Source organism: Lissotriton vulgaris, chromosome 2_1 (genome assembly GCF_964263255.1).
Source record: "Lissotriton vulgaris chromosome 2_1, aLisVul1.2, whole genome shotgun sequence".
Taxonomy (NCBI): domain Eukaryota; kingdom Metazoa; phylum Chordata; class Amphibia; order Caudata; family Salamandridae; genus Lissotriton; species Lissotriton vulgaris.
Genome location: NC_141687.1, coordinates 1,719,184,712 through 1,719,328,890, shown reverse-complemented (window position 1 = coordinate 1,719,328,890; position 144,179 = coordinate 1,719,184,712). Strand labels below are relative to the sequence as shown.

At 45.5% G+C, this 144,179-nt stretch overlaps 1 protein-coding gene across 3 annotated transcripts; it reads left to right on the top strand.

The window, feature by feature from the left end:
- The first annotated feature begins 30,295 nt into the window (after positions 1-30,295).
- Positions 30,296-125,468, top strand: LOC147733174 (uncharacterized). 3 transcript variants are annotated; one of them, XM_086957717.1, is made up of 5 exons: positions 30,296-30,473; positions 60,373-60,471; positions 76,357-76,446; positions 83,944-84,101; positions 121,689-125,468. In XM_086957717.1, exons 2-5 carry the CDS (start codon positions 60,384-60,386, stop codon positions 122,523-122,525), a joined length of 1,173 nt encoding a protein of 390 aa, XP_086813843.1. In that variant the 5' UTR covers positions 30,296-30,473; positions 60,373-60,383; the 3' UTR covers positions 122,526-125,468. The 3 variants fall into 3 exon arrangements, with proteins under 3 accessions (XP_086813843.1, XP_086813842.1, XP_086813844.1); XM_086957716.1 differs by lacking the exon at positions 30,296-30,473 and adding an exon at positions 30,627-30,994; XM_086957718.1 differs by lacking the exon at positions 30,296-30,473 and adding an exon at positions 30,627-30,999.
- The last annotated feature ends 18,711 nt before the right edge of the window (positions 125,469-144,179 follow it).

The window sequence follows — 144,179 nt, the reverse complement described above, 5'->3', positions numbered from 1 at the left end:
CTGGTAAAAGTCTGTCTTTGTCCTTAGCAGTTCTGCATGCGTTGCTGGAAAGCGGATGTATAAATGCATTCTCTGCAACATTGCATCAAGGAATTTTTGAAAGAAACGTGACAGACAGCTCTGGGACACCCCACCTACCGCAGCAGCCACACTCTGGTAACTTCCAGATGCGAGCAGGTGTAGGCTGCACAGCACCTGGACATGGGGGGGGGTGGCGTGGGCCCTTGTGGTTGGATGTTCCAATAGTAGGTGGAGGTCCCTGATTAGGTCCAGGATGGTTTGGGGATCCAGCCTGTACCTCTGCAGGATCTCTGGGTGAGTTAGCTGGAATAGAGTGATCCTCTGTCTGTAGACCTGCTCCTCCCTCCTCCAGACCCTCTCACCTTCTGCCTGTAGGCGTAGCCGCCTCGCAATGACATAGAATGCCGCCATTGTTGAGAAAATGTTGCATTTTGGGCCGTTTTTATACCTTGCACCTGTTTACCACCTGATTTGAATCCATGGTAATTACAGACTCTTAAATACCGATTTTCAGTCAAAATCGGTATTTCAGAGGTTCCCTACATCTCAAATACTCATTTTTACCATTTGTTATTTTCAGAATCGGTAATTGTACCGATTAGGTAACTTTACCGATTCGGTAAAATTAACAATTCAGTATATTTTCCGATTGGATAACTTAACAGATTCAGTAAATTTTCCGATTCGGTAAATTTAACGATTCGGTATATTTTCCCATTCGGTAACTTCACCGATTCGGTAAATTTACCGATTCGGATGTTTTTCTGTCCCCTACATCCCAAAAGGCCTATACCGGTCGGTAACGGCCGAAATTCGGTAAAATCGGCCTTTACCAACCGGTATTGGCCTACCTACATCTGGCCCATGGTGCCTGGTATCAGTCACGCGTGCTGACGATCCTTTTCAAGGCTGGCTAGCATTCAGAGCGAGCACAACCAATGAGGCACAGTGTGGACCACAGGATGCCAGCCTCACAATCTCTCTGCCTGCAGAGCAGGCACCGCAACAAGAAAAAGAATGTTGAATTTGATTTGGCAATAATCCCATACAGTTTAGCCAGACAGTATCATACATTTGAAGTATGGCAGCAGCTCATTAGGTCTCGACTGGCGTACACTGAGCAGCTGTGACGCGCAGCTCGAGAAATTTTGTTTCTCAGTACTGGGGTTGAACCTGCCTCTCTCTTCCATTGGCTAGCTCCATAAATGGAGGCTAGCCATTGGAAGAGAATGATGTCAATCAGTCTTGGAGCAGATTCGAGGGCGTTTCTGTCTTTTTTTTAAGCCCAGCCCCGTTTTGCCGTCATGTAGAGGTGGGCCATTGTGGGTGTTTCCTTTTTTTTTTCTTCCCAGGGCTTTTTTTCGTCAGTCTGTGCCAGCTCCGCCGCTCGCTTGCAGCCCCTTGTTGGTTACTGCCCCCCACCTACTGTTGGTGTCGCGGCGGGAGCATCTGTGAGCGTGAGTCGCCCTATCCACTCTCCCCTCTGCTTCGTGCCGTGTGGGGCAGTAGATTGTTACCGCCAGAGACATGCAGCTTTTGGACGTGCCTCAAAGTGGCATTGTGGCTCAAGGCACCCGACACGTCGTCTCGTGGGGGACGATTGCGGTCGGGTCCCTGCTTGGCCGTTTGGTCGGTTGAATTGAATGGGAGGTGAGCATTACTCCAAACCCCCACTCCCCCCCAGTCCCACCACATGGGCCAAGGCCCTGTGGAAACGCGTTTTTGGTTTAAATATTTTCCCAGACAACATGGGAGGTCCGCTTGGTGTGATAATGTTTTCTTTTTTCAATGTCTGTGCGGAGTTGGGACATAGGTTTGGGACGGGGGTAGGCGAAGGGGAAGGGTTCCATCCTCCTGTCGTGTGGAACTGTTTGGGCAGCGGTGGCGACAAGTGTTTTCAGCCTCTCTCGCCATTCCCTGCTTGGAAAAATCCTCCCTCGCTTCAGCGCCATGTGTGCTCGCGATCACAACCCTTGACTGGTAGATTCCGCTTGCAGTGTGCTGGTTCCCCCATCTGGCGATCGGGCCTGCTTCGCGACCTCGTCGGTTTTTGGCGGTGAGTCTACCCGACGCCCCCCCCACACCCTCGTGAACGTCGGTATTACCGCCTCGGGTAATGTCCCTGCACCGGGACTAGAAAGTGGGGATTTGAAAACCTTTATGGCCTCAGAACGCATGATAAATCACCGTTTAACCGGTCATGAGCCTCTGGGGAGTATTTATTCATTCGTGGGGGATGGTGCCCCGGTGGCCACAGGCCTGATTTCTTCAGTGTTTTGTGAGGCACGCAGGATAGGACAGGCCCGGGATAACATTATGTGTTAAAGACTACATGAACAACGTGATTTTGTGCTGCTACGGTGCAGATGGATTTCAGGTGTACTCCGTTACGGGATAGCGTGAGCTGTTTGCCGGTATGGTCACCAGATACTACAAGGAGTAGTTTGTACACGTTGTTCAGGACAACTGTTCGGCTGTGCCTGTCAAGAGTTTTCGCCGGCTCTCCCCTCATGACGGAGCTAATTATCATTAGTTTGGACACGCTATTCTGGAGAGGTGTATGGTTGCGCCCAGTTCAGAGTTGCCACAGGGGTGGTCGTTACGTGGTTCGGCGAAATATGAGTGCCGGTTCGGCTGCGGGGGACATGTGCTATTATTCCGGCCTGCTTTAACACCAAATACGACCAAAGGTCTGCCCAGGACAGGGACCTTTGGGTTGTCATGCGTGCTTTGCCCCAGTCTGGGATGCGTCCCATGGCATTTGGTGCCCCGGGGCCTGCTGGAACACTAGCTTGAAGTACGGATGGGTTTGTGTAAACGTATGCTAAAATGGGCAGAGGCCATCGCTTAATTGCAGCTGAATTATTGCTAGCTTACCACACTGTTGCACCTCAGTCCTCAGGTGGAGGATTGCGTCTCCTACGAGCCTGTTGCGCGTTAGGATAATGCAGTAGTGGTATGGGTGATGTTACCCCTGCAGGCTTCTAACAGCCCCCAGGAGCAGGGCGGTATAAGGGCATAGCTCCAGGATGGCTATTTATGAGTGTAAGCTTCAAGATGTTCACAGTAGCTGCAGCGTAGTAGGGCTACCGTACCATACAACCCACAGAAAATCACCACCGATCCCTGGGGCTCCCTACCACTGTTAGATTGGAGGTGTTGATGGTGGAGCATGATGTAAGGCACTTTAGAATACAAATAAGGACAGGTTATGCCAACTCCATGTGAAAGTAAATGAATCCACACACTTAAGGAGTGCCCACTGCCTGTTGCTTCCACCACTTCTTCCTCCATTACCCCCCAGGCCCACTGTCTTTTTTTCTCGCAAAAATGTATTTACTTTTTGTATGGGAGTGACCAGGCAGGCACTCTTTTACACTATTTGTACATGTGCAAATACAGTTGCATGTGTCTCACACCACACAGTGGAGGCGCACACAAGTATGTGTCCTTGTATATATACGGACACCCCCGCCCGATTGCCTCTGTCTACTTAAAGCCTAGTTGAGGCAAAGCCTTGGGCCCGCCGGTCATTGTGAGTAGTTAATGCCTCCAAGGATGTCCCAGCGCACTTTCCTGGACACCTTTCCTGCTCTACAAAAGAACTCTGAAACGAGCCAGTTCTGGTCGGGGATAAAAGCTGCATGTGTACAAAGCACCTTCGCCCTCCTCTAGTAATGTGTCGCTCCTTTCTTGTGCGAGTGTCTGCTTGAGGTTCTCATTGTCGCTGAAGATGGTAGCGGGGTATGGCGAATCTGCATTTTGCATAAAATGAGCAGTCCTTTGGCCCCGCCTGCCGCTCCCATTCCCCAGGGATCTGTTGTGAGACTGACTGCAGTTGTTAAGGAGGGGGGCGCATTCATAAATAGCTTGCTCATTTATACCTGTCAGGCTGCTCACACGTGTAGCCCATCGCAGGGCCATAGCTGTGTGTGTTGCTCTGTGTGTGTTTGGCTGTGCATGTGTGTGTGGCTCTGTGTGTGTGTGGCTCTGTGTGTGGCTCTGTGTGTGGCTTTGTTTGTGTGTCTGGCTCTGTGTGTCTCTTTGTGTCTGTGTGGTTCTGTGTGTGTGGCTCTGTGTGTATGTGGCTCTGTGTGTATGTGGCTCTGTGTGTGTGTGGCTCTGTGTGGCGCTCTGTGTGTGTGTGTGTGTGTGTGTGTGGCTCTGTGTGTGTGTGCTTCTGTGTGTGTGTGGCTCTGTGTTTGTGGCTCTGTGTGTGTGTGTGGCTCTGTGTGTGTGTGGCTATGTGTGTGTGGCTCTGTTTGTGTGACTCTGTGTGTGTGTGTGTGTGTCTCTGTGTGTGTGGCTCTGTGTGTATGTGCGCAAATGCAAAAGGTCTTGCATTTGCAAGAGTGTAAGCTATTGGCATTGTAAATGACTATGACATTTATTTATCTGTTTTCAAAACCAACACATACATTAAAATGTTGTAATTTACAATGCCAATAGCTCTAACTTTTGCTAAGGCGAGACTGTTGCATTGTAAATGCTTGTTTATTGTTATTGCTCCTATCCGTTCAGCAGCCTTTCAGCTCCTGAGACTGTGAATGGCGGTGTGGCAGGCCAGCGCTGGTACTTTTAAGCCAGTGCACTAGGCCTGCGTTGCGAGTACAAAGCCTCCAATTTCCTTGCATAAACAGAGGGCAGCAGGCTAAGTCCAAAAGTTGTTAGTTAATAAGTCAGTAATTTCATTAATCTTGGTCAGCAGTCCCAGCAGACAGGCAAGTGTGATGTCCGGGCATGCTCGGGACGCTGGTGCGAAGGGAGTGTCATGACTTTGTGCTCTGCCTGCTAGTGGTGCCGCAAAAACATCCTGCACCCGTAGTGCCTCCTGCAGAGGAGCACACACAGTCTGCTGTGCCTAAGCGCCACCTTGGGTGCGGGTACAGAGGAGGAGAATAATGCTACTACTAACACCATATCATTTCAATTCAAATAATCTTTATTTCGATCGTAAAAGATCATAAAAGATATACAAACGATTTTCATCATTAAAAACATTATAAAAAATATTTTAAGAAAAATACCCCCGACTCATGATTACAATCAAATTACTAGGAAATGCATTTTTATTAATAAAAAAAGGGGGAGATATTCATAGAGCTTTAGAGTTCCTGAGAATTATTGCACGTAAACGCCACATTGCCGTCAGGAATTTCGCCATTGCGAACACGGTTGGTGCCGATAAGTCTGTCTTTAGGACTCTGTAAGCCGGGGCATAGGTGCGAAAGCCCAAGCTCCTCAAATAAGGGACCAACCAGTATCTTCTGATTCTGCTATAAGCTCTGCAGAACAGGACCACGTGGAGATCGCTTTCCAGTTTATACTTGCATGCTGGGCACTCCCCTGTTTCCAGATTGCCAACCCAGGATTTAGTAATGGACCTCAGGGGGAGAGAACCGTATCTCCATTGCATGAAAATCTTCCGAACAGACACAGGCATCATAGTGTCTAGTACATATTCGGGACTATAGGAGTCTTTTGTTTTGATAAATTTGTCCGTTAGGGATCCATCCCGTGTAGAGTTGATGGTTTTCTGGAGCATAGCGCTATAAAACAGGTTTGAAAGTTCCTTTCTGGAAAGCCTTACAGCCGTTGCTTCCGGGTTGGACCATAACTCTGGGACTCCGAGGAACGTACACATGTCCCTAATGTACTTTATCCACGGGATTTTGGTGGCATAGGTTGATCTCAATAATTCCTGGAGTTCATTTCTGTAGTGTACTAGTTCTTGACTACTACACAGGCGCCTCCAGTAGGTCAGTGGTTTAAGACCCAATTCCTCTGTAATTGGTCGCAATGCCAGGTCCATTCTTAGGGGGAGTAATGGAGTGCTCGGGGGAAGTGCAGCCAATTGTCTTATGAAATTGTTTTCTGCGACCTGTACGGTATGCAATGGTATATGTCCCCATAGCTCGCCTCCGTAAATGATGCCCCCCCGGGCTTGGGCTTTATAGATGTGAATGGCGGGTGCCAGAGGACGGAGAGGTGATTTTTTGGCGATTCTTGTGATGGCAGTCACCATATGAAAACGCTGGATCCAAAGGAAGCTGGGCCCTCCTCTTGGTGTTGTCAGTTTCATGACAGATGCACATGTAGCAGAGAGTCTGGCCTGAGAACCTCACACTGCCGAAATAAACAAAATATCAGGCTCCTACAGTCCTGTCTCAACCACCTGGCTATCACAGCGCATGCTCTGGCCTCGGCCTGTCACTGTGGAGCCCTGGCTCTGGCCTCAACCCTCCCTGCCTGCCCTGACACTGACATTGTCTTGCTGAGAGTCTCAGACCGCGCTGCAGTGCAGTAACTTTACTACCTGCTTTTAGTTTACCCAGGCTTCACACAGCCAGTCAAGGTGCTAAAAATGTGTGACAATGCATTTTAATGTAGTGATGCGAACCACCACATTAAAATGGGTTAGTCTAACACCTGATGCGTGGTACTTGGCACGGTTGCTTTAGTACCAGGGATACTGCAGCTGTGGCTGGGATGTGGTAACAACCTGGAGGCATCCCAAATGGGTAAAGAACTTCTACATTACTGCTAGCAACCCTGCCTTATGCCCTGAGGTGATCACTACTGGTAATCTTGCATGTGGTGGGCTGTCATGTACTCTTTTCTGTTGTGGTCACTATACCAACACAAATAATATTCATTGCTGGCAATGATTTTCACCGAACATAAGCAGCTCTTCTTACACAAAAAGCTGGAAACCTCTGTGCTAAACTGAAATGGCCCTTTAAATAGAGCAAGTATATTGCTTCATTAGCTGTCTGTCTAGTGTAAACTAAGCATATCCCCCAATACCCAGGGCTTTAAGTGGGCCCGGTCTCACCAGTGCCGAGAACTGGCAGTTTTTTAAAGGGGGCCCCAAAATGGGTCTCTACCGGGCTCTGTTTAATGCCCTGGCACAGGCGGTCCATTTTTTTCCAGACTGCAGGGAGAGCAAAGCGTGCGCATCGATGTGCGCTGCTCACACTGCTCACTTCTAACTAGTGGAGAAGTTATGGCATGACTTCATGCCAAGCGAGTGTTGTGGGGAAGGGAAATCCTTTAAAGAGAGTCATTTTCTCTCTGGATTTCCCTTCTCTTTTTGAAACTGAGGAGCAGCAACATTGTTTTGGTGTCACCAGGGCTTTAAGTGGAAGCTTTTTCAATATTATATACAAGCCACAGTTGCTACTTATTTATCTTATGCAACTAACAACCATTGACAAAGCCAATAGACCTGACGTGTCTATTGTAAGCAGATTTTTGGGTTACCGGTTTTTAAACTTCGCCCTTAATTACATTCGCCACGCCCCTTTGAGAGACCCTCCCCAGGTTTTTCATCCCATTTAAAGCCCTGCAAAGACACGAGCCATTGCCAACAATCGCTTGAGCTGGCCTTGTGCTCTAGCACGGAATTGTTTCGTTCCATAGATTACCCCCCAACCCCCTCGCTTGCGCCACTGGGGACTGCGAGCCAAGCCAAATAAGCGAGGCGTGGGTGATGACCTTTGGAAGCAAGTAGCAACAGTGCTCAAGCCTTACCGACAATCAAGGTAAATGTCTCCAACACATCCGCTGCTCGGTACTCACAGCTGCGCAGAACCTGAACCAACGCTTGAGACTCTCAGAATGACATGTGTGTGGGGGGGGGGGGGGGGGGGGGGGGGGCGGAGAGGAGAGACCGCGCCCATGGCCCCCGTGGCCCCAGCCTTGGCCACCGCGCAGGCCATGTTCAGCGAAGCCGAGGCTCACAAGGCGCCTGCCAGTCGAGTGAGATAAGTGGGGCACCCACGCACGAGGCACGTGCCGCCGTGGAAACGCTGCCACCGCCGTCACTGGGCGCGGCGCCTGGCACGCTTGAAGCACGTCAGCTGCCAGGAGGAACTTGGCACGGGGTTGGCCAGCTCAGGTGAAGGCCTATGCGGACGTCAACTTGAGGCTCAAGGCTAGAGGATTCCACTTAACGAAGAATAAAGGGCTTCTGCAGTACTGAAAATGTGAAATAAAAAAAAAGCGTGAAGCACAGCGCCGGGGAGGTTCATGCACCTCAGTTCTTGCCTGCCTTACTAAACTCTCTGCAATCCAAACCAGGCAGATCCGCACACACTGCTTACGTCATTCATTCAGTTCTCTTTGGTTTGCGGCTACAGGTGAGCCCCAGTAATGTCATTGCAGCGGGCGCTGCAGGTACAGTTAAGGTGTGATACTCCGAACTGAGGGGCGTTTGCAGAGCTGTTAGTGACTCAATCTTGGAATAAATAGCACGGTGATAGGATGTACACTGCCAAACGAGAAGGGGGGGAGGCTGAGTGGGTCATGTTTGATAATTGTACGGCGTCTGGGTGCATGGGCTGGCCAGGATTCTGAATGCATGAGGACAATGAAGGAGCATGGATAAGATAGGCCACGAAGAAGAATGCAAGAATGGGCAAAACGCAAACTATTTTTGCGAAAAGCTAAACCAAGGTAACCCATTCTCCCAGCCAGTTGGGTGCTCCTGGATCAGAGCACCACAGGTTTGAAGCGCCCATCAATCCCGCTCTGCATGCACATCACACCATGATACTCTAGTACTGTGACATGGGCAAAAATCTGTGCACGCATCGCAATCCGTATTTCCTCCTATACCTATTTTGGTACCATCAGGCAACTGAGCCAGTGAACCAACACGCTGTATTAGCTCCTGACTTTTCTGCAACTTATATCTTAACCCTGCTCTGCCCCTGTACTCAGTTTTGATTTACATAGCTTATGATATTCAAGTACTGGGATAAGCATGTAGTGATCTACTCATCCCCTATGTAGAGCAGCCATCAAGCATTTATGCACCCTTACGGCTGGGCACACCTGAGAGAATATATAAAAAGGGACAGGGACCATTCAAGGCCCACTCCTATATAGTAACCAGAGCATAAATGCCAACATTTTAGAACAACAAAGTGTGAGATAAAAAAAGCAGGGGAATGTATTTTCCCCATTGACTTCTGTTGAAGAAGAGGCCATTTCAGGCGTGAGACAGCTAAAATAGTCATATTTGGCGTAAAAAATCAGGAATCTCCCACCTAAATCTGGTCTATTGGCATGTTTGACCAGTGTGTTAGCACTCATGCAACGTCTGCTGCACACACCGCTGATACTGCAGATTACAGTGGCGACGAGGATTGGCTGCTGTGGCTCCTGTGCAATCACCTCAAACCAGTATCTCACAACAGGGCGTTCAGGCCCACCTCTGCTGAGCTGCTCCAGGCTGCAGCTGCAGGCCGACACGGCCTGTGCGATCCAGTGGCGTAAAAGACACCAACAGTGCATGCAGTATCGCTGAACTTGAGCAGCAGGAGGAAGGAGCTGTCAGCGGCGGTTCCTCCATTGGAGCGGAGGAGTGTCGCCCCATTTATGTGCCACCCAAAGTCCCAGAGATAGAAATAAAACAGTAATTCATTCCTATTTAATTTTTTATTGTCCCGTCCTGAACTGAGCGTCGGTATGGGGCTTGCCCAGTGAGCATGGAGGAGTGGTGAGCAGAGAGGCTGCGTTTTGCACTTGTTTAAAGTGCACATGTGTCTTTGGCCAGCCGTCTAGAGCCGTCCAGCCGCACATGCACACTTTAAACCTCTCAACCCAGCTGTCTTAAGACAGCTAGGTTGAGAGCAAGTACAGGCATCCAGTACCCTCGGTAGCGGCAACTCAGGCCGCTCCCATGAATCAGGGCACTGCTCACATGCTGGTTGACAGCACATGAGCAGTCCAGGATTAGTCGAGGAGTTTGCTGGGGCCTGCACAGCAGTACCAGCAGCAGGCTACGTTGGAGTGAGGAGGACGTTGTCACCATCATGATTGGTAAGTGCATTTCTTTTATTTCCCTTTTATTTTCCCGCCCCCCTCCCTCAGTAGATGCCAGCCGCCACTGGGAGCTGTTCAGCTTGTTCGCTCTGTCAAATGAGTTCGAACTAAAAAAGACAAAACAGATTAAAACAACTGTAAGAATTCTGACCTCTGCACAGCGTAGTCATCATTCTTACTCAATGGGCCTGGGGCAGTGCCGAGCCCAATGAGGAAGACCCTGTCTGAACCACTGAGTGCCTTAATGAAATAAGACATATTTTAGTAGTGGGGGAAGCAAGCTGAGACAGCATTCCAGGACATCTAGTACTCATTACTACATCACATCACCATCGCTTATTTTGAACCCAACAGACGTCTGAGCTGGTCCTAGGTGACAGTCCTGTCAGTCTCAGAGTTGTCTTAATTAAAGAAAAAGAGAGAGGAAAAGGCTCCCATAGCATATGTAAGTAGGGAGCTGACTGAAACAGAGGCCAGGTATGCCGGCTGGATCGAGAGGCGCTGTAAATTAAATGGGCCGGTCAACATTTTCCCCTAAACATCTACAGGAGCTAGTTCCAAGTTGTGACTGACCAATAACTACCAGTCAATTTGTTTTCCGGCATATTACAACATCCCCTACCGAGAATTGCGAAGTGGGTTGTTCAACTTAACCGTACACCTTCACAGTGGTGTGCTGGCCAGGAGTGAAAAACCCTACTGATCACAAGCAAGACACCCACTGCCATCCAGGATAGGGGTATCTGCGATCAGTGAGGAGGCCAAAGAGTTTCTTAACTTAGTCATAAAAGGAGCCTGTCAAAAGCCACAATGGTCGATTAAATTGTATACAAATGACTCCAGAGAGAAGGAATGTATTCACACGGTTGTGAAAGTCATGCAACACCACAAGTGAAGATCTTTCCTATGGCAAGCTCATCTCTGGAACCCAAGGGACAGAATTATGCTTTTTTCAGCTATGGCTAGTGAAGAAAGACCTAAGTGCATCGAAGGAAGGGCTGCTGCTGCACAAATGCGACATAAAAATGCCACAAGCACTTCAGGAGCGAACCATCGAGTTTGCGCATGAAGGTAACCATGGTATTATCAAAACACAGGCAAAAAAGAGGGAGAAGCTGTGGTTCCCAGGGAAGGCCGAGGAATTGGAAAATCAAATACAAGCATGTCAAGTGTGTCAGATAGAGGGCAGGGCCACCAATCCGGTTCCATGTGATAACGGAAGTGCCATGTGAGGACCAGAGGACAAATGTCAGCATGGACTTCAACAGCTTTGCAGATGGACTGTCGACGCTGGTGTTGATTGATGGGCCCACAAAGTTTTGTATAGGAGAGTTGACTGAATTGACTAGCATTAGCAAAATTAAACCGCTCTTTGAAAAAGAAGTTTGACACATTCAGTTTTCCAACTGAAATCAAGATGAACAATGGGCCCTTATTTCAAGTGGTGGAGTTCAGTGACTACCTTGATCAGCTAGGGATGGAACATAAAAAGATAGCTCCACAATGTTCAAAATCAAACTAAAAGCTAGAGCACTTCAAGCGAACACTAAATCAGGTGCTACAGATTACACTATAGTAAGGGGGGAGCTGTAATAGACCCTTCACCAGTTCCTGAGGATGCATTGAATATTCCCTATAGCACCACCAAATGCACCCTGTTGAATATTACCATCTTTTGCATGATGTACTCCCAGACTGTTTTTGTTGGCCTAGAACTCTGCATACTTTACTCCTGCTAATCAGTAGTAAAGTGCTTGGGCTCCCTTTTCAACATGTTGAAATTGGTATACAGCTGGTTGGCATACTTAACTTACTTATAAGTCCCTTGTATGTGGTACAGAGTGTACTTCTTAGAGCCTTTGTGCCACCCACTGGAGTGACCCAGCAAACATGTTTCCCAGCCTACCATTGTAGCTTGCTGTTCAGTCTTAAACTGCAAATTTGATCTGTCAAAATCAACCCTTTTTAACAGATCAACCCTTCCTTTTTTAAAAAAAATAACAATTTTTATTGCGTCAATCATCAAATACCATGCAGAGCTATGTAACCCAGGGGCCAACTGCTACATTTTACAATATAAAAATTGTGTTGACTTTTAAGAAATATAACTTATAGAAGAACATAATAATATGTGAAAAAGCCCCCCCATGCACTGTCATTGCACCATATCTTATGCAACACCTCCACCCCCACCACATCAATGACAAAGCCCTCTGTGCCATTGAATTCTTACTCCGCATTCCGGCTCCCTTATCCCCGAATTGCCACGTCTCCCATAGAGACAAGCTCCAGGGGAAGGCCTCTATAATCTGCCCACACTTCCATATCTTTACATGCTTTTGCGGGTATCCCTGTGCCTTAAAGATAGGGAGTTCCAGTCCCATATTAAAGTCCAGCTCATTCTTCCATGCTAATAAAGAAGGCGGCGCAATGTCTCGTTTGGCTAATGTAAATCCCAATAACATCAGGTGGTGCTTGTAGATATTTCCGCCCACACCCTCCATTATATGCAACAGCCCTAATTTAGGTGAGTATGGGAGCTCCCAACCGAAGACCTCCGCCAGACGAGCCACTACCCCCGCCAGATCTTCACAATCACACTACACTGCCACACTGTATGAAAGAGGGTACCGTTCCCCTGACCACATCGCAGGCAGAGCGGGGATGCCACCAGGCCAGCCCTCCACAACCTGACTCAAGTATAATAAACCTGGTGTAAATAGTTAAAAATTAATTAACAGGAGGCGCATTGCGATTGCAGCCTCCCAGGGGGAGGCCAGTGCCTCCGTCCAGTCCTGTCCCTCCAACAGGTCAATATTTTCCTTCTATGCTTCCCTGAGTCTATCCAGCGGAGTGGGGCTATTCGTTACTAGAGACTGATAAATCTGGGAAATGTTATGGTCTTGTAAATCACCCATAAACAATTGGGCTTTGATAGGGCTAAAGTCTGGAAGGGACTCCAAACCGTAACACTGGGGAGAACGGTATGTCTAAACTGAAGATATTTATAAAATTGAGTCTTAGGCATCTGGAAATCTTGCTGGAGCTGTTGAAAGGACCTAAGGACCGTACCTCGCATCACATTCCCAAGGCTGGAGATCTCTATATTATCCCAATCACGGAAGCCCGCCAGACAAACCTTCCTTTTAAATATTAATAAATCATTGCCTTATTGTTCATAAGGTGCATGGTATTTAAAAGTAGGACATTACTGTTCTACATTTCCTTACAGTGAAAAAGGTCCAAAAGCTATTTCACTCTAGCATGGTTTGCGGGGGCTCTCAGGAAGAGCAAAAGTGCCTGCAAACGCCTGGAGAGGGCATGGCAGAAAAACGTTAATCCAGAAGATAAAGCAAATGACAAACATGCCCTTAAGGTCCACTACAATAAAATCTTTGAAGAAAAGAAAAAAAAACGAATCTAAAATCGAGACAGCAGGGAATAAAAGACTTCTCATCCCCGATTGCTGCAGACATTATGCTAATAACAAAACCATTCAAGACTCCTTTGAGGTTCTCACCCTGGCCAAGGGAGTGAACATAGGACCTCCACCTCCCATTACCCCGGAGACGGGTCCATTTCTTACACAGTTTCCTCTAATCCCCTTTGAAAAATCTTTGGAGATTATGAAAGCCCTCAAGTCAGGCTCTCCCTCCGACCCCTGCCCAGTTAAAGTGTTGGCTTCTCTAGCAGTGATCATCAATCCAGTCACCAATTTGATCCTCAATACCTCGCTGAAAAATAGTCAGGTGCCGGGCAGATGAAAAAATGTGAAAATTCTCCCACTTTTAAAAAGCCCTCTGCAGACCACTTGGTGGCTTCAAACTATAGGCCAATATCACTACTTCCTTTTTTAGGTCTCGCTCGCGTATGCACAGTTTTGCTGGCCAGATTTAATGATTTAGAGGGCTTTCAGTATCAGGCTTTAAGCCCCGCCACTCTTTCCCATTGGCTGGCATCACCGTTTATGCTAAACGGTGGCCAGCCATTGGGAAAGAGCTTTTCCTGATGTGGACTTTTCTCTCTATCAGACGAACCACTTGTTCTCCAATGCCCTGGAGAAATATGTGAATTTAGTCACCACAGAATACGTGGAAACTAACCATTTGCTTCATCACAGCCAGTCTGGTTTTAGAACTAATTTTAGCACAGAGACAGCCTTGCATGAAGTCTCTCAGGTTATTAAGGAGAAATTAGATAAAGGTGGCAAAGCTGTACTGATTTTTCTGGTCCTCTCCGCGGCTTTTGATACCTTGCCTCATGACCGGCTCCTGCAGAGGCTTCATGAGTGTGGCCTTGGCGGCACGGTACTCAAGTGGTTCTCCTCCTTTTTGAAGGATCTCCTCCTTTTGCACGTCCCCATTCCCCCAATGAAGGTGAGGGTTTCTCAGGGCTCGATTCTGAGCCAGACACTTTTTAATTTTAATTTATATATGCCCCCCCCCCCCCCCCCTTGCTCCCCTAGCTGAGTCATGTGGCGCAACAATAATTTCGTACGCAGACGATACACAACTCTTGTTTACATGTGACAAGGATAATGTTTTAGGGGTCAGGAGATTAACAAATGCTTGACAGGGGTGATCACCTGGCTAAGGCTGAACCAATTAAAGTGCAATCCTGAGAAATCCGAGATAATCTTCTTTGGTTCTCCATCCTGTGACGTATGGCGCCAATGGTGGCCTTCGGACATGTCACCCCCTGAAAACTCAGTAAATACAGTTAAGAACCTGGGTGTCAAGCTCGATGACAATCTATCCATGAAAGATCAGATTCAAACAGTAGCCGGTTCCTGCTTTGGCTTCTTAAGAATGCTAAAGTACTTTCTTCCCTTACTATCGATCCCTCACAGGAAGACTGTAGTCCAAGTTCTTATTGTTTCGAGGTTGGACTACGTCAACGTCTTGTATCTGGGCCTTCCAGAATACCTACTGAATCTGCTTCAGGTGATTCTCATGTTAGGATCCAGAGCGCGGGTTGCCATCCACAAGAAAGCTCTGCACTGGCTGCCGGTCCGAAAGAATTTGTTTCAAAGCTCTGGTCTTGGCTTTTAAAGCTCTACATGACACTTGCGCCTTTTATATTAAAAAGAGAGTTCAGCACTACACCCCGGGTAGAACTTTGAGGTCCTCCTCGCAGCAGCAGGCGATTATTCCCAAGTTCTCCCGTGCCCGCACAGGTGGCTGCTCCTTCCAAGTGCAGGCTGCCCGTCGGTGGAACATTTTGCCACTGTCATTCAGACCGGTGCATGATTTACTTATCTTTAGGAAGCAGCTAAAAACATGGCTATTTCAGAAATAGCCAATAGCCCCTCCCCCCTTTAGTAATAGTGACAGTTTTCTGCCCTGAGGTCTTTTAGCACCGGGACACTCTTCTGAGTAGCTGTGCACTCTATAAGTACCATTTTAACATAACATAACAATGCTGGCTGCTCCATAGGAAAACACTCAGTGACATAGTTGCATCTAATAATGCTAATTTCGGGTTGGAAGCGGCTACAAATATAATTCAAGGACTCTTTTGAATAATTATTCAAAATTCAATTTAATGGTAAAATTAGATTTTTATAACTATTAAGTAAAGAGGTGCTTTTAGATAGTTACATTTTCCCAACTGAAATCACTGAAAGGTAATCTGAATTTTGCTCTTCCACTTCTGCTAGCGAGTAATTAGCATTTGAAAAGGTGTGAACTTAATCCCAGGACAGGGACAAAAGCCTTGGGTGCATTGAGGTGTTTGTTTGCCCTTGACAGGATGGCCTATGGGCTGGGCTCAGGAAATTGATTAACTTTACAAAGGCCTACCCTGTCACAAGCCGATGTAGCTAACACCCAGCCCGCACCCTTGCTATGTCCCCTCAGCCAAAACTGACCTTATCACAATGGGCCGGTCTGGATGAGAAGGTGACATCACAGTGTCAAATCTTGATGGAGTGTCAAGATCTGTTTGACAGGACTGCTGGTGTTTTACATATCATATTTGGGGCACATTTCAAAGGGGGAGATCTGGATGCCAAAACAATTCTTGTGTTTCCACTGCCTGGTTGCTGATAAACTCTGCATTGTTCTAAAATACTTGTCTCTGGGGTTCTTGGGGGTATAAGGACTGCTTCAAACTTGATTTTGGTGTTAGATGTGGGAAGACACTAAGAATACCATAGTACACCTCTCTCATACACACCCGGCCTTCGTAGCCTAAGTTTACTGTGGGTAAAAGCGTCTGCCATCTTGAAAATGCCCAAAGTGGATAGGGTTAGTCCCAGCAACCTTTACTCATTGGTTAGGGCATGCCCAGGGATTAAAACCACCATCTTGCTTATGCCAGGTATTAGTGTGGCATCTCCAGGCACCTACTTCAGAACATGCATGGCCTCCGGACCTGGGGAAGATCAAAAGAGAATTGAGCTTCCTGTCTAAGACCTGAGAAGGGCCTAGAAGACTGGGCCTGCTCTCCCTCTTGTGCCTAAGACAAACAAGTGGACTCCAAGGGTCATTAAGGTTGATCTCCTATTAAAGATACAGGGACATAAGCTACGAGAGCCCTTTTGCTGAATTTGCCCAACTGACCAGTGGCAACTGATCCTGGATTGGACTCTCCTGTTGGCCTCTGCCTTTCATCCTTTGAGCCTCTAAGTGCCTCCCTTGAGTTTCTGTAGTGGATTGGGCCTTAAAGAAATAAAGTCAGGCGGTAAAATCTTTGACCAGTATGAACCTGGTTAGTGTATCTGATCTGCGCTCCATCGTGGTCAGCATCAAATTGCGCCTAGGTCCCGTTCTACCGCGACCATTGAATATCATTGGCAATTTGTGCTTCTTGGCTCTATTTCTACTTAAGACTTTAAAAATTCATATCTCTGGTTCCCCTTTTTGTTTTTTTGTCATTTTAGTATCATTTTGTTATTGAATGTTACTTTATTTTTCTAATTCATTATGGGCTTTTTATTTTGCATGTCAACTTCATTACTGTTTTTGCACTGCATAAATACTTTGCAAATGCAATAAATTAAGCCTGTCTGTTCTGTGCCATAGCTACAAGGGGTTTAAGATTAGGTTAATCTAAGGACTTTGAGGGTTCACCCTGACAAGGTTTGTGATTATTACTTGAGTTGGGTACTTAAACCCTCTCAACTTATATTCAAACGTTTTACAAACCCAGATGGCTTGGATGTTTGGCATATCCTTGTGAGAGAGAATTTTGGGAGGACCGACCTAAAGTCTGGCAACATGAGACTCTGCTCAATCCCAGCAATGGCGGATATGCACAAAGACAAAGCGATCTAAAGTTGGAGGCCCAATGACTCCCTTAAAATGCTTGGAGATCAATTAATTATCAGGGGCTGCCATACTGGGTGGACATTCCAGACACTGTTTGAGAAGGGCAGATGGACAGTGGAGAAGGTCAAGTGCACCATGGTACGAGCCCATTGTGATGGGGAGCAAGTGGCACATAATGTGTCATGGTTATAAGAAGTGAATGATCCAGAAGACACAATGATGGAATGGGAAGATGATATCCTCCTCTGCAATACCCAACCCAACGCCATTTCCGTGGTCGAATCAAGTGTGCCTTTAGGAGTGCTGTGCGGCCGAGGGGAGTGGGACCCTGGTGTTAGCAAAAGTCCCAAGATGGAAAGGCCTTCTATTAGACTTCTAGGCCAGAAGCATGAGCTAAGGCGAACCCGGCTGCAAGCCATAGGTTAGGAGACTATGTGTGCCACATTCACAAGAGCATATGCTGTTTGGATAATTGTAAAGGACATGACTAATATGGGAGGGAATGTTGTGAGCCACTCAGCACCTACGTTGAGGAGTCCTCACACGTTCATGCACAACTACGGCTGGGCGCAGCCGAGGGGATAATAAAAACGAGCGGGGCCTTTCGAGGCCCACACAAAACAGCAACCAGTTTGCCAACCAGGCCTGTTTCTGGAGAGAAAGATTCAGGAGATCTCTGGCCCCTTCAAATCCTTTCTCAAGTGAAAGGTCAACATTTGCTTGTTTTTTGTAGATACTTCACATGGGACTTTAGCACCCACTCTCGAGCTCAACTTGCAAGATAAGAAGGACATTTCTTTTTGGACGGGAGGAGGATGTAAGAGCCAATGGACAGTTGTGATATCAGCGGGGTGTATGGCAGTATCACATATGTCTAGAAAGCATCAGGGTTACCTGAGACACTCCCTTTATGAACAAGCATTGGCAAAGCCAATAGATTGTGCCTGTACAAGCTTTATTGGCTTTGTTTATGTTTTTAGCCATGTTGCACAGCCGCTATACAACATGGCCAAAAGTAAAGAAAATAGAAAACACTTATTTTATTTACTTTCAACATGGCTAAATACATTAACAATGCCAATTTATCTTGTTTAGGCAAGCTATATTTGGCTTTACCAATGCTTATTTAATCTCTCTGTGTCTCTCACTCTTGAAGGAGGGTTGTCTGCCAGACCCCGTCCTCACGTCCCTGAACAGAATGACCTTACTGTGAAACTGCGCAGGTAACTCAGGCAGCAACAGCACAAACTGCTGCCGTATAAACACAATATTTACTCACTTGAAAAACTGCCTCACTGAGAACAGGAGCAACATTGAAATGAACCTCCTCCTAAATAGAGAGTAACTGTCATCTGCTTGAGGAAAATCAGCCCAAACTACTACCGATGCCCAGGCTGCTGGCGCAAGGCGCCTCTTAGTTCCCATCTTGAATAGTTACCAATCAAAGAGACGGGCGCTGGAAACAGGGACACAAGAACAGAGTTTTATTACTCATGAGGAGAGCCTGTCATTTCAGACACGAAACACAGTGTCTTCGGGAGGTGCTCTAACAAGTTCTCTGAGACTGCGTCTTTTATACACAAGTTGATGATGCATAAACATTCCTTATTACAATAAAGACATTGTGAAGCAAGGAAAAGACATCCCCGGTACACCCCCCCCCCTGTTCCGGTTTATTCCAGCACGTGGCTACAGTAGAGGTCCGCACCCCCCCATACAATAGGAGGGGGCTACAATGCAGCAGAGTGTTCCGCTGATTCCTTTGGAATGTGTGCGCCTGATCGGATCTCAGGGGGTGGGGGGGTCATGATCAATAGTAGCTCCTTTGAAGAGGGGCGAGTGCATACAGTAGCGGGCAATAAACTGTATCCTCCGGCTAAGGGATGACCAGCGGTCCGTGCAGACAGTCGGGCTCAGTGGAAGGGGTCATCAAAGGAGGGGTATTCAAGAAAGGAAGGGAGGTGTTGGTCAGGCGCGGGGTGTGATTCCCAGGGGCAGAGTCGCACAGAAGGAGAAGTCTTATGACCCGTGCAGGAGAGAGCGGGGGCAGCCAGAGTGCGCGGAGGAGGGGTGCCGGGAGTTTAACAAATGGGCAGAGAGGCCATGGTGTCTAAAATGGTTGTTTGTGTGTGTGCGTGCATGGGTCTATGCTGGCGAGATGATGCGGTCAACGCTTCACGGTATTCATTCTGCTTACAGTGAGGGTATGATGGAAGCAAATGAACGCCGCTTATGTGCATTAACATTGTCATTTTCCACAGTCGCCGCTTTTTAACATAAGTTAGTTCATTTTCCTGTTCTTCCCAATTGATGGGCGTACATATAGTCGCGTGCGGTCAATGAGATAGCGTTTGTCAATACTAGCAGATTGTGTATAACCATGATCAGTCGATACGGGTGGCAGAATGCAGTACATATGAATTTACATTTGGTGGGTTATTCATCTAGGGATCAGCATACTACATACTACAGACGTTCTGACTTTCTCTTCGGCGGTATCAATGTACAGTAAAAGTGACCGATAAACATTTTGAAAACAATACAAAGTGGTTGAGGGAGGAATTCAGTTCAGTACAAGCAATCAGTCAAGGAAAAGGGGGATGATATCTTCGTCACAGTGTCTTTTTAGCAGCGAGCCATCACTGGTAGGCTCTAGTCCGTCTTCTTTCGTTGGCACTGTTGAGCACCGGCGGTGGAGCTATGAGTCCAGCTCGGATCCAACTTTACACGTTGCAGGGTGCGATCTGTCCTCTGCTGTTAGATCACAGTCCTGTTTTCTAACTAATCTTTTTAGGGGTGCCTCACGCTCGGCACCTGCATTTCCTTTTCCTTCCGTGGCAAAACCCTATTCTTCCTAAATGTCGTTCCTTTTTCTGAGTCAAAATCCAGGGGTTAGAATGGGGGTGTCGTTGGGTAATCGAGGGAAGAGAGGGCGGAGTGGAGTCAGATTCTCTGAAGCAGACCCAGGGAGCAAATGATAACAAGCAGGCAGGCCCATTGATCGGGCTCAGAGGGGCGGGGGACTTCTGGCACAGGTTGGTCAGCAAACAAGGGCTTCAAGGCAGCCCTTCATTCTTTCATTTTCCGTGTTTGAAAGTGGTGCCTCGTCCCGCGTCTCGTTGCTCTGCGGCTCCACCTTTGGTCCAGGTCATACGTGCTTCATGATCTGTGGCCAGGCTGAGTGTCACGTCCGGCCCCTCTCCTCCGGTGATTGTGTATCCTTGAATGGGTACAAAACAAGTTTTTAGAGAACCGGTCAACAGAGGATATTTATACATTTCAATCCCGTCCTCAATCCTAAGTGGCTAGGGACTTGTTCATCAGTCACAGTCAGAAGTCATCACTATGTAGTATGTATGCAGGCATTTCTACTGAGTTTTTACTAAGTCTTATTTGGCGTTCATTCATGGCATGTATGGAGAGAACTCAGGCTCCTATCGACTGTGTATTCTTATCAAACTCGGAATCGGATCCTTCGGGAAAGACCTGTTTACTAAACCAAGTCCTAGCAGTCTTACATTTCCCTCCCGAGTCGGCTAATTCTAGCGAACAGGTGGGTGTACTAACATCTAACATCATGAGAAAGGGACAGAGGCTAAACATTCTTTTCCCGGAGAGCAATGGTTAATCAGGGTCATCAGTTATAATTCGGGGGCAACAGTTATGGAGCTGGGGTCAATCGGGAGAGGCGAGGACGCTTTGGACATCCGCACTTGGGCGCAGAAGGGTGGGACAATCTGGGCATTGGGGGTTGTTTTTCTAAGGACTGAGAATAGAAGGCCATTGACGTATAGTCCCCCTATAAAAGGCCAGATTAGGGGACATCAGTCGTCTCACCTGTCCTTTCCTTTTTAGCAAATTCAAGTTCCTTCATTTCGCAGAAAGGAGAGGTAGTAACATGGCGAGTCACAATCGTTTGAGTTCCTGTCAATTTTGCCGAACACCTTTGTGTTAAAAAAATAAAAAAAACCCAATTAGGCTCGTGCCGGCGGGGCACAACGTTACTACATAAAGGAAGAGGGAGTAGGGGGACTCTCATAGAGAGTGAGAGTCGTCCGCATTCTAAATGAACCACTTGGTACACGCATGACAGAGAGAGAGAGAGAGAGAGAGAGAGAGAGAGAGAGAGAGAGAGAAAGAAACGTGTACAATAATAGGCCATTTAGCGCGCACACAACACAGAACAGCAGGGGTCAAGTAATATAGAAACACAGGCAGAAGGGCGACATAGATCCATACATTACGTGCACACGAATTCAGGTGGAGGTGACAATACATGCATTTACACACAAATGATCCAAGACAGAACATAGAACAGTTTTCTGGCCAAAAATATTTCTTCCTGCATGCTGCGCATTCTTAGTATCCTACTTAATTCACCTGGGGGTTGAGCTTTTTACCTTTTTTCTTCTCTACACCTCTGCCAATTGGTCGGGAATTAATCTAGTCGGGCTAATACTCACAGTGGGGCCTTTGAATTATTTCTCTTTTTCTTTTCTAACGAATGATTTTCCAGGCTGAAGCGACAGAGGGGCATCAACCGGGAGGACAACGGGGCAGCGTTTACTCATTGGTGCGCGTCCTTGCTTGGTTGTGTTACTTGGGGTATCAGGCGAAGTCATATTTTGCCATACTGTAATACCCCATCAAGTTTCTACTTCGGACCACTCCTCCAGTTGCTGGGTTCAGAGAGAGTCACTTGTAAGTAAGGGAATGCTATATCTTTGTTTGTCCGTCGTGTATAGGTACCATGTCCAGTTCCCTTTTCCCCCCCTCCATCGGTTGTTCGTTATTACTTAAGTCACGCACAAAATAATTCTCCCATCCATCCATATGTGTGCAACGTACATTTGGTCGAGCTATACACATCAGGGCATGCACACGTGTGTTCATATCACACAAAAATTGTCACACTCTCAGGGGCTGTCCCCTCAGACAATCACGATTCTTCACAGTGCTAGCCTGACTTCCGCGCGGGACCATGGCGTGTTGCTTAGCTCTTCTCCATACTTTAGTCGACGTCCTGACAAGACCTGCAGAAAGAAGGGAAAAAGAAAGGGGTGGGGGCAGCGTTTTAAAACACATCAGTGCGCATAAACCCGAAAATGTTTTTACACCACCACATACTCGGCCTATCTCCACAGGATGCGGTCTCTACCATCTCGGCGTTTAAGCCCAGAGGGGCCAGTTGCGTGGGAGAGATAATTATTGATGGACTGAGGAAAAGGGATAGTCTACAGTGGTCTAAGTTCGTTTTTTGTCTGTCAGGCACGGAAACTAAAGGGGCTAGGTGGCATTTCCTTCGGAGTGGTTTAGGACATTTTAAAACAACTTCCTTGATACATGCGGCACTTAAAGTAGGAGCTAAGTACCAGGGCCTTTATTGATCGCTTTATGCTGCACGAAGAAGGAGAGAGAAAAAAAAAATACATATATCAAAACCTGGAACATTCATCTTCGCTGCTTCTGCGCACTACGCTTTTAACCTTCAACCTTAATCGAGCTGCTTTCATCCACCTATATTTCACTTATATTGGGGACAGTAGCCATACATTCGAAGCTTATCAATGCAAACACTACAGTTATACTTGCTCCTTTAAAAAACCTTTAATTAAAAATGTTGGTGCACAAATACGGGCCTACAACCCCGTGGGTCGGCCACGGAGCAGACCGGAACTGTGCATGAGGGGAACGGAGTCGGCGGTCATTGATTTCATAATGGAAAGTGCGAAAAGTGCAATAAAATCATATCGAAACTTCATTTGTGAGCAAATATCATAAGTGTTGAAATTCAAACTTTCAGTAACCATGGTGCATCAAAACTTGACATCAATTCATTGTCCTAACACATAATCAGTACCCATCTTATATCAATTCATTGTCCTACTACATAATCAGTACCCATCTTAAATCAATTCATTGTCCAAAAACTACATTCATATCTCATAACATCAAGGCTGAGCAATCGGGGTACAACAAGGAGCTGAAAGTTTCAGTTGTACCGGCGCCATTTTGGGTGAGGTCAGGCATATCCGAGTATGGTCAAGATGTCTCCCTCAACTCGTGGTCGGACCAGAACCTCTTTCGGAAGTCCAAACAGTTTCGTGAAAGAGGTAACAGAAGGGGCTGGCGATATGAACCATCAGTCAAAGTGGGGGGGAGGCAACAATCTTTCCTACCGGGTCATACTGGTGTCCCACCGGAACTGATCACGTTGGCAGTCTTGCAGGATTTTGGGCATTTCAAGACTGAGGCTGGTGCCGGCATGAGTGCGCCGACGTCTCGTGGTTCCCATCGGGGGACGGGGGCGCCCGCGTGGAGGGGTCAGGGCCCCCCGGCTCTTATAGAATCCTCAAGGTCGATGAGAAGAGCACAGGACGTGCGCCGGTCCTGGGCAAAAGCGCCGCTTTTCGATAGGGACCCTTCAAATGGAGCGTTGGGGTGTCGCTGGAAGCCTCCACCTGGGGAGGTGGGGGAGGCTCGTTCGCGCCGCCTCCTCATCCCAGCGACCCCACGCCGTTTCTCGGCTCCAGCATTTCAGGATGGCCATACCAGGCAAGGAAGAGGGGGGGGGGGTCGGTGGCATATGCAAGACATCCCCCCCTCCATTGTCGAAGTCATCATTGGAAGTGCTGTCGCAGGCAACAATCCAGCGTTGTCAAAGCCATTATGGGAAAGTGCCGTTGTAGCCATAATTAAACAAAGGAGTGTTGTGGCAGCAATGATTGAAAAAAAGGTGCTGTCGGCCAGGGGACCCTGTCGGCCTCGGTTCCAGTTTTTTCATGGCCAGAGCAGGCGAGAAAGAGGGGGGGGTCGGAGGCAGAGGCAAGACATCCCCCCCGTGGCCTGCAGGGCGGCAGAAGAAGGGAATGGGGAGAACAGCACATTTTCGGGCCTTCCACCCCACGGCCTCTCCCTCCGATGGCGGCCAGCCGGGCCTTGCTCTGCACGTGTCGAGGCCTCGCCTTCCGGATGGGCGTGACCGTGGGCCTGTTGCACTTCGGGAGCTTCCGGAATGGGGGGTAGGTGTCTGCTGATTTGTATCTATTTCATTTTACAGTTATTGGGCGTGGCGGGCGGTGGGACAGACATGTTTGGAGCAGTGAGGGGCGGTGAAGCCTAACTACCTCGTGTCTGCCTTGGTGTCAAGCTTGGCTTCCCTCGCCATTTTTATGTTTCTTATTGCGGGTTATTTCTAACATTTCTTATTTTTAGCGAAGTCGAAAGCTCATCAGTGGCCTACTGATTTCGCTCGACTTCTTTTTCCTTCCTTTCCTAATGTGTTTCATGCTAAAGTTTCTGTTAACAGGATATGGTGTTTACTTCATATTTTACATATGTCCTTTTTACTAGGGTGGGTGTCCTCCGGTTAAGCCAGACGATCCACCTCTAATAAATGGTCCGGGTGGAACTAGTTAATCAATCAGTGGGGAGTAGATAGGCATGACAGGTTACAACGGGGGACAAAGGTCCGCATTACCTACCCTTCACTACTTGCAAAGACTAGACAGAATAGTTCTATTCTATGTTATTTGCAAACAGAGAATACCTCAAACGAACTATTCTTTGAACAGTAAATGTCCAGACAATCAATCAATCAGTGGAGAGAAAAACAGGCATGACGGATTACAACGGGGACAAAAGTCTGCATTACCTATCCTTCGCTATCTGCAAAGGGAGACAGAATATTCCTATTCCTCTCTATTTGTAGACAGGGAATATCTCAAAAGAACAATAATCGATAAAATCGATAACAAACAATCAGTGGGGAGAAAGATAGGCATGACGGATTACAACGGGGACAAAAGTCTGCATTACCTATCCTTCACTATTTGCAAAGAGAGAGGAACGTTCCTATTCGTCGCTGTTTGCAAACAGAGAATGTCTCAAAGAGAACCAATACTTCAAGTAGCAACCAAAGCTAAATGAACCAATCAATGAACAATATCAGTATTTAAATACCAATTCCAATACAAACAATCAATCAATCAATCAGATGGGTAAAGCCATCCTACCAATCAGACGTAAAGACGTCCTACTTAACCTTACCCGGACCGGACCGTGTGGACAGTTCTTCGCCTTCCTCCTTCCAGCGCCCGATCGTTCTCTTACTTCATTATTTACCGCAGCATTCCTGTGGGGTTCCAGTCAGGACAGTAGGTCACCTGAGAGAGGTCCGTTCAGAATCGGTGAAGTTCATTCAATCGGCAGCCGGGCGAGGGCCCTCTCAAGGCAGGTATACTCCAATCGTTTTGACGTTCACCCCATCGTCTGGACCTCTCTTACCGGACCTTATGTCGCTGATGCGCCCCGCGTTGGGACGCCAAATGAGGAAAATCAGCCCAAACTACTACCGATGCCCAAGCTGCTGGCGCAAGGCGCCTCTTAGTTCCCATCTTGAATAGTTACCAATCAAAGAGACGGGCGCTGGAAACAGGGACACAAGAACAGAGTTTTATTACTCATGAGGAGAGCCTGTCATTTCAGACACGAAACACGGTGTCTTCGGGAGGTGCCGGGAGTTTAACAAATGGGCAGAGAGGCCATGGTGTCTAAAATGGTTGTTTGTGTGTGTGCGTGCATGGGTCTATGCTGGCGAGATGATGCGGTCAACGCTTCACGGTATTCATTCTGCTTACAGTGAGGGTATGATGGAAGCAAATGAACGCCGCTTATGTGCATTAACATTGTCATTTTCCACATGCTCCCTGATAAAAGATGCACTCCTCACTGCATTTAATATATTCAGCTGTTCATAAAGTGCAAAACAACACATACTGGTGCAAGGGGCGCTTATTATGCAATATAAGTATGCTTTTAATGGAAATAATACTGGAAACACCAAGTGTGACAGGTAGAGTCAGGTTCATGTCTTGGTGTTGGCTCAATATCTGTGATTCTGGGCAAATCACTTAGGGCCAGATGTAGGTAACTGTATGTTTGCGATTCCTTAATAGCGATTTTTAGGGAATCGCTATTAAGGAATTGCAAAATGCCATGTAGGTAGAAATCACAATATTTTTTGCGATTCCTTGATATTCCTTAATTGTGAATCGCAAATTGCAGTTCTTTAAATGCAAGAGCAAAATGAGTAATCGCAATTTTGCGATTCCTTATTTTGCTAGTAGGTTTCAACTTACCTATGTTGCTCGCTGCGAAATAGCGATCGCAAACGCTGAAATTCTGTGAATTTCAGCGTTAGCTTTCGCTATTTGCCCACCTCCATATGGCCCTGTATCTCCCCTGCCTAAAACATAGAATGGGAACTTGTGTAATGTAACTTGTGTTCATTAAAAGTGCTCCAATACCTTTTGGGTTGGGTCAAGTTTGCGCTGTATAAAAATTCCAAAAAGAAGAACTTGTACCTCAGTCACAGAGAGAGCAGCAAATGGACTCTAATTAAGATAACTCAATCTGTACTTGGTCCAAGCTCCACACAAAGAAAAGGAAGTGACACTGAAGTGACGCCTTGCACACGCTGCTGAATTCGACGGCAGCAAGAAGAGTGATAATGATACCAATGGTAAATAATGGGTGGGCTAAAAGCCCCTTTTTAGAGTTTAAAAAAAAAAAGATTGTCGCCAAGCGACAGTACATGCACGCTGCCTGCAGGGAAGACCTAAAAAAGGAATAGCAATTTCCCATCATGAGGCAATTGAGTGATGTGACAGGAAGAACCTGAAAAGGATGACCAAGAAAAGGAAAAGAAAATGTGCATATATTTAGAATATATGTTTTGGTCGCATTTTTATTCCTAACTTCTGGCAGCATATGAACAATAAATAAAGAGTCCACAAACAAAATACTGCATCCTGATGTCAAGCTAACTAAATAGCATTCTTATTTTAAAGCCTGGAATGTGAGAGAAGAATTGTGACAAGGGCCTTAATCAACACTACCTCCTTGGCTCAGTGAAACATCCTTAGGATCGGGGTAATATGATCTTTTGGGCTTGCACTAGTCAGAAGCTGGTCAGTGAAGTTTTTCTGCCCATCATAGGATGATGGCATTTCCATAGTGCAGCTGTGGCCGGCGTGAGGCTGTAACTATAGTGGTGTGGTAATGTGGTGAAATATAGAGGAGGACTTTACACTGGAGTTGGCCTCCTTATATCTCTGTACTTCTAGGAAAGGCCCAAAATCTAAGTGAATACCCAGATTTGAAACAACTTTTGCTTCAGGAGGCGGGCGGGCGGGAGGGGGCGAGGGGTTACCAGCAGGACATCAAGTCAGGTCACATTTCTCATTGGCATTTTTTTGTGATCAGCAGTTTCATTTAAATTGATTCAATTTAAGATTAGAGACCATCTATTGACGTATGCTGATTACGACATAAATTAACCAATACTGCAGGCAACCAGACATTAAAAAATGGTTGCCTGAGCAGCTGTTAGTTGGGGTGTCATCTGCTTAGATGAAAAAATGTACTCCCTTAGTTTATAGCAAAAGGCTAAAAGTAAGAAATGAATATTAAATATAGAGGGGAAAGTACAGCTCCTAGGGTACTCCATATTTAACCCAACTTGAAGCTGGCTTGAAAACAGAAAATTGTCTGGGCATAATCTGTCAAAAATGAACTGACCCTTTTTGGTCAGGCTTATTGAGGCTAATATCTTCCAAACTGGTATGCAACAGTGATTGGTCAATGGTATCTAGGGCTATGGAAATGTTCAAGAGGACCACAGTCGCTTGCAAACTATGCTTCACAAGCCTCCAGAGATCATTCTGGGCCAAAGTAAGAACCAGGTCTGTGCTATGACCAGATCATTCTGAAGCCTGCTTGAATGTGTTTCAAAATATTATTGGTCTGTCTTGGTGGCAAGAAAGTGTGGCAGCTTATCACACAAAGCTTGCCAAGGCTCCAATCAATTATCATGTTTTAGGGAGGACACCAATTTTACAATAATACTAAAGCTCTCTTTCCATGTGTTGGTTGCTTGCATAAGATGGGAGGAATGGTAGTTTTATCTGGCCAAAATAATTGGTTGTTTGTATGAGGCGATTGCCATGATGTAAAGTTATGTTGCCTCATTGGTGTAATTTGGGCATTATTTCCTTTCTGCTGTCCGGGCTTTGAGTTAACAGGTGTTTAGTTCAAGTGTAAATCAAGGGGTGTTCTTGTAAGAAAGGTTTCTGAAGTGTCCACTGGACTTAATGGGTAATGTCTTGTTAAAGTAATATGTTAGATTTGTATTAACCCCTTCGATGCTTATGACGGAACCGTTCCGCCACAGCCACGCCCGTTTATTAGAACCTTCAGCACAGCGCGAAAATTCGCGCCGCGCTGACGGTGTTAAAAGCAGTTAAAGCACAATTTAGGTCACTTGGCTTGACTTCAGTGGAGTTGGTGGCAAGGATATATGTAATTAAATCACTTGCTCCATGGATAAAGAAGCATCTCCAACATTTGTCTGTTGTTCTGACCTTCCTTCCTTTGGTTTTCATTGGTTTAGATGTTTTGAGAGTGAAAAAGACTTTGTGATGGTCTAGCTGTGGTAACAATATACAAAGGTCTATGGTGCACCTAGGTCAAAAGAGGCAAAAATTGCATCTAAATGTACTGGAAGATAAGCGGTTAATTGTTCATGAGTGTTAGATTGCAAATCTTGAGCTTTTTTTTAAAAATACAATGTTCTACTGCAACTGGGCTTTCTAAATGATAGTTGAAGTTGCTCAGAACAATGGAAGGATCATTATCAAGGGTGGTACGTGATATACCTTCTTTATTGGAAGTGGAGATTTAGGCAGAAAATTGTATGTGGTGTGGGGGAGAGGCGATAAAATCAAAGCAAATTTATTGTTATGTGCCCAGTTTTGTATTTGAATACACAAACCTCTCCTTCAAATCTTATTTGAAAACGTTTTGGGTTAATATCTATGTTCTTCTTACAAAGAACAGCTACCCTGCCTTTGGGTTTATGGGTTTATAAGCTTGAGCACCTCTCAATATCTAATAGTTAGTTGGTGATAGTTGGTAAAAATGTAATCTGAATTTCCCTGTACCCAAGAGTCAGCTAAGCATCAGAGGTCAAGACTTGGAAATTCACAGAGATAAGCATTTGAAGGATATATGTTGCCACTGACCGCACATTGTTCAACATAACCTTCAGATTGTATGTGAAGAATGGCAACGAAGAAGATGTTGTAGAATTAGGAGGCGAATAGAATGACATTTTTTTTTTACAGTGGAACAGTGTGGTATGAATTCTCAGAATCGTGAGACCTTTTGCTAGCATGAGAAAGCATATGAGATGGGGAAAACAACATATGTAATTCATTGACGCTAGAGATAAGAGGGTGAGCTACATCACCATCAGGATTCCTGATCCCTGCTAAAAGTTGGTCGGTTGGGCAGTATGTCGGGAGGTGGGTAGGAGAGAGTGGTAAGATTCTGCATGGCTCAGAGAAACAAGGTAAAATTAGTTTGCAATGACTGAGCTTTTCAAAAAAGTAGATTGCAAGAGCCAATGGTAAAAATTAGAACCAATTGCTCATCACTATTAGGATGACAAGCAGGTAATGGACTAGCCATGTACATCTAATTTGTTCGATCCTCAACCAATTTGATTTCACACCAGCTAGGTGAATAAATAGACTGTTGCGCCACAGCCAGGGCTAAACAGTCACTTCTGACTCGACAAATCGAGGGCTAGAACATGACAGCGCGAGTGCTGAAGCATGATAGCCGAATACAGCGAGCACAAAAAACGTGCAGGTTCCGCACTGCTTGAGGACAGGGGAGTGGGGAGTTGACAGTTCCGGAATTTCAGAATTCCCGAGCGATCGGGGTGCTAGGGCGGTGCTTATCGTCTATTTTTTTTTTTTAGATTTATACAGCGCGAACTCGACCCTAAGGTATTGGAGCGTTTCACATGAGCAGCAGTTGTGTTACACCAGGGCATATTCGTGTTTTGGTAGGCACGGGGAGATTAAGTGATTTGCCCGGAATCAGAGGCAGATGAGCACCCACCGAGGCTCGAACCTGCTTCCCAAGCTCCAAAGTCGGCAGTTCTGGCCGCACGGCCACATCCTATCCCAATTCTGGGTTAACGGGGTCAGTACTGGGAGAGCAGGGCTATAACAGGTAAGGGATGAAGTGCATCCGCAGAGCGGTGGGTGTGTCTCTCGGTGCGGCAGTGCCAGGTGTTCCCGGGATGTCTCCTGCTTGCAGAGTGCCCGCCTGCTGACGTCCTTGCCCGTACGCCAGTATCCTAGAAACACTGAATCAGCAACGCCAGCCAATCACAGCGCCAGGACCACCTAAACCCGCCCGCGGACCCTCCATGAGGGCGAGACCAGACATCCCTTCCGAGAGCGCAGACCGGAGAGGCGGCCACCCCGGCGTGCACAGGTGAGACGCAGGCGAAGCAGGCAGGGCATCCCGGAGGGAAGAAGAGCAAAGAGGCAGACTCAGGAGGAAGAGAAGCGAGAGGGAGAGAGGATGGGACACGTTGGGGGGAGTTAAAGAGGGAAGCTTCCGGAAATGACAAAAGAAACCGGAAAACACACTAGGGAGGAAGGGAGCTGCAGCAAGAGACTGTCGGGACCGTAAGGGAAAAGTCAGGATCGTAAAAGGCATCCTAGAAACGGACGGGCAGGCAAGGGTCGCAGAAAGAGGCAGTTTGAGGAGGAATAGGGCTACAAAGAGAGCAGGAGAGGCGGGCAGGGATCGGAAGAGATACAATAGTATTAAAATCAAGAGACGGGGAGAGCCAGACTTGGAGTGCAATAGGAAGAAGAAAGATATGGGAAGACAATGGGCGAAGTTGTGCAGGAAGAGGAGTGATTGGAAAGAACACGCTGAAGACATAGAGTGAAGAGATGCGCTAAGAGTCAGAAAGAGACCATCCGGGGATGCAGGCCAAGAGACAGGTAAGGTAAGAGTGATTGGTAAAGAACCAACTCGAAAAACGAGATTGGCTGTGAAGAAAGTTAACAGAACTGAAGGGGGATAATGAGATCGCTGAAGCATACGTCAGCAAGAAAAGGAGGGTTTGTGAAGAGAACATAACTCCAGAAAGAGCAAGAAACGATAGGGTGCGACGTACATGGTATATTGGCCAACATTTAACATGTAGTGTATGAATAGCCTTTCCAGTGTGTTGCAGTCTCGAGTCTACTAATTTAACAAACTATTCGATCCTGGAAAAACATACTATGTGCCTATGTCCACTGATCCTGAAGACATATCAGCGCTTTGAAGCAGCCTTAATCAGGGCCACTGGAATTATGTGGCAGGGAAGCACCAAATTTTGCGACAGGGTTGACTAAATTATGCTGCAAAAAAAGCCAAATAATGAAGAAAATGTTTTTTTTTTTTTTTTTACAGTATTCATTATTTTGTCATTTTTACACATGGTAATATTGTCTGGGCATATATGTCACCTCATTAGTACTAGTTATGTATAAATACATAAATATGCGACTGAACGATGACCAGCTAACTTTTATGAAGGGTCTTTCAATGCACATGAACACCTATCGCCACGTTTTTTGGTAACATTTGATCTGTTTGAGCTAGAAACATTTTTTTTGTTAAACCTGCAGATTATGCTACTGATGATAGATTATATGGAATATGTGACAAACCCTTAATTATGCAAAAAAACTGCAGCAGCAGAATCGCATAATTCCATTGACACTGGGCCAATGGATGAAATAAACACCCAGGCATACCCCCAGGAGAGGCCCCAGCATGGTATTCACTAACCCATTCAAGGCTGTTTATCTGCAAGCGACTGTATTTGCACCTCAAGTCAAGTCAAGTTTAAATTTGTATAGCGCACTACTCACCCAGAGGGTCTCAAGGCGCTTGAGGAAGGGGGGGAACTTTACTTATCGAATATACAAGTTTTTAGTTGTTTTCGAAAGGAGAGGTGGTTTTGTGTAAGGCGGAGATGGGTGGGGAGAGAATTCCAGGTCTTGGCCGCTAAGTAGGAGAAGGATCTTCCCCCCCATGGTGGATCTTTGGATGCGTGGAATTGCGGCGCGGGCTTGATTGGACGATCGTAGTTGGCGGGTGGGGGTGTAAAAGGACAGGCGCGTGTTGAGGTATTCGGGTCCTAGGTCGTAGAGGGCTTTGTGTGCGTGGGTGAGGAGACGGAACGTTATTCTCTTGTTGACGGGGAGCCAGTGGAGGTCTTTCAGGTGACCGGAGATGTGAGCTTGGCGGGGGATGTCTAGGATGAGTCTGGCTGAGGCGTTTTGGATGCGTTGGAGTTTTTTCTGTAGTTTGGCCGTGGTTCCGGCGTAAAGGGTGTTTCCTTAGTCCAGTCGGCTTGTGACCAGAGCATGGGTGACCGTCTTTCTGTGCCTGTTCCCGAAGCTGTATTTTGGAGAATCCCCTCTTGTGCTGGACCTATGCCTTCCTAACCACAGACAGGTACTTCCACACTTCATAAAGGTCTGAACGAGTGAGAGTTACTTGTCCTTTGAAAGTGGTGTAGAATCAAAATGCAGGACAGTGGGCATCCCACATTGCCTCATGCAGGTAGCAGAGCAGGAGCCATGAACGTGGAACAAACCTGAAAAATATGGGATGTTTGGCTACAACAGAGAGCATGGATAGGAAGTATAAAGAAGTAGACCAAGTCAGAATGAAAAAAGATGGGAAGAGTTTGGAGAAGAGTGAGAGATACAGGTGCATAGTTTGGGAGAGAGAGGAGAAAGTAGGGAAATCTTGACAGACTAAGGGAGGAAAGACATAGAAAACGAGTGAGAGAATGAGAACAAAGCTCTGCTCCAAATTAAGTATACAATATGACTTAATTCATAGTGAAAGTAGGTGCTGATGTTGCCATTTGAGTGCTGTAATCAATTTACAAAACTGCAGGAGTGTCAAAATCTTCATATTAATTGTCAATATGTCGACAACCCTCTGGAAACCCGGTTGCACGGTTCACCTTTTTTTCTATCTATAGATAGCCTTGAATGGATATTCTGCGATAGATGGGGAAAACTACCTCTTTCTTACATTATAAGGATATAGCTTGTCACTGAGGAGTTTCTTTATAATGTCATGGAAAATTAAGGAGACTTGCAATATCATTGTAACATACATCCGGGGGTACCTTATTCCGTATAATACATGATACACCACAGTCTTCGCACAGTCTTCCTAAAATCCTAGGGTTTGATCCTTAATATGAAAAAAAAGAATATGGTGGATGACATGAAAAATTAAAGCAGACTCTTTGGTACAAAATTAAATACACCAAAAAGCAGTTAATTATTTGTTATACAAACTAATTAGAAACAGTTTAATGTAAACCAGATAAAAAGGCTGTAGCTCAGAATGGATACCAGCGTGCGCAGATACTAGTTCTTTTCTGTTAAATAATGTAAAAAAATTAAGCAGGCTGCAATGATGCTCTATGACTTGCCCATCACCCTTGGCTGTGGCAGCAGGCATTATGACATCACAACCCGACTTTAATAACAAAGTATTAGACAGGTTTATATACTCGATCTGCAGGCTTCCATGTCTTATGTGCACTTTCAGTGGAAGTGCACGTTACTAGACGCAAAATCAGTCCATTTCATATATAATAAAATAAGTAATTATTAACTTCAAAGATTAGAATAAATACTTCTTTCGAATTCCAAACTTGTGTTCTTTTAACAGTTTTCATTAATAGCAGAAGTCACCACGTTTTAACCCATGTTTTGTAATTTCTTCAGGCCTGAAACAAATCAATAACAAAGAAAAAAAATCCCATGTATAAGGAAACAAACATTAAATTACAAATATGTAGTTGAAAAACATCTTGAATCCATATAGATCTTCATTAGCTTGCAGCCAAGCTGTGGAACTCCCTCTGATTGCAGCTGAGGCAATCCTTGTCAGAATCGCTGTTTCGGAAAAATCTAAAAACTTGGCTTTTCAGATAGGTTGTTCCTTGCGTCCGCTAAATCTTAAGCTGCATCTGACCTCTTAGTGCTAAGGCACTCCTTTCAGGAGTAGCTATGCTCTTTATAAATCAAATTTCATTATAGGGACTATGCAAAACATTGATATGTAAACCATAATAATAAATATATCTGCAATGCAGTCAAGTGAATTGTGAAAAAGATATTTTTACGGTCACACATAAGCAATATCAAGTTAAACAAGCATTTACAATGCAATGGTTTCGCCTTTTGAAAATTTTGAGCTATTGGCATTGTAAATGACAACATTTGTATTTGTGTGTTGGTTTTTGAAAATAAATAAATAAATGGCATTGTCATTTACAATGCCAATAGCTTAATCTCTTGCAAATGGGGCAGGGCCATGACGAAGTTGTTGCTTTTGAGTAACTACACTGATTTTCAAGAAAATGATATAATGTTACACTTAATTACATAAAATAGGGACCCGCCATTTAACGCTTTATTTTTAGCCCAAAATGATTCCAGTGCAGTACACAATAGTCAAAATAGCTGCTGACGCTCTGGTGGGGCCGGCCTATCCGGAACTTGGGGGTAGCTGGAATTCCTGGTCCAGCGCTCCAGCTTCGGGGATGGGGTGGAGCACACACCTGTGCGAGAAGAGTCCACAAGTAACCAGCCTTGGCTTCTCTCAGGCCCGCTAAGCAGGGCGAAAGAACAAAAAATCCGTGGTAATAGTGAAATGCAACTGCTATGGACACTACTGCTGCCAATCGTGCAACTGTTAGTCGGGGACTGTCCGTGCCCACTGCAGTCCACAGCAAGCCACAGCCAAACCCACTTCTACGCACAGCTGCTCTGGGTCGAAAGGAGTTGATCACGGCAAAATACAGATGCTTCTTGGAAGAGGAATACAACACAACCTCCGACTACAGCTGCACACGGCAGAGCCACTTCCCTGATATACCAGTCTTCGGAGAATGGAATTGACACTAAATAATGCAGCTTCCCATTGTCGGAGGTGACTTCCAACTTGAGAATACCAGGGCCAACGCAAAGGAACCCAGCTGTCTACTGCTGCTGAATGAAGCACACACCTGCCCTCGAAATAACAGGCTCTGGGCGCAAATACAAAACTGTCAGCAGGAAAGCTAATCTACCCGTCGGATGATGGGACTGTCAACATGAGGATGAGTCTCTGGGCTGGAGAATGACGATGCTTACTGGGGAACAAGACCTGGGCTGCAGCACACGGCTGGCTCCTGGAAACAACATCCGCCACGTGAAGCACTCAGCCCACTGTAGGATAATGGATTAGTCTGTTGCCTGATACAGTCGCCCAATGGCGATCACAGCTCCCCACCGACGAGAGCTTCTGCCAACCGGAGAATAGGGCTCGCCGCTGTAGATCACAGCAGCCAGTTGAACACCATGACTGCTCACCGGAGACTAGATTTCCGCTGCCCAATCCAGGTGTCACTGGAAAGCACAGCTGCCCAAGAGCCCAGCTATCGGCCAATGAACCCAACTATTCACTTGGCGAAAAGCTCCGCGCAATGATCAAAGTTTCAGCGACATCAAAGAGTCGATTAAGTGAGTTTCTCTTTAAAAAATATATTCCCAGGCAGCAGTGGGGCCGACAGAAAAAGCTTTCTCAAACTATCTTCCGTTGGACTGCTCGTCCCCTCCTCCGTACGGCTTTTCGGGTGTGACTGAGGTTTCACAGAGCCTGATGTTTTTCAGATGTACGGAAAAGCTGCATTCTCAGCTTACCCTTCCTGGGGAAAAAATAATTTTTTCGGAGTTCAGCGTTTTTTTCACCTCCCGTACGACTTCTCCCTTTCTCAGTTGGACGAAGTAGCTCTCTGGCACTTCAAAGACACAGCCTGGCATGTACGGGGAGGTGGGAGGGGGGCGCAGAAAGAAATGAAATCTGCAGCCCCCCGGGAGACCGGCTAGCTTATTAAAGGGCTGTAATTACGAGGCAACGCGTTTGTACTGGGCCTGGCGGTTCGCAGGCCCCTTTACCCACTCCACCCGCCGACAGCACTACGACTAGACACTCTGATTAAGAAACTATCGGCCAGAATTTGATTGAGCCCAGCTAGCTTTTCTTGAGTGGTCTAATTACGCCTTCCTCACCTCTTTGCAATACCCCCAAATTCCACAAGATGCGTGGCAATGAGGTGATCTGGTGACTCAGGGCCATTTTCTTACCCCCATGTTCCCGACATCATTTGTATGTTTAAATTGGAGAGGCAGAGACATATTTTAGAAAAAAATGACCCATCCTCGATACATTTTTATTCTGTTTCTGCATCGTTTGCTCCAGGCCACAAGCAGAGAAACTGGAGAAATAAAACAAACACGGGTCTGTTTCTTGGGAAGGTAACCAAAGCCTGTTAAGTTTCAAAACAATAAAGGAAAACACGGAATTGAACTGAACCACAGGAAGCAAAAAGATCCTTCTTTTTAACAGAGGAGAAAAGTGCATTTTAAAAGACCGAAATAAAATGGACTTTGATAGATTGGTGGGTGTAGGGCCTGCTTGGGATATCTGCGAATACGTGTACTCAGCTTTCACCCATAGCAGATATTACGAGTACTGTTACGTTGGGTGACAAAAGCAAGAATCGTTAAGGCGCAAAGACGCAGTTCCGTTAGTGCTTAGCTATGTAAATATTTAAGGCTGTGCTTCGAGACAACATTATTATTTTTTGAATGACAAAAGGGTTTACCTTTTTAACTCCAGTAGATAAATCCTGCCTATATTACAATTCGTGTAACAATCACACTTGTGTTTATTTTATTTGTTATTACAGAGTCGTTATCCAACGCGATTGAGGGAAGGTTTAATTAAAAGTGCACCCTTTTTGCTCCAAATATTTTATTATAAACTGTGCACTTTGAAGAGTATTTTGGATCACAATCTAAAGCTGCTTAAAACGTCAAGTTGTGCTCGTTGGTGTGTTTTTTGCGCTGTCTTTAACGCCATTAAGGTGGAGAGTATGATGAACGGCGTCGAAGGGCCACCACAGGAGGAATGCAGAACCCATGATGGAAGCGAGCGCAGGTCTCGAGCTGAACCTCCAGCCCTGATCCGGGGAAGGGAAATGCTATCAAAGGGGCTCCGGATTGGATCCAGATGTGCTCCCCAGACTTGTTCCTTGCATCTAATTAAGGAGCTGGGCTGAAAGAGACCTTTCCGTCATTACCCCTCCCCCACGCCACCTCCCTGGTACCGGCGCCCATCTTGGTGTCAGTACTCTTAAGCAGCAGGCGCGTGTCTGACGGAACAATTCACCCATCCCGCCATCTCTCTGCATTCCCGAAAACACAGGCTATTCAATGCCCGGCATTTCTTCTCTTTGCCCGAGACACAAAATAAACAAGGGGATACATGGAATCATCAAACGATATCGGCGAAGCTCATTAACTTCTTGTTGTGAAGCAGTTTCTAAGTAAACGTCTTTGCATGACTTTGCCCAACAAGCCTTAAATCTCAGCTGCGACGAAGCAGGGGGATACGAATAAATCAACCCTCCTCCCCCCAACACACACACTCATAACACAGTCAGAACCCCACTCTATTTCTCAGAAAAAATATTCTTTTACGGTTCACCATGAGATTCGGGCTCGCACATCACAATGTCCTAGGGTTTCACATCGGCCAGCGGCCTCAGTGCGCAGCGTCTGCAACACAACCGGTGCTCATGTAAAGCACCCGGATAGCTTTGGGCGAGTTCGCGCTATATAAAACAAAAGAAAGAAACGAGATAAACCAGGTCAATTTCAGATTCGGGGGCGTGTTTTTTGCCCTCTCCCCTTCCCATTGGCTGGAAGGTAAAATTCCAGCCAATGGGAAGAGGAGAAGGCGTGACTTAAAAAAAGACACGGAAACGCCCCCGAATCGCGTCAAGGCGGGCCCTGAACTCAGTGACGCTCCTCTCCTCCAATGGCTGGCCAGCATTTACGAGGCCAGCCAATGGAGAAGAGGGCGGTGTTCAGGCCCCCATATTACTAACAAAAGATTTCGGCTCCGCGCACCCACTGCTTACGCAGTGGGACGGTAGCCGAAACCTAAAAATAGGTGGTGTATATGACAAAACAGAAAGGAGATAAGTTAATCACGCAAATGCCTATTTCTCGTAGCTATATAATAACGCATATATTATTCATTATCCATGATTCCAATCAATCATATCGGCAGTGAATGTATATTGAGACTATTATTCGTTTCTACAGCAAAAAATAGATACCTGTTTCATAAAAACAAACCACTCGCCTTTGTATTCATATTGTACATCATCCAAAATGTATCTAGATAGAACAACTTATTCTTTGCTGTAACATCTGTAACAATAGTATGCATATATTAGGAAGCTTCATGTTAAAAGTGACTCCATAATACTCTGATGAGAGCATGTTTCGTGAGGGTATAATAGCACCATTTCAACAGAGAAGCAGAGGAACACACACTGTTATGATAGTGAAATTCAATATTCGTCTGTACCACAAGAGCACTTGACATGTATTTAGTGATCATGGTTCAAAACCTTTTCCTTTACATGGAACACTGCACGTATTCATGCCGGAACACAGGAGAGAGGATATCTTGAAGAGGTTGGTGCATGTGAGAATGGTGCCAACAAATGTAGATCACTTGGGCCCACAGCTATTGAGCCACTATGCGAGTGTTTTCACTCTGGATTCAGCCTTCTAGTTGAGACCCACTGAACTCTGGTAAACTCTGTGCTTCATGCATCTGAGAACCAATGATGGGCCTGGTTCACTAATATTTGTGAGTAGCGTGAGTGACCAAATAAATCCGAGAGTACTTATTCCGAGATCCTTAATAAAAGAATCCGAATTTAGGAACATTTATTGTTTGTTTATATTGCTTAGATCGGCCAGAACCGCAGATTTTTGTGGAGTTTTAGGCTTAGGGCTCGTGTAGGGACCAGGGTTATATTGGAGGTGGCCTGATGAAATGTATAGAACACAAACAAATATATGTGTGTGGCTCTTTCAGTAACGTTTTGTATGACCTTTCCCACCCAGCAAATACACACAAATTACCGTTCTCAAAAGAGCGACATAGTGTCTCAATTATGTTTCATCAGTTGTTCTGGGATTCAGGTGATGGGCTTTGTTACCAGGGAGAATTTTTCGCCACTAGGAAAAATGTTTTTACATAAATGCCCAGTTTTATTGCACGCACTTACTCGTACTCTATGGTCAATCCTCAAAAGTAGTGTAGAGGAACTATTTGGTATTATGAAGTTTTTGGGCACAGTGGTATAAATGAAAACTTACAATTTGCAAAGTTTTTCACTTCCAGATCATTTGTATGAATCCCTAGAAATGTCAAAATCTATTCAAATTATTGGTGTGCCTGTACAGCAATTGTTTGAGTGGTGTGTGGAGGTTTCGCCTCCCAGCCAGCGTGGGCTTTCTGGGTTATGTAAGACATATTGGTGGTTTACCGAAAAGTTACAAAAAATTTCTGAGCTCATCCATTGCTTATCATTTACTGGCTTTATTGCCACTCTCAGTTTCTTGCTTCTTATTAAGTGACTTGTCTTCCCCTCCTTCTCTTTGGACCTCCCCTAGAACAAATCTTCGTCACCATTCTTTTGATCTCGGTGTCATGTATCTTTTCACTGCAAATTTATAGAACTACTTTTGATTTATCTTTCGCCACTCAAAGGTGCATGTGTTTTCTAGCTTTCTCCCTGGGGTACTGTTTCCGTCCCCCCCCCCAAAAAAAACCCACCTCCCCTGTGTTTCTCTGTCTCTGTTGTGTGTTGCTCTCTGTGTGTGCTCTGTCCCCACTCTCTATGGTACTTTCTCTATTGTGTGCTGCTCTCTCTATTGCTAGGCTAACCACCCCCCCAAGTCCCTGTGCTGCTGCATTCCTCCCTGGTGTGCTGCTTTGTCTTCCCCGCCAGGCTTTTTAATTCTGCCCCACTGCTCCCCTCCCCACAGCCCTCCTGGGTATTTCTGAATTTTTTGGTGCATTTTGTTTTTGTTTTTTATGGCCCCACATTTGCCATATTCTTTTGAATGTCAAAAGCACTTTATCACAAACTTTAAATTTGCCCGTCGAAGTGGTGCCTGCTAACTTTGATCAGTCAATTAAAGAAAAAACAGGAAAATGTTGCCTGCATGATGACACCGCATGCCTATAGATTGATGCACCCAGCAACTGCAGTCGCATTATCACACTTTTGGATTTCTTTTTGTTTTTTTTGCAAATGCTCTGCAGAATTGGCAAAAAGCACTTTGCTTTTTTTGCACGTTGCACAGCATACAGCGTACAGCATTGACAAAGCCAGTAGGTCCAAAAGATGAGACCTGTTGGCTTTGCCAATGGTGGGTTCTTGAGGTTTCTTAGTCTTTTCCCTTACTCATTGAAGATTGTTCTCTGTTCACACCTTCATCAGAGATCGCCTCCATTTTACACTACATATATTTGTCCCCAAAACATGTTCTTTCTCCAACATCCTCATGGCCAGAGTGATCATTAACGCATCTCTTGAAACTGGAGAATTCACCAATGATTTCAGACATACATCAAACCAATCCGGAAGAAGCAAAGACCACCCTGGGCCCGCGAATTGCAGACCTATATATATATTCATTCATTTCTGGGCAAACAAATTAAAATTAGTCACTCATACTTGGGATTTAATCTTCCTCTCGGACAGACAGGCAGGCAGGCTTCCAACCAGAAAAACAATAAATCAGATTTATTGCTGTCTTGGACAACCTCAAGAATACTGGTAATTTCAGGACCCTGATACACATTATAGTGCTTCTCGACTTCAACAGTTGTATAAAGAGCTATATAAATTATATAACCGGAGTAGACCCGTAGTCAAGATCACAAAAAGGGATTTTGGGCCCGTTTGTCATTGATAAGTTCCGCACGTTTTTTTCCATCTAAAAATAAAGTAAAGCACCCCATTCCGCTCACTTTCATCTGATCTTTGCAAGGTCTGTTTTTTTGGTCTATGGATAGTGCTATACTCTGCAGATCTCTCACAATCTCCAATTGTTAACAAAAACCTTAACAACATACTTATTATTACCATCTAATCAGGATGTTCGTCTGTACAAGGGCCTGGACAGAGCAATGGTCTGCGCCTTTGCTTATGCACATTTCCCTGGACATCTGATCCTTGGCGTAGTGGGCCAGTGCTTCGGTCTCCTAAAAATGCTCAGGAAGTTCCTGCCATTACTATCTCTTGCCCACAGAAGAACCACTGTTCAAGCGTTGATAGGCTCTCGCTTGGATTACGCCAATGTGCTCTATCTTGGCCTCCCGGAATTCCTTCTATCATGTTTGCAAACAGTGCAAAACTCAGCTGTGCGAGCTATTTTCGGTCTTCATCGGAGATCCAGTGCAAGAGACCTTTTAAAGGCCTTCCATTGGCTTCCAATTCGGAAACGTATCATCTTCATAACTTACTCTGGCCTTTAAGGCACTGCATGGCATAGGTGCCAAATACATTAGGAAAAGATTGGACTTTTATCTTCCATCTCGGTCGCTCAGGTCGTCTTCCCAGGCCTTGGCTTATGTCCCGGTAATCAGACGAGCTCGTATTGGAGGTCGCTCCTTCAAACGTTTGGCGTCACAACTGTGGAATGCCTTGCCTTTATCTTTGAGGAAGAATGGCAATCTCAACCTTTAGGAAGGACCTCAAGACATGGCTTTTTGTACAGTAAGCGTGCCATCCTTTCCTGCTCCGTGCCTCTTTGGGTTATTAGCGCCGGGACACTCTTTTGAGTAGCTCAGCCCTATATAAAACTTATATTAACACAACATAACATATGAGGCTACACCACGGCACAGAAAGCTGTATCTGGGCAGACAGAGCTGTAGCTGGGCACACACAGCTGTTATTCAGCTCATAAGGCCGTACTTTGCTCTATTGGGACTATTCCAGGATTTTATCAGCAGTTCACAATCTCAAGGTTGGACTCCTAGTTGTTCATCAGCAGTTAATCCTGGGGACCCTTTGTGCTTCTACATTATAGGATGGAAAAGCGATGAATAAACTGTGGTTACAGATTCTGGTCTGAACTTCTATAGTTAAATACTGCTCAACAATGTTTGTAGTGCTGATCATATCTGTAGTCAGGGCGTTACTTTCAGGTGTGGAACATGTACAGGGTAAGGTTAAAAAAAAATAGCTACAGCAGTGTTGTTGTTGTGTTTTTTTTTCTTCATAGCAACATAGCAAAATCATTGACGACTCCACCCAAACTTCACATAATTTGTGCAAAGCTGCATATGACACATGTGGCTCTCTCCATATAATGTAAGATTATGCTTTGATTAGAGCCCCTGACTATCAAGAAGGATAAACAGCCCTTCTCCATTAAAACCCTCTTAACAATTTGGCCACCCTACCTTGTGCTGCAAAAGGAAAAAGGAAAAAAAAGAATTCCGCCCAACCCCCCTTATTTTTCAAAAAGGCCTTTGGTGGCGTAGTTCATTGCAAGATTTCAATTTCTACAGTGGTATTCATTGTGATAGTTGTAAAGCTGTCCTTCAAAGAGCATTAGAGAAAGGGATAACGGATTTAGGGCCTCATGTAGAAAGTGATTTCCCAAATCTAAGGGTGCAGGACTGATAAAAACACTTTTTGAAATGTATTAAATACTATAAACAATTTGGAAAGCATTTACAGGCGTTAAATACGTTTAGGAAACAACAAGAAATAGGTATTTGGAAAGGGGATGTTTTGGGCGTCCCTTCTAAATACCAATTTCTTCTGTTATTTATTAATGCTTTGCAACCGAAATCCCGATTAACTTGAACTCTTTGTTTCTGTGCAATCTGTACTTTTGAAACTGATGGTTTTTCTACCTGTGACTGTTGAATTTCTTTCCTAGTTTTCCCTGCACCGTGCTTAGGCCAGCAGGGGCAAACCCCCCAGAACCCCCCTTTTTGTCCCTGTTTAGAAAAAAAAGCCAACTACACCCTCAAAGGCAAAGCATAGGGTGTTTAAAAGACTGCTTAATCTGCTTTATGGATTAAACGGTGTTTGGAAAGTGTATGTAGCACTTCTTTTTGGCTAGAAAAAGTGATTTGTATAAGTGCACGAAAAGCTGTATTCTCAGTGGTTTTAAATTTAGATTTGGGCCTTACCTGCTGACTAAAACAGGACCTGAAAAGTGTCAATTGAGGCTGTCTGTATCCGAGGAGATTCTGACTCCAGGAGCAGCTCTCCCTGGCCATCAGCCTGTGCTTACGTGATTGACCATCTAGCTCCCAAGCAACCCTGAGCCCTCCTCCCCCCACACCTGCGGCTCTTAAGGTCTGTGTAGGGAACCGCAAGACCGCCACCTCCATCTTGTAGCCCTGCCACCTCCATCTTGTAGCCCATCAGTCTGTGCCCTAAACAGCCCAGTGAGCAAGCAACAGCAAAGGTGGTAAGAACATAGACTAGTACTGTTTATTCTTGATACTTTACAGCTGCTGTGTTTTTTCTATCTGTTACTGCTTGAATTGAACTCCTTGTCCCATTCCGGATTACCAAATAGGTAAATTAGGTACCGCCTGGGGGCCTTACTCCTTTTAGGGGCCCTGCTACAACAGATCAAAATAATATTGATTTAGTCTCGAAAGAAAATGACACTCAAGCTTTCTTAAATGTTTTCCAATTCATTTTTGTTTAATAGCATTAATAATTGTTTTTTGTTCTTTTGTTAAATATAGTATATTTTTATTTTATTTTGCGACAATTGACATAACTGTAACAAGAACATTGCACTTAGACCACAATCAACCACCTGGTGCTTCCAACATCCAGTGGGCATCTGAGGGATACAAATCAGGATCTAAACAAAAATTACATATAGGACCTTAGTACACGTCACAGCAGGGTCGTCTCCCACAACCCGTCCCCACACACCCCTTCTGGGACCAGCAAGGTATTGTTCGTTCGACACCCCAATTGTGGTAGATTGGGTATCCTCTTCGTTAGGGCTCAGACCATAGTATCTTTCCAGCACCCACATATTTTCTTAAACTTTTTGGGGCAGCCTCTACTTTTGTATATGACCCTTTCAGCAGCCATGTATAAATCCATACCCCCTTTCCATTCTTGTAATGTAGGGGTCTCTTTCGTGCCGCAGCGTCAAGCGATATCCCGCTTGGCCACCACCATGCCCAGTGCACTAAAAAGAAGTTGGGGTCTAGGGACATCTAACTCACCTGGGACCCCTAACAGGATAAATCTAGGGTCCATTGTTAGGGAGATTCCCTGTATTGCATTCAATTTGGTGATTATCGTCTGCCAATAAATCCCTATATGTGGACACTCCCAAAGCGTGTGAAGGAAATTGCCAGTGTCAGTCCGGCCGTGCAGACACAGTGGAGATTCTGTGGGTCCGATTTTGTGTAGTTTGTCTCTTTCCTAATAGACCCGGTGAAGGATTGAATTGAATGATGCAAAACCTGGCTTTGATTGTGACCTCTCTTAGGTGCATCAGTGCCGCCTTCCGCCTCCCAATCAATGTCCTCCATTTCCCTAAGGTCTCCCTTCCACACCACACTTAGTTTAACAAGGGTGTCCGGCATATTGTTGTTTATAGTTTTGTAGGTGACTGAAACTGCCTTCATTTTTAATTCTTCATGGAGCAATCTGCACTCCAGTGGTGCAAACTCAGGGAGCCCAGAAGCATCTGTTCCCTCTGCACTTCAAGCATGGCACAGCTGGGCATATTTTAAAATTTGGGAGGCATGAAGTTGAAATTCCGCCTGGAGGGTTGGGAAGGGTTTAAGGTTGCCCTTGGCCATGATATCTCCCACTGTTGAGATCCTGAGCAGATCCCAAGCCTCAAATCCCCAAAGCTTATTCAGTTCTTCGAACCAATTTTCTTTCCACAGGTGGGTGGACCTAGATATTTTATGTGCCCAGCCTAACGTAGTATTAGTTCTGTTCCAAACCTCTATAGTGGCTCTGGTTGCAGGGAATAGTCTCTGGGTCCCTTTTCCACCATATAAATAGTGTGTGAATGTTTTTTGTGTAAATGTTTCCCTTTCCAACCTATAGGTGGGATGATCCCGGGGGTGTGTATCCAGTCATTTATGGGAATAAGGTGGGCATCCCAGTAGTAAGCCTCTATGTCTGGGATCGCGAGTTCCCAATTTTACGGGTTGCGCTGTAGAGTCTTTAATGCAATTCTAGGATGGCCCTTCAACCAAAGGAGTGCGCTGAGTTCGGAGTCGACTTCCCTGAATGTTGATCGAGGGAGGGGGTGGTATGTGTTTTGCAGCACATATAAAAATTGGTGTAGTGCAATTATTTTGTACATTGCTGCGCGGTCCATTATTGTAAGTGGCAGTTCATTCCATCTGTCTACATCCTGCTTAAAGCTAGAGAGGACCCAGTGTACATTGCTGTACAATATAATATGGGGTTTGGGTTGAGGAAAATCCCAAGATACTTAAAGCCCTCTGTAGCTATACGTAGGTCTCCGGGCATTGGAGGTCATTCCATATCTTGCATTGGGTCTATATATTATAGTCTTGTGGTAGTTCATTTTATAACCCGAAAACCGGCCATATTCCTCAAGGATTGAGGACATGGTGGGGATTGTGATAGTTATGTTCGTGATGAACAAAAGTATATCATCCACATTCAGCAATATTCTTTCTACCTTCCCGGTCGTCTGATGTGACCTGGAAGCCTGTGACTTGCGGGTGATGTCTGAACAAGCAAGCTAGGGTGAATAATAGTGGAGACAAGGGACATCCCTGTCTGGTCCCGCAGGAGATCGGGAACTCCGATGAAAGCCTACAGTTAACCCATACTTTTGCCCTCAGTTCTGTGTATAATAATGTCACCCATTTCCTAAACTTTGGGCCGAGGCCGAATTTGGAAAGGACAGCATTGAGGAAAGGCCAGACTACAGCATCGAGGGCTTTCTCGGTGTCCAGCACCAGAAAGGCATGCGGGGTAGTCATGTTCCTGACCTCCATCATCCAGTTATGGGCTCTTTGGAGGTTCCACCTGATCGCCCTGCCCTGCATAAAGCCCGATTGGTGGAAGTGGTTAGGGACGTAAACTACTTTCAGTAGCCACATGGCTAATATTGTTGTGAGGGTTTTGACCTCCATATTCAGGAGGGAGGTTGGGTGGTATGAGTCACATTTGTCCCTGCGTTTTTCCTTTTTATGGATGAACACAATAGTAGCAGTGCAAAGATTAATTGGGAGCATCCCCTCTACATATGCATTCCGATATAGAGCCAGAAGATGGGTGCCAATGAGGTCTTTACTTAAAAAACAAATTGGGCAGGGAGTCCAGGGGTTTTACGAGATCGTAACCTATTTACGGCGTCCTGACCTCTGTCAGTGTTTTATCTTCCTCTAGTAGCTGGACACCCTTATCTTCTAGCCCTGGGGTGGTGGTATCTACGAGGTAATTATTAATCTCTTCTGTTGTACTGAATGATTTCTTATTGTAGAAATCTGCGTAATGTTGGACAAATGCGAACAGTGTCTGTGTTGTGTATCGCCCCCCTATCATCTACATTTGAGTCGACCCATCTGGCCTCATTTTCTTTTTTGCTAAGCCAGGCCAGTAACTTCCCAGCCTTGTCACCAACCTCATACAGACGATGCAGCATCGCTAGTCTCAGTTTCCTAGCCTCTCCCTGAGACAGTTCACAATACCCGATCCTTATGGCTTCTAATTGTTGGGAAATCAGTGGGTCAGGCCTATCTAGGACTTTCTTTTCTAGGGTTAATAATTTTCCCTCTATTCGTTCTATGTGTTCCCAGTCTTTCTTTTTCTCTCAGGCTATCCAGTTTTGTGCCCTGGCCCGCAGCACTGTTTTATATTCCTCCCAAAGTGTTCCCCCAGAATCCACTGCGGTGCTCCGTCCATCATCACCCCCTTTCGTACCGCTTTGTTCGCCATAAGTTGGCAGGGTATGCTCAGACGTGAGTCCCTTGCTCACTTTGCCACTGGATTCAAGCAAGCCTGGCTCAAGACAGCTGCAATGCCAGAAACCGGTCCTAGGAAGCTTGAATCCGGTCCAGGGAAGGCATGGCTTGGCAGTTCGGGCTGGACTGTTCCCATGAGGCACAGGGTCAGACTGATTTGCATATGGCCATGTCTGAACTGGAGTGGCCGAGTGGCCTAAAGAACGGTAATGGATTAAACCCAGATCTGTTGACTGGGTGTGAGTGTTTGATTGGTTCAGATGCTCCGTCCATCACCACCCCCTTTTGTACCGCCTTGAATCCACTGTGCCTGGGTTTTCTTGGAAAAATAATTCGGTATCAGTCAGAAGCTCCTTTAGAATCATTTCCTTTTGACGGTCCCATGTATTAAGCCTCCATGTAGGCCCAGATGTTCAGATCTGTTGCCAAAGCGAAACCAGCAAAGGCAAATGGTCCGACAGACCCCTAGCCTGGTTTTCAGCCTTACCAACCACCCCATCTCCCTCTGGGGACGTAGTCCAGTCTGGAAAATACTCCATGTACGCTAGAAAAGTAAGAATATTGTCGGGCATTCGGCTGTTGGAGTTTCCATATGTCAGTAAGCCCCATAGTGTCTGTAAAACAATAGAGGGTTTCCCTCTGACCCAGTGGACCCATCCATCCCCGTATTGATGACATCATTGAAATCCCCCTGTGACATGGGGGTCTTGAGAAGGATGTCAGCGATTTTAAGGATTACGGGGGCTTGCAATGGAGGCAATGAGTATATGCATATGATAGTTATGTTGCGCCTGCCCCAGGTTCTCTTTACCCTAACTAATCTGCAATCTGGGTCAATCCATTTACATGTCGTTTCGAAGGAGGGAGATATTTTGATCAAAATAGCGACTTCCCTCGACCCGGATGTAAAGCCAGCATATGCCAAGACCCTATATGATGCCCTTCCGAGGAACTTGCATTGTGTACCCAGTAGATGTGTTTCTTGTAACAAGACTATGTCTGGTTGCAGGCGCTTTTATATACTGGGTGACCAACCCACGTTTGATTATACCTCTCAGTCCATTAACATTCTAGGTTAGCACCGAGACAGCTTGGTCCTCTATGTGTGAGAACATGAGTGTCGTGACAACAGAGGTGCAGCCCCAACCATGTACCTATTCCTCCTATTGTGGGTCCCCAGGGTATAGAAGTGTTGATGATGGGTCCAGTGGAAATAAAATAAACAAGTAAAAAAACAATCCCTTTAGTATATTTGTCCATTTTCCCCTGTCTGGGGGGCTTCCGGTCCTTCTGTTTGGTCATTATGGGGAAGGAAATCACCCCAGCACCGTTCCCCACCCCAAGTACTTTTCAATGGTGTTTGAGGATCTTGCCAAATCCAAAAGTGTGTTCCGTCCCTGCCCCTCAGACCGTGCATCCACAAAAGAGAAGGGGACGAGAGGAGAAGCAGCAGTCACACAGTGTCCCATGGTGCTGCTATCAAACTTGGATCCTCGCTGTGGGGTGGCCGCACCTCCGGACATTTTCTAAATCTAGCACACCCGTCACCAGTCTCACACGGGGCACCACTGTGGAGATCCACAGTGTGTCCAGGCTAGGCCGCTCAAGGCCAGGGCTCCTCCCTGTCTTATTCAGCGCCAACCAGGACAGTGGTCCAGAGGCACAGGGGAAGAGAGGGCAAGCAATAGTCCAAGGTCCTCTCCTCCTTCGTGGCGACAGGCGCCTCAAAATACAGGCCCTCGCAGGACCGAGAGGCACTCCACACCTTCCTGCTCCGCACCGCGCAGGCCCCCCCTTGGGGGGGGGGGGAGGTACTCCCCGCAATGTCTGTTGGGCCCTGCCCCTGACTGCCCGCGTACTCCAAGCCGGTAAAGGAGATCAAAAGGCACGGGTGCCGAGATGCGCAGGGCCCATATGGGCCGTGTTCAGTCCCCTTGCTCCAATCCAGCCCACACCGGACTCAAGGGGCCAGCCAAGGTGGGAGGGGCAGGATCCACACAAATGCTTCTGTCCCCATCTCGCATGGCACACTGAGGGTCCCACTTCCTCTAGGGACTTCACCTGAGCAATTGCACGCCCAGCAGGGGCAACAGGCAGAGGCGACACACAGGCCCGTGTCCCAGTGCCATCGAGGCACGGCAGGATCCCAGCACCAAGGGTTGGCCAGGCGACGAGCCACAAATCCTCGGGTCCGCGGCCACCGATCGCAGCTCACCGGGAGGTAGGCAGGGTCCTTCAATGGTGTCTCCCGTCCGCTCAGCACTTCAGGGCCTCATACGCACCTATCCGCCATTTTCGGCTCCGGCCGGTGAGTGCACGGCGCGTCCGAAACACCTCAATCGCACCGAGCTCCGGGGCTCAGGTCTTCCGCTCAGTGCCACGGGGGTGTCGCAGGATGGAAGTCAGTGATTTATAGCTGGCAGGATGTTTGAGGATTGGGGCTCCGGTCAGGAGCTCTGGGAATCACCGTTTCACTCGGCCATGTTTTTGGTTACACCCCCAACATTAATTATTGTTAATGTTTAGTTTTGTTTCATAATATTGGTTAAATAAAACTGTTGGTTGTTAAAATAAAAAATGTATGAGGAGATAATTTGCGAGGGAGCCACCAAAATTATGACTGCCTAAGGGCCTCCACAGGGTTTAATCTGACATTGTCTTTGTTTCTGTGCAATCTGTACTTTTAAACCTGCTGTTTTTTCTACTCATTACTGTTGATTTTCATACCTAGTTTTCCCTGCACTGTGCTTAACACAGCAGGGGCAACACCCCAGCCCAGCCCTCCCCCTTTTTGTGTCTTTAAAAGTAAAAAAAAAAGAGGCAAACTACACCCTTAGAGGCTAAGCAGAGTGTGTTTAAGAGACTGCTTTATGGTTTAACCCCTTCGACGCTCATGATGAGCTCAGCTCGTCATGAGTTACGCCTGTCGTACGCTCATGACGAGCTGAGCTCGTCATGAACCGCGGGTTTTTGTAAAAGTCAGCTCACAGCGGGAAAAATCGTAGCGCGCATGGTGTTAAACAGTGTAAAGTGTATGTAGCACTCATATGTTGCTAGTAAAAGTGATTTTGTTTAAGTGCGCAGAAAGCAGTATTTTCAGTACTTTTAGATTTCGATTTGGGATCTCCCAGCTGGCTAAAACAAGACCTGAAGAGAGTGGATTGAGCCTGTCGGTATCCAAGGTGATTCTGACTTTAGGAGCAGCTCTCCCTGCCACCTGGCTATCCAGGTGGCAGGGAGAGCTCCAGTGCTGGAGGTAGAGCCAGTGCTGGAGGTCACACGCTCCTTATATAAGTTTACTATTGGATGTTGCATCTGTGCTCTGATTGGCTGCTGTATCTGTTGTTTCTATTGGGCTTAGAGTTAGTGTTCTGATTGGCTGATAAGTCTAGGGTTCTGATTGGTTCTTGGGCCTAGAGTTTCTATTGGACCTAGGGTTAGGGTTTTTTCTGAGTGACTGCTAGGACTAGCGCTGTGATTGGCTGTAAGGGTCTGGTCTTCTATTGGTCCCAGGGCTGAGGGCTAGTGTTGTGAATTGGCTAGGGCTCCCATTGGCCGAAGGGGTCACCTGATCACTAGGGCTATTTAAGGTCAGGGTTCAGGACATCTCAGCCCAGGTGTGTAGGCTTGGGGCGGAAAGGACAATGGCAGCTGCCTGTTTGGGACTGGTCAGGCCTAGGGCCAGAGATGCTGCCTATTTACTATTCACCAGCACCCACCCTACCCCATCCACATCCACAACCAGATTAACGCATTCACCACAAATGTACTCTACTCAATTACTACAAACAAACCCTAAACACATATCAATGTCTCAGCACCCACTACTAAATTCCACTAACCCTTCTACCCCAACTACCACACATTTGCACCTTCACTCGCACACAAAAAACACTCTATCCTATACCGCTAACCATTCCACGCATCACAAACATAACCCAAACCCACACCATATGTAACTATATCCCATCCAGGCACACACTCCCTGCTCTAATTACTGTTCTGTCACTAACAAACCTATACTCGTCCTTCTATTTTTTCATCCACCATCACCCTCCTCTTCTTTTTACTAAAACAATACCATCACATAGCCCTTACACTCCATACGTATTACTTCATTTAGCAATCATATCTAACACAAACACTCTTAACTGTTGTTCATCCACTCTCACACACCACATACAATTTTCCAAAACACATCATCAACCACTTTACCTTGCAGCTTCCACTAACCAACAATACTTTACAAGCAAATACTTCTCAGAAAGCAAATACATCATCACCACCTCTTACTACTCCTCAAAAGCAAAATATAACACACCCACCAGCACAACAAAATCTCACACATACAACACCTCATAATACTTTCCATCACAAAGTAGAAACCTACACCTACCCCCACCTTCTGACTACACAAATAATACACACCCTAAACCAACTCCACTGCCAAGCTTTCTCTCTCCCCACACACCTAACACATAAACAGCAACACAGCAACTCTCTTTTAACCTCCTCTCATCCATTAGCCAATTTATAACCTTACAACATGACCCACACGCTGCACCACCATGCCTGACTCATACACATTCTACCCTAAACGGACGCAAACAAATTAAACAACATGCCACTCTTCACAACTTTGCATCTCCAGGTCTACTGCACAACAAGGCTACTCTACAAAAACAGCACAGCTCACCAACTCACTCTTGACCAACCATCTCACCCACCTACACACGCAGACCCACCAAAATGCCTTCTTAGCCTGCTGGACGAGGAACACGATACAGAACAGCTACACTATTGCTATCCTAATACTAGTGCTAATACCAGCACTAAGGATACACCTGCGACAATCCCACAAAAACACTGCTCACTCTTATACAAAACAAAGTCGCACTAGCACCAAAGCACATTCTCTAAACTGTCTACTAATAAATGCTCGACCACTCTAAAAAAAGAAGCATCACATCTACGACCTTCTCGCTGACACACAACCTGACTTACTCTTCATAACTGAATCATGGTTCGGAGATAACATGGCTCAAGTGTTGCATGAAGACATTCCTTTAGGCTTTCAAACTATCACACACAATCATACAGGCAAAAGAGGATTTGCCCTAGCTGTTTTATTCAAGCAAACATTAAATATCACTAAAGCTGGTGACGTCTCCATACAAGGTTGTGAGGCCCTCTTCACCAGATGCAACCTTAAACCATCTTCATCCTTTAACATCCTGCTCCTTTACACACCTCCATGCAACATCTAGACACAGTTTCAAACCTTATAACACTACACCCCAGCCTATGCATTCTTGGTGACCTAAACATTTGGTTTGACAAAACTAATATGCCTCACCCAAAAACAATATTCACTGGTCTAGTTGCACTGAACCTTCTTCAGATAGTCCACAAACCCACACACATCTCTGTCCGTATCCTGGATGTAATTTTTGAAAATACAGAACTAGTTACCTTTCAAACAATTACTCCAGTCACATAGTCAGACCATCATTCGCTTGCTTTCCAACATAAAACAACAAAAAAGCAACACCTTTAAAACCACATTACATGCATCCACCATAATGTGAAACAAACTCAATTTTGAACACTTAGAAACACAACTAACATACAGTACAGATCTGGGCACAAAAAATGTCATTCAAAAACTATATGAATGGCTACAGGAAGCTTTTGATATCCTGATACCACTAAGAACAAGGCAACAGAACAAAAGAATACCGGCACCTTGGAGAAATACAGAGCTAAAAGAGATAAAACCGCAAATTGTAAAGCTGCAACATACCTGGCTAAAAACAAACGCCAATCAGGACAACCTTCTCCTACAGAAACAGATTATACAACTCAGCAATGAAAACAGCTAAGAAAAAATACCATTCAGCCAGAATTCAAAATACTGAATGTGCAAATAAAGAATTCTATCAAATTCTCACCAAATTTCAAAAAACAAATAGCCTAGAAGAGCTCACCCCATTACTCAAGAATTCACAGACAAACTGGCAAATCATACATGCCAAAGCAGACACCTTGGACTCCTATTTAAAGCAAAGAAAAACCACCAGCACCAACCCTTTTCTAAAAAAAGCCCTCCAAGAGTAGGCTAGCCCAGCCTCTGCATTCTTTTCAACAAATATCACGCAATGAATTTATGGACCTGGTCAAAGCAAACAGCCCTTCTGACCCTTGTCCAAACATACCTTCAATAAAAGTCTTCTAACTACCTCTGCTGCCACACCAGTAAGAATAATCCTCAACAATTTCTTAATCATGAGAATATTTCCAGAAGATCTGAAAAAGTTATACATGCACCCATTACTACAGAAAGAAAGCCTGGACCTGTTTAACTCCAACTACAAACCAATTACAAATGGACCTCTCCTGGGCAAACTGATGGAGCAGCATTCATCCAGATGTCACAACTCATTTTATATATTTCCATACTTTCATACTTCCAAACAGGATTCCGCCCAGGAAGAGGCGCAGAATCTGCCCTCATTGCCATCAGGAAAGACCTTAAGAACACAGTTGACCGAAACGGGTTTGCTGCACTACTTCTCTTGGACTTCTTATCTGCTTTGACATGATTATCCATGACACTCTAATACAAAAACGATTCAGAAAAGGGGGTGGTGATGAACAGAGTGTCTGAATTAAGCAGACCACTCTTACCCAGTCCAAAGATCAGGGCTTGATCCATCACCGTTATTTATCTCACTGCACCATCCCAGCTCAGAACCTGGCTATATGCAAATCAGTCTGTCCCTGGCCCAGTGCATCATGGGAACAGGGCAGACTAAACTACCAAGCCAATTCTTCACCAGAAAGGAGACAAGCTACCGGGGACCGGTTTCTGGCATTTCAGCCTTCTTCAGCCCGGCTTGCCTGAATCCTGATGATGCAGTGAGAAAGGGACTCATGTCTGAGTATACCCTGCCACACCTATAGTGGCCAAAAACGATTCATAAAATGGGGTTGCCCTGTTCCCATCATGCACTGGGACAGGAACAGACTAATTTGCATGTAGCCAGGTTCTGAGCTGGGATGGTGCAGTGAGCTAAAAAACGGTGATGGATCAAGCCCTGATCTTTGGACTGGGTAAGAGTGGTCTGCTTAATTCAGACACTCTGTTCATCACCACCCCCTTTTCTGAATCATTTTGTCCACCATAAGCGTGGAAGGGTATACTCAGATGTGAGTCCCTTGCTCATTGCACCATCAGGATTCAAGCAAGCCGGGCCGATGACGGCTGAAATGCCAGAAACCGGTCCCCGTAAGCTTGTTTCCTTCCCAGTATAAGAATTGGCTTGGTAGTTTGGTTTGCCCTGTTCCTATCATGCACTGGGACAGGAACAGACTAATTTGCATGTAGCCAGGTTCTGAGCTGGGATGGTGCAGTGAGCTAAAAAACGGTGATGGATCAAGCCCTGATCTTTGGACTGGGTAAGAGTGGTCTGCTTAATTCAGACACTCTGTTCATCACCACCCCCTTTTCTGAATCATTTTGTCCACCATAAGCGTGGAAGGGTATACTCAGATGTGAGTCTCTTGCTCATTGCACCATCAGGATTCAAGCAAGCCGGGACGACGACGGCTGAAATGCCAGAAACCGGTCCCCGTAAGCTTGTTTCCTTCCCAGTATAAGAATTGGCTTGGTAGTTTGGTTTGCCCTGTTCCCATCATGCACTGGGACAGGAACAGACTAATTTGCATGTAGCCAGGTTCTGAGCTGGGATGGTGCAGTGAGCTAAAAAACGGTGATGGATCAAGCCCTGATCTTTGGACTGGGTAAGAGTGGTCTGCCTAATTCAGACACTCTGTTCATCACCACCCCCTTTTCTGAATCATTTTGTCCACCATAAGCATGGAAGGGTATACTCAGATGTGAGTCCCTTGCTCATTGCACCATCAGGATTCAAGCAAGCCGGGCCGACGACGGCTGAAATGCCAGAAACCGGTCCCCGGAAGCTTGTTTCCTTCCCAGTATAAGAATTGGCTTGGTAGTTTGGTTTGCCCTGTTCCCATCATGCACTGGGACAGGAACAGACTAATTTGCATGTAGCCAGGTTCTGAGCTGGGATGGTGCAGTGAGCTAAAAAACGGTGATGGATCAAGCCCTGATCTTTGGACTGGGTAAGAGTGGTCTGCTTAATTCAGACACTCTGTTCATCACCACCCCCTTTTCTGAATCACTCTAATACAAAGACACTACGAAGCCGGCATATAGGGGGTTACTCTCGATTGGATCACAATCAACCTTCAAAAACAGAACTAATGTCATTCATACCTCCCCTTTCTCATCCAAACCGTACTTCACAAAACCAGGGGTTCCTCAAGGCTCTATCATCTCACCCATGCTTTTCAACATCTACAGGAAGTCATTCCCGACACTGATAAATCAATTTCACCTCGCATGCTATAACTATGCAGAAGGCACACAAACACTCCTTAAAATGGAAAGCCCCAAAGACTTTGGAAACAGTTTCTGTTGCCAAAACAGAAGCGATTGTAAAACTTATGACCCACTAGCTGCCTGGCCTGACGATCTGGGAACTCCGCCTAAAGTATCAAAGGAAGCAAGAAATCAACAAATTACCATGAACTCCAAGCTATCAATGAATGCCCCAGCGGACAAACTAACTTTCTTACTATAAAAACTCTGTGGCGCATCTTCTATCCACGTGGGATTTCCACACAAGGTCCAGGCTACTATCTCTCTTGCTCTGTCTAAACTTGATTACGCCAATAGCCTCTACTACAGATCATCTTTAAAAACTATGAAAAGACTACAATAGATTGAAGCTGTGTTGCCAGACTACTCCTACAGGTAAAGACACAAGCCCACATCTCCTCTGCCTTGAAGGCCCTACATTGGTTACCGGTTGCCAGAAGATTCAAAATCAATCTGCTTTGTGTCACCTTCAAAGCGATACATGGAAGAGGACCACTCCTCATCAGGAATAAAATCACCATATACATTCAGCAAAGGAACCTCTGCTCTAGATTGGCACCTCACCTCAAAATCCCACAATACAAGAAAAAAACATAAGGGGCTTATCCTTCTCTGTTCAAGCAGCCAAACGATGTAACTCTTTACCCCCAAACGTAAGCTCCTGAGCTAACTACCTTATTTTCAGTAGACTTCTTGAGTTGGCTCTTCCCCCCACATAACTACCATACTTAACATAAATACACAGCGTATCCCTGTGTATATTAGCATTTATTTGGACTATATATGTGCACCTAGATATGTATATTGCTTTGTGTAAACATGTATAATAATTTTGTTTAAAAATATATAGATATTCGTTAGTTCTGCTTAACAAATGTGTATATATTACTTATGGTTATATTATTCTATGTTTAACATGTATATAGGTGACTGCATAAATAAGTAAATCTTTATCATAACTATCTACAATTTCTTCACTATTAAATTAACATTTTTTTAAATAAAAAACACATTTTCTTGTAATACAGCAACACTTGAAAGTCTGAGTTTATTAAATACAACTTAAATCGACATATATTACCTTCCTTATACATATAAGGCTTCCACATACTTATGTATTTTTTTTAATTCTTTTTATTAACAATCATTGACATTTACATACAGTACCAAGGATTAGGCAGTTGTGTTTACAGTGGAGACAAGTAACAATCATCAATTAGCAATGTTTTCTATTGGAAGTCAAGGGGAAGAGACAGTATCCAGGTCTGTTCCATGGGGTGAGCTGCAAACATTCCCCCTATAGGAATTTCATGGCTTCCAGATTTTGGTCCATTTTCGGGGGACAGCCCGAGCAATATATACTGTCTTCTCCCTGAACATGCGCCAATTGGGATCTTTCTTCCAATCTGAAAGGGTGGGTATGTTCCTTTTCACTATTGTAAGCCCCAGAGTGACCCATAGTGTTTGATGATTGTTTAGGTCCATGGGCTTCCAGATTTTAAGAAGGCATCTACACACCTCCGGGCGGAGAGAAATTGCAAGGACCTCACTGATTGCTTCATGTATTTTTGCCCAGTAGGATTGTATATAAGTGCAGTCCAGATGATGTGGAAAAATGTACCTAGCTGAGTGCATCCTCTCCTACAGCCCCCCCCCCCCAGCCACTCCCATGCATAGCAGTTGGGGCCCCGTCACGTACACTCTGTGAAGAATTTTAAGCTGTATCAGTCGTAGGCTCGCGGAGATTGCAACTACTCTTGGGGAGGACCCCGCCTCCTGCCACTCCTCATCGCCAATTAAAATACCGTAATTCACCCATTTTTCTCATAAAACGAGGAGGGCGTTCTCCATGTTATTTATTAATTTTTTGTAGATTAGCGAGATGGTTTTCTCCGGTAAATGGCTGTCGAGTATTTTGTCCTCTAAGGGAGATGCGTCCAGGGGGGAGGACCCAGCAGGAAGGAGTGATCGAAGTGCATGACGCATCTGTGTGTAGCGAAATCGTTCCGAGTCCGCTAGTTCATATTGGTGCTGCAGCGTGGTAAACAATTTTATCTTGTTCTTATCCCAGAGGTCTTGGACACGTGAGATCCCGATGAGTTCCCACTTAACAAATTATTTGGATTTCAATAGGTCCCCCAACCGTTGGGAGTCCCACAGCGGGGTAGCCAGTTTCATTCCCCATTCTAGTGACCTATTGGCCGCGTGCCATACAGCAGTAGAGTGTTTGGTAGGGCCCGTAAGGGGATACCTGCCTGGTTTAGAATATAGCACCCGGTTGAAGGTCCCCCGGGGAGGAGCCATTTATGTATAGCGTAGCCTGGGTCGTCTAAGCAACCGTAGGTGTAGTGGTTTATGGCCGCAAAGTGCTCTGCCAAATAATACTTCTTAATGTCTGGTAGACTAATTCCAACGTCATACCAGTTGAGGGTTAATTTCTGCAAAGCAATTCGCGGTTTACAATCCCATAGAAGATCCCTCTTAAGCCCTTCAATTTCCCTAAAGTAAGCATTGGGGACAGGATCAAGTGAATTCTGTAAAGCGTACAGAAACCGTGAGAGAAGGGAGCGCTTTCCAGCTCTTTGTGTCTTGTTTGAGTCTTCGCAGCGGCGGGACAAGATTACGGGAGTAACGGAGTGTCTGGTCTAGGTATTTAAACCATTCTGTCGCGATTTGAAGCGGGCAGCCTCACGGTGTTAGGGGCGAGTTCCCTCTGAGGACGTAGAGAAGGGATTTTTGCCAATTTACGCTGAACCAGAGTATCTACCAAAAATAGGATGTCCAACACCGCAATCAGAGATTTCCTGGGGGAGGTAAGGTATAAGAGAATATCGTCAGCATAGAGGGAAATTTGATCTTCCCAGTTCAGGGACCAGCGCAATCTGCGGATAACTGGGTCCTTCCGAATCCAGGCCACGAGGGGTTCGAAGGCTAGAGCAAACAATAGGGGAGAAAGGGGGCATCCCTGGCGTGTCCCTCGACTGAGCTGAACATTATCAGATTTTTTGTTGTTAACTACCATGTATGCTAAAGGTTCGCAGTAAAGGAGGCGTACCCATTGTATAAAACCCAGACCAAACCACAGTTTAGTGAGCGTGGCGAAGAGGTATGACTATTCTAGAGTGTCGAACGCTATAGCAGCGTCTAGTGAAACAATTATTGCCTGTTCTTGAATAGTGGACACTCAGCCTAGGACACCATGGACCCTGTGCAGATTCAGTGCTGTGTTTCTGTGTGGCATAAAGCCGGATTGGTCCGGATGAACTAGGCCTCCAATCACTTTGACTAGTCGATTAGCCAATAGTTTGGGCAGAACTTTGGGTTCTGCATTAATGAGCGAGATAGGGGAATATGACGCGCACTCTGTCCTGGGTTTGCCCTCTTTGTGGATAGCGACAATAGAAGCTATTTTTTTGTCTAACGGTAGTATTCCCTGCTCTAGGCTGTCCTCGTACATGGCTTTTAAATATGAAGCCAGGTTGTCAGGCCGTAATTTGTACAGTTCTATCGGGATACCGTTGGGACCCAACGCCTTGCCTGGGTGTAACGTGCGTTATAGCAAGTTTTAGCTGACCTGTGGTCAGAGCCCTGTCAAGAAATTCACGGTCATCTACTGAAAGTGTGGGGAGAGAGATGTCCCGCAGGAGTTTAGCTGAGTCGCTTTCATTGTATGGTGCTATTGAGGTATAAACGGTATGGAAGTGGTCAGCAAATTGGTTAACTATATCTTGCGGGTCCGTTATGGGGGGTATATCGGCTTTATGGAGCTCGGGGACCAGCCTGCTGGCCCACTCCTTTTTGTTGAGTCATGCAATTAACTTCCCCGCCTTGTCACCCAGGTCGTCGATTCTACCCAGCTTGTCTCTCCCAAGTGCCTTGGCCTTTTCAGTCACTAAGTCTCTAGCTGTCTTTTTTAAGGCAAATGTAGCGCTTCAGGAGTGATGTTGTCTGTCATGTCTTGTTCTAGTCGATAGATCTCTGCCTCAGCATCTGAAATATCTTTGCGCTTCTCCTTTTTGTCACCGGAGATCAAAGACAGGGCTTTATCACGGATCACTGTCTTAAAGACCTCCCACAGTGTTTGAGGCGAGTCCACCATACTCGTTCTCCCCGAAATAGTCGTCTATGGCTTTGAGCAGGTCTTTGCGAATTTTGGGGTCACGGAGATACCAAGGATTGATGGGGGCGATCTTTCCCACTCGTGTGCGACTGAACACTAAGTGTACCCAAAGTGGAGAGTGGTCGGAAATTTCCCTAGCTAAGTGTCTGGTTTCATGGATATGTTCTATGTGTGATCCAGGGACTATGATGTAGTCAAATCTTGAGAGACTAGCATGTGTGCCGGAGTGGAATGTGTGCTGTATTTTGCCCGGGTTATAAGCCCTCCAACCATCCACCAGCCCCATTGCTTCAAGGAAGTCAGGCAACCAACGGGACGACTGTCCAAGCACTCATGTATCTTCATGTTTATTACTTTACTTCTAATTTAGCATCTCTACTGTACTACCCTATATCTCACCCTATACCTCTCTCAATGTATCCTCTAGCTCCACTCTCTGACTCATCTCAAACCTTATTCTACTCTCCCCAATGCACTACCAGCCGCGGTCCGTGCAGGTAACAGCGGTGGGGCAGTGAGGCCGGGTTAGGGAGGATTTCGAGGGACAATGCGAGGAAAAAGTAATTTTATTTTTTTTATTTTCCCTTGGCATCGTCCCTCGAAAACCCCCTTAACCCAGCCCCAACGCCGGACAGCTGTTACCTGCACGGACTGCGGCTGTGCACTACCCTATACCTCTCTCAGTATATCCTCTACCTCCACTCTCTGACTCACCCCAAATCCCATTCTATTACCATGACCCCCAATATAACCCTTTCTATTCTCTTCCTTCCTTTACCCCTCCTTGCATTTTCTCATACCTTTTTTGTTTTCTTTGGCTCTTTTAGGCGTGAGGGAAATGGAGTCAAACGAGAAATGGGGCAAGGAGAGCCTCTGCCTCAAGAATCTGGAGAAGAAGCTGAGCACCAAGAAGAATGGGGTAACAGGTGAGAAGATTGCTTTGGCACTTCTGAAGCTTGAAAGCCCAAAAATTGTGGTATTGTGTGGAGCACTTGGCAGCTTCCGTGGGTCCCTTGATTGTTTGAGTTCTCTGGTGTGGAGATGGTGTAGCAGCTGCACAATTAGCTCTTTCTTAGTCAAATTCTTGTGCATGTCCTGTTGTTGGTTACCACTCTGAGTCAAGGCAAAGAAAAGGTGCTCTGGTTTTACAAAGATTGCCACTCACTTAACCATCACTGCTCAGATCATAAGGAATAACAGAGAATATAACTTTATCATTACCCCATTCTACAAAAAAATCTTAAACTATTAAAACAAGTCTGTGTGAGGGGAGTTCTACAGACTGCTGTACAGACATTGACTCTTATGTTTCCAACATACATGTAATAGAATCTCTGTATATGAAATTGTATACACCCACTGAGGTAGTCCAGTTGCCTTGGAACACCATCTGCATGGTTCATTGTATGGGGCAAACATGCCCGGCTTCTCCAACTATCAAACTTCATTCAGATTCCTTTCTCCAGGCGTGTATGAGGATCCAGATGACATCATTCTCTTTACAGGACAGGGTGTCAGATTTGTTTCTGTGGATGTCCTTCACAAAAATGCTGAATTAAATATCCATCCCTGTCTGTTAGCAAAACATTTATTCATAGAGAGTTTGAGTCCCAGTTAAAAACCCACCAAAGCATGAGCGAAACATAGAAGAGCACTTGTAGTTGTGAACTATTACATAGAAAGTTGTCTGGAGAAGGTTAGATGATTTACTGCCACACACTTTTAACTTGGAGCTGGTTATGTGATGCAGTTTACCATTTTTGGTGTCCTTTTGATTATAGTCTAAATTCCCTTTAGGTTAATGAACATTCAAGACTGGCCTTCTCATTGGAAGAAAAATTTAGGAGTTTCATCCTCTTCTAATGTCCTCCATCCTGGAGTTATTTGTCCATGCCTTTTATGTCAACATCTCTTCCCTATGGGAATGTCCTATAGTCAAGCTTCCTTAATAGCCCCCAACCAGTGTAGAATGCTACAGTTTTGATCCCGAAAGTAGTTAGTCTCACATTGAACACAACCACACTCACCCCTTATGCCACTATCCAGGATGATTTGTGATAGTTGCTTTTGACGTATTAAATAAGATTCAGATTGTTATTTATGATAACATTTTAAATTTTACAGCATTATCCGCGGTATGGGTAGCTGTATGCAGGAATATTTTATAATATAGTACCATTTTATATAAATATTGTGTCCTAAAGGTATTCAAAACCATTTTGTCCCATCAGGTGTAGATTTGTTAACTCCTTTGGGTCTACATTGTTGTGAATTCTTTAAGACAAAATATTTGTGTTGGAAGATATTCTGGCAAGGGTATTCTGATACCACACCTCTGATTTTTACTTGGACTATTGATTTGTGGTCTGATTTTGGTTAATCTGAGATCATCCACCTACAATATTTGAAAGTTTGCATATATCTGTAGTATTCCAGGTCTTGCGTCTCAGGTTGCGGCTCTTTCCAACTCTGGAATGCATTCTTCCACCCCAATACCATGGCATATGTTTTCAGTATGGCCGTTTCTTCCATAACATATATAGAGATTTCACATATCTTTTGTCCTGTAATTTATACTGATGCGCCTTTGTGTGGGAGGTTGTTGTTAGAGCTAGTAGAGGGCAGTGTGCCTCAGTCTGTTCTATATGTAAAATCAATACGTTTGCAGGTATCCTCTGCTTCAAGTGAACTTGCCTTTCCCTACCCACTCAAGATTCGCTAAGGTGTTTTGCTACCAGGAGTTCCCTCCATACCAGAGTTGTGTATTATAAGTTAAAAAATATATATTTATTTGTGATTAATCTCACTAATAATTGTACAGCAAACATTGTCAAGAACACAATTTACATTATGCAGATATCCAAACAACAACATCCAGTTTCACAACAAGAATAATATGATGTGAACACCTAAAGTATATTCCAGCATTTATGTTACACCATTTTCACATTATAACAAAATTATTTGTGGGTGCTCCCTCTCAGCTGACAGATGTAGGGCTCCCTTTCCTTCCCCATACAATCTCTCATCGCTAATTAACTGACCTCCATTAAACAGAGCGAAGTCTGGGACAAGGTCAACTTGTCAGGGCACGTGTTGGTAACTCATGCCTTCCTTGTGTTTCCTCCAGAACGTCATATCCTCTTTCTCATCTCTCTTGGACATTTTAAGGTACCTCCTTAACTAGAGCCCACTCCCCAATGCCCCTTATCTATGCATCTATACTGGGGCCCCATGAAGCCAGCCATTGAATAGCTATGTGCCTTTTTGTCAACACCAGTGCCAATTGCAAACATTTGTTTTGCATTCTTTTGGCCTGGTAATGCTGCTCAATAAGCAGCTCTCCGGAGAGAACTAAAAACTGACATAGTAGCTTTACCTAGTCTCTCAGATACATCTCTCCAAAATTCTGCAACTTCATTAAAGATCCACACATGGTGGTGGAAGGAAGCACAACTCCGCCTACACCGTGGTCATGCGGCTGGCCTGCCAGGATACATTCTACTTGGCTGCAATGGGGTCAGATACCAACGGTGGACATAATTAAATGCAGCAGTTTGAATTGTGCATTACAAGACCCTCCACACACCAAATTACACTCCCCTTCCATTTTGGATCTGTGAGCACCTCTCCAGTGTACCTCTCCCATCTGTTTTGACACCCAAATTTGACACCATATACACTATATGTCTTTGACTATACTGTATACTATGTTACAATAGTGTATTTACGATTTATTTGCCTGCAAAATTTGATCGTACGCAGACTTTCTCCCCTTGCTTGACACTCCCTTTCTGTATGTCACACTTGTCTATATGTGGTTGTAGGACACAGGTTGTGTCCCATTTGATATTGTATAAATAACTGACTACTTGAACATATGATATATTAAATCCTGTCCAGCTGGACAAAGAATATGGAAATCATTTGATCTATATTTATTTCTCTTCTGTATCCTTCGCTGTCTAGGGACCGCTGTTTTTAGAAATAATTTAAAGTGTTGTACAGCAGGGTTACAGGATTGCGTCCAATGCCCAGCGTCGAAAGAGAATCGTATATAATTGTGACTTGAGGTGTATCAGAAAAGCTAATCCATATCTCTCTGGAAGTAGCAGCAAACTTAACAAACGGGAGAAACTGTCCGGGACCCACCTTGAATGTTTCCTGCATTTCTTGAAATGCAATAAAGACTTATCTTGGTATAGATCCGTTAGCATGTGACAACCCCTCCCCGCCACTGAGCCTTCCCGCCAGTGAACCAACATATCCTTGGCTATAAGCTGAAATGGCTGAAGAACCAAGATGTCTAGGTCACGGGGAAAAAAGGAGTAGTTCTAGAACTCTCTTTACTCTGTGTTCCTCTATCCTAGATGTTCGACATATTATATATGGGTAATCCCTGGGAATATGCACCCCTCTTCTGAGCAGGTTCAGCATTGGGGTGTCTCTGTATGTTCACTTGAGCAGTCTCTTCTCTCAGCTGTCATCGGGTGTTAAAAACTTTGCTGCACACTGTAACTGTGCTGCTTAATAGTAAAGTTCCATGTCTGGCAGCCCCAATCCACCCTTTAATTGATTTTGCTTTAATGTGGTCAGAGTTACCCTGCTGTGTTTACCTGCCCAAACAAGCGAGACCAGCATAGAGTTCAATTTTGTGAATGTAGGGAGGTAGAGGACACAATTAACTTTGCAAAGTGTATAAGCATCTTGGGAGAAACCCAATTTTGCAATCGCTATCCTCTCCATGATGGATAATGGGAGTGTTTTCCAAATGTTTATTGACAATTACAGTCCCTTTAGTATCCTTCCTTTGTTTTTATGATATTGCTGGTCAGCTGCTGCACCACACAAATGCCTATTTATTTGAATCAATCTGTTTCCCACCAAAACCCCAATTACAGTAACTGCACACGTGGGTGCCCCACCATTGTCCCCAGTGAAAACAGACTGGTCTTCCATTTGTTGACCTTAAACCCTACTATTGAGCCAAATGTTTCCAAACATGCCAGTACTTTAGGTACAGATTCTCTGGGCTTTCTCAAATAAAATAATGAGTTGTCTGCCTATTGAGATATCGGATGCTTTGAGCCTCACACTTTGATTCCCCAACTCTTTAATTCCATTCTGACCATAATCACCTGGGGTTTAAGGGCCAAGCAAATAGCATATATGAAAGGGGATATCCCTCTGTAGAGCCTCATTTAACACCCCTGCTCCCTAAAATCACTTGCCCACTCCTCACTCTGGCAGTGCGATCCATGTAAAGTTATCTGACCCAACCACAAAAAAACGGGCTGAACCCCATATATCGAAGGACAGCCATTAAGTAATCTCAGTAGACTGTATCAAATGGCTTTTTTTTAGGTCTACTGATGACACAGAGTTTTTCATCTGCTTCAATTACAGAATGCAGCACATCGGTCAGTCTACGAATGATCATCGTCAGGATGAATCCACACTGGCTTACCACCACCAGTTGCAGTCTATTAGCTAGGAATTTACAGAGGACTTTAATGTCTGAATGTAGGTCAGGGGTCAAAAGATGAAGGACCTGTGGTGTCCTCTCCTAGGTTAAGCACCATAGAAATTATACCTTCCCGCATTCTTTGCGATAGTACTCCCAGTTCCCTGGCCTCTCTAAAAACCATTAGCTAGGAATTTACAGAGGACTTTAATGTCTGAATGTAGGTCAGGGGTCAAAAGATGAAGGACCTGTGGTGTCCTCTCCTAGGTTAAGCACCATAGAAATTATACCTTCCCGCATTCTTTGCGATAGTACTCCCAGTTCCCTGGCCTCTCTAAAAACCTCAAGTAACTTTTTACTTAAATGGAAAGCAGGCATTTGGTAGAATCTCACCAGTAACAATTGTCTCCCTGCGTCTTCCTGGCTGACATTGAACTCTGTGTTTCTCAAAGCTCCTCTAAGTTAATATCCCCATTGAGTTCCTATCTTGCAAGCTCAGTAAATATTGGGAGATTCAGACCTCCAAGAAAAGCAGATGCTCCTCGTCCACCTCAGGGTCCTAATTTGTGTATGCTACCTAGACATGTGCATTTAGTGATTTTTTAATTGCTGTTTGTGTTGTTGTGAAGCAATCGGGATGTCAAACTGAGTATCTGTGTTATTTCCAGATAGAGTAACCAAGGCAGCCATTTAGTACCATTATTGATTTTTCTAAGAGTCGCTCTCCGAAATCACTCAGCCACTCCTCACCCTGGCAGTGGGATCCGTGCAAAGTAATTGGATCCAGGCACCAAAAACCAAGCCAAACCCCATATATATCGAAGGGTTGCCAGTGAGTAATTCTAGTTCACGCTAGCAAAGGGCTTTTATAGGGCTACTGATAACACTGAGAGTTCTTCAACTACACAATAACACAATATAGCACATAGGTCAGTCTACAAATGTTCATCATCGCACTATGGCCCATGACGAATCCACACTGGTCTTGATGTACTAAACTTTACACCATCAGTTGCAGTCTTTTAGCTACCACCATTCACAGTATTTTAGCTAGGAATTTACAAAGGACTTTAATGTCCAAATTTATGGTCAGGGGTCGATAAGATGAAGAGTGTCTGGGGTCACTGCCTAGCTTAAGGATCATACAGATTATACCTTCCCAGATACTTTGTGGGAGTATGCCCAGTTCCTTTCCTAAAATCCTCAAGCAACTTTTCACTTAACTGGGTAGTAGGCATTTGGTACAATCCCACCAGGAAGCCATTCCTTCCTGGCTGACATTGAACTCAGTGCTTCTCATCACTCCTTTAGAGTTCCTCTCTTGCCAGCTCAGTAAGTATTGGGAGGTTCACACTTCCATGAAGAAAAGATGCCAGTTCTGCAATCTTAGGTTCCACATTTCTTTATATTACCTGGAGATGTGGACTTCGTGTTCTACTAATCGCTATTTGTGGCATCGCTGTGGAGCCATCAGGACTTCAAACCGTATATATGCGTTATTTCCCGTTCTGGTTTGAGTAACCAGGCCAGCAATTTACTGGATTTATCGCCTTTTTTATGGAGTCGCTGTTGATAGTCCCTCCTCGTTGGCCTGTCCATTCTCTCCCATATGCTCCTGACTTTCGCATCACTTCCTGGAACTCAAACTGCCCCTCCTGTGTTAGTCTGGTCCACTGTTACATACCAGCTAATTTATCTTCTTGGTCTTTAAGGTCTTGATGTAGCTGTTTTTTGATATCATATATTTTTCCTAATCACTCTTCCCTCAGGACATATTTCATAGTTTCCCACTCATTTGCCAAGGTGCCTGAGGTACCCCGGTTTCCCTCCAGGTATGTGGAAAGTGTTGTGTGGATTGCATTGAGGCAAATGGCATCCATCAACTCCTGGTGAATGCCTTTCCTGCATTACAGCCCACTTCATAATCCATTAATAATGGCGAGGGATAAGACCAGAACCTTACCAGATATCTAGCATTATGTATGTAAGGCAAGGTCGATTCAGAGATCAAAAAGCAGTCCATTCTACTAAAGGTGTTCTGAGTGGCAAGAACACTTTAGAATCATTGGTGCATACTTTTTCAGTTTCTTACACTCTACAGATTACCCACTGCAAGCCTCAATTCGGTGGCCATAGCAGGCTTAGTGTTGTATTGCGGTGGGAACCTGTCCATGTCTCCACCCACAACACAGTTTAAGTTATCTTCCCAATTCACGAGTTATGTCTACATATGTTCTCAATAAAGTTTGCATTGTTGGTAAGAATGATTTATCATCTGTATTTGATGCAAATGAGAATAGTATACATATTTCCAACCCATTTAGTTAACCATGTATCAAAATACACCGGCCTTCGTCATCTGTCCCTGAAATGGGAGCTTAAAAGCTATCCAAATCTATGCTCTGCTGGTGTAGGACAAGACGGTAGACGAGAGCCATTGTCCACTTCATTTTTTCCTTATTTTGTCCACCTCCATAGCCGTGAGGTGTGTCTTTTGGAGGCAAGCTATGTGTACTCTGTGTCACCTAAGAAATGATGACACCATATACCATTTTGGTAACTGTTTAACCATCTCACATTCTATGTGAGTACTTTTGTAGTGAACAGACATTATCATTTGTGTAAGTTCCCATTGCCTGATGATAAACGTGCATTGTGCTGTAATTGTGCAAAAGGGACTTCGATCTAGAACAGGAATAATACAGTACAACTTGTGAAGCTTCATTCAGCTTCAAACCTGTAAACAGTGAAACCCCCTCCACCTTCCCTCCTCCCCCCACCCCCAGCTCTCCCATCCAAGATAGACGCCTTGTAACAAATAAACATTGTGGTTATCCATCAGTTCTGACTGAAACAATGGTACAGTGCAGTGCCCAAACATAAATAAAAACATAATCCTAGAAAAATAATATCAGCCTACTACCTGATATTTTGTGACTTGCTTAACAATAACCTTTACCTGTAATATGCCGAGTATGGCAGCCCCCAAAAGCGTCCAAAATGTATAAGACAATGAAGTGCGAGTGAGGAAGAGTACCCCCAACTATCCTAAACAAGCAGCCCATGGCCACCACTCTGGTAACCAATATTTTAGATATTAAAGGCCACCCTTGTAATTCAAACAGTTTTGCTCTGGGAGTACAAATGACATATTTGAACCCCAGTGATTCAAGGCCATTTTCCTATATTGACGACCAGTTCCTCTTCAGTTTTATTCCATAGTGTAGTTTGGCTCTAGTCTGCACCCTCCCAGAAGTCTCCTTGGGTGTCATACATGTAGAGGGAGCTCGAACGCTAATGGTACCATCTGCTATGATCATCAGCCTGCCAGAGTTTCCCCTGTTCCTTGTACGTCTATTTTCCTTTCAGCAACTGTTACAGACGAACACCTGATAGGCTGCGAGCGCCACTGCCCATAGTAGTCACTCGAGAATGTCCTTCACCCACTCCCACACCTCCTGCGGTGTAGTAAAAAAAAGTTATACTTTCCATCATGGATAACCCAGAGTTCTGGGAAGAGTAGCATGTATTTCAGCCCTAGGCCTCTGGACCGTTGCAGGATGAGATCCCAGTCTCTATAATTTAGGATTTTGGATCCCCATTGGAAGGTGTAGTGGACAGAGTGCTGTGTGCCCGCTCAGTTATGAAACACTATGAAAGTCCCACTGGTTTTAAAGTATCTACTATCCAGGTCTCAATGAATGCCTCTGAGCTCTCCAGGAAACCCACAAATTTCAGGTTGCATCTTCGGGACATCCCCTCTGCATCCTCCACAATGTTATTTAGATGAAGAACTAGCTGAGGGAAGGAGCGGCTGGTGGTTTTAAATCACTGAGTTCTGACTTAAGGACAACAACCGTTTTTTCAGTGTAAAGGGATTTTTATTGGCATTTAATGAGTTAGTCCGCAGGAGATTTACTTCTAGTGAGAAGGCATCGTTCTTAGTTCTTAGTCTCCACGTTTGTCCTAATATCTCTATGGATGTGCAGAAAATGCTCCACCACCAGCCTGGTCCCATGCCAGCTATATTGGTCCTGCATTGATATTTTCGTTTGTTGTGTTGGTTTTGGTGTATACCCTTCCCCATGATATGATGTTACATACCCAGGAGTCACCAGGAACAAGGACCACTCTAGTGCTGAACTCACTCCTCAATTCACCAAATGTATGAATCCCATGAGGGACATGAGCTCAGAGACTTTAGTGCTCACAGGCTGTAACAGGGATTCTGCTCATACACTGAACTGTGCATAGAGACTTGGAACCTCAGTGAATTAGAGTGTACCAAAACTCACCTTAGTAGCCAAAATCCCCTACCAGACTAACAATCAGTGTCTCATTGGTTCTTCCATACCCCCAATGATTAGACAACCCACAACATGGAACTTAAAATACCTCCGGCAATGTGGAACACATGAACACTCTTTCGTTATACTCTCATACTAGTCCAAAACTGTGAGTAAATGAAGACACGTGCAAGTTTTAAATATTTATTTCTAATGCCGTGTTCTCAGGCGTAGTATCTTAGCTAATACAAGCAGACATATTATAAGCAACAAGATTATCAGCATAGTTACTATTCCATAAATTACAAAAGGAGAAAGCATGTTAAAAATGCTAAATGGAAATAGGCTAGATTACACCTAGATTTAACCCTCCCTTGCTAGTAGGTTATTTTGTATCTACAGAAGGTCTCTTGGGTTTACAAGGGCGGCCCCATACCTCTGGTCCTAGTAGAAATGCATCACATCATTTTCTACACCAGCTCTCTGTATGCGAATGTTTTCCAAGTGTGTTTGCATGCCTGCGCAGTGCATTATTAAACTTGCCAAAATCAGAGGTGGCCACAGCTGCATATATGTTATGTCTAGAACGTGCGCTGATCAGACCGAACAACAACCACTTTATTGAAATTACCTTGAAGGCCTCGGCACACACTATTCAGACAAAGCTTACCAAGCAAAGCTGCTACTATAGGAAAACATATTATTCTAGTGTGAAGCAAAACAGTCTGCTAGACTCTTCTAATAAGCTCATGCTAACTTAACACAGTGTAAATGCAAGGCTCTTCCCCATGACAAGGCCACAAAAGATGGCCTCATTAAAATCGTAGGAGTTTTACACAAGTCAGGCAGAGGCCTCCAAAGTTATTATTTTTATTGTTTCAGTGGGGGAGAGTGGGAAAGCCCACGCTTAGATCTTTTCTCTGCAAAAACAGCATCACAGAGAAAGTCTGCTGACCCTGATAGAAGCTGTCCTGACAATGGGCTGACCCTCATTGAAGCTGTCTCTCTAATAAAAGAGAGAGGGACCCTCAACCAAAGGGATGGGGTACCAACTATTGACTTCGTCAAAAAAGTAATTCCCTTTGGCCACACTTATCCACACAACATAAAAAACAAATGACAATGCAGACAAACTAAAGAGCAGTGTAGTAAAAACCCAATTTCTGAAACAACAAATAAATTACCAGATGTACAAATTTATTAAAATATCATTAAAAACCAAGTAAAAATAAGATAGTCAAAATCAAGGGAAGACAGACAATAAATGGAACATACAATATTCACAGTTCATCATATACGTTCCTACAATACCAAACGGAGGAGGAATTCAATAAGGTTATATTCAGAAACAATCAGAATAGTCCTTAGCTAGTCATATGAATTCTCTCCCCCAAATCTCAACGCGTTTCGACGGGCAGGTAGAATTGCAGCCGTCCCAATTGAGGGATGGTTTAATCGTTTTCTCCCAACAACTGCGTGTACATAACACTGCAAAATTTCATTAGAGGCAATACCCTATGAAGAACGAGAGTTGGGATTAAACTTAAAGAACTAATAAGAGAAACATATAGGAAATACTAGGTTATCTCTTGGGAATACAGCTAATAACCCTCCTGAAGAAGACGGCTGCAATTCTACCTGCCCGTCGAAACGCGTTGAGATTTGGGGGAGAGAATTCATATGACTAGCTAAGGACTATTCTGATTGTTTCTGAATATAACCTTATTGAATTCCTCCTCCGTTTGGTATTGTAGGAACGTATATGATGAACTGTGAATATTGTATGTTCCATTTATTGTCTGTCTTCCCTCATTGAAGCTGTCCTGACAATGGGCATCCAGAATATGCCTGTTAGGCTTGAGCTCACCTCGGTACTGCATCTTCATATCAACTAGGCCCAAGGTGTGCACACGGGACAAAGCAACAAACAGGGCACCTTCAACATCAGGACATCAGACTCCAGATTTGAGGGACCAGTGATCACAAGCCACGGTATGGAGAGTTGTCCCCTTAGCATGCTGAAGTCCAATTCATCAGTCAGGAGGAGAGAGGTCATCCAGCACACATTGCCAATGTCTTCCAAGCCCAGCGCAAGATGCTTCAGCACCCACTTGGCGTGCGACTGGTGCAGCAGTCCCGGGCTGCCCTGTGACTGGTGCAGATGTCCCCAGCTGCCCGGTGACCACATCCAATGTTGCTCGAAAGAGCTGGCGGGCATCCCAGAAACCCACATATGGCTCGCGACAGTGGCGGCTTGTGACATTTTAAAGTGGTGAGGCGTAAAACAATTATCACACTGCGCTGTGGCGAGCGAGCCCGAACCACCTATGTGGGGTTCAGGGGCGATTCCCTCCCCCAAGCAAATTTGAGGAAGCAGGAAGGTTGAGCAGAACTCCTGCTAGGCTTAATATTTACTTTCAATTTGTTTTCAATCGCAGTACAGACATTTGCCTGGTTCCTTCTGGCATAGGAACAGCGATGGGCTTTGTGTCCTGGCACATATTGTTAAACTTATTTTATTTACATTAGCACACAATACTGTATCGGACTGTTTGGACTTGGGGGCACTGTGTAGGAGGTAAGAACTGCATCCCCTTTGGCATAAATATTATCCTATTTTGCAGCCACCTGTCACAGACCCCGCAATGGAAGACGGACTGCAACACACCCCTTTAGGACCTGTCTTGGCCCCCAACAGGCTGTAAAGTGCCCTTACCATGCGACACAAATATGTTTAATTTTTCCCATGTCTATCTATGTGGAAGAAATAAAGGGTTACACACAATTTTCTGGGGCTCTACATTCCCAGCCTTGAAACAGAGAATAAGTGACCTACAAGTGGTACTTTCAAACCCCATCAATACACCAAATTGGTTGTTCTGCCCACAGTTCTGACTGAAAATAAGATCAGAAGGGCCACATGTGTCCCTAAAATTACACATATTTACCAGATGGCTCTTGAAATGTGCACTTAAACCCTAAAAAGAAACCAAACAATGTTCACGTAAAACATCGAACGTTGCAGTAAAACGCAGGTAGAGCAGCTCGGCGGGTGGAAGGGTTCGTTGAAGGTACTCTGCGCACAAATTGTGAATTAGCGGCCTGCTCATTCTATTTATTTTCAATTTATCTTACGTAAATTACCATGTGAAAATGATGGACGGGTGGGGGAATGGGGTTGTCGACAGGGGGGATGGGGAAGGAGGCAGGAGGGATTTAAATAAATTAAAATAAAACGTACCTTCTCCAGGCTGCCTGAGCTCCTGGCTGGGTCACGATTCGGGCTTTTTCTGCTGGTCCAGTCCTCAACAGTCAGCAGCCACCCACAGGCAGCCTCTCTCCCCTCCGCAAATCACAACGCTGCTACGGTGAGTACTAAACTCCGCACCAAAACTAATATTGAATACGAAAAAGATATATCACATCACATAGACCCTCATACCTTCCCAATGAAGAGCTATTTGCTCTGATATGAAATACATACAAAGCCTTTCATCACGACTCCTTGGCTTACCCGAATGTACAAGGATGAACCAGAAATGCCTGAAGCAAGTATCTGCAGATACTAAAGACTGCAAAATTCAGCAAGCTCTCTACCATTCTTTCCAAAGACAGCAACAAGAATGCGGAACAACTTTCCCTTCAGGCCTCAGGACAGCTCCTTCTTACACTTCTTTTAAGGGAAGGCTGTAAGAATTCTTAATAAACCAACACCATGCCCCCACCAAACTGGCCTGCAAACATCTTTCCAAAAGCCTCAGATCCTTAGGACACTCTAGGAATATCTATACTATAGGCTATTGATATGTCCATACTGACTAGAGTCCATCAGGCATTATAAATCAATCTGTACAGTGGAGGACCATGTCACCTACTGGGATTCAGTATAGCAACACTTTTGTACATGCAGAATGTGTCTTGTCATATAGTAATGTATTGTATCTTTGACATCCAAACATTTTATTGTACATGCTGTATGTGTAGCGCTTTGACGTCAATAATGACTTGACCAGCGCTACAAATAATGACAAAGATATCCCATTTCTTCTCATCTTATCAAACACTATTTGTCCCTCTCTCTTTCTCAGTCCCTTTCCCCATATGTCTCCTCCTCATATATGTCTGCTTTCCCTCCCCTCACACAACCTGTCCCTCATTGCTTCCTCCATTTCCCTTTTTCAGCATCTCATCCTGTCCCGCTCCCTTTCCCTCCTCACTCACACACCTTCTCCGTGCCTCTCTACATTTATCTGTGCCTTCCCCCATGCACCATCTCTCCCTCCACGCACAGCTCTCTATTTTCCTGCGCTTCCTCCTTTCCCCCTCTGTCCTTCTCCAGACACACCCATTCCCCCGCCTCTCCCCCTTTTCCTCGGGCTCTCTTCCTTATCTCTGTATCTTTGTTGCTCTTCCACTCTCTCCCCTCTCGGTCTATCTTCATTTGCTCTTTCCCTCCTTCTGTGCACCCTTTATCCTTCTCTTCATCACTCTCACAACTGAGCATAAACAGAAGCGGCATTGTCAGGGGAGCGCGTCTGCCCATTAGCACTGTCTGTCCAGACTTAGTAAGGAGCTGCACTTACTGTATGATGAGATCCATTAACTGCAGCCAGGACCGAGAGAGCTCAGATGTGCTTAGGATTGTTTATGATTAAACCCTAAAACACGTGCAATGAGGCAAAGGTACCAAAAAACATGGAGAGGCGACATGATGATGCAAGCTAGTCCTGTGCTGCTACCAGAGCCTTGTGACACAGCTGTGGGGTGCTGTTTCCTATTCAGTCTTCCCACGCACCGCTGGGGCACACGCTGACCTTTGCATCTTGAGGCAGGAGTGGCAGAGGGTTATGTCTGCATTTAGATGCCTTTCCGGAGCACAGAGGTGTATCGTGGTTGAGCTTTCGGAACTCTGGATGCGTGATGAATACAAAGTAGTGATCGTGTGTTGTTGTCACTTGAGTTGGGGGCTATCTGAGGAGAGGACTGGCAAGCACCAAGCAAAACACATGCCAAAGTACGGCCCGAGATGTTCTGATAAATGTGTAGTCTGTCGGCCTTTGCCTGGGAAAAGAACGGCGAATTTGAGTCTCTGTCTTGGTGCCTGGAATTGTAGGAGTTGAGTCAGGCACAGAAAGCAACATGGCTGGATTTGGGGGGATTGGTACAATCCAGCCGCGGCTGGCATGCTCCCGGGAGGGAGTGGGGGGCGCGTGTGTTCGCGGGTGTCCAACTTTCTTCACATAGGTTCTTGTAAAAAACGCAATTGATTCCCAGGGATGGCCGTGGCCGTGTCAGTGGCCGAAAACATTAAAACACACATAATTTTTTCCAAGAATGCTTATAGGTGTACGAACAACACTGTTCCAATATTGACCTCAATACCATGCTAATATCCATGGCGAGACCAGCAAGAGATTTGTAAACTTTCCGCTGACTATGGGCAAGCCAACTGACCCATTGTTCCTAGCGTTTCACAAAAAAAAAACTCCGATATCAAAGAGAGCATTGCTGGGCAGGCACCAAGACCTCTTTGGCACCCCAGATATCTTTGGAGGAGAAGCCCCATTGGGCATCCGACCAGAGGAAGAAGGCGCCCCCTCCGGAATAATAAAGAAATAATAAATCCTACCTTACCGCCGGGGCGCCACCTCCGCTCCTGGCCGATGTGATGTGTAGCCGGGTCCCGCAGCAGGAACAGGAAGCAGCCAGTTGCCACAGTACTACACTCTGCTTGACTCGTGTCACTGCGCCAGGCGCGGTGACGTGCCACAGCGTAGAGAAATGGCCAATCATCACTGCATGGCTCACATAAGCCACAGTGTGATTGGCCTACAACAGTGCAGCACTAGGCAGTGCCACCACCCACTCGCAGCACCATCCTGCAGGTTGCCTGGCTGCGCGGTGACTGCTCTCAGCCAATCCTGGTGCTGCATGAGCAGCGCCACTGCGCCAGGATTGGCTAAGACCAGGGTTACTGCCTGCTCATAGGAGACCCGGGGGCCCGGGTCCCTCGCAGTCTGAGTCTCTAGGGAGGAGGAGTGGGAAGGTACTGTACTGCGTGTGCGCATGCGCGGGCCAGTAAGTAAAATGAATAGCCCAAAAATTGACATGCGCACACTGCAGCTGCGCTGTTTCTGCTGCGCTGTCAATCACTGCTGCAGCCCCGCCCCCACACCTTCCGCGATGTCGGGCTTGTCCCGTTAATGGTAAAGCTCTCCGATTGAGCTAGCATTGCCGCGCGGCGCAGACTGCAAGTGCGCTTATTATTTTGCTTTTAAATCCTCCTGAATGATGTTAGCGGAAGTGACGGTCGTACATGGATAGTGGGGCAACGCCCCAACGCCCCCAATGGACGCACCGCCACTGGCTCGCAATCCTTCACAGAAAGCCAGTTGGTGCCCAGAGCAATGTGGTGTGGCAGCCTTTGCCCAGGATTCTTCAGCGTGTAAGTAGGGCCACGAACCTGGCAGCAAATACGTGCTGTCAGCCGTATTGCTTGGCCACACCCCAATCAAGTCGTATTTTTAATTTGACTTATTTTGTTATTGTTCGATGTTTCATATAAGCCCTGCATTTTCACAAATTTTTAGGTCTTGCCTACCAGAGAGTCAATGCTGTCTGTTGCTGAAAAGACATATTGTGGGCTTATAGGTGGACTTAGCGCCCTTCATATGTGTACCATTGGTTGGCTTTATTATCACTCATTCCCTTGCTTTTTATTTGTCCACTTGTGCGGGCTTTACTTCCTTATTTTGTGTTTGTTCCTCCCATGGGGCATGGAGTGCTTTCTTGTGGCACAACACTGCTGATGTCACTCACCTGAGTATGTAACTGTGGCAGTGTGGTTGAAAGATTGGGCCAAGTCTGTGCTCCCATTACTCTCCAGTATTTTTTTATGAGTAACTCTCTGTCTATAGTGAGTAAAACAGGTCGCCAGTATGCTGCAGCTCTTGATCCACCTCACTGGGCAAATAGTGCAGATTTCTCTATACAGCCTGTTGCTAGGTTTATTTCTTTCTGGGGTGTGTTTTGAGTTTGTTAATGGGACCTTTCTGTTTCAGGAATCATTGCAAAACATCTTCAGAAAACCCAGACAATGCCCAGCTCCGTGCCACTTCCTGGACCTGCACCACTCTCCCAGCACTGTACAGGTATGAGGCGCAAGAAGATATTATTGTGATGTTACTACATAATCCCATCACACTAATGCTGCTCTTGTAAGAAGCTACTGCTGCTGTGAATCTACTTTCTCTTCAAAACAATTTTTGACCCTGTGATAATTCTCTCCTTTCATCTTCACTCTCCATAGGTCTTTAACTCCCCTGACCTGACACATTCTTTTCAATGCCTTCCACTTTCCTGGTACCCCTCCTGCGATGCTTTCAAATCGCTTTTCTCTATAGTTTTTATTTACTTTAATGCTATTTGGGGTCACTCTGGAAAGAGTTGTCATAAGAGATTCTGGTAAAGATGCTTCTCTCCTCCTAATCTATGCTGTTCGTACAAGAAATCTTGCTTGTCAGGGAGTTGGGCTTTAGAAAGTAAGCCTCTATATTGCTTAATTGTTAGAATTTAAGTGACACTTTTACTCTAGATCCAGGGTCGGTGGGTGAAATTTGAAAGTGGTGGGGCGCAAAGTGATTTGCATACAGCACCGTAGCGAGCGAAAATTTTGAAAAAAAAAGAAGAAAAATCGTGCATTTTCAAGCAAATTTGAGAAAGCAGGAAGGTTAATAAAGCAATTGTGAAAGTGCAGTTATTACATTAATAGATGGCATAACATAGGTAGCTGCTTATTCAGTATAACCACAGAGCTTCATACATTCCGCCCTATTATGCTCAGGTGCTGAATTCAGACTATAAGACTTTCATGGAAATCTCAGCTCTAAGAGTAGAAGAAGTTGCACAGCAGTTGGGAAACAGCCTTCACAAAGCATTGGGAACCACGCAGTCGGCAGCAGCGGTGGCCTTCAAAACTTTGGGCTCCTGCACTTTTTTTTTTTTTTCATTAAGCACGGGTTCCCACCAGCTCTCTTGACTTCTGCTGGAAGTCTCATTCATCTGAAACCTAATTTCTCCCGATTTAAAACAAGCCGAGGCTCTGAAAGAGAACAGATGAGATGAATTGCAAATCCGCTTCTATGAGCGGGCACATTTTTACCAAAAACCACTGGTGTGTCTAATTGCTCCCTAATAACCCTCGAAACGAAAGATAAATTGCTGCGACGCGCAAGGTACGCCAATTCAATTCTCCTCTGCAAGATTAGCAGCGGGCGACAAGGAAAATGTGGAGGTCTTGAAGGCACGAGGCAACACAGCAGACAAAGTCTAGCAGCAGAGACAGCGCGGCAAAACACAACACGAGATAAGTATTACAGAATCAGAGCAGTAGATAAACTTGCAGCTTCTGAGCGTGAGGCAAAGTATTGCAGCGTCAGAGCATACAAAATAAAGTATTACAGCATCAAAGCATGAGATAAACTTGCAGCGTCAGAGCATGACAGGCACTAACACCCGTCAACAATCCAGCAAGCCAAACCGGACACAAACTGCCACAACCAAGTGGAAAAGCAAATTACGGAGCGTCTAAAGCCTGAGTCAGTCCCACCCGCTCACCAACGACCAGCAGCGCCCAGAAGCCCCTCGCTTCGCTTACCTTCCCCGTCCACCACTCAGTCCCACACTTGCTCAGAGTCCATCCCTCAAAGCCTCGAGCTCACCTTACCGTTACCCGCACACCAGTCCTGTCCCGTTCCTCCCCCGCTCACCCACCGGCACCAACAAACACCTGCCTGCCCTGCAGTAGTCACTAGTCAGCACACTGGAGGATGCTCCCCCGCGTCCGCACCTCACCCTGACCCACAGTCACTCGCTGATGATGAAGCCTAAGCGAGCGACGAGCGTGTAGCCGCCAGCAAGCTTATCAAGGGCCTGTCTGAGTGAGGCCTAGGCTAAGCCTCACTCAGGCAGGCCCTGGGGCCTGGGCCCTGGCTACACGCTACAGACAGTCAAGAATGTTCAAAGCGGCCTCCCCGCGTTTTGTAACGTCTACGTTAAGGCCATACACAGATGCCAAATTTGGAACAGCGGAACCGGATTTGTGTCTCGGCGCCGGCTCAGTCAACTTCCTGTGTGATTCTGGGCAAATCAGTTAATGCCCCGTGCCTAAAAAATATTTGTGCCCTTGTGTAATGTTATTGGTGGTCAGGTTTTTTTTTCTCTCTGCAGCTCTGTTTTTGCACTTTTATACAGCGCGTATTCGACTATTCGACCCTAGAGTAGCGAAGCGCTTTACATGACCTCCAGTTACATTGCACGAACTCACATTCATTGTTTTCCTTTAAAAATAATTTGGCTCTAAATCTCTGAGACTGTGATGACAGTGAGAGTACTAACTTACTACTAAAACTCGAGTGACGGACGGTCAACAACGACTAACTAAGTCAGAGTCAAGTGAAGTCAAGTGACGGTCTGCTGCCTGGCCTGCGCGCACGAGACAGAGGGAGCCCCCGCCCCCTACAGAAACTTAAGTACACAGAGCAACTAGTAGGAAATGTCACGGCGCGCACGTCTCCGAATCATGGCCAATCACTGAATTGGCTTCACATGCTGACGTCACAGTGATTGGCCATGACTGATAAAGTGCTGAGCCTGAGCCCAGTGTGCCACCCACCCACGCGCGGCATCCAATAATGGATTGCCTGTCCTTCGGCGCGGTGGACCAGCCAATCCTGGCGCTGCATAAGCGCCAGGATTGGCTAGGGGGGCACACAGACTACTCGCCCTGGCACCTTCTCAAACGACGGGGCACAGCTAAAGACACACCCCCTGGCCCCTTCGGTCGTCTCAGTCAACTTGACGGCTAACGCGCATGCGCGGGCTAGTTTCTGCCCGAAATTCCTCATGCGCAGCAGAGTCGACTCGGTCGACTCGCAGACACTGATGTTATATTGTAACCCAGCCCCACCCCCTGCACACTCCCATCGGGTCTTTCCCGGAACGAACCCCCGATTGAAGCGCTGCACTGCGCTTCATTTTATTTAGGTGCCGTGCTCTCTCTGCAGCCGCAGGTGCGTCCACCAGGCTTAGTGGGGCTACGCCCCTACGCCCCAATGGACGCACCGCGGCTGTCTAGATCTGTAGGGTAAGTCCTGGACAGCATAACTCGAAAAAGGAAGAATGAGTTCCTTGATCCTTCCAAGTTAATGACAAGCAGCATTTGAACAGTATGATGCTGACAATAGAACAGACTGGGAATGAAAGGCACAGAGCCAGAATTTTTTTAAGGTCCCCACCAGACAAGCACAAGTGGAATCTGCACTTTTAGATGATTAATATTCTTTTCAATGTGGGTGTTTGCCTGATTGTTCTCCTCTGCGGCACAAACAAAATACAGAAATGATCTCTTTGTTATCCAGACTAATGCATCAGAGTTCTCTGTGAAACTTATTTGTTATGTTATGCTATGTTGATGAGATTTATTGAGCGCGGTGTCTTTCTGGTTCATGTTCGAAGACATTCTAGTTCACTTTTCTGTCAATTGCATTGACTGTCCAAACAGTTTACCAGTTGAAGGGGAGCAACGCATCCATGGCTGTAATTTCATCTTCTTGGAAAAGGGGGATTTGATTCCTGAACCCTGATCTATCACTTACACGTTATAGGTTTCAATTCAAATGTTCTGGTGGGGTAATGTGTGCAAAGTACTTTATCATAGCCTAACCTCTTTAACATTACAGACTTGCCAATGGAGTCCTTGGGTATGGCTGGCAGCCAAGTTATGGACTTCAAGGCTGATCCTTTACTTATCTAAAGTAAGGGTGACCCTTCCTCCGGCCACACTGTCTACACCAATAGCAACGTAGGTTAGTGTAAGAAATTGGGTTATTATTTGGGGCTGAAGATTACACACTTCAAGGAATAATCACAATTCGTATCAGGGTGAACCCTTATAGTCACTAAATTAACCTGAGCTCAATGAACTGGTAGCGATGGCACTGAGCAGACCGACTTGACTTAGTGCACTTTGTAAAGTATTTACGCAGTATTAAAACAGTAATAAAGTCAAAATGCAAAACTATAAAAATCGCAAACAAAATTAGAAAAATAGAGTGAATTTTAACAAACCACATGGCACCAATATGACAAACATCCAATATCTGGAAAACCAACATATGAATCTTTTCATTTTTAAGTAGAAACCGGGCATAAATGCACTAAACGCCAATGATAGTCACATGTAACTGTGGCCCAGGACCTAGGCGCAATTTGAGGCTGGCCACAATGAAGCACTCTTAGAATACAGTAACCAGGCTTGTCCTGGTCGAAGATTTTCCCTTTTGACTTAGGGTCTCATTTATATATTGTTCTGCCAAGGGTACTCTGTCGTCCTGGTGGCGGGACTGCCTGCCAAATTTATAAATGACTACCAAGTTGGCGGTCACACCGGTTCCTGTCCATGCATTTTGCTGTTTGGTACAGGACTCCATCAGCAGGTCAAACTGCTGTACCAAACAGGTTCTTTTTTTTATTTTCAAAAATAAAATCCCAAACTGGGATTTGCGTTTTGAAAATAAAAAATACAGTGCACCCCTCACCATGAGAGTCACTCCCGTGGCAAAGGGAGCATTTAGCAGTTTTCACTGCCCCTTACTTCCAGAGTTTTCTTGGCGGTGACGGGCAGTGAAAACTGACCTGTCATTCTACCCATCTAAATTAGCTGGGTAGAATGACAGGTACCTACACCGCTGGTCCGTTGGAGGGGAATAATCACAGTGGAGTCAGAGTAGTCTCTGCCGTGATTATCTCTAAGGCCTGCTCACTTTTAAATTCGGCATATGGACCACATTCTTGGCGGTTAAGATACTTCTTTGCAATGGAGTATCCTTACAGCCAATAAATAAATCACCCTCTTAGTCCCAGTCAGTGAGACTTCTAAAGCCCCAGGACCTCTGGGGTGGCACTTTGAAACTCACAGGGTGTCAAGTAAAGGCCAATAGTAGGGTCAAGTCTAACTCCAGTTGCCAATGGTCAGCTGGGTACTTCAAGAAAAAACACTAGTAGTTTGTTGTATAGCTATATCTTGAACAGGAGGTCAGCCCTCTGACCCTTGGAGTCCAATTTGTTGTCTTGGTACAAGAGGGAGCCAGTCCAGTCCTTCAGGGCTCCTCTAAGGTTAAAGGCATCAATTCCAATCCTTTTTTGATCTTCCACAGGTCCAAGACGTTTTTTGAAGGGGGTGCCTGGAGGTGCCACTATTATCCCTGGCATTAAATAGTGGATTGGGAAGGACTCCTGGGTATGCCCTAACCAATGGGCTAAAAGTTCCCAGGGCCGTCCTTACCCCCTTTGGGCATTTTCAAGATGGTGAATGTTTTCTGCCATTCTAAACTTGGTCTCTAAGGATAGGGGTGTACCTTGGAAATCCTAGTGTCCTGCAACATCTAATACTACAATCCAGTTTGAAGCAGCCATTGTACCCGCAATAAACCCTGAGAGAGAAGTCTGGTAGGACAAAAGCAGAGTCCTTCAGCAACCAGAAAGTGGAGCCAAAAGAATTGCCTTGCCTTTCAAATGTGCCCCAAGGGTTATATGTAAACCCAGCTGACCTGGCAAACAGGATTTGACACTAAAGTGTCAAAAAGGATCCTCTCTACCCCCACATCGTTTCTGCCTATTCAGGTCTTCCTGTTTGTTCCTGGAAGGTCTTTTACACTTAGTAACAACTATTCAAGGCTAATTACTTGCTGGGAGGCGGCAGAGGTGTATGTTAATTAACCTTCTGACAGTTAAGGCTGGTAACGGGTAGCTTCCTTAAGATTTATTCATAAATCCTACTTCACCATTGAATTGAAATTGTATTAAATATAAAAAATAGTGGGTTAATTGTTTTTTTTGCCGCTCCCTTTCTAGATATACAGTATTAGTATTTACTACTGCTTCCCAGTGTTTCCCTCTGGGTTAACACGCCTTCCTACAGTGAAAATAGCTTTTGGGGGCAAGTCACTGTAGGGACATGCTAACTTTACATTTTTGTATGTCCTACATTTAAATATCATGCACCCTGCCTTCTGGGCTACGAGGCCCACATAGGATCTCTTTTTTAAAAATATGTATAATATCTTTTATTGTTTTTCATAGGATTAGAACACTTTATCATGGCCCCAGTATAGGGGTGACTTAATAATATTTAAAAGGTAGATTTTACCTCTCAAAAGGAGTTTACTTTGACAGGTCACAGTGCATGTTTTGCATTGTTACAGTCAGGCTATAGTGGTAGTCCTGAATTCATGTTCGCCCTGCCACTGTAGTTGATGGTACAATTGGTTCTACAGTCTGCTAGTAGCATTTAACTTCCAGGACCTGGGTACACATTGTTCCATATACTAGGGACGTGTAGGTAAGTTAAATATAACAATTAGGAATATTTGGTATTCAACTGTGTTTAAAGGGGGCATTAAAGCATTTTACTACTGGAGTGCAGGGGTAAAGTTCACAGAGTTCTAAAGCCAGTAAAAATATAGCCCCAGGCACCAAGAAGAAATGCCACGAAGGCATACATTTTTGTGTGCTAGTCCATTGACTGTACCGGTACTCGGAGCAGTGCCTCAAAGCTGGTCTTTACTGGAATGGAACATCTGGATTGGGACAAGATCATGCGACTCTTCACAGATACATTGTTATTGTAAAGAGAAAGAGGTGATCCTCAGGCTGGAGTGGAAGTAAGGCAGAAGCTATCAAGCCTGGGTTGCAGCTAGAATGTACAATATGAACTGGAATATGCTGACTCCGACTCAAGGACAAGTCCTGCCAGTAAGAACACTAAGGCACAGAGGATCAAAATAGTAGTTGCAGTGTGTTACCCACATGTGGCCTCTGGCTTATAATGTCTTGAAATTAGCACATCAGACAGGTAGAGACATACTGCCCACTAGCAAGGGTGAATTGATTCTCCTCCATTTTGAACTGCATTTAAGCACACTGACTACATGGGAAAAAGGCAGGAGAAACATAAAGGATCAATAGCCTGTATACAGCCAAAGCCTTGCCAGAATGATAAGTAGGTGGTATCACACGGAAAAGAGACAGGCTGTCAATGTCATTTGGGATGAGCAGATGTCCTTTTGAGAACTATATAAAATGTATGTACTGGCAATTCATGACTTGAAAGGAGAATGTTTTTTGTAAAGCTCTACCACGTTTATGTTGTTGATTGTATACATTATTTGCTGAGGCAATTTTTATCTTTCTGGCATGTCTACTCTTTCTGCTATCTCTGGTATCATCATTTCATAGTGGAATTCAGGCCAATAACAAATAATCAAATCTCACACCTCACACCTGATGTATTCCTGCAATGCATGTCCTCCCCATTCTCCTTTAGCCTTCTCTTCGCTAGATTATTTTTCATCCTTTCATCTACTATGCACATTCCCCTCTTACTTGTCCTTTCTTTCCCCTCTCAACATACCTAGAAGTTCGATTCTTTGGTGTCCTTTTCCTACATAACCACTTTTGCCTCTTATTCCATTTTCCCTTCCATTAGAAGCCCTGTTTCTCAAGTAGCCTAACTTTTTCCCAGTTCTGTAGCCTTTAGTATTGTGATTCCTGTCTTTCTGTTTTCACCCCTCACCTCTCCTGGCATGTAGGTTCCTGTCCTGACTTGGTGATGAGCAGGAATGAGATAGCAGACCTCCGACCATCATCCACACCGCAACTTCAACGCCCACATCGCCCACTCTGTCTTTCACTCTCCTCTGAGCCAAGACTGCAGACTAGGGACTGGCGCAAGAACCTCCAGTCTCAGGTAAGGTCAGTTATGGAGGTCAGTCTTGTGTTACAGAAAGATGATGGTGATTGTCTCTGGTTCTTTCATTCCCTTGTGGATGATCCCTTTGCTTTCTGTGCAAAGACTGGTTGATTGTGCCTTTGTTGTCCACCCCTCCCCTTCCATATACTTTCCAACCAACATTTTCATATGGGGAACACTCAGAACATTCCCTCCAGCTCTTATTCTCTGTGCTCGTCTGCCTTCTTTCCTGGTTTTTTCCTGTTATACACCATCTTTACCATCACACTCCTCATCCTCCAGCCTGTCTACTCTGTGCTCCCCTACGCTCGGCTATTTTCCTGTTTTGTCAGCAGATTAAAGCACTTTAACCCTCACAAGCTTTAGGAGAACTCTATATAACTGCCAATACAAAACAATTAAGGGCTCTGCTACTTGAATCCATTCCCATCCCCCAAGCCCTAACCTTCCAATGTACATGCAATTTATTAATCTCACCAATTTGTTTTACTAGCTACATCCATCTGCCAGATTTGAGGGGTAGACCACAGCCTTTTTCATATTGACCCATTACTTGTACGTTCTCTGCTGAAACATAATGCCCTCATAGGATGGCTGTTTGGCAGATATTCTATGAGATAGCCAAGAGTTTGGATTTTGATGCTCAGATTTAATCTCACTATGCCAGGCAGGTAATTGTTGATTGATGGTTGCTAGGCTGGTTGAGTGAGGCTGTAAGTTGCTTTTGTTTCTTCGTACCTCCCAAGTCACTGTTGAAAATTCCACTGAGAGTGGGAATAGAGCTGCACAATAACTTAACCGTTTGCACGAGTGTCTTGAAGGATGAACTACCATCCGGCTATTCCTAAATTTACTGTTGCTTCCTACATTGAACAGATATTGCACTATAGGTTAATTCTGGTAAACAATTCTTACTGTCTATCCTTGGTCAAACATATTTTATTTTTTACAATCGCACACTTTATATAAGAATGACATGATTGCATCTGGATTAGTTCTTCTAGTTTGAGAAATAAAAAAAAGCGGGAGCAGTCAGCATGCTGATAACGGCTGCCATCTGTGACAGCTTCAGACTTTTTTGAAGATACATGTATTCTTCAAATCTTAGCTTGCGAGGAAAACTCTTGTCTGAAGACCTTACGTGTATTTTTTGCATCAACCTCAGATTGGCTGACAGGAGATTCAAATCTGGGCTTTGTAAGCACCAGTTTTGAAAGTCACTCGGGCCATAACCTGCAGATTTGCTAGAATATATCAAAAAAATGTGTTGTTTCTTTACCGCTACTGAAAAGTTTAATGCAATAGAGAATGCCCTGTGTTAATACTGTTATCAGTGTTCCAATAAAAGCATTCGCAAAAAGATTAACACAATTATTTCAGTTTTTGGCTTCTTTCCGGTCATACTGTATAACAATGCATAAACTCTAGAAAATTAGAGATGTTATTTCTTGAAACTCCATACTAGTTGACAATGGAGTCTGACACTTTTATATGAAGGCAACAGTTGTGTGGATCAGAACAGGAAATACAATAGTGGATTTTCTCTGGAGAAACAATCGCATAGAATGATTGCAAACTTATGAAATGGCAAAACGCCACCACCCCAACCAAATACCAAAAATGTCAACTGAGTCCTCAGTAAAAACAATCAGTTCAAATGTTGAAAAATGCTGAAATGTGTAAAACAAGAAAATAGAAATCCCTAAGGTTTATCACATGTCCTTCGGGCAAAGTCCTTTAGTAACTTCATAGGGTGTTCTGAGACAACCAAGGCTTCAGAAGCATTGACAGTAAATTGTTCTTGGAGGACTTCAAAGCTGATTCCTGGCATCTGATTTTAAGGAATTTCATTAATTATTGCTAGAGGTTCAACAAAAGCTGAAATGTTATTGACAAACAATTTGACTGCCTGGAAAAATTTGCTAGTATAAACATTAAAACTTAGTGACATAATGCTATTTCTTAGTATTGGGAAATTTACAAAAACAGCAAACATGTTTTTGATATTCACCATAGTAAGACGAGGATCGCCAAGGACTGACAAACTCCAGTATTACACTCTGAAGCTAATTCGGTTATAGGTCTAATAGCTACAGGCTACTGTTCTTCAGAGATAGCGACCGAAAGAGTTGAGACATGAAGAAAAATGTGCATACCATTGCCATTGACTTTGAGAAATGTAATTCAAAATCTTGTTTAGAGAAATGATAGCCTATAGCCTGAAGTGATGGTGGGTGCATGGTTTTTGTTGGTTTTTTGTTGACTGAAGATAGAATCTTTTTGTTACTTGCTAAGGTTCTGCTTTCTTCTGTTTTGTGAAAATTTGTTGAAATGCAGATTTGTTTGTATACTTCAACACACTGAACAGTAGTGGTGCCTCCATCAAGGGCGTTGGGGTGTTGCCTCGCCCACAGCATGGCCACATTCTTCCTTGTTAACTTAAACGAGGAAGATTGCGTCCTGACTTGTAATCGGCGGGCGGGAGTCAGAACGCATCACTAAAGAGGGGAAGGCAGCACTGCAGAGTGTGGTTGTTGTTGACTGACAGCAGCAGGGCAGGCCCAGTGCGCATGTTCAGATTTGGGCTGGTCATTTTTCGGACCAGCCCGAACCTGCGCACTAGTTTTAGCCTGCAGTGCTGTTGCTGCACATTAGGAGAGCGAGTGAGGGCTGCTACTGACCAGTGGTCGCAGCCCCAGTCTCCTATGGGCGGGGGCAGTCCCTGCTCGAGCCAATCCTGGCGCTGCTGGAGCAGCGTCTGAATTGGCTGAGAGGGGCTGCCGTTGTCACAGCCACTCAACCAAAGGTGCCAACGCGGACTTCGGCCCAGGAGCACACAGCAGAGGCGGCACGGTCGGACCTGTCTTTCAGGTAAGTTTTCTTTTTTTATTAAGTTTATTTTTAAACCACCCGGCCACTCACTCCAGTGTGACCCACAAATCAGAAATGTGTTAATTTGATGTGAAGTATGGCATACGGGCAGTTCTAGTCTGTCGTTAAAATATAGGAGCTGTGCAAAGGATGTAAATATTTCTTTAGTAAACGCACCTTCGGCTGAGACATGTTTAACCTCTTCCCCATGCTTTAACATTCCTACTGTACATTTCTAGACATACACACCGCGACGGGCAGATCAGGTGTTCCAGTAATGTATTGCATATGCAGGCCCAGACTTGCAATACATTGAAGCACATATAGGCAGACATCACTACCGATACTTTCATAAATGCTTATAAACCATTTTATTGCAGGTCTTTGAGGCTGAAAGCAGGGCCGCCACATCTCCCCTCTTCCTATGTAGTGTAGCAGGGCTGGTGAAAGGCAATAAAGGCTCTGGTGCTTGAAAACATATGCAGTGTCAAGTTATTCCACATTCCCAGAACTACCCTTCCTGAACCGCGGTTACGTGCAATCAACAGATCCTACGCTCGTCTCTTCCATTTGAATGATAGGACCTACCCGCTCATTTACATGTCTGGTACGGTAGTACCCTGTATTATTACTCTCGTGATTACTATTAGAATTGTTATTAATGGCAGCGTCTCATAGACACCTGTGCGTGAAGGCGCATGTGCCAGGCCCTTCAGATTAATCACGTCTGGTGACTGCTGCAACACCTGAGGGCCCTGGTCCTCTCCAGCTCGGCTTTGCTCTCAGGCTCACTTCCCTGTGCCTGCCCTACCTGAGTGCTTTTCTCTTTCTGGTGGTGTGCTGCGCACTTGTTCTTACCCCTGCCGCGAGGCGCTTGCTACAGTCACCTGTACTCAAGTGACCTTCCGTATGTAACTCAAACCCATGTACAGTTCTGTGAACACTAAGGGGCTTATTAACATTTACAAGCCCCTTGCACCGCCGATGCGTCACTTTTAATAAAGGAAAAAGTGACTTGGCGGCGAAAGGGGCTTGTAACTAAGCCTCTAAATGCCCCCCTCTTCCAAATGAGGATGTGCACTGCTGTGATACCACGTGCACACCTCAGACCAAAGACATGAAGTTGTCCACTCACTGCAACAATGTGTTGTCACAGTAATTATTACTAATATTCCTATTACTGTGATTATTACCATTAATATTCATGTAATGTGCGGAAGCCTTTTTTGACCTTTTACAGTAAAGACTGTCATTTGTTAAACACTGCTGCCATGATCACATGTGAACGCTGGCATGGCAGCAGTCCTTATACATGCTTAGGGTATGTGGAATTTACTTTGTGTATATAAGGCGCAGTGGCAAACCATTATCCACATTTTAATTTATTACAATGGCGTTGCAACTGTGTTTACATACTGTTGAAAAGGTGACATTTTCCCCCAGTATGTTTAGCACGAGTGCCAATCAAATGTCTACATTTACCTTCAGCACAGTATGTAAACGACCAGTGTCATGTCACTAGCTACATATTTTGGTGAAGCCAGTGTGCTTTGCATGTCTGAGCTAAATGTGATGCGTCCTCCAGTGACAGAAGCACGTTAGCAGTGCATTACCCACATGTAGCTACAGTTTACAAGGTCCCCCTCTCTTGCATCACACCCGCTCTAACCCTGAGCTCACAGGGCTGCCAGGCCGCACAGGGCTGGCTTCATAATTTGAATGACAGTCAGTCCTCCCTTGTGCTTCTGTGCAGACTGACAACACTACATGCAAACGCAGATGTCCAGTACTACACACTTTCTCCTGTCTTCTTACTGTTGATCCTTCTGGTACCCGCTCCCTCTCCCCCCTCCACCACCACCCAACATGCCTTCCTTATTCTCACGGCAATAAGCACCTGCTGGCCTTCTCCCCCATTACTCGTAAAAAAATAAAATCTTACAGCTCGTATCCGAGTGCCCGGATTTCTGCAGATTGTCATATTTTAAGGTGTTCGGTGTGCAGCCTTGGAGTGGGCCCGGCTGTGTGATGTCACTGTTATTGAAATTTTCAGAGAAAAGCTGGAATGTTATGACGTCTCACCATTTAGTGTAAGAGGCGGACGAGGAACATTGTAAGAGTTCATCCTTTATCATATGAGAGGTGGCGTTGGAATATTGTGAGGGTTCACTGTTTAGCCTGTGAAAAGTGGGGTTGGAAAATGTGTGAGTTCACCTTTTAGCCTGTGAGAGGTGCAGTTTGAAAATTGTGAGGGTTCACCCTTTCTGAGTAATCCCCTTGCACACTAAGAAACACCCTGGCACATCCAGTAGAATGCTGGTGTATCGAGCATGGCATGTGCCCACTCTAGCCATATCTCATAGCCTCTGGATATTGTGCACATGCAGCGCTCTAAAGCACAGCAGCTTCAAGGCACACTGGACTCGGCCCTATCATGCGGATCATGTGCAGTCATGCGAGCAGCCTCCTGGCATAGCGAGCAACTTCTTTGCACAGCGAGCAGCCATGCGATAAACCCAGAAATGCTCAGTCACACTTAGCAGAATTCCACCATGTTGTGCAAGGTCTGGGCATACTGATCATCACTCTATTCCTAGCTGAGAGGTTGATTCCCCGGACCATTCATCACCCATCTCCCCTTAAATGATAAATAATTAAATCGTATTGCTTTATCAACCTTCCTGCTCCCCAAATTTGCTTAAAAATGCGCCATTTGTCCACTCTTTTTTCAAATTTGTCTTGCGGGAGAACCCCCTTGACCCCACATAGGTTGTTCAGGCTCACTCTATATGCTCGCTCGCCACGGTGCAGTAGTGCAATAACTTTACGCCTCACCATTTTCAAATGTCACCAGCCGTCACTGAAAATGGAGTGACGCTGTTATGTTAAACATAGAAAACAGACATTGGTTTGTGGTAAAAACAAATCCAAATATCAAGAAGCTGATGAGACTCTAAATGACGGCTGAGTAGGTTTTAACAAATATAATGTAGATATGGTAGATTCCACTAAGGCACTGCAATATGATTTATTATGATCACTTATATAGCTCTTTCAGCCATTGTTATGGGACCGTAGCATTTGTTCATCATGGCACCCATTCTTATTAAACTGAAGGAACCGTTGTTTGATAGTATATGTTGTTTGTCTGGTTGTGTTTGATTGGTTGAGAAAGCAAGTTTGTTCTGTCTTTAGATTTTGCATGAAGATAAAGAATGGGAGTGTGTTGAAGTACCAATGGTTGGCCTTATGTTGTTACTCCAAGGCTGGGCTGGAGTACATTTGAGACTCTTTTGACATCTTTAGAGGTGCATTTTGTGAATTGCAATTGACTTATTTATTGTGGGTGATTGTTTTGCATTTAGCATGTTCCTTCCAAGTCCTGCCTTAAATTTCCCTAAACCCCTCCCATTTTGTAGTATTTATTCCTCACTTTCACACAGAAAAGATATAATAGAAGGCAGAGATATCTGACTGTAGCTTTGTGAAATGCATTTTATAGTTTGTATGTAGTACAACTGTAGTAGTACAGTTTGTGAATTGGGCACTATGTTGGTGTGCATAGGTTTTCTTGAACTAAGATTGATTTCCTGCATAAGATGTAAAAACTCAGAGGCAGCATGCGTAAGTGAAGAAGTGAACGTATCTCGGGCCAGTCCTAGCAATGAAAACCTTACATTCAGTAAACAAGCATTGGCAAAGCTAATAGGTCTCGCCTTTATAATGCAAGCTCAAAGCCTTTATCAGTGTTCGCTTGTAAAGGGAAGAAGGGAAGCTGCCAAATAAAAGGCAATCAAATGAGAATGAAAAACAAGCCAGCCGGTAAGCAAGGGATGGGCTGCCAGTCCACTGTGTTTGGTGCTATCCGCAAGAGACTTGTACGGTCAAATTTCAGTTGTGGTCTGGGAGATGCAATCTCCCATACCCTCCCACCCCCTCCAGCCGTTCGTTTGTACTTTTATATGTGCGCCACCAAGGACACCTACAGCTTTCAGACTCCTGTATTTTGCTTCCATGTGTTCATATTATGTGATTGTTAAGCTTGGTGAATATTGTTCCATAAGGTTTTTTGTATGGCCTGTATTTAGAGATGTTCTGGCTCAAATGATTTTTGTCATTTATGATGAGTGCTCTGAAGCAGCCGCTCTGTATTCCATGTTAGTATTTTATAACTAAATAAGAAACCAACAAAATAATGCTAAAAGTATCTCTGAAAAAAAGCATCATACATGATTAATTCACTGACAATACAAACAGTTATCCCGTGGACTAGGCACTCTTAAGAGTCAGCACTTGCAACCCCCCATTAATGTTTTACATCTACAAAGTGTTTCTTATTGAGACGAGGCCTGTGCAGGGACTATGTCTATGTTAAAACATTGATACAATGCAATACATCTTCAACCTGACCAAGGATTTGTATGAAAGGAAGCAGAAGGAAACTAGGAACAGCAAAGAACCAGGATCCATGGGACTGGAAGAAAACAACAAAGTGCAAGAATGCTAAACAGTCCTGCAGGGGTGTGGAATTTTAATACACTTTAATAATATATCTACTTGTCCATGGGGCAGGTTGCTTCATAAATCTACTTGTCTATAAAAAAATCCACTTGCCCCTTTGGTGCCATGTAGTACAGCGACATATTATGGCAGCAATCTCCTTATTTAAGAGCTCTGACATAGCCTCTCTGATATTCCAGGGCTCGTACCATAGTAGTGTTTGAATACTTGCAATCCCCTTATGTTGCCATATTTCCACAGATCTACATGCTGGAGCTGAAGGTAGTGGTAAGCAATATTTCCAGGGTTAGAATACCCTTTTGAGTCTGTGCAAACCTACTAACTTGAATGTTTTAAGGGTTTTCAACAACTCCTCTCTAATCTGTTCCTATACTGAGAAATGTTGTAAATTTACTCCTGACAATGGCAGACGTAAACCTTCTTCCAGAGTTGGGAAAAAGTGGTTAGAGGGAAAGTGAACTTGCAAACACTCATATTTTCGAATGAGCAAATCTACACATGCATATTTGCTCTTGCTAAAATGCAACTCAGAAATATTTTCTAGGAGTAATATTTCTTGTCCTACTTCTGTAAATTCTTAGGAATTCACGAAAGCCATAAAGCTGCGCTTATTGCAATGTTAATATACCATCGGTGTACTTTTGAGACTTTCTTTAATATTTATAAGTGGGCCCCTAATTTGGTCTGGCGTTCCGTTTTGCGCCTATTAAAATTCTGGCTCTCTCCCTCCCCGCATTGGCTGGCTTCTCTGTGAGTGACAGCATTCTGCTCATTTACAAGGTGCATATCCGCACACAGTTTTGTTCAGTGCCGGTAACTGCTGTGGCAGAGTGTGCTTTTTGAGACCAAAAACAATTTTTGTTTTTGCCAATGTTTGTTATAATGGTGAGGGCCCGCCAGCTCCCACACTAATAAGGTTTTACAAAAACCATACCAAAACAAGTCACACATTAATTGACAAAACTAAAAAGGTGACCACCAATTTCATACCTATTGGCTTTGCCAATGCTTGTTTATTGTTTCCCCATAATCTTATTGAAACTGGTTACATTGATTTTCCATTATGAATTTTTTTGTGAAATACTAGCATGCATCAACATGTTACTAAATGATGCTGCGAAGAAATGGTACCTGAAATATTACAATATTTTAGCAAAATGTTTTTTTCCGGCTTTCATTTATGTATGAACATTTTATTTTGAAAGCAAAGAATCGTCAATCTTGCTTTCAAGCTTCTGCAAATATCTGCATCAAATCAGAGAGCATTCTGGGAGTATTATACATAGCCTCATATTGCTAAACTTTGTAAACATGTGTATTCATTTTTAGGCTTGAACCACTGTCAGAGCTTACAACATTTACTTAGAGCGCTCATCCTAATAATAAAGTCTTTCAAATAAGGAACCATAAATACAAGTTTGAACAGAATTCACATATGGACAAAAATATTAACTTAACTGCAGGCAGTGCTCTTCCCTGATCCATAATGTGGTTCTGCAAACTGGCAGCCAAAGGGTTTGTGCTGCAGGGAGTTGATCCCACTTATCCCAAGGACAAAATACATATGAAAATGTGTTGCCCTTGACCCCAAACAATGTCCTGGGCACTGGGCTATAGGAATTCCACATCCCTGGTCCTGAGTTGCTTGTGTTCTGGTTCAGGGAGGACTTGGCCTGGCAATTTGGGCTGAACTCGTTCCCATTGGAGCAGGGTCAAGACTGATTTACATATGGCTGGGCCCAAACTGAGGTGGCATGGTATGTAAAATAACTGTGCACTGAGATGCGGCCCGAAAAATTACCAGTGACTGAGATTATTCAAGCATTCATTCCATCAAATTTTTTTTAATCACTTTTTTTGTCCTTTTTTTACGTTTTCAAATTAAATACTGTACAATCGCGCCTCGTAAGGAAGACGCGGAGCCAGGAGTTAGCGGAGGCACGTCTTTATTATCTCGCCTCTACCTTCGTACTAACTTTTCCTTGTCCACTTCCTGTTCTTCCCCCGCCCCTTCCCATCCTGCCTGCCCTGTCTCAACGTAGGGCCAGGCGGAGACACCTCCCCCTTTTGTACAAAACAGTCTTACTGTCTCTTAGAGTTCTTCAATGAGACGAACTGGTCGCTTGATGTGTCTTCGTGGACGGCGGGGCTGTTCCGGTCCTGGTGTCTGGCGATCTCTCGCATCTTCATGGCTTACCGGACTGAAGTGATCTCGGTCACTGTTCTCGCTCTGACTCGGGGAGTCAGCACTGAAGTCATGAGTTTGGGTTTCGTCACACTCGGTGGGTGTACACCTTTTGAAGTGCGATATGTTCCGAGTTATTCGTTTATGATCTGCCTCTGCTGTGATCATGGTCCCTTTTCGACTGGAGACTCGCAGAGGGTGAGCAAGGTATCGACTGTCTGCTGTCGTCGTGCGATCCCGTCTGACCATCACCCAGTCTCCTTCTTGAATGTCCGCATGTTTTGCATGTCTCCGTTTATCAGCATATGTTTTCATCTTCCACTTCTTGTCGTGGTCTAGTTTGACCAAGGTGGCGTGGTCAGTTGCCACTGCTCGAGGTTGTGAGATGTTGTTCAGAGCAGGTAGCCGGGTGCGAGGAACTCGTCCTAGCATTACGGTGGCCGGGCATTGATTCGTGGTACCGTTCGGTGTGGTGTGGTACGCCCGCAGTGCTTCATTTAAAACCTGTTGTATGTCACGATGAGAGAGGTCAGCCTGTTGGATTGCCTTCTTGAGTGTCCCCATAAATCGCTCGACCATGCCATTGGCTTGGGACCATAGCGGTGTTATCTTCCTGTGTTTGAAATTGAGATGCTTTGCAAATTCAGCAAACTCGTGACTATTGAATGGCGGCCCATTGTCTGATTTTACTCCTATGGGGATGCCCCAGGCTGCAAAAGTCTAGTCAAGAAGGGGTATCACTACCGTCGCTTTGGTGGAGGACACTTGATGCGCAATGGGGAATCGCGAGTATTCGTCCATGATGAAGAAGACGATGTACTTGCCCGACTTTAGAGGCCCGAAGAAGTCGATGGCCACTTGTTGCCATACCCAGTCTGGTAGTTCTGACATCTGCAATGGGGCTGGCGGTTCATCACGAGGTGCAGTCCTTAAGTGTGTTTTCCACCATCTGGTCAAGTAGGGGGAACCAGAAATGTTCCCTGAGCGCTTTCTTGGTGGCGACTATTCCTCTGTGACCTTCGTGAGCCAGGTTGATGATTCCTTGTCGTAATTTCTGTGGGATCACTTTCCTCCCACTCTCAGCAGTAGACCCTCGGTGCTGATGGATAGCTCTTCCTGAATGTGTTTGAACGCCACAAGTACTTGAGCGTTATGACTAATATTTTGAGAGGCGCCTTGTAAGTGTCTCCATGAGTTGGTACGTATGCGATTCATGACGTCTTGAAGGATGGGGTCTTGCACAGATGCGTCGCGGATAGCCTTCAGTGGTACAGTCGGAGGACACGCATTATCGATGACGAAATGAATATTCTCCTCCGCCAGGGAGCTCCTTTCCTTGGTATGTGGACGGGGGTGTCTGGACATGTAGTCTGCTGGATTCTCTGATTTTCCAGGCTTGTGGATGATGGTGTAGACAGTCTTGGAGGCGCAGTCCCCACCTCTCAATGCGCGGGGGCATTTTAGCTCTGGGATTTCCAAATATTGTGACGAGCTTGATGGTCTGTAATGAGAGTAAAATGTTTTCCGTATACAAAAAGGTGAAAGTGTTCGCAGGCCCATACAACGGCGAGACTTTCCTTCTCAGGCTGCGAATATGCCTTTTCAGTATCAGTGAGACTGCGACTGGCATAGGCGACTATGTGTCGTTGATCAGAGTCCTCCTGGTATTGTGCAAGGATAGCGCCCAGTCCCACTGGGCTGGCGTCAACAGTCACTTCAGTCTTACGCTTGGTGTCGATATACGCGAGGTTAATGGCTGAACTCACTTTTTGCTTGATCACAGGTCGGTGTCCACAGGAATGGTTGGCCCTGGCAGGTGAGTTCTCTGAGTGGGTAGCTGATTGTTGCATAGTCTTTGATATATTGTACGCAGTAGCTTGCCATCCCTAGAAATGATCGGAGGTCACTGACGTCTCGTGGCTGTGGAGTATCTGCAAGGGCTGACACTTTCTCTGGGTCAGGTTTCATGCCGTCCTTGGAGAAAATGTGAGCATAAAATTTTAAGGTTGATTTGTAAAATTCACATTGGTCGGGGTTCAGAGTAAGACTGGCATTTAGCAGCGCGTGACAGACTCTGTCTAGTGCTGTGTCATGTTCGGTCTGATTGTTTTCAAATACCAAGATATCATCGCTGTAGTTGAAAGCATTTGGGATGCCTTGAATCACTCGCCGAATGGCTTCTTGGAATATCTCGGCGGCCGAGGATATCCCAAAATTAAGGCGTTTGTAGCAGAAAAGTCCTTGATGGGTTGTGAAGGACGTGATGTACCGTGACTTCTCGTGTAGTTCTAATTGATGGTATCCCTTATTGAGGTCCAGTTTGAGAAGACTGTCGCCCCATTGAGGCGAGCGATCATGTCACTAATGTGAGGTCCTGGATGTCTCTCTCTCTCTCAATGGCCGAGTTGGGCGCGCGCATGTCCACGCACAGGCGTACCTTGTTCTCTTGCCCCTTTTTAGGTACTACCACCACCGGCGATACCCAGGGTATGGGGCCTGAGGAGCGTTGGATAATGTCTGTCCTTAATAGATCCTGTAGTTCATCATCTACCGCTTGCTGTAGATGGAATGGCACCTTCCTGTGATGCTGTGCCACGGGCGTTACTTGCTCATCAATGTGTAACTTGAATTTAAATTGGTTGAGCTTTCCTAGACCCTTGAAGAGGTTCGGAAACTTACTGACGATGTCGGGGGCGTCTTCTACCATGTGGAGAAGGTCTACGAGTTTGAGTCGTTCCGCTGTTGGCAGACTGTGGAGACAATCTGCTGCGTCAGGACCTTCGACTACGTGAACGTATGCTTCAATTTGTCGATCTTTGTATGTTAGTGTCGTACTAAACCGGCCTAGACATGGCAGTGGTTTCCTGGACATCCAGGTGTAGACTCTGACTGCTGCTGGTTCTAGTTTTGGTTTGGGTTTCATGCTTTGATATTCAAGAGTGCATATGTAGTTCAAAGACGCTCCTGAGTCTAACACAAATTTCGCTGGGTGGTCCCCGATTCTGATGTCAAGTTTGGGATATTTCTTTAGTCGGTCAGGGTCTGACACCATGCATATATATTAGTCACTGTCGAGTGACACAGGTGTGTGTGGCGATGATTCTCTGGACGTTGACCTTCTAGACTTGTATGAGCTGACTGAAGGATCACTTGATCTTGACGAGCTATCTGAACGTCCTTCTTTTCCTTTTACCGCTCGAGCATGGTGGCGCGTAGTTGGTCGCGATATGGTACAGTCCACTTTAAAATGATTGTCCCTTCCACAGCGGTGGCATTGTTGACCAATGGCAGGGCATTGCCCCGAGTGAGGGTATTCTTGACCTCACCGGTAGCATCTTGACGCAGGTCTGCCACCTCTATCGTGTCGCGGCTCATGACGTGATGACGTTCCATGGCGCAATGACGTTCTTCTGGAAGTCTGCGTGAATTTTCTTGACTTGTGATGGTCCGAGCGACGTTTGGCGTCCTGAAGGCCTGTTCTTTCTTTTCAGGCTTGGTGGCTTCCATTTTCTTCGCGTGGTCTTCCGCTTGATCATTTATCCGTGTCATCTCTTCTATTTCTTCCAGCGTATAGTGTTTCTTTAACAGACGCCGACGTAGGGATTCGGATTGGCAGCCTTCAATTATGCGTAGTCGCAACGCATCTTCTGTGGTGAAGGTGTCGAACTCACAATGTCGGGCCAGGCGCCTGATGCGCACAATGAAGTCACCCATGGATTCATCCTTTTCTTGTGATTCCAAGTTGAATGTGTAGCGCTCATAGTCCAAATTACGTTTATGTAGGAATTTCCTTTCTAGGGCCCCTTTTACGTCATCATATGAGGCAGCGCTGGCAGCTGGCAGTTCTTAGATGATTTGCGCAATGTCTTTACCCACCAGGTTTCGCAACGCTATTAGTTTTTGCGTAGAATCTTGCACTTGGGACCCAGTCATAAAATCTTCGAAATCCTCCGCCCAGCTCTTCCGTTTAGGTCCCATACTATTTCTGGAGGTCAGCTCCAGTGGGTCTGGCGGGCGCAAACAGGACACTCCCATGAACATTTGAGGCAACTGCGGGGGTTGGGCTGCTGCTCCAGTGCCTGAGGGCCGTGAGGTATCAGGCTGGGTGGTCATCTTGAGCCCGTTTGTTGATTTCTCTGATCAATTGTCACTTAAATTCGGCGCTTTCTGTGTTTTTTTCCCACTTATTGGGTCTTGCCTGACCTCAAAATGGCCGCCACCGAAAATCCAATGGGGGTCTAGGATAAATGCCTGACTTTAAGATGGCCGCCGTTCAGGACATAACTCCCTTTCACACTGTCTTTCAGATTATCTCCTTTTCTTCATTACAGAGGTCCCAGACTTCAATATTCTCGGTCTTGCATGGTATACAGGCACACCCTCGCTCACTCAGTGCCACTTACACAGAGGGGGGCTCCCGGTCTCTCCCCGTCGCTTTCACGCCTTCCACGTGTGTTGTCGAGACTCACTCGATCCTGGGTGTAATCTGGACTCCAACGCTGACCTCGTGGGCTTTGGCTGCACTCATTAAGCAGCGCTCCTGCTGGACAGCATTCAGGCGACACGCGGGTCTTCTCCGCGATTTTTGCGCCTTTTCACGCTTTCTGTCGCGGTGCTGCCGGCTCCTTGATCTCCGGCCGTGTTCTCACGGCGGGGCCTGGGTGATGTGGGTTCTGGACTATGCCATCCTTGTCGCCAGTGTACGATCGCGCCCCGTAAGAAAGACGCAGAGACAGGAGTTATCGGAGGCACGTCTTTATTATCTCGCCTCTACCTTCGTACTAACTTTTCCTTGCCCACTTCCTGTTCTTCCCCAGCCCCTTCCCATCCTGCCTGCCCTGTCTCAACGTAGGGCCAGGCAGACACGATACGAGAAATACTATCTTCAATTCATCTCCTTCTTTAATACAGAGCAAATAGTACGCTCTTTCACATATTCAGGAAGACCTTGGCATTTGTCTTACTTGAGCCAAAAGGACAGAAAGAAGAGGAAGCAGATATCAATTTCCGCTGGTTATCTCATTGAATTCCCTGGAGTCCACTCAGTGGCAGTAATTGCTGTCAGGGTTAGCAATGTGAAAAACGGAGCCCCCGCTGAATAGAATGAATGGGGGACAAGCCCTTCTGAAGATTTACCTCCAAATATGTCTTCAAGACTGCATCTTCCATGGGCGCCAAAGGATATATATGCCTATGGGGAATCTTCGCATTATGTTGAACCTCAAGGGTAAGATCAACATCTCTTTGGGGTTTGAGATGGTCAGCACTCTTTTTTTCTTTAAAAATAATTATGTAGCTGGTGTCTGGCATTCTTCTTTAGATCTGTGGAGGGCAAAACATTTTAGAGGTTTGCTTCACTTGTGTAACGGATTTCAATCAGCAGTACTCGGATGTCAATAAAAGATACTCTTCCTTTTGGTTGATTTGAGATTTAACCAAAATGTGCTTAATACCAAGAAAATTAACACTGTTGTTGCATTAACATTAAAAACTACAATCTCTATATTCCCATTGTCCCCAATTCAAAGGTTGTCCATCTAAGCTCAGGACTGATTTGGCCAAAGTCGTTGTCTGCAATTGAATCTTCTATTTTGTACAAAAGGTGGAATCAGTGAAACATCCTGAAGCTTCACAATCAAGAACAGCCATTATTCTCAGAGCACACATTAATGTGGGTAGTGTGGCAAGCACAGGAAAGTGGCAAACTATAGTTTTGAAATAATGTCTCTCTGAGCTTTTTTGACAAAGTGCCCTTTCTTAACACAATAAAGACATAACCACTTTTTCTTTCTTTTGATATTTTTCAGCCTTGGTTAGAATTCTTTTCATAGCCTCGATCTGCATAGTGTCTTCTCTCTTTTCCCTAGGAGCTTGTGGTCTAGTAGTTGTCACAAAGTTCATATATTAACTTTCCTTTTCTGTGTGTCGAGCCTTTTGTTCGGCTTCTATTAATTAATGCATAAAAGATTGTAAATCGGGTAAACTTCAGAGAGCCTCTTTAATTTTTTTCATGTAGATCATGATAAAAATCTGCAGCTATCGATTCATTGGCCCACTGAGTCTTAACTCGAAGTTAAGGCTCAGTGGAAAGGGAGAGCTAGATACTGGAATCAGCAAGACCCTCAAGGCTTTAATAAACAATGCTTCTCTAGAAATGCCTTTAGGTCTTCAGAGAGCATGTCATGAACAGACCTTGAAAAGTCTTTAAGATAACAGTCTCAGATACGCTAGCAGCAGCAGTAATATCATGTAACTATTATGCATGAAAACAACAGTGACTAATTAGGAATTGAATCACTGTATATATAAAGCTGTGAGCAAATTCTCTTTATACTCCAAAACTATAGCAGTAGACAAGTCTTAGAACATGCCAGATAATGCATTCTGAGACCGGGGATATTTGAAAAGAAGCAGAAGGGAACCATGGCCGGTAATGTCAAGGAATCTAGAACTAGGGGAAGTGAGTATTTGTCAGCACCAAGAACCATACAACCAATGAAAGTTGCAAGACGTTTGTCTTCCTGCTGCGCTACCTAAACTGCCCTAGAAGTGCTCAATCCTTCTTCTGGTTGGATGTTCCAGGTACTCTGAGGACTCCGCTTGTCTATGCTGCAAAAGTCCTACCTTTACATATGATGCCCCAGCTGCCACAGACCAGTCTTTCATACCTTCGAGCCAGTTTGTCTCGGTGTTATATTAGTGGGCCCTCAACTATCGCTCTAATGCACTGTTCCCATAGTCTTCGCATAGATACTGACAGGTGGGATGTTGGGAACGCACTAATTTATCCATAATTTCCTCCTTCAAACCATGTTGAAAAAGAGTAATCCGAATTCTTTTCACTTTAGGTAGTTTCAGCGCCTATTATGAAAACAGGTCACATACGTCAAGACATCCCTCCCACCTTGATTAATATCAAACAGTGCTTCCTTAGCGGAACATTCCAAATCGGGACATTGAAATATTTCATTAAACACTAGTGAAAAGGTGTCATATTAGTGCAAATAAGCATGTGAATTATGTTATCGAACGAGTTGCCTGTGCTAAAGCAAATTTAGTATAGTATCCACTTTGACATGATCTTGAACAAACAGTGGACAGGCAAAAGCAAAAATACATCGTAAGATATTCCAAATATCTCTTCAACTTCATAGGATCTCCAGAAAATGCTGATCACTTGCAGGGACTACTGAGATATCTGTATACCATAGCAAGTTTGTATGAGCGCTGAGTTCTCAGGATGCATTTATTGTAACTGTTGTGCTAAGTCCTGGAATGGATCCATAGTGTTACTGAAGTTAAAAAGTTGTTGTGTCGCAATCTGTCACGGACTGGTTGCTTGAATGGTCTGATGAGAGCCCTTCTAGAGTGCCCAAGGTGAGTCATGCTGGTAGCCATGGTGTCATCCTGCACAGAACATTTGAAAGGTGTCAAGACTCTCCTTAAGATGATCCAAGTTAGGAGGAAAACCCCACATTGGAAAAAACCTCCTTGACAATCTCAGAACTTTTGAATTGCTGATGAAGATCAATAGGGGAGTGTTTAACCATCAAACACTCCTCACTTTAGGAAGGACATTCGAGCCTAGCAACCTCCAGTAGATGAAATATGAAAGCAAGGGCCAAAGACCAGGACAAGAAAACAAAGGAACAAATGCGATGCAATGCATCCTTCTGAAAAATCGAATTAAATATGTTTCCAAATGTACACGTGGAATGGACACTACTTCGAAAGGGCTGCCTTCATCTTCGAATGGGGACTTCAGTTACCATCCAGTTCATGGACTACTACCTTGGAAAGACTCCGATAATAAGGCTCGTACATTCTCCCATTCCCATTCCGGAATTCATGGTGTTTACTTGACAAACGAAGAAGCCCAAGTTTGACATCTTTTGCAGAGTGCCGTAGTCTACTCGCTATTTTAACTCTGTGCTAGAAAAAGCTCTCAGACCAACACTTCGAATGACTGCAATCTCAGAGACACCTGAGCAGACAAGACCAAGCAGGTGCTAAACAAAGCACTGGACATTGTAGCGCAGAAGATGCCGCCTACAAACACAAGCTATGCTCTTTCCTCTGGTGCTACAAAAGGGGGTGGTGATGGACGGCATAGGTCCTCCAATAATTTCTTGCCTCTCCATTTGCACATGTGTAACCGTCTTTCTTCAAGACTTTGCAGTTCTCATTCGACCAAGCATTTTTTTAAATAATATTTTCCTTCTGACCAATGTTATTCAAGGCTTGTGTATTTTTAGGATGTTTTAGTGTTTGGTCTAGCAAAAGATGACCAAGGCACACGCAAGTCACATATCGACATACAGTGAGTGGTGGTGATGCTGGATTTGTCCTCTATAGCTGCTCTAAATAATCATTCCCAGTATTATGATGACTTGAAGCTCCAAAAAGAAGGTAAACGGAATTTAATAAGTGGATGTTGCATTTCACTGAAAGGACTGGCCACTTCTCAGCGGGCGTTGGCTCCAACTCACCAGTTAAATGTTGGTAACAGGCTGTATGAACATTCAAAGGTAATAGAGAGGGTGATTGTGGGAGAGGGAAAGGTGAGGCAAGACAGATGAGACTTCTTGAAGGCATTGAATGATAATACAACAATATGCAGCACTAGGGAAAAAATTCAGTCAAAAATGGACATTGTCAGACCCCTTTTGAGGGGGGGCAGGGCAGGCAAGATCTTTTGAGCCACAACTGTGGTGGTTGGGGTTGTTTGCCTCTGGTGTTCTGGGTCCATCCTAATGTGGTTGTGTAAACTGGGCTTGGTACACATTTTCCACACTTGACTCTCATATTCGCGAACGCAACCAGTCACAGGCTTCCTATGGCAGTAATACGAAGGTTGGGGATGAGGGAAAGCAGACAAAAACTCAAACTGCCCCCCAAAAAAAGGCACAATAACTTACTGTCCAGCCAAGTACTTTCCTTTTTAAAAAACAAGCACTTTCACAGTAATATCACAGCAAAACGCAATACTACATTCAGTAATGTGGATTTAGCTACATGGTTCTACAAACCTATCCATCGGGCACGAGCCAGATATGATAATCCTCGCAGCATTTGCAGTGGTTGAACACAGCTCCTATAGTTGCCCACAAAAGCTACAGTGTCTTAGCCATGATAAAAGGTCATAGGGAAAAACTGACACAGTTTGGAGCTTACGATCATTGTTGTGCAACATTTACCATGTTAGTAAACCCTTTTGTCCTTTTGTTTAGTTATTGAGCAGTTCACACTAGCAGTCGGTATTCTCTCTAAAGTGTAGACTTAGCTTTGTGAGTTAATGATACAGCCTCCATCTTTGAGCTCAGGGTCTCTGTTATTTATTTGCTGGGACAGGACTCTGAGACTGGCAGTGCACTTGTCGCAGTGCACTTGTGGCGTTGCACCATGAGTTGTCTCATCAAGCGCTGGACTGCTGGCAGCAACCTGGCCCTTTGGATAAGGCTCACAGCAGTAGCGTGAGTAAGTTATGGACTCTTCACGTAGTTCACAACATGAACTATGCAGGGAGGCTGGTTAAACCCTCACACGTCTGCTTGGTGCCAGTTACATTCCTGGTACACACAGGCTTTTCTGTGCACTCTACATGCTGGGAATTCAGCTGGCTTTCTGCTTCTGGACAGTGTCTCCTACTGCAGGATCAGGTTGGGGCTTCCCCTCTCTTAGTGGGCAGGCGGGCCTCTAGGCTGTAGGCAGACACAGCTTCTCTGGCAAGTTTGCAGACTTAAGGTGATGTCCCCCCTCCAATCACCCACCCCCAATCTCTTAACAGTCCGTCTGTCATGCAGTCACCAGCTGTGGATCACAGCAGCTCTTAATGTACTCTGTGGAGCATTTTCTTCCTTGGTGAAGAAGAAATTGGAAATGGAACCAAGGGATGAAAGTTTCGGTCCCACCGTTTTTTCACTATTATTTACTTAATGGGATTTTCTCATGTAAACACAGGTAATAAACGAAAAAGAGACGAAAACATATCAAAGCGATATATAATACCAAACCGATCAAGATCACTTTGGATTATATATGGTAGCCATTTTACTTAACTGCACAAGCCAATGAAATCCGTTCACCAGCTGGCCAATGTCACTGCACCACGTGTAGAAAAAAATAAAACCTGCTGTAATTCTCCTCAATACTTAATGTGTGTTATGTGTGTAGTTCCCTGGCGTACATAATATTCAGGTAATCCTTGGCCATCCATTAGTTAGTTTGATGGGTGTTTAATTTCAGGACAGACAATGTGACGTTTACTAGGAATGTTTGCCGCAGGACCCTTATAATCTTTAGGCGTGTTTGCCGGATGAAGTGTAGAGGGATATGTCTGTAGTTGATTGTTGGAATAGATTATAACTGCCAACGAGGCCTTGACGGTAGATACGATATGCATGCCACTTGGCGTTTGGCCAGCAGAAGGGCCGCTGTGGCGAGCCACCTGACATGCTAGGGAAGGTCCATTCTGTATCCCATTACTGATAGCGTGGAGGGCAGCAGATGCCTCATCTCGGGCATGGTGGAGACATGGCAAAGATCTCAAGAGTATCTTTATTTCAGGGCATCTGCTAGCAAGATGGGGGAAGTCTGCTACTGTGACGTTGCTGCATTTGGAATAATCCCTTATACAACATTTCAGTTGAGTTAAGAGGTACTGTATTCCCGAAGCAGGAACTTAAAGTGGATGGAGTGCAGCCTAGAATCAGGGGCTACAGTTTGTCTTCCCCCACCAGAAGCACCATTCCTTGTCTGAGATAGTACACTGAAGGTCTGTTACCCATTTCAGTTTTGCTACTAGGCCAGTGATGGGAGCCTCCACCTATACTGAACTGTATAGGTTGATGAAAGTATGCTTGTTTGTTTTAAGGGTTAGTAGGTGGGACACCGTTTTGGAGGTAGGGTTTCCTGAGCAAAGGAGGAAAAGGTTGCTCTGCAGGATGCGTAGAGTCTAAGTATAGCAGGACATCAAGTGGCATACCATTTGCTATGCATGTCTATGATGGTTGAGAGCTCTATAACATTAGCCTCTGGGAACATATCTCGCATCTAATAAGTCCCTAGCTCCATAAATGCTTAAGAACATTGTGCTCATCTGCGAGCGAATGAAGGGGGTGGTGACTTATCAATTGTTTCGGGGCATATAGGGCAGGGTGTGGGGTTCTCTTATGGATCTTGTACCAGGCTAATAGAGTGCATGTCACTGAGTTTTTATGATGGTTGAACTCTGCGGAAAGCAGCTCCCAACCACAGTTCTGAGCAGTGCGGGACCCGCTCTGTCTTCCTGTATTGCAACATGCATCATGAAAAGGGGAGAATGTAGGCAGTAATATGCAAATTGTACTTGTGCACAATTATAGTACAATTTAAAGATTGGATGCAGCAAGGCCTCCCTATTAGAGCCTCTTATATGACCCTGGGATGTCCTCCAACCCACTTCAAAGGTACCATGTAGGAGCACAGGTGCTTGAAGTGTTGATTTCGAGGGACTGGGATATTAAAGAATAGTTTGAGCATTTTGGGGAGAATGACTATTCTGTCAAGGCTAACCTGCCTGTTAATGATAGTGGGAGGGAAATCCAATGTTTAACCCTGTCTCTGATTTTTTTTTCACCATAGTTACTCTGTAGCTTTCCAGAGCAATTTTTATCATGGGTAACTCAAATGTCTGGGTCTTTGATTGAGGTTGTACACCAGGGTAAATGGAATTCAAACACATGTGGTGGTGTTCCAGGTGTAAGTGCGAATATCATTGATTGATTCCAGTTTATAGGTCAACTGGGCAACTGCTCAAATGCAGAGTATTCACTTATGACTGGGCTATAGTTTATGGTAGGATTGCAAAGGAACAGTGTGTCATTTATTCAGAGAAATTACTAGATTGCTGGTTGAGCACCCGTGTAGCATGCTGGTGTCTAATATTGGAGGTGAAAGGTCTCAAGGGCCGGACAATCTTGCATGGCACCTCTTGATATTGATGGGAGAGCAAAGGAGGCTGTTGAGGCGTAGTCTTGTCACAGGGTTAAGGTACAATAACCGGACCCAGCTCAGAAAGCTAATTGGCATTCCTGTTTGGGCTAGGGGGACAAGTAGAAGGTCCCATTCCAATTAATCGACTGTTTTGGTGGCGTTGACAAATAATGCCACAGCGTTAATAGAGTTACGGATCTATTTAGTGCATTAGAACAAATAGACTACGACGTTTGTGGGCTGTTGACCTTCCATGGGTAAATCCTGCCTGGTCTGTTAGGAGTGTGGCTGTTAGTAATTGCAGCAGTCTGTTGATCATTACATTCGCATGAATCATATTATCTGTATTGATGAGCAAGAGTGAGTCACACCTTCATGTTGCTTTCCACATTATAATAGGGAAGTGAGAAGTGCCTCGCTGAGTGAGGGGTTACAGTACCATCAATTTTACCTCGTACATCACCATCAGTCTAGGAGCTACGAGGTGGGATTATTCTTTGTAAAGTTCACTTGAGAAGCTACTAAAGGTAAATTGCACATGGGCATACTAGTGATTATCCACTTTATCTCCTCTATGGTGATGGGGGTCATGCTAATGGTATTTATTCAAAAGAACTAGATAGGTGAGTGTTGGGGTTATTTGATGTGTTTAGAGGTTGGTGTAATATGTACTCAATTCGTTACGAATATGATGTACCTCAAAAACCATCTCTCCTTTGTCTACCTTAATCTGCACTCTATCTTTTTCTGATCACACGGTACATAGAAGGGCTGCCAGTTTTCCTGTCTGGCCGTTCTCCCTTATCATTTATTCTCACTCTACTGTGTTTGCCTCCATGTTTCACATTACTGTGACACACTGCAGAGTAATACTCAATTGACTTTGGATCACAGCTAGTAGTAGATGATGAGTGCTAGAGATGTGTTCTGCTCCCAGGTGACACACTTCCAGTGGCCGCCGAAACAGGTAAGAGCGATGAGGCGGGGGGTTTGGGGGTCAGAAAAGTTGACATATGACAGAATAAGTTTAAATCAAATTTTTTGAAAAATATTTACCTTGCACTTGCCGCATCGTAGCGAGCCTTGCGCTCGCCACGATGCCTTGCGTAAGTGGTTTTGTTAATTTTATCCCCTCACATGTTGACTTCTCTGACCCCCGTACCCGCACCGCCCTTACCTGTGCCGGCCCCTACGGCACACATCATATTATAGGGAGGTGGGCTTCACTACAGCAATACTAGGAAAATGTTCAACAAATATTAGGTTCCACCTTATATAAGCGTCTAGAGTGAACATACTAACTTTGGTATTCATTTTGAAGGGAGTGCCTATGATGATGAACAATGCAAGATATTGTTTTAACAGCTCTTTAAGCAGTAAAGCAGGTTATTTTAAAATACTGGATGAAAAATCAGGCCACCAAGTTAGAGGAATTGCTGAAAGAACTGACTAAAGTAGCATGGTCACAATGAACCATATGGAGAGTTAACCATTCAGTCACAGTACCAAAACCAAATGGAGAAAAGGTACAAAAATCACAGATCAGAACAGACCAAGAGAACAGGATTACCAGAAAAGAGGATTACGGTTCTCAACAAAAAAAAAAGAAATCAAGACTTTTATAACCGTAAAGTGGAGCAGGAGAGAAACAAGTGGGATAGAATGCATATATTTAGAATGAGAGGAGGGATAGAGAAGACCGGAATGGAATGAAAATAAATACACTCAAAGTAATCAAGAAGAACACTGAATGAAAAGAGATTTTTAGAGCAGTTAGAGCAGGAGTGATGTAATATGGATCTATCTCCGGTGTTCAAATTGCATTGTTCGCACTTATTGTGTGTTTGACGTAAAATAGAGAAGTTAAAAATCAAGGAAAATAATTTTACAAACAAAGCAGATAAAACTTTTGCACACAAACTATTTCCTTTCTTATGGGGTCAAGCTCAAAAAATTTTGATTTCCTTTACAGTTGTGTAGTGTGGCTTAGATTGTGCTTGCCTGTGAGCTGGGACAATTTAAGTTATGTTCCTTATTTAAAGGGATGCACTGCTTATCCTGCACATTTCTTCTGCTCTCCAGTCTCCCTTACCTAGTATGCACTTGAATACAGTTGTTGTTGCAAAGTAACTCTTTTTTTTGGGTGTTCTCTCACCATTTTCATTCTTTTTGGGACTTCTCTGCTTGTAAACATGAACTCGAACACTGGGAAACTCCTATTCTGCCATAGGGTATGTGCTCTTACCCTTCAAACATATCAAAATTGACTTAAAGCCTGATTTACAAATTTTAACTTTTCTATAAGGCCTAAGTATGATGAAGAAATGCACCCCTGGCATGGAAAGTTAAATGTCACTTGTGGACTGCATACCTACTGTGCCAGTAAAACAGTAAAAACCTGGCTTGAGGCGCAACCTGTATAGCCTGACTGCAGTAGATTAAATTTTGAACCCTGCTCCCCAGACCTGGTCACTCAGCGTTACTCTTTAACGTGGTGTTCCGGCCAAACTTCTCCAGTCACCACATGGTGGAATTTTTCTGCCACGAGGCTCCAGAAGATGTGAGTGTGAGCGATATCTGGTGTTTGCACAATTTTCTAATGTGGGCAGTCACGGTCCGAGAGCTGCCGCTTGAGTAGATTCGCTGCAGCTTGAGTAGATTTCCTACTCGAGCTGCAGCAACATCAACTCAAATGGCCTTGTGCTTTTACGCAACGCATGGTGCTGTTCACGTTGATTTTGTTAATCGCAGTTCATGCTACCGGCGCTAAATGGCAGTGCAAGCTGCATATTTTTCAACCGTTAATGGGATTCAGCGGAATCTTGCAGAATTTTTATGTAACTCTGCGAAATTCCACAGAGCAAACCTCTGAGTTCTGCCCACCCCTAGTCAAAATCACCATTTTGCCAGGCTGATAATCTTGGTTTTTTAATATACTAAACAAGACCGCCCTAAGCATACCTTTATGCCCATAAGGTAGGGCGCATATTATTTGAGTGGGACATGTGACATTGCAAATGGCATGTTCCACCAGTTACTAGGTCCAAAATGATATTGTAACTGGTATCTAGAGAAATGTCAAAATATGGATTACACACTTTTTAATCTGAAACCTTTCATCTGTACCGGCTAGAGACTCAGATCAAAGACCTATTTTTATATGTAATAAAATCCCAATCTAATGGTTAGGTAGGATTTTTATTAAATATAAGAGAAATGTAATTTTCTGAAAGGTACTCTTGCCCTGCCTAAAGCTGCTGCAGGATAATTTGCCTTAGCTCTTTAGCAACTGTTCAGCCTATACTTGGCCTGAATTCGATGTAAAAGAGGTGTGAAAACTACTCCCAGAGCAGAGATAATGGTCTTGAAGTAGGGAGGCGTTTTTCCCCCTGCAGGAAGACCAGTTGAGGAGGGTCAAGGAACTTAATTAACTTCAAAGGAGTACCACGTGACGAGCAAATGTGAGGTGACATTCGAAAGGCCCCAGCTTTTGTTGCCATTGTCAGGCTGGCACCTGTCGGATGCCCCACAAGACTTACCTTTGCTTGTGAAGCGATTCCGCAGAGACGACAGGAGCCACCGCACCTGTACCCACCTGACCCGTGCCGAGAGTGGCACCCAGCAGGGATGAGATGGTACCAGGGAAGGGAGCCAGAAAAGGAACGGAGAGGCTCGGTTGGTAGTGGAGCTTGGGTAGGGTCTTTGGTACCAACTGGGGAAAACAAGAAAGACCCAATTAGGAAAAGACCACACCTCCGCTTCCAGGTTAGACCTCTAAACACATACAGAATGGATGTTCTTATCCACAAACTCACCAGGGCTCATGTAGACCTTTTGAACCAAGGTAATCATGGATGCTCCGATGAAGAAAAGAAAACTAAGGCAAGCGCCCCAGCGCTAGATCACTGTACTCCACGTAGCGCTCCTGCGCGGCAAGTACAAACCAAAAATAGCGCTCCAAGCGCGGCAAGCATAAACCAAGATTAGCGCTCCTGTGCGGCAAGTGCAAACAAAGTATAGTGCTCCACGCGCGGCAAGTATAAACAAAGTATAGCCCTCCAAGCGCGGCAAGTATAAACAAGGGATAGCGCTCCAAGCGCGGCAAGCATAAACCAAGAATTGCGCTCCTGCGCGGCAAGAGTAAACAAAGTATAGCGCTCCAAGCGCGGCAAGAATGAGCAAAGAATAGCACTCCAAGCGCGGGTACGTTCCGCGGCTGCAAGCGCTCATGCGGGCTCAGTACGGGAAACTGGAGTGGTCTCCCAGCGTTCACCTGCAGGAAACTAGTAGCGGTCCAGCACGATGAAGGCGTCCGTAGTCTCCCTGGTGTTGGGCTCCAATGGTACCAGGCGTATCCAGGAACGAAGAAGAATCCGAAGCGCAGACCAGGGGGGAAACGCAGCATTTAAGCGTCTCCCCCGGAAGCGCTTCGGAGAAGGAAGGCGGGTCAGAGAAGACTAGACCGGGACTCGACTTCCGCCCGGAAGTGAGGATCCCAATCCCTGTATGTGTCTAGCGGCCACCCGGGAACGGCAAAACGCTGCAACATGACAGCACCAAACCCAAAGGCTGGAAAGCTACCCCCAGAATCCGGTTTGAGTAACCATAAAGGAGGGCACGCACTGCTTATTACCCAGGACACATCTCTGGCTCTCCACAAAAAGAGAACGCTTATTTTTCTTGAATTTTGAGTTTAAGGAGTGCGTGGGATTGTTGATAGTAGGGAAGCAGGAACTGCTGAAAACGTGGGTTGGGTTGCTCCCCAGAACGTTTACCCAATTAGTTGGGGTGTCCAGGAGTTGGCCCCACCCATTAACTTGCACCAGGCATAAATGTGGTACCTTCTGAGAACACTTCCTGGACCTTCAGAAGATTAGAAGAGGACTGGACCTGCTGTATGTGACCTGAGAGCAGCCCTGAAACTGGACCTTGTAACTCTTGTACCTGGTACAAAGAAGTGGCCAACCCCCTGTGTGGCTTTAGGGACACAACATGCTGCAAGACATTTTTTCCTGCAAGTGCCCATCTGATCAGCGGTAACTGGCCCTGGACTGGGCTTTGCTGTTGGCCTCTGCCTCATATCCTGAGATTCTCTAAGTGGGCACCAGAAGAAAGTATGGAATCTTTGTGAACGTTTTCTTCTAGAGCTTCAGGAGATTCTGTGGGAAAAAGTACCCAAACATTTCAGCTTCGTCCGAACACAACCCTTAGAAAAGCCAATAGGCCTCTCCTAAGCAAGAGCAATTGACTTTGCCAATGTCTTTTGTACATGTTGTGCAGGAACATGACTGCTGTGCTTCATGACTAAAAGTTATTTTAAAAAACCACTATGATGCAGCTACCGCTGGCCGCTTCATAGTGTTTTTTTTTCTTATGGGATATGGGCAATGTGGTCAACTGGAGGGAGGGTGGGAAGGAATAGTGACCACAAGCATCTGGGAACCAAAAGCTAAAAAAGTATTATGACCCTGCCAGTGCTAACTGCGTCATAGCAGGGTTTTTTGTTCTTCTTATGGAAGAGGATGGAGTGGGAGGGAAGAGGCAACAGCCACAACAGGGTGGGACGGGAAAAGCAACAAGAACAGTGGGAGGAAGTAATGGGAGGGAAGAAGCAACAGGGACAACGGGAGAGTCCGGTGGGAGAGTAGCAGCAACACAGGCAACGGGATGGGGTGGGGAAAAAGCAACAAGGATGACCGGGGAAGAAGAAATAAAATAGTACCTTAATCAGAGCACCATCAGCAGAAGGACACTAATCATAATGAAGTAATCAGTACTTGGTCTATGCTCCAGACGAAAGAACAGGAAATGAAACCGGCAAATGCTGACCAATTCGAAAGCAGCAAATAAGAGTGCCAATGCATGGTAAGCAATGGGCGGGCTGGAAGCGGACTTCTCCTAGAAAACAATATCTCTCCAAAAGGAGAGCGAGAGAGCATGTACTGGCATAGGTGAGACCTAAAAATGACTAAGTCCAATTCTGCCATAGCTCTGGCGAAACCAACCTGCTTCAGGAATATGGCCTTCATTTCCATGGCGGTGGCTACAATTTCAGCGGAGGTCCACTCAAGGAGGATTTTTTCTCAAAAAAGTGACAAAGTCCCTTACTGCATGGAACTTCCAGAGTTTCATCAGGACCAATCCACTTCTTGTATCTGAACAGGGCTTTATTGCAGTCGGCCTCAAATTGGCCTTTGGCACCGGTCTACTACTTCCTCAGATAATCCTTGGTTCTTTGCACCTTTCGGCAACTTTTTCACTTAAATCTTCAAAAAATCATATTTACAGTTTCCCCTGTTATATATTTGTCATTTTGGTATTACTTTACTTGTAACATTTTTCTCTTTATTTAAAAATTGGTTGTGGAGGGGAGGACCACACGCGTGACCAAGATGGCCGCGTGAAGGCTTAGCTCCGGAGACTCCGTCCCTCCATCGAGCCTATCCTGAATTAATCCTGATGCCCGAACCCTGCAATGGGTAGGGGAAAGAAAGCTTGTCCCCCTGGTGAAATTTGGGAGTGAATCGAGCATCCCTACCCATCGGAACATCGTCTGGTGTTTGGAGGCCTACACCCCATTTCATCCGGGGACCATGGTGCGTCATCCACCCGGACTCTAGTTGAACAACAGCGGGTCTTTTAACCGGAAGTTGCGGCCCACATTCGAAACCGAAACTCATCCGCTGAAGATGTGTTGAACTCGGGTGAATGTATGGTGAAGGTAATTGGGAGCCGCCTTCCGATCTGGGCTTGAGTGTCGGTGGTGGAGCCGCAGTGGTGCCCTGGGGTGCTGAAGGGGCTATTTCGGCTAGGTGTGAAAACTAGGATGGCGTCGAAGCCAGAAACCAAGAAACCTCCACCGAGGTCGGGGCGTGGGCTGAAAAATGTGCAGACTCAAAAAATATGTTATGTTATGTTATGTTATGTTATGTTATGTTAAAAGGGACTTTTATAGCGCAACGGCTACTCCAAAGGAGTGTCCCGGCGCTTTGTGCTCTAGACCTTAAGAAAGAACTGGAAAACATAACATTAAAAAGGCAGAGGCCAAAGAAGAGAAACGCTCTAACCAGAAAAAGCCAAGTTTTTAAGCCTTTCCTGAAGGCAAGCAGATTCGATGTGGTCCGCAAGGATAACGGTAGGGAGTTCCATAGCTGGGGGGCGAGATATCTAAAGGACCGACCGCCCTGTCAGGCCCTTTTTATACGTGGCACCACTGCCAAAGCTAATGATTCCGATCTTAGGGATCGTGTAGGCCTCTTCTGGAGATATTTCGCACCATTGGCATGCAGGGCTTTGTGGGCTAAGGTCAAGGTTTTAAACATTATCCTCTTCCGTACAGGAAGCCAATGGAGGGATAGAAGAAGGCTTGAAGCACTAGAACGGCGATGCAGGCCAAAAATCGCTCGCGCTGCAGCGTTCTGGGTCACCTGCATATGCTGTAAAAGATATTCTGGCAGACCCAGATCTAGAATATTTGCATAATCCAATCTGGATCCTATAAGTGCCTGGACAGTTATCCTCCGATGTTCCTCGGATAGAAGAGGAAAGAATTTGCGCAACATCCTGAGAATCCCGAAGCACGTTCCCGTAAGAGTGGACACCTGGGATTTGAGCGAAAGCTCATTGTCAATTTTGACTCCCAGGTTCTTAGCCCATTTAGATGACTGAGCTGGGGGGAACATATCTGCGGGCCACCAGCCATGCCAATCTGGTTCCGTTGGGCATCCGAAGAATAGTATCTCGGATTAGTCCGAGTTGCACTTGAGGCTGTTGAGTTGGAACCAATTAAAAACAGCCCCAAGGCACTCACGGATACTTTCTCCATCGAAATCTTCGCTCTTGCGGTAGGTGAACAGAAGCTGGGTGTCGTCAGCATAAGAGACGATCCGAGCCCCATAGGACTCTGCCAATGTCGCCAGAGGGGTCATGAGGATGTTAAATAGAGTGGGGCTCAGTACGGAGCCCTGAGGGACTCCGACTCCCAATGGCGGCATTTCGGCAGATCCAGGTGGGGCCCAGACCGTCTGTCGGTGGTTGGCTAAGAAGGAACGAAACCAGTTGAGCACCGTCCCCCCTAGACCGATGTCATGTAGCCTAGTGAGGAGATCCTCATGGGGGACGTTGTCGAACGCCGCCGACAGGTCTAGCATAACTAACATCACCCTGCCTCCGGTGTCCAGCACCTCCTTCACAATCTCGGTGACTTCCAAGAGCGCCGTCTCGGTGCTTAGGTTAGATCGAAAGCCCGATTGGGACTCATGGAGTAGCTCGTTTGACTCCAGGAAGTTAGATAACACGCTATGCACGTGTTTCTCTAAGATTTTGGTGAGTGCTGGAAGGAGCGAAATTGGCCTGTAATTGGATGGCACTACTGGGTCCAGGTTGGGCTTCTTGATGAGGGGGATGACCATGGCCTGTTTCCAAGATTGAGGCAGAGACCCCTGGCTCAGGGAGAGGTTAAGGATGGGATTAGCTATAGGGTTGACAACATCTGCCATTTTCGCTAAAAATTTTGCTGGGCAAGGATCTAGCGGTGAGCCCGATTTAAGGTTCCTCATCAAAACTAAGGATGCGGAAACCGTAAGGGGCGGGAAATCTAGCAGGACAGGGCCTGAGGTCGGCAGAAGAGTAGTCTCGGCCGACAGAGTCAGCGGGTCATCCATAGATCTCAAAGGAAAAGAATCCTGTATTTGCCTAATTTTGGTGGTGAAAAAATTAGCAATGGTATTGGCCCAGGTCTCTGCCGGAGCGTCCTGAGCTGAGATTGAGCGCGGGGTGGTAAATTTGCGAACAATTGAGAAAATCTCTTTGCAGGAGTTTGCCGCATCCTCAATTCTTTTGGCAAAATAGCATTTCTTGCCCTGAAGAATTAAATCATGATAGGATTTCATCATAGATTTATAGAATTGTTTGGCCTCAGGATCGTACTGGGCTCTCCAAGCCCGTTCTGCAACTTTACATTGCCTAGGGTGATGGGCCAATTCCTCCGTGAACCAAGGGGCCGAGATCCGTTGGGTGGCAGACCTAGCTGGCTGTAGTGGGGCGAGCTCATTTAATCTAGCTAGAAACCAGGATTGCAGGCTCTCAAGGTCATTCTCCATATCACCCGCATACGACAGAGGATGATCCACCAGAGCCTGCGCTAACAGATCTGGTGTCACCCGATGGAACGCTCTATGGCTGCTACCCTGTAGTCTTGTAGCACTGACCGTAGGTTTCACCGTAGAAGATATTTCGAAGTGAACGAGACAATGATCAGACCACAAGACCGGTAAAAGTGTGACAGCCATAATAGGTGAAGTGGAAAAGACCTGGTCAAGTGTATGGCCTTTATCATGAGTCTGGCCAAAGAGATAGGGGGACAGGCCCAAGGTGGATGTAATATCCAATAGCTTGATAGCATCTTGGTCTTGGTGGTCATCCATGTGGAAGTTAAAATCTCCAGCCAATAAACACTGCTCAGATCTTAAAACAAGAACCGACAGAACCTGCTGGAGATCATTGAAGAACGATCCCACAGGGCCCGGAGGTCTGTAAACGACAAGACCTTTCACCGCTTGCTGGGGCGATAGGGAGATGGTGAAGGCAAGAGAGTCGACCCCTACGATGGTGTTAGTGTGCGTGACCGTGCACGAAAGAGATTTTTTCACAACTAGGGCGACTCCTCCCCCTCTTCCCTTGTCTCTATCTTGTCGATGGATGATGTAATCAGAGGGAATGGCTGCCATTATGTCCGGGTGGGAGGACTCGTTAAATAGATCATTACATTCAGCCCAAGGGGGTCGCCCTTGGAACGGAGAAAGACTCTGACGCACGGAGGAGACCCACCAAGTGAATCGGTTGAGCCGACAATGACAGATCTCATGGCGGCGATAAACAACGTCCAGTCCGCCATGGTCGGGAAAATGGATGCGCTAGACGCTAAATTGGACACTGTAAAGTTGGAAGTCAACCTATTGCTGGCCGATCACGCCAAAACAAGCGAAAAGGTTAAGTCCCTTGACCTAAAGACTTCCAGCCTGGTGGATGATATGGCGGAGTTGCAACGGGAAGTCCGGGCCCTGCAGGCGGCACTGGAGGATACCCACCGAAAGTTGGACGACTACGAAGGGCGCAATCGGCGAAACAACGTACGCATCCTTGGTGTACCGGAGAAAGCAGAAGGCCAAACACCCGATCTATTTGTGGAAGACATTGTACTTAATCACCTGAAGCCGAGGGGCCTCAGTAACTTTTTTACAATTGAACGTGCACATAGGGTGCCAGGAGGTTAGCCAAAACCAGGAGCACCACCCCGCCCGATGATAGCCAGGGTGTTGAACTTCTGTGACAGAGATGTGATTCTACAATCGTCACGCTCTTCGGGGTCGCTGCATTATGAAAATACTACGCTTTCCTTCTTTCCAGACTTTACGCAGGCCGTGCAGAAAATGAGACAGAGTTTTCTTCCGGTAAAGAGGAAACTAAGGGACAAGGGACTGAGATACTCGATGCTCTTTCCGGCGAAACTCAGGGTGGAAGCGGATGGTAAGGCCTGGTTCTTTGATAACCCGGAGGTAGCGGCAGACTGGGTGGACAGCAGAGCGTCGGAACATCCTGAAGAGCACCATCGCGTGGCTGAGGAAGATGGACAGGGATGAGGAAGGTGTCGACGGCAATGGTGTTTTACGCTGTGGACTTGGGTAGTGGACTAATGTTTTACTCAGGAGGACTTTGCAGTTACGTATAATTCGGGAATAATACAGTGGGGGGGGGGAGGGGCTGGGCATTAGGTTCCTCCCCATTACTACTTTTAGTTACCTTAGATTAGTGGGGGGGCGACAGGCACACTGCGAGTTGGGGTGGGGCTCAGGCCTGATGCAGGGGTGCAGGGTGGTGGGGTGGGGTGGGGGGTCGGGGGAGATTGTTTTTGTTTTTTGTTCAACCTTTTTGAAATCATTGAGTAACTGTGTATGTTCATATCGGGTGCATGGGATCATGGGAATTGGGTAAATGTCGCGAGAAGGGAAAGGATTGGGGATGAAGATACTGAGCTGGAATGTTAATGGCTTAGGCGACAGGATCAAGCGGTCGATGGTGAATCAGTTCTTACGAAGACACTCCCCGGACATGGTATTGTTGCAAGAACCACACCAGATTGGCAATAGATGTATGGCACTGCATAAAGGAGGATATAAGTTAGTGGCACACGAGGGGTTCACCACTGGTTCGAGGGGGGTTGGAATATTGTTAAAAAACTCCTTTCCCTTTGAGATCCGATCAACGTGGGCGGATCAGAGAGGCAGGTATGTGGGTGTTTCCGGTCAGTTGGAGAGTAAGACAGTTGTATTCTTGTCAGCGTATGTTCCGCCTGGCCTGCAATCTGACACCTTCCGAGACCTAGGCGCTGTCTTTCTCACGCTGCCCCTGGGCCCTCTAGTCGTGGGGGGTGACTTCAACGCAGTGTTAGAAGGAGAGCTTGATAGACACCCAGGGAGGGTTCTTCGTCAGTCCCAGCGGTGGCTCCCAGATTTTTTAGAAACATTGGGTCTGGTAGATAGCTGGAGGACACGGAACCCCACGCAGAAGCAGTTCACTCACGTCTCTGCCGCGCATAGTAGCATGTCACGGTTAGACTATATTCTTATACCAGCCGCGGAAGCAGTGACCATCAGGGAAACCGGGTTTATGAGCAGAGGTATATCTGATCATTCCCCCGTGTGGTTACGATTAGACAACGGTAGTCTGTCGGCGGGTAGAATTGCCCCCATTAACGCGTGGTATCTCAGAGACCCGTGCGTGAAGAAAGAGGTTGTACGCCTCTCAGACCAGTATTTTAATGAAAACGTTGGCAGTGTACATTCAGCAGGGGTACTCTGGGAAGCCTATAAAACAGTTATCCGAGGTAAGGTTCTGTCCCTGGTAGCGAGGAATAAAAGGAAGCATCAGAAAGACATTGTAAGAGTGGAGACAGAGGTGATGACCTTAGAGAAAGAAATTTCGGAGTCGCCCAATCAGAACGGTCTCCATCGTTTGAAACTCCGTCAGGACGAGTATAGGAGCATGGCCCGAGAGAAAGCTGTTGCTCAATACAATGATATACAGAGTAGAATCTACGAGCATGGTGATAAGGCGGGGAAATTAATTGCATGGCTTGAGCGGGGGGAGAGAGCCTCCAGACTGGTGCCTGAGTTCATTGTTAGAGAAGCGTGCAGTGTTACTGATCCGCAGGAGGTGGCGGAAGAGTTTGCCTCATATTACAGGGGGGTGTACACCTCGGCGGCTTCTTACACTGAGGAAGAAAATAGTGCCATGATTAAAGATATAGCGATGCCGACTCAGTCTGATGATGACAGGAAGTATTTAGACTCCCCCTTCACTGACAACGAAATTGCGCAGGCAATAAGAGGCACGAAGTCCGGGAAAGCCACTGGCCCTAACAGGATACTGATTGAATTGTACAAACTACATGCCAAGAGGCTCGCGCCCTACATTCGTGCGACGTTTCTGGAGAGTAGGAAAGAGGGTGAACTCCCCTATGACCAGCAGGTTGCTAATATAGTTGTCATCCACAAGCCAGGGAAGTCCAAGACTCAATGCTCTTCTTACAGGCCTAATTCCCTGCTTAATGCGGAGCCTAAAGTACTCGCTAAATTGCTGGCCGTGAGGCTGGTTAAGGTGGTCTCCACTCTAATACACCCTGACCAGTCAGGATTTATGCCACGCCGTAATACTGCGCTAAACCTGTGTCGATTGCATGGGATTCTCGGTCGTTCGTCGACCTTGCAGAAGCCTGCGGTTTTAGTGTCACTTGATGCCACCATGGCTTTTGACAGAGTAGAATGGCCTCATCTCTTCGCGGTGCTGGCAAAGATGGATTTTGGGGAGGAATTCATAGAGTGGGTGAGACTTCTCTGAGCTAAGCCCTTGGCAAGAGTGACGGTCAACAACTGTAAGTTTGCAGACTTTTTATTACAGAGGGGCACGAGGCAGGGGTGTCCCTTGTCCCCGTTGCTCTTTGCGCTGGCGTTGGAGCCCTTGGCGGCGTGGGTCCGATGGGACCTAACAATACGTGGTCTGAGATGGACACCGGAGTGGGAAGACAAGATCTCACTTTACGCAGACGATATTATGTTGTACCTCACCAGGCCCAGAGCTTCTCTGATATGTTTTTTGGACGTCCTGTCAATCTTTGGTAGATACTCTGGATTTGCGATTAACTGGTCGAAATCTGTCCTATTTGTCTTGTCCGGGGAACCACCAGTGATCCCGCAGTCGTGTCCTCTCCAGATAGAGAAGGTGGGATTCACTTACTTAGTCGTTTATATAACGTTTGATGCAAAGCTTAGGTTTGAGCGCAATCTGGGTTCCCCACTGAGCCGGTTGAAAAGCGATGTGATGCGCTGGAGGGCTCTTCCACTCTCATTGCTTGGAAGGGCGACGTTGTTCAAAATTATGTCCCTTCCTAGATTTCTAAATGCACTGCAGAATGCGATGGACCCGGTCCCCGTGTCCTACTTTAAAGAAATATAAGGGTTGCAGAGGGAGCTTTTATGGGAGGGTAGACCTAGGATATCCTTTCTGAAGTTGACCCTTCCCTGGTATGACGGGGGCATTGGACTCCCTGATCTGAGGAAATACTACTGGGCATCCCAACTGGCGGCCATTAATCAAATTGTATACGGACTTCCAAGTGACCCGGGATATGCCATGGCTAGGGAACAGGCACCAGGGGGAGATATCTGTAGGGCGTTGTACGCCAGGATCGGAAGATTTCAGTTAACGGGACCCACTGCCCACGCTGTAAAAATTTGGCACATTGCGAATAAGTCTTTGGGTTGGGAGGGGAAACTAACTCTATCAATGCCTTTGATTAACTCCGAGCAATTGGGGAGCCTGTGGAAATCTAAGGGATTTAATAAATGGGATTTGATTGGTATCTCCCAGGTGAAGGATGTTTGGAACGGGGTGGAGATGCACACGTTTGAGTCACTGAAAGCAAAATATGAACTGAATGATAGTGAGCACTTCCGCTACCACCAGGTTTGACATGCTCTGATGGCCCGAGTCCCGAGGGGTGAGGTGCCCCCTGAGGCTACGCGTCTTGAAGACCGGGTGCTCGATGGCCACCTCCCAGAAAAAACTGTTTCCCTAATATATAGGAAGCTCGAAAATCACATGGATGATCCTTTAAGGAGGCTACGAGAAAAGTGGGGGGAGGATGGTCTGATATTGGATGATGAAGATTGGGTTGAAGCTGTTTCCTCCCCAAAGGTGGTAGCCATCCAGATGATACTCCGGTTGGTTCAATTAAAAATCTTACACCGGATCTACATCACCGGGCCTCGATTGGTGAAGATGGGGCGGGGGGAGAGTGGTGATTGTAGGAGAGGTTAGGGTGAGCTGGGAACCTTCCTCCATGTACTGTGGCACTGTGAGTATGTAAGTGTGTATTGGCTTAAGATCCATGAGGTAATGACGGAGGTGATGGGAATAGATATTCCTCTAGAGGCCCGTAGATGCTTGTTGAATGTGTGGGAGCCAACTGACCTGAACTCCTCACAGAAGCAGTGGGTGACCCTGGCATGTATGGTGGCAAAACGGAATATAGCACAACTGTTGGGGGCCACTCGGGCTCCAGACCTCACCAAGTGGTCTGAGGACCTGGATTGGTGCATGATGCGTGAAAAGAATGTGTATGTAGCCAGGGGTTGCCCTGGCAAGTGGGGTGGGGGAAGGTCTGGGGGCTCTGGAATACGTACAGGGGTGGCCTTTGCGAACCACCGACAATCGTACCCACATTGGAAATGTCTGACTCCCCGTTATCCTAACTGTGATTATAAATGTAATGTATCCTGTGACGCAACGAAAAACCCTAATGCTATGTAACTCACCCGACGTGCACAGAATGTTAAAATATGTTTTCTTTTGTTTAATAAAAAACATTATTTAAAAAAATTAATTGGTTGTGGAATATTATTGTGTTTGGTGTGACTTTTTATACTGTGCAAATTATTTCAAATTGCCTTTGATTTAAACTTGACTGCTTTGTGCCAGGTTACCAGGGATTGAATACTGGTTTATTTTTCGTAAATTGTGTGACATCTAGCACCTGGTAGCCTTCTCTTTGGACACTTGTCCACCTCAAATGATAATCCACTTTCCTAAAGTTGTAACGCTAATAATGCTGCTGTCCTTTAACCAGTTGGAGCCATGAGCCCCTCCATTTGACCCTCACTAATCCAGAACTTTACAAAAACTCTATACCCCATGTTAGATCATAAAATAAGCTTATTCTCGGCAATGGAGCCCTCCTTAGCAAGAGTCACCATATATTTGAAAAAATACAGGTGTATCAACTTTAACATTTATGGCAGCTCTTTATTTCCATCTGTTGTCTAGATTGAACACTTTTTAAGTTTGAAAAATGTCTTTAGTACTCAAATATAGACAATAGAGGCTGTATGAGTACTGGTAAAAACCATCCTTACAACACGGAAGCCTCGCATTAAGCCTATAATTGAGTGTCCATAACTCTCTGGCCTCTGCTAACTTGTAGGATTTATTTTTCCTAGTTTGGTTTTTAGGACTACTCCAGTTACCTTTTGCCTATAATAGAACATGCATATTATGAATATGAGAGTTCAAATGTTAACCGCCTATAGCCAGAGGCTGCCTTTGCCAGATTTTCTTGTGCTTGTAAAAAACTACTCTTAAATGTTCAGTAGTAAGAGGTACGCAATGCATGCTAGGGATTACCGGAGATTTCCACTCCCTGGTACTATTCGTGATATTAGTAAAATCTCGACAATATTATCCTTTCAAACGTTCTTTTGCCGGATGCTAATGGGAAGGGTGGCTTACCATGCAGAAAATGCCACACATTGACATCTCCATTAGATAGTGGCGGCAGAAGAAGCTTTGACTGTGCCCCGCATTCTGGGTGCTCCAGAAGGCTTAGTGGCATTAAAGTAGTAACTTAATGTGTGACTCAAAGAAGTGTCTCCCATAGCTTTTCATCTGTGTTCCCTAATACTTGTTTCCTTGTTTCACAGATGGAGCAGGCCCATAGCAGTGGGGCTGCAAGTAGCACAGGCTCTCTGGAGAGAGCATCCCTCTTCTGTGCCACAGGCTCGAGCACTGCATCCAGCCCCATTGAGCTGATTTCCAAAACCAAATCCTCCAGCCGATTCTCCCTGTTTTCTCCACCATCATGGAATGGCAGCTTTGAGCAAGATGCCCTACCACCATCTCGCACAGGCTCCAAAACGTTCCTTGGCTACAGTCGAAAAGGACCCCTAAAACCTGAAGAGATTGAGGACACAGGGTACAGGCCGGAGCACTTCCAGTTTTCTGAGCCAATCATAGGCCGGGTGACAGACTGCATCTACCTGGGAAACATGACCGCAGCCTACAGCGGCCGAGCTCTCTGCCTGCATGGCATTGACAGCATCATCGACATGAGCAGCTTACCTGGGAACCGTAGCCCCAGTGTGGTCCCTTGTACCTGCTCCCGAGGCGGGCGCCACAGTTGGTCCCGGCTGAAGGTAGCCATCCAGGGGCCACCAGAGAGTGAATGCGCTGCCTTGCGTCAGCGTGGCTTTAGTGACGTCAATGACTGCCTGGAGGCATCTGCTGAAAAGAAAAAGAGGGTATTGGTTCACTGTCGAGATGGCTACTCACTTGCACCCACCTGTGTCATCCAGTACCTTATGGTGCGCCGCAGCATGCGACTACTGGCAGCCTATGAGATGGTGAGGGCCCGGTTCCCTGTCAATATCCGCCAGTGCCACCAGGAGCTACTGGTTAGCTTGGAGCAGTCGCTCTGGCCAGGAGAGACTGACCCAGACAGTTTTAAAGGAGTCCTGTCACGGAAAACAGCCTGGACGTGACCAGGTGGGAAATGAACTGCAGGGATGGAGGATGTTGAAAGTACTAATTCATGGGATAGTTATTTCCCTTTTCTGGGCTTGCAGGGTTCACTATGTTTGGGGGTGGGAGGACACAACGGGAGATATGTTTGTTTTCTAATTTTAATTTTCTTCTCTTCCCCTTTCAAAAAGGAAGATTTGTTGAATGAACCAGATGATGAATGGTGAGCTTGCTAGCCAGGCTGTGCATTACCTCTCTAGGTGCACAGCTTGGCACCTCAAAACAGTCAAACTCTGGGCTGGGGAGGGTTTAATTGTTGAAAGATCTGGATTTTGCTCTAGTGGAAGATTTGCCTTCATATCTTGTGCTCCTGACACTTAGTGTCTTGAGGACTCTGCCATTGGAAATCCTCCCCAGTGGTGTAAACTTGGGCTGTCGAAGGTCCTGCTGTTGAACACTCCTGATTCTGTGCCCCATGGCCTCTCTTCTGAAACTTACTAGATGTGAGGGCACTCAGAGTTTGGATATCAGCCAGCGTGAGATAGACTGAAGCCTCTCATGGATGTATGTCAATTGAAAACCTGCCAAACTGGCCCACAAGAAAACAATCATTTGAGGGGCGAAAAGATTTTTACCTGCAATGAGACCATCGTCCATCATGGACCACAGCCCAACTGGAGCAACCTGATAGCGTGGGTTGTTCCTTGATCCCTTGTCAAGTGTAAGTATTGAATGGTGCCAACTCCAATGCTGTGCCCGCCCTGGCACAGCCCCAGCGGCAGAGGTGGCCGCTGTTTACAGACACTCTTGCCTGTATTCGTTTCTGCCACATTTACCTCATTCATTTCCAGAGTGACCCTGTAGGATGCTGCCAATGGTCCCTTAATTTGCACTTTATCTGGATGGGGTGTGTGTGTCTGGTGGCCTCATATAGCGCTATCTAATGTGGGGCTCTGGGCTCTATCCTTCGGCATGCAGTGAGCTACGTAGACAACAAACTCTGCATCCATAGGCTGGGTCACCTATGAAGAAAATGTAAGAGAACAGCCTGACTGAAAGACTCTTCCCCTGCTGTAACATCTGTGGCTCTGTGCTATAGGTCTTAATATGCAGTGCTCTTGGCTCTGCTTCCCTTCCTGAGGAGGTCTTTGACTGGATGAGCTAAAGGCAGCCTTGGAGGATCAGCTTCTCACTTCAACTCAGGTTGACATTTATTCTTGAATGACAACTGTCTCCTCTGCTGTGGTGAAGGTTGTTTGGGCAAGGAACTACCTTGCCAGCAAACGTGCCTGTGTGGTAAGCATGTTTCTTAGAATAAACAAAATGGGAATGAAACAAAAAGAAGCTCTCACCTCCATTCTGCACACGTTTCAAGGCAAAACAAAGGCCAAAATGTCCCCTTGCAGGTACAAATGTGTGCTTTGCAGAATTTCCAAAAACCATATACTGAAGTATTACATTTGTAATTACTCCACATACAGTAGGACGTATTCGGGAAATGCTTGGGTATGGGCTAAGAAGTGAGTAGCCAAACAGTATTTCCAGGTGCGTGCATTGGTGTCTTCCCGCTTCAGTGGCGTCTACAGTGCTTGCGCTCTCGTATTCACAACCCTACTCATCATTAGCAATATTTACACTATTTGGACAGTGGGTATCGTAGTATCACTGATCACTGCCAGTGACCATGTTCAGGCAAAGGGCCCTTTCAGAAATGTACTCTAGTTAGGCAGTGGGTATTCTTTCCTCGCCAGTTACTGCCATGGCCAATGTTTTTTAGGGAGAGGGGAAAACACCATTATGCAGCTTGTGCGGTGTAGGCAAGGTGGACAATTCAGCACAATAGACTCCCTCACTGGACTGGCAGCTCGGACTCTTTCTTCGCTGCAGCATTTGCAGACAAGAAAATGTTATGGGCAATGAAATGGGAATGACCAGAAAATACGGCTGTGATCTGGAATCTGAAGCCCGCCTGTAGCAATACAGATCGCGACTGTCTAGCCCCAGAAAGAAAAGATGGAAGGTGGAGTCGAAAAAAGCAACTGTTTCTGAAGCTTGGTGTTGAGGGGTCCAGCAGGACTCGTAGAAAGGATAGGTCCGTATGGTGCACCATAACAGGAAAGAAAAGTGCAGTGAGATTGTAGGATGGTGCATGAAACTGAAATTAGGACTGCCCTTAGCTGAACCGCGTGTCACAGGCGTTGCAATCTTTGTATAGACATGTCCTCTATGGTGGTGGTGACCTTGCAGTACTGAAATGCCCTAGAACTCTTATCCAACTCTGTTAAGAAATGGGTACATCACCCTAAACCTTAGCAGCCACTGCCATTGCCAGAGTTTAAGCACCATGCCCAGTTTCACTGTCTGTTCCCTGAGCAAAATGCCCTTAGCACTTTTGTGAACAATTAAGCGTAGTGTACAGTATCATTATGTTTGACCGCCAAATGTATACAATGCCCTTACCGGTCACTGCCAAAATGTGGTTGTTTGTGCCTCACTAGTCTTTGGCAGTGTTAACTACTAGGCAGTCTACACTATCCTGACGTACTGCCGACAGTTGGCATGTATGTGGAAACCACATGCTCCTCTGTTGGCCAGTCTTTGGTGCTGCTGTGTGAGTGATCAGGAGCTATGAACAGTGGAGCCTTTCGCTCTAATAGACGGCCATTTTGAACTTCCAGTTATGAGCTGTTAACGGCCCTTTAGTGAGATGCGAAAGGTCCTACCAATCTATCAGACCATTGAAGGCTTGTGAATGTCAGGAGTGTGGCTATGGAGATGTTTGCATGATGCTCGAGGGAACCCACAGCTCACTTGGAAATGGATACTGCGTCTGGCTAGCTACTTAAGTCCCTCGTTTGTATGGCTTGTTGTACAAGCCTGTGGAAATTTTACTTTGTTTTAATTACTATTGTCCATTTTGTCCACTCTCGCCGTAAACAAAATAAAATAATTTTTGCACCTCATTTTTGCTGCTGTAATTCTTTTCATTGTTTGACCTAAAGGCAAACCTGTCAGACACAGTGCTGTGGCCACCATCCCACTTATCTAAAAGACCAGAACGGGAGGAAAGTCCTTCTCCTACCTCGCAGCCAAGGCCTGGAACAACTTTTCTCTCCATCTCCGGCAACCCCCCCCCCACACTGTCCCGGTTTAAGGAGGACCTCAAGACCTGAGTCTTCGGATGATCCTAGCACTCAACGGAGTCGGCCAAGCACCTTGAGACCCTCGCGGGTGAGTAGTAGCACTTTACAAACCCCCTGATTGATTGATTGCTTCATAAGTGGCAGGAAGGTTCTCCAAGCGTTCTGAGCCATTGGGGGGGTTGAAGAATTTGAGAGCAGATCGTGCCTAAGCCAGAGGTCTTCAAACTGCTGGGCCCACCTTCCTGTGGGTTCGGGGGTGACGCGATAACATGTACACGAAGACCACATGGAAGCGCGGCATGCGCGTTTTCAGGCTTTCTTCATTTCCATGCAGCAGTTAAAGTCCATAAAAAGTGTGAGGGCGGTTCTACTAAGTTTCATGGGCCAGGATCAGTGAGTGAGAAGACTAGATCGAAGACATGAGTAAAAATAGAAGAAAAAACATTTTTTTTACCTACAGTTAACTACATATAAAAACATGCACACACCTCAAAATAAAAATAAATGCAAGTTAACCTAATCAAAGGGCAATGCATTATTTTACCGTTTGAAACATGTTAGCTAATGTTGGCACTGCAAATTTCTTCGTGTGTGACCAGAAAGTCACAGAATTAAATCCTTACTGGTGCAGTGAGGAATAGTGACTTGTTTATTTACAGTACTACAAGTTCCCAATCTGTCACAGAAAGCACTGGGAATGTCATTATTCTAAAACTGAATCACACAGTATTAAACGAGCAGCTGCAAAATGCTATTTAAGATTTATAAAAGTGCTTGAAAAATGTACATTTTAGTGCTAAGTATTCAGACTATATCTCGTGTAAATATTTGATATGTGTCCATTTAAAGGGTGTCCATTTAAAGGGTGCACTCCTTTTAAAGGACACACGTACTGTTTCTTCTTTAACAGATCTCTATTTCTCTCTCTGTTTCACAGCACAGAAGTCCCCGCCCCCCCTCCGCTTGCTCTGTGAGTGTCCAATGGAGCCCAGTTATGGCAGTCTTACTTTTAAAAAGAACACGAGGACTAGCATTAGAGCCCAAATCCCCATTTCCGAGCAGGTAACGGCCCAAGCAACAGAGAAAGGTTAGGGGGAAGGGGCTAAAAGTACTTTTTCTTTTTTTTTCTTTCTTACACAGAGCCTGCGTTTGACATCCAGCCTAGAAGTGATGGCCCTGTTCAGTGGGAAAAGTAGACAGCCTGATTTGCAGAACTGTAGATATCATTTTTTCTGTTGCTGCTTTAGAGACACAGCGCATACTTGCTGTGCCAGTGTTGCTTTGGGAGGGGACAATTCAAGCAGAGGAGACAACTTGATTTGGGCATCAGAGAGATGAGAAGGGGAGAGTTGTGATGAGAGATTGGAGGGAGAGGGATGCAACGGGATGGGAGCCCATGTTAACAAAGTTCGGATGCCACAGCAAAGCCGCAGCTATGATTAGTGAAGTAGGTGCAGTGACGCTTTTGCCCAGGGGCCCGCTGCTTCACAATTATAAATGTTTTACTATAAAAAGTTTACATGAGGGCTCATTTTTGTTGCTAACATTAGGGCAGATGGCACCCTTGGCGCAAAAAGGGAGGCCCCATGTAGTAGCTATTTTTTTTTTCAGAAAGAGATCAAGCTTGTTTAGAGATTAAAGTGACGGTCAGTCATAGTGAGGAAGTAGTTAAAAAAGAGAAGCTAGGCAGCTTCTCAGGGCTACAGCCATCATTAGTGCAGCAGGTGGAGTTGCATTGGGGACCACAGCACCCCAATTATGAGGAGTAGTGTTTTTTAATTTTGTTTGTTTTGATGCTGTTACTTTTTTATAAGTACCACATTTATTGTGGATTATGAGCTACAGAAAAGCACCCCTGAAATGATCTCATGATCCTCGCCCCCTGTGATCATCCCTACCCCATCTGCTGCAGCTCCACAGGACATCTCACCCAAATCCATATTTCTGCCTACTGTACTCTGCACTGGCTTCACTGGGCTGACCTGCCTGGGTAGGAACTGCTGTGGCTCCACAGAAACAAATAGTTACTTCACTGGGCAGCTTTATCTCTGCAGTACCATATTCCAGCTGCTAGAGGCAGAACAGTCAGGATGCTGCACAGCGGAAACAGTCCTGGTCGCCATAGGACCCGTCATAAGCAGGGAATTTATGTGCCCAAATGTACAGAACAAGTACTCCTGGTTGGCAGAGTGACATGAAACAGACCAAAATAAAATAACTTTCACCTGGTTTTCATCATTGTTTTTTATTTTTTTTATTCTTTTTGACAAGTTTTACATATAACTGTAGGCATGTTCAATTATCATATCAATTGCTTTGACATATCCAGTACTAAATATGCTTCACATAAAACTCCCAATTTGCATCATGTGGGTTAGCGAGCATGTGGTGACTGGACATAGACATCAAGTATCAGTTGGTCATAAAATCTACATTTGACTATTAAAAAAAATCCATAAAAAGCACAACAGGTCTTACAAATAGTACATAATAAATAGAGATAAATAATTAAAAACATCAATAGAATACTAAAACACATTAATGGAAAACAGGTAAAGAATTGTCAGTTCTAAATTTCCAAGGCTGAGCGGATAAGTATCGATAACAGCAAAACTTGATCGGACAGGGCATTCGTGAGAATGCATGCATGTGACATACAGGCCTCACTGTTGTCTGTTTTCTTTTCTCCTAAAGTTTTATTGGCATTTATAGGTAGCCATATTACATTTGTATACATGGACATCATTTGCTTCATTTACAGACCACCTAATTCCGCACATATTCTTTGCCAGTTTAACTTGTAGAACATTTTCCAACACTTAACTCCCCCATGCCCCCTCCCCTGTCCTCCCCTCCCTGGTCAGTCCTAATCAAGTCTCATGATCACCTACACATTTCCAAATCATATCTATTGTTGGAATTCCGGACACTTCCTAGACAGTATCTCACTTTTATTCTCTTCTCTATGGGGTTCCCCTTCACGTGACCTCCTGGAATTCAGGCTCCTGACCCCCCTGTAAGTCTGCCAACATGTCCTCCTCAACCTTATCATCTTTCCTCACAGATCTCATTCGTACCAATTCTGCAGTCGACCATTCGCTTTCGTCTCTAACCCAGTCCGCAAATGTTGGGGGGCTGAGAATTTATGCATGCTATCACTACCCACCTCATGGCCAAAACTTGTCCCAGGTTGACAAAACGCCTGCTTAGCTTTTTGTTCTTTCATGCAAGCAGTACTGCCAGCAGTACCTGCTTAATCTCTCTGGGTATACTCCAACAAATGGCCTCCCCTAGACATGTCAGGACTCCCTCCCAGAAGGGGTGCAACAACGAGCACGTACATATCATGTGGAGGAAGTCTGCCCCTGATTTTTGCATCTGGGACATTCATTTTTTCGGGACAGGTAGATTATATGTAACATGCGTGGGGTAATGTATACTTGATGCACTATATTATATTGGAGGAGTTTAAGTCTTACATTTGTACTAACCTTTTGCACCCCCTCATGCAACCTTCTCCAGTCACTTTCTGTCAGTGTTCATTCATCAGAGTATCCCATTTTTGTTGGATTCAGAGAGGTTCCCCCGGCAGATCCTCCTGAAGTGCTCCGTAGAGGTGGGAGATAAGTCACCTGCCTTGTGTCATGTATAGCATGACCATCAATATATTGGTGGGGTGGAGGGGGTTCCTCCGGAAACCCTGACCAAAGTTTGCGTGTAACACTGGAAATCTTTCCATTTTGCAGAAATTGGCCTGGTCCGAGGTCAAAGGTATCCTGTGCCTATCGGGTGCGTACGGAGCATGCTGCACCACCCTTCTCAACATATTCTCCCATAATGTTGCTACGTGGCGTACTACGTACGGAAAATCTCCGGGGACGCCATCTCCCAACATCAACAATTCGGTCAACGAGCGATCGCCGTAAGTTCCGGCCTGTAGGCTCTATTCCTAGTTGTCCTCATTGTCTAACCAGTGAACCACATGCTGCAGCTGAGATGCCAAGTAATAGAACTCGAGCAGGGGTACCTCCAAACCACCCTTTCCCAAGTTCTCTGCAGCATTGTCAGCCGCACCCTTCTACGTTTTTCCTCCACAAGAGGTCCCCAATGAGATTCTCTAGTGTATTAAAATAAGATTGAGGGATTATATAAAGTGAGTGCTGCTGTGTATATAGGCAACAATGCAAAGTCCTGAGATCTCACCGAAGTTACGCAACTCCGCCAGGAGTACAGGGATAGAGCTCTCCAGGCGTGCCAAGTAGACTAGTGTTTCATCTGCATATAGAGAGACTATATGATTAGTCTCCCCAACCTAACTCCCCTGGGGTCCATTACAGTTCTCAGACGAGTTGCCAGTGTCTCCATAACAATTGCAAAAAAAAGGGGAGAAAGCGGGCATTACTGATGGGTGCCTCTTCTAAGAATTAGCCACCCTGACGCCGCCCTGCCCACTGGAACTCTGGCAGCAGGAGCTGTACCCATTGTATGTACTGTTCACCCACCCCTAGTCTCCGAAGGACCTGCCACATATAAGGCCACTCTACTAAGTCGATGTCTAACAATGCTATGGCACTATTCGTTTCCAGCAGGCACGGCGTGCCACACATGCGCCAGTTGTCTCAGGTTATAAGTCGTATTTCTCCTGGGGATGAAACCCATCTTGATCCGAATGGATAAGCTGCGTCATCTTCTGGAGGAGCCGTTCTGCCATTATACCACTGAGTAATTTTACATAAATATTTAACAGCGATATTGGTGTAGGAACTGGGCAGGTTGTGGTCCTTATCCTTTTTTTAATATCACGGCTACGAGTTCTTTCCTCATAGAGGATGGAAGAGCATCTTTTCCCAGTGCCTCATTATAAACCTCTAGGTGTCTATCTACCAGTAACGGGGCGAATTGTCTATAGAACTCTGCCGGGAGCCTCTCTGAACCCCGACTTTTAGCCGGTTTAAGAAGACTTATAGCTCGGTTTAATTCATCTTTGGTGATCAGAGAGCCCAGAGCCTCCTGTTCCTCAGGATTCAAGCGGGGGAGTCAGTCCAGATAGGTAAGTATCGCCTCCAGGTCTGACACTGAATTTCCTGTGTACACCGCTGGCAGATGACTCACCAGAGCCTCAGCTATCGCCCACTGCGTGTGCACCAATATCCCATTGTTGGCGCAAATCTGCATTATCTGTGCCACAGCTGTTTCTTGGCACACTAGTCATGCCAATAATGCCCCAGTTCTATCATCCACTCTGTATAGTGTGGAGGATAGGCTGTATAAACATGTTTTTCTAACTGACGAAGATCAGTCAGGAGGGCCTTCTTGGCTGCACTTCACTCCCTCAGTCTCTGGGCGGCCGTGGCAATCTCAACCTCCAGCTTACCCAGGTTATCCTCGTGTGTAGCCACATTCCGCTCCAATTGGTGTTGAACCCCGTAAGAAGTCTTGATGCAGATTCCCCTCATGACTACTTTCATGGCCTCCCATTCGGTTGCCCAGCAAGAGGCCGACCCCCAGTTCTCCTGAAGGTACTGGTTTAGTTCCTCCGATATACTGGCTACGAATGGAGGGTCTGCCAGTGCTTCAGTATTGAGCGGCCACAAGGGTATCTCAGACCTAACCCCTCTACCCCCTAATTCCATCAGGACTGGGGAGTGATCTGACAAATATCTGGGACGGTTGGTTTCCCTCCTACACTACAACCAAGATCTGTAGAGAGAAACCAATAATCCAGCCTACTGGAGGTTCTTGTGGCGGGCGTGTAACATGAGAACTGCCTTGAAGTGGCATGGCGCGTGCGCCATATATCTCGTAAGTGCATACCCACTAGCATATCTTGCAGTGCACTAGTCATTTTTCGCTTAGTGCGGAATCGCAGTGGTTCTCAGTCGAGAGAGCCGTCAATGACACAATTAATGTCCCCCGCCAGCATTATTGGTGCTCCTAGGTTTGGTGAGGCTGCCTCCAGAAGGTTAGTGAAAAAGGACGCATTATCTTCATTTGGTGCATATACATTGTTAATACACACTTCTGTGCCATCCAACCTCCCCATGTAAGATGACGTACCTTCCTTCTGTATCGACTACATGGTGTAGGTGTTGGAATGGAACTCCCAGTGCCACCCCTATGAGAGCCCCCCTCCAAACCCAGAATACGGGGTGGTGTACAGTTCCCCCCTACAGCGTTTCATAGGTATGCTCTAGAGTCTCCCCAATTATGGATTTCCTGAAGACAGACCACTGCTACCTTATATCTTTTCAAGTATGCAAATAAACGCCTACGCTCTTCAAAGGCAGCTATGCCTCGGACATTCCATGTGATCAGCTTACTCGTGGTGCCCGCCACAGATTGCACACTTCTTCTCAGCCATCATGCGTCCATTTTGTTCTAGTAGACGCGATCATTTTCATCCATGCATTCATCATTGCAGATCCTGTCAACTGACAGATATGAAGGAATGTCCCCTTGAACCACTCCCAAACATTCCCAACATCCCTCCACCCCTTGAGCAATATCACATTTCCCTCCCCATCTGAGCAGAACCTGGTGAAGGCATGTAGATGTCGCCCATTTCCCCAAAAAGTATCCTCCAAACTTAGAACCTTATGAAGGAAAAAAGACTACTACTACCAATAACACCCTCCTCGACAGTAGTGCTGGTCAGGTGGTGAGGTGTGAGGACTAGCCTCCAACTCCCCAACCAGGTACCTGCTTCTGGTGGGCAGGCCCCTGTCAGCTATTTCAGTTCGTGCAGAAAACTCCCGCGAAGTTGTCCTCCATTTCCCCCCCCCCCAAAGCAATCTCTCGGTTAGATCCTACCAAATGTCCCAAGTTGGAGGCTACCGCTAGCTCCACCAATACATTCCTTGTGCCTCTGCCACACACCCCAGTCAGTCATCCCTGTCCTTGCTCTGGTTACTGTTCATGAGTCGGCCAGGTGATGAGGTTCTTGAGTCCGGCACAATATCCGAGGCCTGTAGCATTCCATCCGGAAAGACCCTGAACCGGCTGAGGCTCCGGTTCTTGTTACTGTCCTGCAAATGATTTTGCTGGTGTCTGATCCTGGGTTGCCTCTGTGATCCCAATTTCCTTAGTGTCACAGTGGAGGGTACCAAACAGGCACCGGGGAAGCTTCTTGCGCCCAGTCAGTCACTTACTTCCCCCACTGAAAAGAAAAGTAGCACCTTTCCGCCACTCCCGGCCCTCAACTTTGCCGGAAATAGGAGACTGTATTTAAGGTTCAAGTCCCTCATGCGCCTTTTTACCAACAGAAAGGATCGTCGTCGTTCTTGCACTCGTTGCGTGTAGTCCGGGTAGAAGGAGATCTGGTGGCCCTCGTATGTCAGTGGGCCCTGGCTACAAGTGAGTTGCAGGATAGAATCCCAGTCGCGGAAATTCAGAAATCGAGCAATGAAACCCTTGGGGAGTGCACCCCGCCTCGGGGGGCAGGGGTAGATGGGGGCACGTGCAAATCACCCTTCCCACTGTGAAATTTTAGAGAGTTGTTTGAGAGCCAGTGCTGCAACCAGCCAGTCCTCCAAAAAGAGTTCAGCAGATGGTCCTTCTGCCTTCTCGGTGAAGCCAACAAAGCGAAGATTGTTTCTCTGTGATCTTCCCTCCGCGTCTTTTGCCCGATTGTCTAGGTGCACCACATGTTTCTGAAGGTTAATTATGGTTTCCCTTAGACTGTGTAACTCCGTTTGTTGAGTGGCCACCATTTGCTCAGTGGTGGTAACCCTGTCCGAGACTTTCCTTAGATCACATCGGAGCAAATTCACATCTATGGCTACAAAATCATTTTTGTGTATCATCTCATCTCTTGTTGCATAAATAACCATGAGCACATCTGCTATTGAGGGCGGTCAGTCATTATTTTGTGTCATCTCTTCCACACGCGTGGCCAGAGTCACCGTCTGTGTCCCCTGGTCCAGTGGGAGCGGCTGCGAGTAGTTGTATATTTTATTTGCCTGAACTGCCTTGCCGCCTTTCTCTTTTACCATGCTTGCTCCTTAGGCACCTCGGTTTTCTTTTGAAACGTTTGTCACGTTCGCTAATTGGGGGTTTCCATATTCAGGTTTCGCTTGACGGGAGCACTTTCTTACTTTCACCTGGCCCTGCCTAGGCCTCCTCCACCGTCCCCAAATCGTAAGGTAGTCGATAGTTCCATGTTTTCTTACAGTACTGCTAGCTCTCCTGCCCCAGGTCGGGAGGGCGAGGTCAGTCCCTACCCCCTACCAGCGCTGGATATAGATGCCACTTTATAAATATGAATAGCACTGCACAGGCCTCTTCCAGGAGTTTCCACCTCCCTCTGCCGTGTGCTGCTCGTTTTGTCAAGTATTCACTTGCCCAGGCCCTTACAGGATGTTCTCCTTCCTTGTTCGGCCTTCCCTTCGTGGCCCTTAACCCCCGCTTGCCTTAGTCTTAACACAACTATCCTATTGCTGTATGCCTCGTCCCCGGTGTGAGCCTCCAGTGCTTTTCATCTCCTGCCCATGTCCTAAGAGAAACATCCACTTTCTTGGTTCTGCTTGTCCCCCAGGAGGTCCGCTTATACTGGCTGCTCACGAGGCCCCCACTCCCATTCACGGCCTCTCCTTCTGCATGCTCTGTGTGTCGGCAGCCTCTACTCCCCTTTACAGCGCATCTCACACCGCTCTCCATTTGTATGCAATTGGTCTTAGTTGCCTGATGTCTTCTCACACCTCATAGGGCCTCTCAAGGCTTCTCTGCCCTTCTCCGTATGGCACCCCACTGCCGAGTGAGATATGGAGCCGCAATTGCGTTGCTCTTCCGCTCCTCGCCTCTTCAGCGCGGGGACCAGACTGCTCCAGTGCCCGCAGCGGCGCCACGAAAATAAGGATCCCTCCTTATTCGTGGTCGGCCGCCCTTCTTTTCCTGGTGCGCCCAATAATAGTTGTGTGCCGTCTTCTCTTCTCTCTACGGGCCCCACCTGCTCATTGTTGTCTTTACACCTGTTGTGCAGGTTTATATTCTTCCTTCTTTATTCTGAAATCTGTTGTGTTGTTGTACCTCCACATCAAATATATACAAACAAAAGAACAGGATACTTAAGTGAGCTTCAGCAGTACAAGTTGAATATTTAACCCCTTATGTAGATAAACCTCCTTTGTGCTTGCAAAATGTGCTGCCATTTTATTTTCAGGTATGGTGTGGTCACAGATACCACTTTTCTTCTGTCGAACATCGCTGTATTTTCCTCTATTAATTTGTGACATGGCAGCCTCTATAATCCATCAGCATGGTCCAAATATGCTTGCTCGTATGCACTGCCATGCAGGTGTCGCACAACTGGATTTAAAATCTTAGGCTTGAAGGTTTGGAGAGGTCAGGCTACCCAAGTCCTTTTACTTAATGTCAGTGGCCACCAGCACCACACTGTAAATTCAGCATCGAACAAACCACAAACATGACTCTCTTGATAGTGAGAATACAAACAATTCCATAAACTAGTACCTTTCCCACCTTGCGTGCATTGGCAATAAGCACATTACAACACAGCCCAAGGAGTTCCAATGCATACACCAAATGATTATCGGATTGTGGAGGCAGAATTGCATTCATATTCCATGACAGGTGACAGAAATCACCTTTTCCTTTCTACTCCGACTTCCAAACCAGCATGCAGATCTCCAGGCCTCTTACCCTACATTTGCTTGCCTAGGTCATGCATAATTATCATTCTGGATTTCTGCTCCCTCAATAGAACAAATACTTTTCAGACAGTTTAAGTGACTTTTGCTGGGTTTTTTTTAACACCACCGCTGACTTTTATGCTACCGAAATATACATGTAGACAACACAATGGCCGCTTTAATTCATTCTTTGCTCACCTTATGCAGTACACTCGTCTTTGCCCATTTTGGTTTTCCCCACACATAAGAACGGACGTGCTTTTGGCCTAAACTTCTACAAGTGTATAATTCTCACGTTAAACATCCATTCCCAGATTTTGGCATCTCGTTACTTGGTGCTATTGACATCAACTACCATGTGCTACTGTTTAGCTGTGGAAATTATATGCCATCTTCATTTCTTCAGTGGTGCTGGAATAATTTTCAGAGTGGGGGTGCTGCCATTAATGTTATATCACTAAAGTCATAGGCATAGTGAAAAATCCAGGAATCAAACAAAAAAACGATATAGCAAATGTGTTGTGCCCCTTCAGAAGGAGAGTTTTGACGATGTGGTATGTAGCCGGGTGGTGCATTTTGGCGCACTGCTGCGGTAGCGCACTGTCATTTACAGAGTGCACATTTTCTGTTGAAATGGCCACTACACTTGAATAAATGTTCAGTTTCACTGATAAAACTAAATAGCACACAAATGATAATGTACGGAAATACAGCTTCAGTCAATAGTTATCATTTGTGCATCACCATGTAAATTCTTAATTTGTTTTGATCCTATTAAATCTTTTTTTCCGTTACACTCCAGAATTACTAAAAACTTGTTTCATTTGTTCTTTCCTAATTGCTGATATATTCTGAAATATGTGTTGTTCATTTACATGTATTTACCGGGTGTTGTGTGTTAGAAAAAAACGAAGTGACATCATACACCTTTCCTTTCACTTCCTGCTCCCCAGCAAGATTGTCACCTGGGTCACTTTTACAAAATCCTCTCACTTTGCAGTTGGAGAAATAAAAGTAAACACCAGTTTCTGAATAAGCAGCACTGTTTCTGAAGACATTGACCTCAGTCTTTGAACGCACAGCAATTGTGACACTATAAACGCAAACTGTAAAGGCATTTATTGCTCATTCACCTTCTGAACTTCAGCATGGCTATATTTGGGGGTGCTACAGCATCCCTACTTCCAGCGCCTATGCATTTCTTATCTATGTGAATCGAGTTAGGTGTTGTTTTGCCATTGTAGTAGTATTCTGATTTCCTTTAGTTCCCTCCTCATGGATATGCTGGTAGCTAACAAATTGTAGCTTAGGCATGCACATGGCCGTGTCACATGACTGAGGCATATTTAGCCACTCCCATTTCCTGACCACATACTAAGCCTATTCCCAGTGTATGCAGACCAGGCATCAAAGGTGTTTCAACTGCTCAAAAATAGCAGCCCTCCGTTGTGGCACCACACTTTCCCTCCATCGCTTAGCTCGAAATCTAGGCCCTTCACCAACAGTGAGGAACCCGAGGTAACTCATGGAACTGACCTTTTTTTGTGCCCCGGATAAATCAGGTGACCAACTCTTCTTTCTTCAAAATGAGGACCTTCACAGGATTCTCCCACACCTTGTGTTATCCTACTGTCTAGAGGTCACCAATGGACAGGTTGTTTATCATACAATTACATCAATTAATTATACCTAAAGGCAGGCAGCTTCTAAACATATATCTCACTCAACAAGAGAGGTAGAGGTTTAGAGCCTGCAGTACACCCTCAAAGGTAAAACTCAGACAACAAAAAATATGTCTGCTTCTTTACTCCTATACCTTACTGAAATAAATAGACTGTACCTTTAGGAAACAAAAAACAAAAAAACGATGTGGACAGAAATGTGTCACCCACTTATTCATGGTATGCCTCATAATTGGCCAGCCTGCCGGACCATGTTAAGATAATACTAGGCCTGGGTGGTTTCGTGGAGTTTTACTCTGCAGAACATGGCAAAGTGCCGGAAAAACTGCTGTGCTCTGCGGAGTTTTGCCAGCGGTGTAGTCTGTTAAGTTGCACTCCTCACACTGATTTTTAGTGCTAGGAATTTGTCCTGCGCTGTAAAATCAGCACAAATGGCACAACACGTTGCGCCAGAGGATGCTGCTGCTGTCTGCCGCACGAGTAGACATGCAACTCGAGCGGCACCTTCCTCAATGCAAGCTGCAGATTTCTCAACACGAGTGGTCGAAACACACCGTGACCACCCACTTTGAGAAATCTCGCCGGAAGGAGGTCAAGTGCGCGATTTTTTCTTGTGAGCGCTCGAGAGAAAAAACTCTTCAGAGTTTGTCGGAACTCCGCACGGAGCGGGCAAAATTTTGCGAACTCCGCCAGCGAAGCAGAATCCTTCACCCACCCCAGATCATACCAACATGCGGTCTCATCCTCTAGGGATGTGGGTGAGGCTTTTCCGTCTAAATCTTTTTTGCTTTTTCTTTTCTAAAGGTACAGTCTCTCTATTCCAGGATGGTTCGGAATAACGAAGCTGCCATATTTTTGGTGCTTAGGTTTCTAAACGTAGGCAGACAAAATCTTGTTGCACCCAACCTTAAAGCTATTCTCTCACTCATGCATGATGTATTTAATTACATACAGCATTACACTCTGAGCCATCATTGGTACTGAACTGATCTTCTTACAACACAGCCTTTCACCTCTTACCCAAGAAGCACCTTTCAAGCTAGACAGGCTTTATGTCTGACTGTCTTTGGTGCTTCTTTGTTAGAGGTTCCTTTGCAGTAGTGTCCGCCCAGCTCAAATTCCTCAAGTTCGAGACTTGAAGAATATGAAAACTTCACAACTAAGTGGATTTCGGAGGAGTGGTAAAGACCTGGTTCTTTTCTAATGCTCCATCCTGTAAACATCAGGGACTTCCTTTCAAAATGGGGTAGCGGAGGGGGCAGAGCTATTCTGTGAGCAAAATGGCCACCCTTATGAACATCTTCTTGTCCCAAACAGATACTGGTGTTATTGGGGAAGGATACAGGAGTGATAGAAGCTGTAACAAATTATTCAAGCTGGGTGATTGTCAGTAAGCTCCAGGCAATAACTAAACATTCCTCCGCAAACATACAAATTGTCAATAGAGCATTTGGAGCTTCTCAAACAAGAGTTTCACTCTCTACTGCAAAAGGGAGCTATTGAGCCTGTCCCATTACAATATCAAAGCCTCGTGGTATACTCCATATACTTGCTCATATCCAAAAAAGATGGCTCTCTCATGCCTATATTAGACCTCAGAGACCTAAATCTCTACATTTAATCGGACCACTTTCACATGGTAGACTCCAACAAGTGCTCCCACTCCTTCAGCAAGACGACTTACTGTCTTCTCTAGACTTAAAGGACGCATACTTCCATATTCCAATACATATCACTCACAGCAAATTTCTCAGGTTCGTGGTAGCGGGAAAGTATTACCAGTTGAAAGTGCTCCCATTCGGAGTGACCACTGCTCCCAGAGGATTCACCAAATGCCTAGCAGTTGTTGCTGCACATTTGCGAAGAAAACATATTCACTTCTTCCCATATTTAGACGACTGGCTCATGAAAGCCAGTACTCTCACAAAGTGTCACACTCAAAGAACAGTACACTTACTGCACAGCCTCGGATTCACAGTAAATCTGTCGAAATCCCATCACCAACCCTCCAATACGCAAACGTACTTGGGTGCCACTCTAGATACACAAAAAGCTCTAGCTTGTCCCAATTCAGATAGAATTCACAATACTCAGGCTCTAATATCCACGTTTCAGCCCCACCACTCATTACCAGCTCGGGTATTCATGCAGCTCCTCGGAATGATGGCATCTTGCATCATGGTAGTTCCATATGCAAGACTTCAAATGCGTCTCCTTCAGGGATGTTTAGCACATCGATGGAATCAGTCTCATGGTCAATTGCCCATCTAGTGTTGGTGGACGGCCGCACTCATCGCTCTCTGCAGTGGTGGAATCCACAGAACCTTTCCAAATGGCAGCCTTTCATCTCGACCCAGTTCCCCAGACAGTGCTAACAGCAGACGCATCGCTCAATGGTTTGGGAGCTAATCTCCAAACTCACACAATACAAGGATTGTGGAGATAAAAGCAAAAACAACTCCACATAAATCATCTAGAGCTGCTAGCAGTCTTTCTAGCTCTCAAAGCCTTCCAGACTCGCTGTGTAGGCAAAACTGTCCTGATGCACACAACATGACAGCCATGTATTACATCCAGAAGCAAGGAGGGACACACTCTCTCCAATGGTCAGACCTTGCACAAGCCATTTGGAGGTGGGCCATTCCTCACAAGATTTATCTCGCAGCAGAACACCTCCCAGGAGTGAGCAATCAGATTGCAGATCTGTTCAGCAGACAAAGACAACAGATCAGTGAGTGGGAACTTCAGTCTCAAGTTCTCCTCACGTTTTTTCAGATATGGGGCTTCCCAGACGTAGATCTGTTTGCCACACACCGAAACGCAAAATGCCCAAACTTCGCCTCCAGGTATTCACACCCATTATCCAAAGGCAATGCTCTATGGATGAACTGGTCATGGATATTTGCCTACGCTTGTCCCCCTCTCCCAGTCATTCCACTTGTGGTTCAGAAACTCAGGCAAACGTCCCTCACACTAATACTGGTAGCTCCCACATGGGCCCATCAAACTTGGTTCACTGCACTGCTGGAACTCTCAGTAGTTCCTCATCAAAAGATACATCTCACATCCAGTCTCTTCACACAGAGCCATGGAGAGATAAGACATCCAGATCCCATGCCTCTCAACCTTGCCATCTGGCACCTGAAATCATAGAGTTTGGCTATCTCAATCTTCCACCAGATTTTATGAATATCATTAAAGAGGCTAGAAAACCTACTACAAGAGCTTGCTATGCAGCAAAATGGAAGCGGTTTGTTATGTATTGTAATGACAGCCATATCAACTCACTTGATGCTTCAATTCAAAATATAATTTATTTACTGCATTTGCAGCGATCAAATCTAGCATATACATCTATACGCATACTTTTTGCTGCAATAGCTGCATACCTTCAAAATTGACAACATCTGTCTCTTTTCAGAGTGCCTGTTATCAAGGCTGTTATGGAAGGACTTAAAAGAGGTATTCCACCAAGACTTTCACCTGCCCCAGAGAGGAATCTTAATAGTGTCCTTACCAGACTAATGGTTCCACCCTTTGAGCCATTGCATAAATGTGAGCTGCCATTTTTCACTTGAAAAGTTGCTTTCCTCATTGCTATTACATCACTGAGGAGAGTGGGTGAGCTCTAGGTTCTAACCATAGAAGAGACATTTTTACAAGTACACCAAAAGAAAGTGGTTCTTCGCGCTAACCCTAAATTTCTACCCAAAGTAGTATCTGCCTTCTACGTCAACCAATCCGTTGAGTTGCCTGTGCTCTTTCCTCAACCGGATTCAGTGGCAGAACGAGCTCTACATACTTTAGATGTTAAACGAGCATTGCTTTATTACATAAAAAGAGCAAAACATTTTCGTATTACTAAACGACTCTTTGTTGCTTTTGCTCCACCACACAAGGGCAATTCCATTTTTAAATCTGGTATTGCAAGGTGGATAGTCAAATGTGTACAAACATGCACATTCCACTTGCAAAATAGGGGCTTCTATGGCTTTCTTAGGGAATATTCTCATGACTGACATCTGTAAAGCTGCAACATGGTCTACACCACACAAAACACTATTGTGTAGATGTGTTATCTTTCAAACTACTGCAACAGCTACAGGTTGGCCACAGCTTTGTGAGATTACTGCTGTATAGTATATGCAAAGCATGTGTTCTACAGCTCACATGGCTCAATCGGAAAATGCTACTTACCCAGTATGCATCTGTTCTTGGCATGTAGAACTGTAGATTAACATGCGCCCACCTGCCTCCCTGGGTGCTTGTACCTGTTCTAGTACTATATTACTTAGATACATATGCATGTCCATCTCTTTTCTACACTTACTAACTCCATTCTCACCCAAGGCGGGAAAACAATCTAACAATGGAGTCGATGCCCATGCGCACTATCACCGAAAGGAGGAGTCACCTACCTTGTGACTGGCAAACACTTCTTCGTAGAAAACCAAAGTGCAAACATCCGGACCCAACAGTAGATGGCAGACTTATGCAAAGCATGTGAATCTATAGGTCTACATGCCAAGAACAGATGCATACTGGGTAAGTAACATTTTCCTTACTTGAGCGATATTACCGCCAGCTCAGTCCGCTAGCCCAAAGTGGAATGTGGCCTTTGGAGCTTACTTGGCCTCCATAGAACATAGTGGAGTATACTCGCAGCACCAGTTTGGTCTTTCTTGGCACAGACTGGACTCGAAATGCTGCTGAAACTGCTGATCTTGGCAAAAGACACCAATGCTCAGATGTATCGAGAAAAGGCACTGGTGACATAGGAAAGTGGTAAAGCTGAAATGGAATGGCTGCTCTTATTTGACTATGCTGTCTCCAAAACAAAGGAATGATACAGGGCACAGCAGGAGGTTTGAAACCTGTTTCCTGTGTATCTTTACAGTTGGGATGACCACCTATCTATAATGATCTGCACTTCAATGTCACCATCAGTTTCAGTTCTTTGAACTTGTTCTTTCTGTTAAGAGAACTTTAATCCATTGCATTGTAACTGGCGTAATCATCATTAAACTCAAACACATTCTTTCGGGTATGAAGAATAAATGGCCACAATGGGGTAAAGAGACTTGATCATGTGACAATACCTAAAAATAATGCTTCTAATGTGTTTTTTATCATGAGAAATCTTTATTGAAAACATGCAGAAGTGGATGTGCACTACTTTACTTCTAGCTACCCCCAAATCTTTCCTTTGGTTGCTAATTTCGTGAACGTTATCCGGGACTAAACCAACAAGCTGACTAACCAACGGTAAAATGTTAGACACTTCCCTCGACGCATTATTGAAGAAAATATTGGTGAATGGTTCCACTATCGGCAACCTGGATGGTAACTGTAAAATAATTGTCTGAGGTGTGAGAGGAGGTGAAATCCTTGAGGATGTAGGTTGCAGACTTCATTATGCAACTGAATGTGACAGAAATCCTACTCACAGCTCTGGAAGTTAGACTGGATAAAGAACCAGATTAGGGAGCTGATTAGTGGCACCTAAAAAGGAGTACTGGAAGACTGAAATAGCAGGCACAATATATGCATTTATGGAGTCACTGAAACAGAACAAGATGATATGCTTGGATTCCTGCAAACTTTACTGCCATTGTATGTTCACTGTTTGTCCTCGAATTTCAGAGGGCACACACAAGTCGGCCCAAACTCCCCACTCTAAAGGACCTCATCCTATGATAGGTTGCCTACTATGCCATCAGCATGGTAGAACAATATTTAAAATGGCTTGACGTTACAAGGGCCTATTCACTGTATTCGATCTCTGTGGACTGGTCATGGAACACTAAGTGCTACTGGAAAAAGTGTCTGATGCTTCAACCTTTTCTCAAGAAAACCAATATCGAATTTGGGCTACTTTAACCCGCAACAATGATCATCGTGGTTGAGGGGAAAATTATGGCGTAAACTACCCCATATGTCTTGGAGTCCTTTTTAGGCAACCTCGATGCAGAAACTATCATTATGGCACTACCTCTGAGAAAAGGGCCTCTGGACACATCCTCAAAGGTACAGGCTTTAACCCAAAAAATACAGTTTGGCACATAATAGACTCGGTAGGAGACGGTCTGGCAAAGAAGGCCTAGGGGTATTTGAGGAGATGAGCAAGGGTCGAGCTAAATCAAGGTCTACTTTGAAATCTGTAAGTGACCCAGTAAGCACATATGAAATAAATTCCTTACTTTTGGTAAGACCTAAGAACTGATCTTTGGCACATGGGGAAATGGGAATTTCATTCCTGAATATATGCAACATTGACATGAATAAAGATAGTTACCCTTTACAGTATATAGGCCCTGGCCCTATAGACTCCCAAGAAGACGCACTTGTCAAATGGATAGAGTCCGCCAGCGACAAGGTCGCCCCCCTTAAGTTAATTAGAACTAAGCGCCCCCACGACGCACATCGATGGTTCTCTGATAGCCTTAAATCCTTAAAATTAGGACTCCGCCAAGCCGAGCGCCGCTGGCGTAGAAGCTATGACCCTTCAGAGAAACTACACTTCCTAAAATTATCTGGAGAATACAAACTGGCAATTTCTGCCGCCAAAACTGCCTACTTCTCCACAAAAATCCTTAACTCCGCGCAAAAATCTAAAGATATTTTCGCCATTGTGGAGGAGCTCTCACATCCAGATAGGGTGACCATCAAACCCCTTCCATCTCAGGCACTCTGTGATTCCCTTAACTGCTTTTTCATAGAAAAAATTAGCAAAATCAAAAATAGTATTTCTCCTGGACCCCCGGCTACACCCCTCGCAGAGGCCGCCCCATCTCTTAACCCTCATTCCTTGACTCAGTTCCCCCCCATATCAGAAGAAGTCTTCCTTGCCCTGCTCAACAAAGTCTCCTCTGGTTCCCCCACAGACTGCTGCCCTCCCGCGATTCTCCGGGCTGCCTTTTCGGCTTGCCCCGTCCTTCCGCTGGCCCTCCTGAACAGCTCCCTTCTGCTCGGTGAGGTCCCCAGCCAGTTTAAGAACGCGGAGGTAGTACCCATATTATAGAAACCCAACGCCGACCCCACGGTTATGGGCAACTTCCGTCCCATTTCCCTGCTTCCTTACCTAAGCAAAGTACTTGAGGCATATGTAACCAGCGTCCTCCGCTCCTTTATTGAGGACTCCAACTTCCTAGACTCTCAGCAAGCAGGGTTTAGACCCGCCCACTCGACAGAGGCGGTCATCC

Bases quoted from the DNA above. Each gene is read 5' to 3' on its own strand.
- LOC147733174 (XM_086957717.1), top strand. From the start codon at position 60,384: ATGGAGTCAAACGAGAAATGGGGCAAGGAGAGCCTCTGCCTCAAGAAT. The intron at 76,447-83,943 runs GTATGAGGCGCA...CCTGGCATGTAG, and splicing joins ACTCTCCCAGCACTGTACAG to GTTCCTGTCCTGACTTGGTG. The intron at 84,102-121,688 runs GTAAGGTCAGTT...CTTGTTTCACAG, and splicing joins GCAAGAACCTCCAGTCTCAG to ATGGAGCAGGCCCATAGCAG.